At 38.5% G+C, this 144179-nt stretch overlaps 7 protein-coding genes across 7 annotated transcripts in view; 3 read left to right on the plus strand and 4 right to left on the minus strand.

Moving 5' to 3' along the window:
* Nucleotides 1-15843: 15843 nt before the first annotated feature.
* On the minus strand, nt 15844-25996 carry npas4l (neuronal PAS domain protein 4 like). Its single transcript, XM_020921059.2, has 9 exons — nt 25893-25996; nt 24239-24402; nt 23927-24072; nt 22581-22680; nt 21239-21506; nt 20298-20407; nt 18790-18919; nt 17118-18256; nt 15844-16470 (listed from the first exon to the last, which is right to left on the minus strand). The coding sequence occupies exons 1-9, from the start codon at nt 25994-25996 to the stop codon at nt 16442-16444; spliced, it is 2190 nt and encodes a 729-aa protein (XP_020776718.2). The 3' UTR covers nt 15844-16441.
* A 6890-nt stretch (nt 25997-32886) lies between these two features.
* On the minus strand, nt 32887-66678 carry klhdc3 (kelch domain containing 3). The gene is made up of 11 exons (XM_020921330.2): nt 66578-66678; nt 64535-64780; nt 61915-62091; nt 60701-60816; nt 60547-60618; nt 58100-58313; nt 57571-57657; nt 56161-56269; nt 39494-39567; nt 38094-38172; nt 32887-35633 (listed from the first exon to the last, which is right to left on the minus strand). Exons 2-11 carry the CDS (start codon nt 64686-64688, stop codon nt 35567-35569), a joined length of 1149 nt encoding a protein of 382 aa, XP_020776989.1. The 5' UTR covers nt 64689-64780; nt 66578-66678; the 3' UTR covers nt 32887-35566.
* A 17029-nt stretch (nt 66679-83707) lies between these two features.
* LOC129411560 (protein myomixer-like) lies at nt 83708-83935 on the plus strand. Its single transcript, XM_055162783.1, has one exon. The coding sequence runs from the start codon at nt 83708-83710 to the stop codon at nt 83933-83935; it is 228 nt and encodes a 75-aa protein (XP_055018758.1).
* A 6-nt stretch (nt 83936-83941) lies between these two features.
* LOC110156831 (uncharacterized) lies at nt 83942-114549 on the plus strand. Its single transcript, XM_055162959.1, has 25 exons — nt 83942-84580; nt 84978-85085; nt 87130-87264; nt 91664-91810; nt 92006-92197; nt 92832-92915; nt 93382-93527; nt 93604-93718; nt 93956-94033; nt 94386-94501; nt 94994-95147; nt 97969-98093; nt 98184-98280; nt 99251-99400; nt 100160-100309; nt 100793-101049; nt 101954-102089; nt 102457-102651; nt 103614-103766; nt 105191-105408; nt 105984-106167; nt 106259-106396; nt 106857-107219; nt 112401-114189; nt 114454-114549. Exons 1-24 carry the CDS (start codon nt 84095-84097, stop codon nt 114144-114146), a joined length of 5673 nt encoding a protein of 1890 aa, XP_055018934.1. The 5' UTR covers nt 83942-84094; the 3' UTR covers nt 114147-114189; nt 114454-114549.
* A 14944-nt stretch (nt 114550-129493) lies between these two features.
* On the minus strand, nt 129494-135779 carry ntpcr (nucleoside-triphosphatase, cancer-related). The gene is made up of 5 exons (XM_020921501.2): nt 135692-135779; nt 134996-135158; nt 134814-134916; nt 132139-132345; nt 129494-130104 (listed from the first exon to the last, which is right to left on the minus strand). The coding sequence occupies exons 1-5, from the start codon at nt 135723-135725 to the stop codon at nt 130033-130035; spliced, it is 579 nt and encodes a 192-aa protein (XP_020777160.1). The 5' UTR covers nt 135726-135779; the 3' UTR covers nt 129494-130032.
* A 619-nt stretch (nt 135780-136398) lies between these two features.
* On the minus strand, nt 136399-139138 carry map10 (microtubule associated protein 10). Its single transcript, XM_055162985.1, has one exon. It carries the CDS (start codon nt 139039-139041, stop codon nt 136765-136767), a length of 2277 nt encoding a protein of 758 aa, XP_055018960.1. The 5' UTR covers nt 139042-139138; the 3' UTR covers nt 136399-136764.
* Nucleotides 139139-139912: 774 nt separating this feature from the next.
* LOC110157006 (signal-induced proliferation-associated 1-like protein 2) overlaps nt 139913-144179 on the plus strand; it is a 141208-nt gene continuing 136941 nt past the window's right edge. The window contains exon 1 of the mRNA XM_055162828.1: nt 139913-140038. The gene's annotated coding sequence lies outside the window, so the exon portion shown is untranslated. The remainder of the gene's footprint in view (nt 140039-144179) is intronic.

Here is a 144179-nt window from a genome sequence, read left to right on the forward strand (position 1 = left end):
ACTAACCACTGCAGCATCAGGGTGTGTGTGTGTTTTGTGGAGTCACACAGCTGTGCAGTTGCACATTGGAAATCCAGCAGAGAGCATTGATTTTGCTGGAGGCTGAGCTCATGGACCATAAATACACAATAAGTTCAGATACCTTTAAACCCATGGCCACTTTCACCGAAGGATGTAGTATTACTGGAGTGGTATTGAGCGATGCTAGATCAGCCATAACACTGCACTTAGAGAAGTAGTTGCACTTTTTTTTTTTTTTTTTTTTTTTTTTAAGGGATGAATCGAAACATTTGGCTGTTTGACTTTTTTTTTCTTAGTCAAATAATTAAAAATGCTAAAAATTTACATACGCTAAACCTGATTACATGATTTGATTTTTAGCAACAAAACAAAACTTTTGAAAAACTTCTGTCCAGTTGACAGAACTGAATTTTTCTCCTGGTCATACCTGGACAACTGAGGGATTACACAGACATGATTTGATTTTACTTTATCAGTACATTCATTTTGTATATATTGATTACATAAATGTTACCATGTTTGTTATGTAATTATAGTTCTTGAGTTGAACTGATCTACAGTTTGTTTGTTTTTTTTATTAGATGTCTTACTATTACTCTCAAATATTGGTCTAGTGAAATAAAGTAAGAACTAAAGTGGTGAACCTTCAAACAATTAACCAAATTTGATTTAATTTCTTTTCTAATTTGAACGCTTTTCCCCAAATTTTAACCTTGAAATAGTGTCAAACTCACAGTTAAAAAATCCAAATTAGATACAAATAATAATTGCGCCCCTGCCCTTGTGTAAAACCAGAACCTTTGATGAAAAAAATCAACTGCTGTGAAAATGTGTTTTGGTATTTTGCAACACAACATTTGAAAAAGTGTTTTTGAAAAAGATCACATCAACAAAGGCGCGTGTTTGGATGCTCACCACAGCGGGGTCTGCTTGTCTCTTTTGTGGACAGGTGCGATGCTTTGAGCTCCAGATTCCCTTTGTAAGAACAATGAAGATTACTATACAACATTTATATGGATAGTGGCTTACCTGTGTGTTTTTGGCTGCTCTTCCCCCTATGTACACCTGCGGGATGTGTTGACTCTGCATGAGAGAGATCCAAAAAGGCAATTTAAGGTACAATGGTAGCAAGAAGAGAAGGGGCCAGGAGGGACAGGGACTATTTTAGATCCTTTTGTTTGACCCAATTACATTGTCACCACGCTGCAGCCGCGATAGGACTGGTCAGGTGATCTCTGAAGAGAAATGGGACAGTGGCAGTTATAGGCAGGCAATCCAACCAAAAATACCAAAGCGGGTTTGTGTGTGGAGACAAAAGGCGCTGGAATGTAGCTAAAGTTAGATCCCGATGCACAGTGAAGAGAAAATAGGGTTAACATGCAGTAACAGCCACGCGAGGAATTCATTCTTTGTTGCTCCATAAGAAAAGACTGAAAACATAGAATTGCTAGTACATTTGTAAAAGAATCGAATATAATGATTTAAATTTGTGATTTTTGTGTGTAATTTTATGACAAAAAGTACAATTTGTTCATAGTGTTGACAAATATAAGACTGAGCAGCATGAAGTGTGAACTAGGGACAGCATTTAGTTTGAAAAAGGACAACAGGATAACAACAGTTAATCTTAAACATATATTTATTGTTGGGGTTACTTTCGTAGTCACAGCTGCCATGGCAACGACTGACGGAGGCTGCAAATCTGCTCCATCGACCCTTCCCTCCACCAACAACACTCACAAACACACCGCGATCACACTATAAGCAATGTGGTTGATACAAGGACAGAGCAATAAGTTTTTGTGTAAGTCAGTGCTGTGTTGCTCCACTGTGACACTTGATATTCTCAGTGGTCTCCCGTCCAAGCACTACCCAGGGCTGGCCTCGCTCTGCTTCTTAGATCTGATGAGATTGGACTTTGACAAGAAGATACAGTATGTACGGAGACATTTTTCTTCTTTTTTTTCTTTTTAAACAAATCATTTACAGAAAAGAGTAAATATTGTGCTATGACTCTCTGTGTCCTTTTCATTCTTATAATATGAAACCACCCTTGTCCTCCCTGTACCTGTTTTATAACAAAAGCCTGATGTGACCTTCTTCTGTATCAGTGTCTCCGAGGCCTTTAATCCTGCGGCAGAATGGACGCATTACGCTCTTAGCTGGACCTCTTTGTGAGTCTTCATCTCGCTCAAAGCCGATGTATACCTCAGATAAGCCCTCAATCAGATTTGTTACAGAGACAATAAAACCATAAGACCAGCCAGTAAACAAGGACGCTGCAGTGCCACCTGAGGCTATGGGATTTCAATTGACAGACGTAATTTTTGCAAGAAAATGAGGAATATCATTTGCATATGAGATTATGTTACAATCTGACTGGGTCCACACAGTCCCTGATCTGTCAACAAATCATTCCAAATGCAAGATGAAAGTGAAATAAACATCAGGTTTGCTACGCTACAAGCAGCAAACGCTCTAGCAACTTGGATCTGGTACTTTTTTCTAGATGTTGCATGTGGCTCTGTGAATGGACCCTTCAGCATCATCTGGAGGTAGCTCAGGATCCCAAGAGTTTGGCCTCTTAACCTGAATGCTTCACCTGACTGTGGCAGCAAATACTCTTCATTATAGACCATCAGTGTTGTTTGACTTCAGAGTTGTGTAATAACTCTTAATAAAAATGTTCAAAGAAAATTTAAATAAGTTGAAATTGTCCGCCCCATGTATTGTTGGTCAAAATGTTATTGTTTTGGCTTTCAAATTATTTAGCAATGAAGCTCAACAGTCCTAGCCAGGTTGGCGTCACCTAGTGCCTCCACTCAATTTAATTTCTCTCCAGCGACTAGGTCAGGAATCAAAATACACTAGACGGTTCGCAAGAACCCCGAAAGTTGTAGACCGTGCATAGGCCAATCAGCGAAGAGCTGTGAAGCCATGACGTCAAACTCAAGCTCCTGTCTGGGTCCCTTTTCTGGTACAGCACAACAGTAAACAAAGCAGTGGCGATGGATGTAGACAAAGCCATACATTATGTGTTGGCAATGACTCTCGAGATCGAGGATTTAAAGCCAGAACAAAGAGAATGTTTGATGAATTTCATCAAGGGGAAAGACGTTATTGCCCTTCTTCCTACAGGGTTTGGCGCATCACATATGTCACAACCAAATAGCAGTGATTGGTTAAATGAAAAAAGTACCTGCCTAACAAATCCTAATGCTGTGAGGTCAGACGGTTTCCATGATGTGAAACCGGCTGATGAATCAGGCTACAACAGTCCCACACACCTCAAAAACAGTTTTGGTCCCAGAAGTAAAATTTACATTCATTTTTCCCATAAACTAAAAAAACTTAAAAAAAAAAAACACCAACAATAAAATGAAAAATATTAAGAGTTTAAAATCTTAATGAGAGTTTGAGTGCTGTAAAAATAACCACAAGACAGATCATTTTATGTTTGTGTGATTCATAGTTTTGGAAATGATATAACCTCTGTCTTGTTTTACTCACAAAAAAATAGTACTCATTTGTCCTGTCTCACAGCAGGATATCTCATGTCTTAAACCACAGAATCATATATACCTCTAAAATGCATATAACTAGCTGTCGTTTTTATCGTATATTACACAAAATTGACTCTTGTGAGCTTTAAGTCATGTTGGAATATTGTTAGGCTACCTCCTCAAAAAACAGACCTGGAGTTGAGTTTTATTTCATTCACACTTTTTTTGAGTAATTTTTGATTATTAGTCTGTCCACATCTCTAAAAGTCCAGAATGCTCTGTTCCACCTTGTGATGTCAAGAAGTTGTAGTTAACAGCTAGTTCAGTAGAGCAATGAGCAATAGATGAGCAAGTAGAAAATGAGCAATTCCAGGTCTGAAATGACCTAAATCATTCTAAGGAAGAAGTATGGAGTTTAAAAACACAGTGGAGCACTTCCTGTATTAGCACATCATTTGTTTGAGAGAAGAACTAACCTAAAAATGCAAGATTTGTGTGTTAAACGGGAATGAAACAAAACACAACTCCAGGTTTGTTAGCGATGAGGAAACAACATCATAACATAGATCAGGAAACAGTGCAATACAGGCCCTTTAACAATTCCCATTCTTCTCAGACCAGCCTGCAGCCCTCCCTCCATCTTTGCAGCACCGCAGACTGTAGTGAGGTGACAGCTGAGTCCCTGCTCCTCTTCTGTCTCCTCCTCTGCACAGGCTAATGCTCAGCTCCCTCATTTACCTGCAGTGGCTCCAGACACCACTTATATCATTTTTCATTAACTTAATTTCATCCCGCAGACAGGAGAAGCATTGTTGTAATTAAGTGATGCATTAAATCTTAAAGTGTGTGGGTCTGGGCCTATAGATCTTTCCTTTGTTATAATGGTACTATTGGCACTATTTTTAGATTTTAAAAGATAGCAGAGTACATTTTTATGATTGTAGATGGTGCCATTAGTAAGTTGGTAATTATAAGTGGCTTTACACAATTAGTTTAAAAAGAAAAGATGAGCAAAGTGTATTATATTTTTTTAGTTACACAATATTGTGTTAACGGCATAGGCTATAAACAAGTGTACTAATGGGAGTGTGGCGTCACCCATAGTGTTTAGCTCCAGTCAAATGAAGCTCACAAGGCTAGCAGTTACAAGGAGCAACTTGGAGCTGAGAGGAATGGGAATTGATTTATGGGCAAAATAGTGACAAAACTTCCCCAGGGCCTGCTTCTGGTGGGATATGCCCGGAACCCCTCCCCAGGGAGGCGCCCAGGAGGCATCCAGAACAGATGCCCGAGCCACCTCAGCTGGCTCCTCTCGACGGGAGGAGCAGCGGCTCTACTCCGAGCTCCTCCCGTGTGACTGAGCTCTTCACCCTATCTCTAAGGGAGCACAGCCCAGCCACCCTGCGGAGGAAACTTATTTCGACCACTTGTATCCGCGATCTCGTCCTTTTGGTCATTACCCAAATCTCATGACCAAAGGTGAGGGGAAGAATGTAGACTGACTGGTAAATCGAGAGCTTTGCCTTTTGGCTCAGCTCTCTCTTCACCACAAAGGTATGATACAGCGACCGCATAACTGCCGACGCTGCACTGATCTGCCTGTCAGTCTCACTCTCTGTCCTCCTCTCATTCCTCCACTCCTCCACTTGAGACATCGACTCCTCACCTGTAGAGGGCAAGCCACCTTTTTCTGGTCAAGAGCCATGCCCTCGGATTTATTTATTTATTTATTTATTTATTTAAAAGGGACAATGCATATTCATGAACATATACTTGTAAATACGCCAGAATTAGCCCTAAGGCTACTTTTCATCTGTAGTCCCTGGCAGGTCAGAGAGATAGAGACATAAAACATAAGAACATAAAACGCGTCACAATAGACAAACACACAAGCATGACACACAACACTGACATTTACATAGGAGCATAACATTAGTGATCACAGATCTGGTTTCTCTTAAGACATCGCTTCAGATTAGTTTTAAATGAACTGAATGTGGTGGAGTCTCTTATAGCAGCTGGGATGTTGTTCCAGATTTCTGTGCCCTTGACTGATAACACCTGTTGACTGAAAGTTGTGCGTCTATAGGGTATTGCACAGTCGCCTCTGATAGAGGCTCTTGTTACCCGACCACTAGTGCTGGACCTGGGCTTAATGAACTCACCCAGAGCTGGTGGAGCAAGTACATTTAAGATTTTGTAGACTGAGCAGGCGAGTTTAAATTTTTGAAAATTTCCCAAACTTAAGATATTATACTTCTGTAGTATGAGACAATGATGAAACGATAAAGATTTCCTATCAAATTTGGAGGAGCCAAACCCAGGACACACTGGAGGAGGAGGAGCTGGAGGAAGTGTCCGGTGTGAAGGAAGTCTGGGAGTCACTTCTCAGACTGCTGCCCCCATGACCCGGCTCTGGATAAGTGGAAGAAAATGGATGGATGGATAGTGAAACACACAAACACAAAACCATTAAGATCATGTCAAGCGGATAATACAAACATTTTAAGACCAAAACGACAAGGCTCACTGCAACAGTTACAGAGAGAGGTGTGACAGTTTCTCGATGTAACGTCAATTGGAGTCAGTGGAGCCAAAGTGCCCCCATGATCACTTCCTATTTGGAATGTGGCAGCTGGCAGGTTAGTTATGTCCATTTATATTGTATAGTATGGTGACTGCATCTCTTTTCTCTTTCCTCACGTCCTTCTTCTTGATTCCTCTCTTCGATTCTGACAGAAATGGGTGAGGAAATCCCACCCACAGAGGAGATAAAGTGAGGAAAGAGGATCTAAACTCCTCACTTAGACCAGTAAAGTTTAATTATTTTCTCTGATGTTTGCTCCTGAAGCCTCCCTCATGTTTACTTCTTCCTTCCATGGTTTTCTTCGGGACGCCACTTAATATCACACATTTGATTGACAGCTGAAACATGGAGGATCAAGGAGAGGAATCAAATTAAATTACCTGACATTTGGTGGACCATTTTTAACCAATCAGAGAGAGACTGGCATTTTATAAAGAGAGTTTTTTGCACTGAGGAGGGAGAAGCAAAAGAAGAAGGAGATCTGTATATATTTTTTGTAAATTAATCTTTGTTTTGTTCTTCTGTTTTTTAGATTTGGCAGCACAGGTGAGTAGATGTCTTCAAAATTGATTCCCAAAATTGATTATTTTCGCTACATGTATGCAGTTACTCCCCATCACCCCAGTAGCTTTCACCACCTACACCTGCGCAGCCGAGGTACGTTAGATATTTGTCAGCCATTTTATCAACAAGAGGCAGAATGGTGCTTGAAATTAGGAAGGTTTAATGCTAAAATACAAGTTCATTCATTTGATATAATAGAGTAAAAGTACTAAAGGCCGTAATTATAAGGTAATCAGCCACATTTGCATAATAACTAAAAACAATTATGCAAAGAGTGTGCAGTATTTAAATGTGCCTCTTTAGTAAGCTGAACATATTTGGCACAACTAGCCCTAACAGACCCTCTGAGTCATTAAAAGCATCACACGTCCTGAAGGCATCGCTGTGAATTCTCAATGCAGCAGGTGGTGGTAAAGTGGCTTTTCTAAACACAGCAGTCTAAAGCTTTGTTCTCAACCTGTTCTCATCATGGCCATTTTCACACTTCTTTTCTCATTAAAGGTGCTGCACCCAATTCCCTTTCCCACATAGTTGAGCAAAACTTGTTTTTCCCAGATATATTGTATAAGCAGCTCTTAAGCTAGAAATTAGACCAAAGTGTGTTGTTAGCATGCTAGTAGTTGTTATCATCACTGTGACGTCAAAACTCCAAACTAGTGTCTGAAAGTTGTGAAAAGCTCTCATAAACTCATCACAGCGACTAATTAGTTGAAGCCTCTCAAAGCGCTACACCCTGCCCTGGGACAGACGGAGAGAAGCTACCAACCACCCATGTACACCTCACTTTCTTTTCAATTCATGCTTAAAGGGATAGTTCAGGTTTTTTTGACATGAATCTGTGTGTCATCCCCGTCAGCAGTGTGGTGCATCCACACTGACTTTACCTCCGAAAGCGTCCGGTGAGCCGAGATCCTAGCCGGTTTTGGTGCTGAGGAAAGTAGTTCGGCAAGTTGTGTGGGGACAGTGTAATAAAGCGTTTTTCTTCTCAAAACAACATGTGTTTAAAAGAGTGACACATTTGCATCACAAAACCTCCGTCCTCTAAAAAGTCAAACCTCATAATCACTTGGCGCTATTTTCTCTCTCCGTACGTATCACTGCACCACTTGTTTCACTTGGTTAACAGCTCGGAATGTTCACCTCTTCTCTCTCTCTGCTTAATTTCGTCTAAATCTCTCTGGCGAATTTCGGCATTGGTATATTCGGGTTCAAAAAGATCTCCCATTGGCTCTGTGCTAAAATCAGTTTCTTCATCATCGGTGTCGTAGTCAGACATGTTGTCGTTAACATTCTGAGCAGTTAACAACCAGTGAACCAGGCGCGGCTGTCACCTGGCGCAGTGATACGTACGGAGAGAAAATAGCGCCAAGCGATTATGAGGTCTGACTTTTTAGAGGACGGAGGTTTTGTGATGCAAATGTATCACTCTTTTGAACACATGTTGTTTTGAGAAGAAAAACGCTTTATTTTACTGTCCCCAGACAACTTGCCGAACTACTTTCCTCAGCACCAAAACCGGCCAGGATCTCGACTCACCGGACGCTTTCGGAGGTAAAGTCAGTGTGGATGCATCACACTGCTGACGGGGATGACACACAGATTCATGTCAAAAAACCTGAACTATCCCTTTAAATAGCCCAAGAATCAGCTTTTTCAAATAACAGATTAAACTGAAGCTATGGGCTTATCATATTTAAATGAACCCAGGGAGTGATGTAGAGGAACCAATACCGAGCCAAGGCTAAACCAGGCTAAAAGTAGGTTTTAAATTTGGTCTTAACTTCAATACATTTTACTTTATATGAATTTAAAGTGTCAGGATTATTTTAACGTCACTGGGATTGGGTTAATAGTAAGCCACTACTGGTATTGTCATAAATGTAATTAGCCTTTACATTTAAAAATAATACAATATATTGATTTCCTATGAGGGTTAAAAATGGGAAGGGGAGGATTGAGTTTTAACATCATAGACTTGCCATGAGAGGACTGTTCGAGAATGGATTCAGTATTACTTGAGCAGATATGCGGATCCCATGAGCTCCATACAATCATTTGGGGGAAATTCTGGCCAAGAAAATTCACTCTGAGCTACTGAACAATCCAGTGTTCTTTAACTGTCTGAAAAAGTGGAAAGATGTGTACCTATACTAAACAACAGAACAAAGTACTCTGTTTACCAACTCGTATGATCGGGGAGTTTGTCTTGTCAAGGACTTTTTTGATGAAGGAAACAGTCTCAGGTCTTTTGCTCAACCTCAGACAACGTTGACCCTGCCCTGGGACAGACTGAGAGAAGCTACCAACCACCCATGTCCACCTCACTTTCACACTAGGAAATCTGGGTGAAGTGTCTTGCGTAAGGACACAATGATAGAACTTGGTCCAAGCCTCTGTTTCCGTAATTATCAAGCTCAGAATACTTAAGTAAGATAAGTCATGAATAACATCAGATCAATGCAAACCATTTAAGTTGAACAAGTTAATATTTTTACAGCACCTCAAACACACCGGTACAGCGCCGTTCAGAATCAGAACTATAACATTTTCACCACAATTGACATTCAAGAGATTGTTCAGAGCCACTTGAGTTGAGTTATAGAGAGGTTAATGGAGACCGAATGGCATTTTCCAAGGTTACCTGTAATGATTAAGTTAAAGCCAGTCAATCAGTTATAATCATGCGAAGAATGACACTTTTTATAAAGGAGAGGGAGCATTGGTAATTAGTTTCAATGTCAATGCGCAATATTTCTCCATTAATATAAGTAAAAGATAAACACAGCCATGAACATTTTGTGTTTTGTATTGTTTTAAAACAGGAAAGACATAAATATTTTACTCCTGCTTCTCCAAAAATATTACAAATATAATTCTTAGTCTCCACCCTCCTGCATTAGTGGCTTTCAGAATGACTAAAAATGAGGACCATTGGCATAACAATAAATAATTTAAAACAAAATAATATATCTTTTGAATAGGTAAAAAGTTTCTCATCCCTGTAAAAGAATTTGTTCTCTGCATCTGATCCATTCCTCAGTGCTGCTGCAGCAAACTGTCAGGAGCAGTGGGTGCCACAGTGCAATGCCCAAGGAACCATCTCCAGATCATGAGCTAGGCTTGCCCAGGACTACTTGGTCAGGGCTACCTTTGAGGGAGGATATTGCTTGATGTAACTAAGCATAAATTTAGCCTAGAAGATGAAACTACAGCCCCTACCTACCTCCACCTCTTTTCTTAGAAATCACCTGCCCCTCAAACTTTATAGCTGTAGTCTAGTTACTCCTCCCTGCTGCTCGCTGACAATCATTGTCCATAATTATCATCTTCTTCTCTCCTCAGCCTTATCCTCTACCACCAGTGTCTCCTAAAAGCCATCTAATCTACCCATGTCCATCATATCAATCACAAAATATACTAGTATACTGTTGGATAAAGCTGTTCAAATGTGTCTCTTTGTTTCTGACTCTCTTGGGTGAATTGTGCATGATTTATGATGATCGGGAGAACACCAAATGGAACTCCACCCACACTCAAGTAGAACATGCAAACTCCACACAGAAAACTACCAGTCCTACATAGTTACCGATGTCTTTCTATCTCCATTGTTAACTGGTCTTCATTGGCGGTCTGTTTCTCGGGGGGTCAAACAGAAGCCAACTGTCTCCTGGATGTGGAGATGGGAGTACGGCTGTGTCCCTTTGGCCCGTCTCTGCCTGTGGGACGTCATTATCACAGTTGTAAGGTGATGTGAAGACCTCCGTCGTGCCAGATGTACAAGTGAATGAGTTGTTAGAGAACTTTATTTGCTACTGCACCCTGCAAGACTCTTCACTGCTAATGAGGTCTCAGAGGATAACAGTCATCTGGACACTTCGCCCATGAATACACTTGAGTTGTGTCCTTTGTGCATTACGGTCCGTCTCACATGCTGTATTTTGCAGCCTAATATGAAGCAATTACGGTCCACATGTGTCTATAGTATGAGGATATTTTGTATGGTAAGCAGGTTTTTAAACGGTGTGTGCCAACTACAAACTGACATTGTAATGACATCAGGCCCGTTGGCAGAAATTCTGGGGCCCGGGGTAGAAAGCGTCACATGGGCCCCCGTTTAATATAAATGAATAAGAAGAGGGTCCCATTCTGTAGACAGGCTGATGCCACCTAGTGCCTCAACTCAATTTCATTTGTCTCCAGCGACTAGGTCAGGAATCAGAATACACTAGACGGTGTACAAGAACCCCGGAAGTTGTAGACCACGCACCTGCCAATCAGTAAAGAGCTGTGAAGTGCCTGTCTGGGTCCCTTTTGTGGTACAGCATAACAGTAAACAAAGCGATCGAGATGGATGTAGACGAAGCCATACATTCTGTGTTGGCAACGATTCTCAAGATCAAGGATTTAAAGCTGGAACAAAGAGAATGTTTAGTGAATTTTATCAAGGGGAAAGACGTTATTGCCCTTCTTCCTATGGGATTTGGCGCATTACATATGTCAGAAACAAATAGCAGCGATTGTTTAAATAAAAAAGTACCCGCCTACTGTCAAGTAAATGAAACCTAATGCTGCAAGGTCAGGCAGTTTCCACAAAGTGAAACCAGCTGATAAATCAGGTTATCAATTCTGGGTCCCCCCTCCCATGCTTTTAAATGTATTTATTTATTTATTTATTGTAAAGAATCACTTAATTTTTGGTAAATAGGTAGCGCTACACAACATTTTTTTACCCCGGTTGAGGCGTTGCCACGGTGCGTACAATGCAATTAACTCACAAGCCTTACCAGTGCCTAATGATCCTACAACCAACAATGCTTGCTTTTTTTTCTTTTTTTTTTTTCAACCATGTATATAGAATTTACTCCTGAAGTGTTTAGTTTATTTCACAGGGATACGTTTTTATGTTTACAGCATAAAACAGTGCAATCTATATAAAAGTAATGATAAAAATTACAGTGACATTATATATCTCTCTCCTTCCCTCCCTACTCCCTCTGTGCTTTTAACCTGATATAATTTAGTTGTTGATTAATTGCTGATGCCAAAGTAAATATAAGATGAGTCAGACGAATTAATTAAATTAAGTATTGTAAATATCTTAATTAAAAACAACTTACAGCAGCAGAGATTAATTTGTCATTTATTTTTCAAGGGTACGAATGTATTCAAGACACGACTTCTGTCCCAATCTTAAGTAAATAAAGAGATACAGCACCGTACCAATATTTTGTAAAATTGAGAGCAGAAAAGAATTCTTCAACACAGTTTTGATAAATTCTGATCTTTTATTCCTGCTGTTGCCTCAGTGCTTTACAACTACTGATTTAAAAGAAGGCATCAAAGTCTTTCTGTATTCTCTGCAGTGTGGAGACCTGTCAGTGAGAAAACCCCAGTTCAATCTTCAGCTCAGGGCATTTCGCCTCATGTCATTCCCTTGTCTCTCTCCCTTTATTTGGCTGTCTGCTGCTTCAAATATCGACCAAAGAGACAAAATAAATGAATAAATAAGCATACAGATGGTAAGAGCATGACTATTCAGAAACAATTGCACTTAGATTTCATGCTATTAATTCAAAGTTACACAGGTACACCGGGGCGCTGTCACAGATACACTGGCAAAACGTCTCTCTGGCAAATCAGTAGCTCTAGGACAATTAAAGTCCAGTTTTAAATTAGAATTGAGCAAAGAAGGGCAAAATTAAAGACGCACTATTTAACATTTTCTGTTGAAAGGATTCGCCACCTCGTTATCCTCATGGAGATTTTATTGCTATGCCTTGAATGTTCCACAGTATGGCATTTAAATTGGCATATAGCGTTCAAATTATGTATCTTCATCAAGGCAAGTATGTGACGCCAAGAGGCCAAGTCACAGGTCAGATCTGTGAATGGGCAAAGAATGCATGTTTTTTTTTAGCAATTTAGGTAAGTGATATAGGTACGTGTAATGTTAGACTTTCTAGGTATTGCAATAAAATCTCCATGGACACTAGAACTTGGCCGAGCCTGCACCACAAAAGTTACATAATGATCCAGGACAAAAGGACAAGATTTGACAAAAGTTCCGAGCCAAAACGTGAACACAAAATGACTTTCTTTACATGAACTGCAACCATCCATGTCAAAGTGAACATGTGTGTCAGGGGGCTGAGTTGGCGCGACCACTCCATCTAGTGGCTCGTTCAGATACAAATCTCTGCACTGCACCATCACAGATAAGCCTTATTTAAACATTTGGAGCTTTCTCTCTCATATCTCTTCCTCTTCAGTCTCTACATTGACCATGCATCTGCCTCTCCACATGGGTAATTGATTTGCTAATACACAGTTTATATACACTACCAGCGCTAATATGTGAAAATCAATGAAGCACTGAATAGACCAGACGGCTCTATGCAGTCTGTTTACAATACAAAGCACTGCACCATATTGTGATGAATATGGGTCTTTATTAAGGCATGCTGGGATAATTATGTTTTCTGACCACCTCCTTATGGTATTGCTTTGATTATATCTATCAACTACATAGAGTTGCAGTAACTCAAATGAAAGTAATTCATGCTTAAATAGCCCTAGAATCAGCTTTTTCAAATAATGGATTAAAGTGAAGCTATGGGCTTAACATGTTTAAATGAACCCAGGGAGTGATGTAGAGGAACCAATACCGAGCCAAGGCTAAACCAGGCTAAAAGTAGGTCTTAAATTTGGTCTTAACTTCAATACATTTTACTTTATATGAATTTAAAGTGTCAGGATTATGTTAACGTCACTGGGATTGGGTTAATAGTAAGATGGTATTGTCATGAATTTACATTTGGAAATAATACAATATATTGATTTCCTATGAGGGATAAAAATGGGAAGAGGAGGATTGAGTTTTAACATCATCATGTACTGTATAAAAAGACTTGCCATGAGAGGACTGTTCCAGAATGGATTCAGTATTACTTGAGCAGATATGTGGATCCCATGAGCTCCACTGAATCATTTGGGGGAAATTCTGGCCAAGAAAATTCACTCTGAGCTACTGAACAATCCAGTGTTCTTTAACTGTCTGAAAAAGTGGAAGGATCTGTAGCTACACTAAACAACAGAACAAAGTACTCTGTTTACCAACTCGTATGATCGGGGAGTTTGTCTTGTCAAGGACTTTTTTGATGAAGGAAACAGTCTCAGGTCTTTTGCTCAAGCTCAGACAACGTTTGACCTTCCTAATTTTTTGTTGCTTCCCTTCAAGTCACTTTATCAATACTTACACAAAAACTTTATGTCCGGACACTCCTTTGCTCAGGCCACTTGAGGTTTTTATGAGTACCTTTAAACTGTCAAAGGGTTTTATTTCACGCTGCAAAAGCATTTTACAGTATGGTCGATGGGGTAGGGAAGGTTGTTGAGAAATGGGGGGAAGATTTCTGATGTACTTGTTATATTATGTTGAAGGTGATTGGCAGAAATGTATTGGTGATATCCATTCTGTATTTGTAAGTCTAGAGAAATGCAATTTACAGTTTTCCATAGGCTGCAAAGAACTCCGTATGTTCTGAACAAAATGGACCCTACTGGAGCTTCTGCCTCTCTTAAGTGCTTGCTGTCAACTGCTACTTATATACACTTTTGCACTGTTTGGGCTTGTGTTTCTAAGGAAATAGATGAATATATAAAATTTGTAAGGATAGACGTAGGACAATTAATGTTAGGATTACCAGATAAAAATAAGGATTACTAAAAATTAGGATTACCAGTTACCTAGACTCTTAATAGTTGTCTTTCCTTGGCTATTAAATATATATTAAATTACTGAATTAAGGGCAATTCTTTTATTTATTTTTTTTTTTTTCGGTCACAGGTATGTTTTGACATTAATTCACAGACAGTCATATTTAACACACACAGACCGAAAAGGTGTAGGCTGAAATTTAAGATTATTATGCCTGCCCTTTATTCCTTTGTCAGAGCCTCATCTTGACACCAGTTCATCTTCATAAATACAGGAAGAGGAAACAAACAAATCAGAAACAGTACAACAAAGTACTACAGAACAAACTAAGTATCATAATTCATGTATCTGTCCAGAGTTAAACATTTAAACTTTTTTATAACGTGAAAGAGACTGGTGCACAATTTTAGGTTTTCTGTACAGTTGTTCCAGAGCTCCACCCCTTTAACAGATATGCAAAATTTCATTATGTTTGTTCTGATTTTCTTTTTGATAAACATGGCCGTGCCTCTGAGCTCATATTGGCTCTTTCGGATTTTGAACATATTCTGTAAAGATTTTGACAGGAGATTGTTGTTCACTTTGAACATGATTTTCAGAGTATAAAGGTCGACTCAGAGTTTGAAGGTTTATAAATAACACATTGGTTGATTCATTATAAGCTGATAATGTGATTGCTCTTATTGCCTTTTTTGCAAGGTAAAGATTGGATTTGTATTAGTCTTATATGTATTGCCCCAAATCTCAATACCGTAGGTTGTGTAAGGCATTACCAGCGAGTTGTATATAATAAAAAGACTGTTTTTATCTAGGATATATCTGTATTTGTATATAATTGCGATTCTTCTACAGTTAGAGAGGTATGGTGAGATTTTTAGAGTGCTGCCAATGGAATGGATAAGAGCTAAATTGAAAGGTAAAAATGACCTGTTAATAACAGATACATGACAGTCCCTTATAAACTATTTGACTAAACATCTGGTTCTGACTATTATTAAAGAAGGCACTATAGGTTAAGTTGGTCATGGTTTGTTGAAAGTATTGTTTTATCTGTACTATGCACATTTTCGTGGTCTGCTCAGTCTTGTTTATTTTGGTGTTTTTGTCAGTTAGTGGAAATGCAAAAGTATTATTATAAAAAAAAAATGAGAATCCTAACAACTAACCACTAACTAGGACATCCCAGAACTACTCAACTAGACTATAAGTTCGGACAAACCCATGTCTAAACAAAAGAAGGGCACTAGAGTAATTTATAGTAATGAAAGAAACATGACTTAAAGAAAAAACAATCCAGTGCTTACAGAGTTATCGATATTCATTATAACTTTATTTACAAGTATATAGTATCATATAGAAAACATTAAAGCAGAATGAATCCAGTTTACATTTCACATTTTGGTACCTTAACCAGTTATAAGTAAAAGTAGTCAGTGTCATTCAGTGTTTATGTGTTTGTCAATAAATACATTGTTCAGTGATTTCAGTGGAATGATTTTCAATGAGGTAGTTATTTGGCTCAATTTTTTCACCAAGCTCCTTCATAAAACGCAAATACAAAAACAAATCTTTTTTTTTTCTTCATCAAATTAAGGTTGCTTTGAACCAAAGCTTTTTAAGGCACCTAAATTGACTAATACTGTTGCCGTACGACTAAAAAATCTGTGAATAATCGTTCTGGTGCCTCATTATTATTATTATTAAAAAGGGTTTGACATTGATAAAGTGCTCAATTGTAAATGGTTCGAACAAGAAAAATACGCTCTCTTTTCAACTTACAAGTGTTGTCAAAACTGTTTCTTAAAAGTACCATTTTAAAGCAGTTTAACAAGACATCATCAGCAACAAAGATGACAGCAAACCTAAGAAATTAAGATAAAGCTGCAGCTAAAACAAAGCCCTGAATCTGCTTCTTTCACAGAGAAGTCATTCAGAGTTCAAACCACAAAGCAAAAGTGTCCTTCATATACAGTAACTTTGAATCCAGCAAAGGAAGGTAAACACGGCAATATGCCATACAACTGGTATAGAGCAAGTCACAGACTTAGTTCAGTACAGGTTTTCTTCAGTCAGTCCATCTGAAAAGAGAATAAAAGAGAAGCATTAGTGGATTCTTGAGATGGAAATATAAGTAGATATATTCAAATGACTCTTCATAATGTGATTCTAAATTGGCCCTTTTGAATGAGTTTGAATGGCTGTCTGTCTGTCCATGTCCTACTCCTATCTATTTCTCAGAATGATAAAAAGCAATTAACAATAAAAAATATACATCTTTTAAGTGGGGAAAATGTCTGCAAAATGGGAAGTGGAAACCCTTGAATAAGTTACAAGTGAATTCTAGTCACCCATGATCCCTATCAGGAATAAGCAGTAAATGAATGAAGACATTATAGCACATTTAAGATCGTAATTGTATCATTTATGTCTTGTGATTGCAAAGACTGAGGTGTAGTTTGTATTATTATGTATGCAATCTGACACCAAAGGGCATAAGGCTTGGCCCAGTGTTGGGGACAGTTGCTACATTTGTTAAATTACATTACATGGCTTAAAATCAACCTCCAAAAAGTAACTTGTAGTGTGAGTAGTATTTTTAGTAATATTTTCACTCTCAGTTTTTACCCATGTATCAATTGTATTTTATTTAGCTCTACTCTTTCTAGTTCAAGTGAATTCTCAGTGCAGGTATGAAAGAGCTCTTCTCAGCGGGTGGGACACGTACCTTGCTGAAGGCTACTGAGGATGTAGTGGTTGAGTTGATGCAACCCATTGTTTTGATCCATGTTTATTCTGCCTGGTGTGAGCTGATCTGCAGGCTCTCTCATGTCCGTGGAAGCATCCAGGGGTGTGAAGGGCTGCTGCATTTGACAAGACATACTCCTACTATTGTTCTTCATGGTGACCAAATCCAAATCGTTTAAGATGCTGTCAAATATACAGTCATCCAGGACGGGCTCAGATTTAAACCCAGAGGAGTGATTAGTGAGGTGAGGGAAAGTACAAGGTGACAGTTGAGTGCTCACAATTGACATTTGGGTGTTTTGAATGGGGCTCAAAGTGCGAAACATATCAAAGCTGTTCGCCAAGGAGGATATCTGCTGAGCCAGTATACTTATCTCCTCTCTCTCCCTCTCACTGTACTCAAAAGTCCCTTGGGAAGTTGGCGACTGGCTTGGAGTGAGCAGATTTGGATGTATGGGTAAAGCATGATCCGGAACATGCTGGACAACGCTGCCCCCTTGTGGTTGCTCTGACAGGCTGTAGTCATCCTGATGCAGGGTACACTCCAGTGGGCTTTCACATGACACAGAGAGGCAATCTGGAACCAATCGGGCGTCAGATGTACAAGCTGCGAAGTCGTCATAGGAGGGGGACAGAGAAGAGGACGAGAGGGGGGACGGGGCAGGCAGAGAACTCAAAGAAGCGTGGTCTAATGGTTGTACTGGAGATAAGGACTGGGGCGACTGAGATGGCGATTGCCCGCACATAGGGGGCGCTGGTGGGAAGGTGAAATAAGATGGAGATGCTTCAGGGGAAGAGAAGACATCCATTAGGAACTCATGACTGAAGGAGGAGCTAGAGGAGCTGGGGGTGTATGGAGGAGTGAACATGTTAGGGTCACATTTAGGACCGGGGGAGCAGTCTTCTTGCTTCAAATCGCACGGAACAAAAGTTTGGTCTATCCACGAGTCTCGTCTCCTCCTTCTGGCGCAGGGCTCGTCTCCTTGGCTACTGCATGTCCGCTGCCTCTTTAAACATTTACTCGTTTTGTGATTTGAAGTTGTTGGCTGTGCAGTGGAATCTGATGGTCCAGAAACTTCATTGCTGATTTTCTGTTGGAGGAACCTTGCCTCTGTCTCACTACAAGAGAAAAGTGAATGTTTAGACAAGGTTTAGATGAAGTGCATTGCGTAGGTTAAAATTAAAGGTGTATTTTGTAACATTTTGGGGGTCTCTTACCTGCTTGTCTCTATTGAAATGTTATTGATTTGTCTGAATATGAATGTATTAAACTCCACATGTTTTTATTGCTCAAAATACCTTGAAAAAAAATGCAGCTTTGTGTAGCTTTTCCACAGATCTGACCTGAAACATGACCTGGTCTCCATGGAGATAGATTAAGTCTATAGAAGTACTATGGAATATTCTTGGCAAAACAATAACATCTTCCCAGAGACAAGTAGGCGATGAAAAACTACCTAGAAAATCTTTAATACTGCACAATTAAAGCTGTTTTCATGCAAACCACTTGAAGCAAGCTCGTAAAACTTTATAGTGTTGCCATGGTTACTTTAAAGACCTTGGCCCATTGTACACTATGCTGCTCATGTACCATACAGCTGCAGCAGTCCCTTAGTCACACTGACAGTTGCTTGAGGCGAAGTGTGTTTTACCTGATGATGTAGTTAGTGCAGCTGATGCTCTGAGGCTCCTTGTTAGCTCTGATATAGATCCAGACCCAGGACAGGTCTTTACACTGGAGTCTAAGCACCATCTGCAGCTGAGAACCATCATCTGCCTGCACTGGAGACAACACACAGGTACAGTGAAAACCTGACTGCGAAGAATACACAATGCACATTCAAATTAGACATAAAATGGAAAAAAATGTGGTGGAAAATTAGTTTTGAGTGGATTCGTTGGGTACTTTTTGAGCAGATTTTACACGTACTTATATTTTAGTCAAATTCAGGTCATTATTTAGTCAAAGTCAAAATCAGAGTGAACTTTACTGTCAATTCCACATTACACAGGGGGATTGAAAAACTCCAAAACTCTAAATGTGCAATTAAAAACTAAACATACCACACACAGACACGAAATGTATATAGACATCAGTAATAAATAAAAAAAATAAAGACAAAATATACAGATAGACAGACAGAAAAGGACATATACATTTCCACAAAAAAAGGATGAGGTAGCATTTTTGGTATATATGAAGGTGCAATATATAAAGTGCAGAGTGTTGTCATAGCAGCATGGATATAGGAATGTATTATGTTGTTCTATTTGTACCTAGTTAGGCTAAATTTTGAAATAATACGAGTTACTGAGTACAGCCCAATCTATGGCTGTCTCACTGCTGTCTTTACTCGTTTCTAAAACAAAAAAATTGCATGCTGTGATTGTCTAGAGCACCTGTAGCGTGGGAGTTACACGTAGCTCTCTACCCCATTCCAAGTAGCTCGCCAAGGGATTTCTGAATTATACGTATTGTGCTGAATAAGTAAAATTAGCACTGTAAATCTATCATTTAAATGCCCAATTTTGTGCACTAATAAATGAATAATGGTTTATATTTTATAGGTATATATAGCTGTCCCCAATCTAAGGCTTTGACTCATATATACTCAATTTCTTGCATCTGTTAAAATAAGTAGCTCTTTGGCATTTTTATTTTGTAAAGGTAGCTCAATGGAGGAAAAAGGCTGGAGACCCTTGGGCTAGAGCTCTAAAATACTACTACTAACAACAAGTACTTTGAGTAATCCTCTGCTGTGTATCAGTCCAAAAAGCAGAAATGAATCTTTAATATTCTGCAATTCAGCAACCACGACTGTACAATCTCTTCCCTAGGATATTCTAAAGAAAAAAAATTATTTTCTTCATTACAATAAAACAAGATTTGCAAATGCCTAATGGAAAAATGACTGTGCCTCCGAACAATTAGTCTTCAATGAGGCTCATATACAGCTTGGTTAATTACAGAAAGCCTGTTGCCGTTATAAATAATGAGTTTCAAAAGGCTCACTAAGAAACTATTACAGCTTGTTGGCTATTTAATGTCCCATAAAAAACAAAAAATATGAGTAGTTTTTGTTTACCGCTGACTTTAATGCCAGGGTCATTAACTTTAATATTACTGTTTTTGGTTCTGTGGAGAGGGCTGGAAACTTACCTAAAGTTTTATGGCATTCTGCACTCAGAGAAAGATCTTCAGGATGCATGAGGCTGTACCATGATCTGGTTGCTAATTCTTCGGATGAGTAACCAAGATAATACAAAACACTGAAACAAAGAAATAGAAATAAAATAGATATCAGTCATCAGATTTCAGATTTTTCCACGTATTTGTGCAAATTTTGTCTTGCTGCAGTACACATATACAGTGGCGGAGTTAGCAATTTGGGGGCCCTAGGTGAATTTAAGTATGGGGCTCTCACTATTATGCGCTTTTTTTATTGTCTGTTTTTCCCCATTGTTCTTGAGACATGCACATCTGTATTTATTTGAATTATGGTGGATTGGAAACTTGTCTTATTAGTTCAGTGGCCTCCTCGATAACAGAACTGAAAGTAGTTTTATTTTTTTGCTAGTACAATTACATTTTGTTTACATCCATTACATATGATTATTTATTTTTTCTTATGATTATTGTTTAAAGGTAAACTACTCTAATTTAATGTCATATTGAGAGAAAATCAAATTTCTCTGAGGCCTCGGCCATTAGTGTCACTGAGAGCAATTGGATGGGGGCCCCTCCAGGTTTGAGGGCCCTAAGCAGCCGCCTACATTTGCCTAATGGTAGCGCCGCCTCTGCAGATATGTTGTATAAGCATTTCTCGAGGTCAAAGTAAGTCCACCGTGTACTGTCTGCATCTTATTAAAAGTGCTTTAATATATGACGGTCACGAAGTGTGGTTAGTTTAAACGTAACAGCAAAAGTCCGCTCTGGTTTCACAAAGTTTAGGATACTTGGAAAGCATAGGGTAAGTGAGGAGGAATAACATCTCTATGAAGAAATCAAGTAGTGTTCCATCCACCAGAAAAGTTACATAGTGCACCTTTTAAAAGATCTCAAGATATTACTTTAAAACAGTTGCATTTACTTAAACATACCTGTCTGACACTTGGTTGAAGCTCATGTCCAGTCTGTGGAGGGTGTTAAATGAATGGCAGAACTGGGAGTTGTCAGTCCTGAGGCGGTCCACTGTGGGGGTGCAGAGGGCCACGAACAGGGGCTCCGTGACTGGACGAGAAGAGGAAGAGGGCACTCCAGAGGGGAGAGGGAAGTAGAGGAAACTGCCCTGTACCAGCATCGAACCGCAGCCGCCATTTTGGAGCTTGAAGGCTTTGGAGGTTTGCATCGAACAAACAAAACTCCTCTCTGAAGAAACAGAAAGACAGAATTAAATATTTGCAGATTTAAGAAAAGAAAGTACTGTACAAATACTAAGCCATAATTTTCACTGAAATATTACAGAGCAGTTTTCATCAAAGTTTTCACAACAAGTACTAACTTATAATATATTTTGCCACGAAGAATAAACCAACTTTATCTGTCCTAAAACAAGATATTAATGGGACTAAAAATGCACTAAATTAAAGGCGCATTATTTTACTTTTTCGATGGAGGGTCTGCCAGTTTGTCTCAGTGAATATGTTCTTTTTTATCCATAATGTTCCTCAGTATGGCATTAAACTGGTGTATCTCCAAGAGTCTAAATATGTGATGCCACCAAAGCGCCACTAATTTAATAAATGCAACATAAATAAACTCCATAAGCAGGCAGCAAACTCTCCACCAGAAATGTTACATGATATATCTTTAAGCCCAATCAGGTCTAAGGATGTAACGATATCATCACGATATGCATCTCACGGTACGATATTTATTGCGATATTTTGAAGAGGCTGATGTAATTGTAGATAAGATGCTGTTTTGCTTTTAAAATACCTTGACAAGATTTTGGTGTGAATTATTTCCATCATAATCCAACGAATTAGATTAAAAAACATATTTCTTCATGTTGTCTGCACTGAAATGAATCATGGGATATGTAGTTCCCGATGTTTTTTAGCTATTGCTGCTGTAAAACCATGCATTTAAGCAAAGGAACTTGTGAGTCGATATATTGTGACGCCCCGTGATATTATTGTGAGACATTTGACGATACGATATCATGATGTTTCGGTTATTGTTACATCCCTAATCAGAACAAAAAGAAATCCAACATTTAATCCAGTGAACAGAATAATTTATGATATGAGTACTGTGCCTCAAAACACTGTTAATCATTTTCTTCCACTTATTTTAGAGTTAATGAGACTGGAGCCTGTCCCAGAGTGTATGCACCATGGGAGAGGCACATCCCAGACAGTAGAAAGCTACATCTTGCCAACTAATTACTAAAGTTCTTCAATTGAAATGAGACCCATGTTTTGATACGACCATTATTACCTGGTGAAGATTTGCTGTCGAAGTCCAGATTTGATTTCACAACATCAATGTCTGAGCGCTCCACCATGTCAAACAGAGAGTCTCCCTGAAGAAGGTCCACCTAAAATATTCAAAACCCCATTAGCATTACACATTCAGTTGAGATTGAGTAGGCAAGGTACTACTGAATAAAATGACTCTATAAGAAACAAAATGATAGGCTGTGATTACATTTAGAAGTATAATTTATTCAAAAACTGTAACAGACATAGTAACAATATCATAATAATATTAATAATACTCAGTGTTGGGGAGTAACAGATTACATGTACTGGAGTTATGTAATCAGACTACAAATTATGAGTAACTGTATTACACACACACCCCCCCCCCATCCCTTTTTTTTGTTTTGTTTTTGTTTTTGTTTTTGTCAGTAATTCCACTAGTTTCATTGCCAGAAAATAAACCAGGTCTAAACCAGGACTAAAACCAGGACTATACTAGATTTAACCAGGACTAAACCAGGACTAAAACCAGGTCTAAACTAGATCTAAACCGGGTCTAAACCAGGACTAAAACCAACTCTAAACTAGATCTAAACTAGATCTAAAACAGGTCTAAAACCAGGTCTAAAACCAGGTCTAAAACCAGGTCTAAAACCAGGTCTAAAACCAGGTCTAAAACCAGGACTAAAACCAGGACTAAACCAGGTCTAAACCATGCTGCGTGGACATGTCTCCTCATCTTCTATCAATAATATTTTTGATTTGGTTAAGTAAAGTCTGGGCTTTTATTGTCTTTTAGCAGACAAAACATCTTATGTTACAATTTCCTAGTCTTTGCTTCTCTGCAGCAAATCAAGTAATCCAAAGTATTCAGATTACGTTACTCACTTTAAGTAATTTAATGGATTCCATTACAAACTACATTCTGGGGTATGTAATCTGTAATCTGTAGGGGAATACATTTTAAAAGTAACCTTCCCAACACTGATAATACTGTATGTCTATACTCCAACTTTCTTGTATCCATGGGTTTCACCCTCCTGTTTATAGGTGCCATTTTGAGTACTTTTCTCCATAAGATACAGTAATATAGGACAGAATATTTTGTTTTGGGTTCATAATTGTTGCGGCAAAAGTGCATTTTTCATCACTCTGAAAACCATGGATAGTGTTTTCCTCTAGGCTTTCAAACATAAAACATTTCAAACCAAAGAGCAAACTCAAATCTCCAGAGTTTACGTTTCTACATTCAATAAAAGCTTCTTGTACAACTATTACAATGATTTCAAAACATCAGTTCTACAGCTCAGAAAACGTACTTGATCTAAATCTTAAGTTACATTGTGCAAACCTCTCACTCACCATAGAAATCCCCAAATATTCCACCACGTTTTCGGACACGCAGACCAGCCTCCCCTGGGCCGTGGTGACCAAGACGAAGCCGTGAAGCGCTTGCAAAAAGGCCTCACAAGAAAGGGAACATTTTGATTCCTCCTTCGACGCCAATCCTTCGGGGAGGCAGAGAGAAAGTTCATTGTTATCTTGACTTTACATTTTGTAGCTTGTCACTGCTGAAAGAACCCCCTAAAGCGTTGCTAACTTTAGAAGCGTTGCATTATTTAAAGTTTGACAGTTTGTCCCGACTTTAAAAGTAGAAACTTTGAAATAACTTACCTCGAAAAAGCACTGACTTCTTAATGTAGGTACAAATAGCTGCCATGGAGTGTAAGTAGGAGAGGCGGTCCTGGTCGTCGGATGTGATTGGTAAAAGAGCGCGCATGTTCCTGATTTCATTGTTGATTTGGTCCCTTCTGGCTTTAGATGCTCCTTTGGTTGATCTATGAGAAGACATTGTTAAAAAAACAATCAACAAAAATCACAGTACTTCCAATACAAATTTAATTCATTGCAATAGCTCGCACTGATTCAATCCAAAAAATATCTTCTAATATCTTCTTTAATACTAGTGTGCTGCTAAGCCAGTGTCCATTTGAGTCCATTCTTTCAAAGCTGTGGGTTTTATAGCCAGTGCTGGGAGTTCAGAGAGAGGGGTGGAACAAAAACAAAATGACACACACATTAAGAGGAGGAGTTAAGCTGTTGTTTGCCCAAATAGAGCAGGAGGCATCACAGCATCCCAAACCACGTCACTATGACAACAGAAAATACAGCCGCAAAAGGGGAGATGAATCAGGCTAAATAAAGATGAGCGTCTAAATAAAGATGAGCTAAAACTGTGCATGATTTGGGTTCTATATTTGAAGATTGTTACTAAAAACATTTGCTAATGTCCTTGTTTATTTGGACAGATGACAAAACGACAAACTAGACTACATTTTAGACTGCATGTCATGTTATGTTATGGTGTTGTGGATTGATAAACGTTTTTGCAATGTGGGATTTTACTAGGCTGCCCATTGTTTTAAGAGGGATGAAAATGAGCATGAGCAATGTTACCAGCTTTTACCAGCAGTGGAATGGTTAAAAGTCCTCAAAATGGCGCCTATATGCAGGAAGCTGAAATCCAGAACCATATACAATAATATAATTTTGCACACTCATTGCAAAGGGTACATTTTGTTGTTTTCTGAATCAATAACCACATAAATAAAGCAGAAAGGAAAAGCATGGGTAAAAATATAAAGTGGATAAAGTGAAGTTTCAGTGTCTGGCACTCTGACCTGACAAAAAAATAAATAAATAAATAACTTCTTTACTATACTTCAAACCAATTCTCTCCTTAGTCTTTCATAAAATTTTGGGTAGGGTGACCAGACGTTCCTGTTTACCTGGGTCACTCCCAGTTTTCAGCCTTATGTCCCCTGTCCCAGCAGATTTATCCAAAACCAGTGATTTGTCCCAGTTTTATACAACAAATGTCCCAGGTGTCCCTATTTTTGACCAATCTGACACCTGCCATCAGTAAAAAGAGGCATAAACTGACATTTGTTTAGTTAAACTACAGAAAAGCTGCTTAAAAATGACCAAAACACACAAAAAAATGGGACTATACTGACTCACATTAGTGCCGAGTGCAGAATAATTTAGCTTAATTACGTACTAGTTTCACAATTTTATTATTATCAACCAACCCAAACCAGGGATATTGCAGTTTTTTAATTTTGAAAATCTGGTCCCCCTAATTTTGGGGAAACACAAAAACATATTTAGGCCTAATGAAATGATCTCAAATTGGAAATTAGCCTCACAGCGTAAATGCAATCACTGAACGTAATCTCACGCACCGCAGCCACAGCCAGGAGCCCCTCAGTTCAGCCACATCAGGACGTAAAACTTGAAAAGAAAAGTTTATGAAAAGTGAACTCACCTGAACCTCCTGCAGAAAGCTGAAGATCGCTGGTCCTCGCTCAGGTGGTGCGACGTACACGGCGTCCTGACGTAACACTGGCACGCGTTACACCAAAGAGTCATTTTTATATCTCTGGAAATTCATCAATGAAGTAAAGCAGAAAGTTCTAGTAAGTCTCAAAATATAATGACGCCAATGCTACTTAAAAATATGCCCACATAAAATTAATTTAACTGCGCATTTAACTTCTAACTTTGCGCGTAAAAGTGGTAGCGGTCTTGGCTCATCACCGCTACGGATCTATAATGATAGTTCTCTGATCACCACAGCCCGCATGAGCAGCGCCTTCCCCGGGCTCTGATAGACTTGTGTCCGCCTGAGTCCCGGCTGTCCCTCCTTTTATAGCCAAAAGCCGACACCTCTCGTCCACAGAGCCGCGGGGAGCTGGATAAGAGCGCAGAGGAGGCAGGGAAACAAAACGGGAGGATGTTACTGTTATGACGCGGGGTATTCTTGGTGAAGCGGACTAAAAATAGCAGTTTTACGACAGGCGCAGGTTGGGAGGGTGGGAGACACTGCGGAGGTGGCGTTATGACATAAAAAAGTTTGATGATGTAACAGACGAAATATCCCTCTCAAATATTAGGCGATAAGTTTAAGTCTTAATGCATGGAGAAAAAGATATTGCACTAATACAGAAGTGGACCATTATGATTGTCTATCCTTGGTCATTCTGTTATTTGTCAAAGTGTCCATGTTTCAAGCCTTTCCTAATTTAAATTAGTCAGTTTAGCCGATGTAGTTTTACCTTAACATTAGCTCCATGCATATTACAAAACCACTGTATTAAACAAAAATAGGCATTTTTGTCTAGCTTTGATCATTTTGAATGTTATTACACTTTCATTTGCTCAGTTATTTAGAATGATTACTGTAATTTTAACTACTGTGTATAGACACTGTAATTTCCTTAATGGATAAATATAATACAGTGGCTTGTGATGCATTTGTTTTTCTAATCTTCACATCAGTTTCATGTAGGGATGTAACAATAACCGAAATATCGTGATATTGTATCATCAAAGTTCTCACAATAATATCGTGGGCCATCATAATATATCGAATTACAAGTCTTTTTGTGTAAATGAAGAGTTACGGTGCAGCAATAGCTTTAAAAAGGCAGAGGGAACTACATAGACCATGATCCTTTGCTCTATTTCATTGTAGACCACATGACGAAATAACACTTCTAAGTACTTTTAAGTGTTAGTTCTTTGGATTAAGTCTTGTCAAGGCATTTTAAGAGAAAAACGAAGCATATTAATCAGTTTTTTCCACAAAATATCTCAATAAATAGCGTACAGTGAAATGTATATTGTGAAAATATCATACAGAGAGATTTGGATATTGCTACATCCCTAATTGTGAGCACAATATCGCAATAAATATCGTACCATGAGGTTCATACCGTGATGATATCGTATTGTGAGACTTGGTTATCGTTACACGCCTAGTTTCATGTCTTCTCAGGGAAATTTGTCCACTGCATTTGACCCATCCATCATCATTTGACGCATCCTGTCAGGAGCAGAGGGTGCCACGGTGCAACACCCAGAGAAACATCTCCAGATCTTGAGCTAAGTTTGTTCAGGGCTACCTTAGCGGGAGGATTTTGTGGATGCTTTGGGTTGATGGGGGAAAGCGGAAACCCACTCAGGCACAGAGAAAAACAAACACCGCACAGAAAGACAGAACCTTCCTACTGTGAGACAAGAGTGCTGGCCATTCAAGTGTGCCACTAAGTGATGCGGTGGTCCATGCACAACACACGTGCTAATGTTGCTAAGTTGTTTTTTAAAGTTGGTTTAGTCCCTGTTACCTCAGTACTGATTGCACCTTCAAAACTAAGCAGTGTTTCTATAAATGTAATTTAGTTGTTGAATGACAATGATAATAACGTCTTGAATCAGAATCTAGATATAGTTTCATTGAAATGTTTTATGCAACTTTATTTCCCAACTAAGAGGGCAGAATTTTGGACTATTTGTCATTTGTCATTGTTTTCTTGGTTAGGGCGCAGTCATAAGTCCAGATTTGGTGCTGGTTTCACTTTGTTTAGTTTAGTGATGTAGTGTGTGTGCAAATGAACTCACTCTATCAATCCTAATACAGATAAGGCAATCAAGTGCATCTTATTAATTAAAAGAAAGTGCATGAAGTGACATTGTGACATTTATTCAGTGTGGTCTCGAAGAGGCGTCTTTCTAATTGTATTCGCAGCCTGATGCATCATTGTTTCATTTGTGAGACTTTGACGACATTTGTCTTTGAACTGTGCATGTGTGAGTGTGAGTCACTCCAATCAGAGTTCTGCTGGGGGAGAGAGAGGTCCCGGCTCACGGACTAAATTAGGACTCAGAGCAGATGAAACGATTATATTGTGCATCAGAAAACATGACGAATGCAAAGCAGGAGTTTAGAGGCGCGCACTTCAGTTCGGGTCAAAACTTCAGATTAAGGGCAATATATTACTACTTAGTGAGAAAATAAGAACGCATAAACTCTGAAGCGCATTATTCATTTAGAAATTTGGTCCATAACTCACAATATAAAAGATTAAAGTCTATCAAGTCCGGCCATGAGCACATTTACCCGTGTCCAGTAGAGCATTATTTCCCCTTTTTGCAACTAGCGAAAAACAGATTTCAGGTTTAAATATGTTTATATACTATTTTCTGCCATACAACTTTTTTATTGTGAAAATTCCCAGTAATTCAAAGACATTTTGATAGGTTAAGAGGAGATTCCATATATTTCTGAGCTGCTGGCCACCTCAGTTGTCCTCAGTTTGAACTCTTGTAATATCACATGAACCTTACCCAGTTGGACCATCATAGAAATTATTTATGCGAGAAAGTAATTTGAATGTTTACAAATGTTTAATTTTATTTTTTGTTCATTATTAGTCTTTTCATTCAACAGGAAATCACAGATTCGGACCCTCATCCAGTCTGGAGCGACAGTAACTCAGTTGGTAGAGTCTTTTCTACAGATCTGAAGGTTGGTGGTTCGACTTCTGCTCTTGACATAAACATCATTGGTTGAGGAGTCAGATCCACTTACCCACAGGGCTGGTAGTGTAATTCCAGCTCCCACAGATGCATTTTGCTGTTGTGTCCTTGGGCAAGAGAACTCACATCTTTGTACACTGGTGTAGAAAGTGTGTGTGAATGGATGAGTGGTCCCTTGAAGGTGGAAAAGCGCTATATTAATAAACAGACGCGACACCATAGTTGTATTTGGATATTTTAGCTGCATTTGAATATATTTTGTTGTATCTTGTTTTCAATCTAACTTTGGTTCAGCCTCATTAAACCAAAGTTCCTATCTGGTTGACTACTTCATTTATCATGGAAGACACTCATTGAAAAAGTGAAGTCTCTTAAAGGTAAAAGAAACTACTGGATTAACTTCCACCACCTCATACATTTGTTTTGGGACTGAAATCCAAACATCCAATTTACTTCTTTTTTGTTTTGCTCCACTTTAATTTGAGAAGTGTTTCAACTCTCTAAGGCACAGTGCTTCTAAATACCTCTTGGCCAGAAAATCCCCAATTTACCTTCTGTGGTTGCCGTCGCGATGCTGGAGGCCACGAACTCGAACTTGAGTGAAGGGGGGATTGGACATTGGATAGTGGCGACAAGACAAAACAATTTACTCAGAACAAATCTCCCAAGTCTGAAACTCAAGGGCCGGTGGGACTGTCTGAGTGGGCAGTTGAAATTGGAGTGTTATAAACCAAATGTCTCTGGTGTTGTTGAACGTGGTCGGCTCCAGGACCAGACAGAGCAGCCCGGAGCGCGTCCCCGTTTCCTGTGTCCCGTTTGGGGATGGAGGAGCAGGCGGGACAGGCTGTCTCTGGAGCCCCTCTCTGTGCGGGGCCTGTGTCTGTGGGCTGCACTTAACACTAGAGATAACATTGACTTTATAGCACAGGGCCGCTGACAGACAGGAGCAAACTGCCAGACACTGCAACTGCTGCTGCTGCTACTGCGCCTGTGTCATATGAGGGAAAACACAATAGATTATAACTACAGTGTGTTAAAGGTGCACTGTGTAACTTTGCTTTGTCTAGAATGGTTCACAGTATGACATTAAACCTTTGTATCTTCATGGAGACCAAACTAGACCAAGTTACAGGTCAGATCTGTAGAGAGGCAACCCCGTTCACAGTCAGAATGCCTGTTTTTCTAGGTATTTTTGAGCTATAAACCATTGTTTCCCAAACTGTTTTTCTAGAGACCCATATTTTAAGTCACAAACCTCCGCGACCCAGTTAGAAATTATTCGTAAATCGCAAAATAAAGGTGGATTTGACCATTATTGAACATTAACGAGGATATTTTATTGTTGAATGAGTGATCATGTCTTTCTGAACAGTTAGTATTACTCGAGTTTTAAACAATAAAAAACAGTAATTGAACCAACAATAAAAGGATCCATAAGTCGCCTATTTGCACATTAAACATAGCCCATTTCTTTTTCTTTTCAATATTCAGTTGAACCAGAAATATTGGAACAAAGATTGGAACAAAAGATTAGAATTTATTCAAACATGTCTTAATATTTCAACATTTTAACCCTCTCCAGGCAGGAGACAACAGCTAAATTCCAATTACCTACTTACTCCACATCCATATTTTATGAGCTTTTTTTACTCAGGAGCCTTTTCTCCCATCCATGCTGATAAACATGGACGATGCAGACTGTGCAAGAATGGCTACACACAAACAGCCTGCCATAAGTGCAAAATACTTTTTTTGTTTACAAAGGATAAAAAAGTCAGGATTGTATATTACTACCCCATATTATAATTTTCCCCAAATATCAGATTTTTCCTGATACTAAAAATTAATTTGAGCCTGAGAGGGTTAATAAGATATGTCTCATTTTAATGTCTTAATTTTTGTGTAGGTGCAGGAGGAGAGCGCAACACACATATCAGACGCAGCATTCAGTCTGTTTCTGTGCTTTGTCTTCATTTTTGTGAGCACAGATGTGTCATGTGTCCGAACTGTATATTACAGACCTATCCAGATCGTGACAAGGTGACTGAAAAAAAATCTCTTGCGACCCAGTCTTTGGGAAACAATGCTATAAACCACCCGTAATTGAATAAATGTAAGGTAGAGCTGTTTAATGTCATACTGTGGAACATTCTAAGCAAAGGAATGCAATATCCATAGTTCCAAGTTCCAGTGCACCTTTAAAGATAGTGGACTAGTATTTACTAATAATAAAAGGTGGGTACAATATCAAAATATCAATAATGTGAATAATAGTATTTTCATTTTGGCTTGTTAAACACTTGAAAAATGAAGAGTGCAAAACAATGAATCACTTATCACAAAAATTAAATCTGAGCACCGGGTACATCGATACAGAAAGAGCTGAACAAAATGAAAAATGTAATAAATGTATGTTGTAATCTTTCAAACAAGGTGTTGTAAAAAGACTTCTGTTGGATTGCCAAAATGATTTCTAATATAGTTTTATAGGGCCCATGTCTGGTTATGGCTGGAGATCAGGGGTAATAACAGCAGCAATCATCCCAATCATAGTGGTCCATGGAGGAGCCGGAAGGGGGATCCAAAGGGGGGCTCCAGACAGGACGACTATGGACTCTGGGCTGGCACTGGACAGGAAGAGGAAGTGGAGCAGAGGTTCAAAGGCTTACAGTAGCTGTAAAGTGCAGAAGGGACTGTGTCTGGGAGAAGGAAAGGAAATAAACTTGATGCTTACACTGACTTGACATTTAGAATAAACTATTTAAATGGTACAATATTTTTTATATCAAACCTCCCAAACATGACCTTAAAATATAGCTCTACTGATAACGTGATGGCAAAGTTGTTTACATTTTCCAAAATACACTTAGAAGTAGTCCAAATAAAATAAATGTAACTACACATTTAACGCCAAATTTTGCGGGTAAAAGTGGTACTTCACCCTGCATGTGCACCGTCCCTGGGCTGATAGTGTTTTGGTTCTCAAGATGATTATCAAATTAGAAAGCAGAATGAGACTCACATTTGACTTGCCAATTTCAACGCTTAAATCCACTTAGTTTAAACCATAAGACCCTCTCTGGTCTGTTTTCTCACCACCTAAACCCCAGCCTAATTCATCAGCTGGTTTCATTTGTGGAAACCATCTGACCTCACAGCATTAGGATTTATTCGCTCGATAGTAGGGTGGTACTTTTTGTTATTTAGCCAATCGCTGCTATTTGGTCCTGACATATGTAATGCGGCGCTAACGGGGCCAACTGGTATATTAAGCTTTTCTCAAATCCTGTAGGAAGAAGGACAATAACATCTTTCCCCCTTTCATCCTTGATCTCGGGAATCGTTGCCAACACAGAATGTATGTCTTCGTCTACATCCATCTGGACCGCTTTGTTTACTGTTGTGCTGTACCACAAAAGGGACCCAGACAAGCGCTTGTGTTTGACGTCATGGCTTCACTTCGCTGATTGGTCGGTGCATGGTCTACAACCTCCGGGGTTCTTGCAAACCGTCTAGTGTATTCCAATTCCTGACCAAGTCACTAGAGAGAAATGAAATTGAGCGGAGGCACTAAGTGACGCCAGCCTGGTTACCTAAACCCCAGCACCTACAGTCAATCATAAATCAGTGCTAGTGCAGCCTCTACAGCTCAGTGAGGGAATTCTGGAGGTTCTGAGCTTTGTAGTCTGTCCATATACAGAAAAACTTGTGAGCTCTACGGAGGTACTGGCACACTGGGTTCATTTCTGAATGTACTGTAAAATGCACATTGCCTCTCTGTGTTCTTACATAAATGAATGTAATGTAAAAAAAAAAAAAAAAACTGCAATAGAAAAGGCTATGTACCGTACCTTTAATTTAAAAGTTTTCATCCACTTTTAAAGATATAACGATGGCCAGAAAACACAAACAGAATGGACATAAGAAATCCAAAGTCAGTGTTAACTGAAATTGTCTCAGCTTTATTATTGATACAGTTATAAAGCATATTGCACAGGAAGTCCTGACCAACCATAACAGAAAGTAACCCAGCCAAAATAGACATACAAAATATATTAAAATAAAACAAAAGTCATGGAGACCTGCAAAACTGTAAAATCATTACTCTCAGCCACTTTGTTCATCACCTTTTCCCCTAAGTTTATATCAAAACCACAAAAGATAATCTCTATAAGCTTAGCCACAAATCGGGGCTTTCAACTGATACCAGTCTTAATATAACGCAACATGTCAAGTCAAAGACATCACCCAAAATATAGGCATTTTAACATACGCCTAAATACTTAAGGCCATATAGTCAAAGGGCTTCAGATACAGTTCATTCATTTAAACTGTAATAATTAAGCATCTCTACATTTAATTTTCAACATGAGTAAATCGCGGAGATTAGTCAGAGTTGTTAATTTTCTTATTTTTTACTCCATCACCCAAAACATTCAACAAAAAGGACTTCAAGGGGACACAAACATAGTCATTATAAGCATCAGTAGTTATGGTAATTTGATTGTTGGATTTGATCCAAGTTTTTGCGTTGCGAGATTAGCCAACGTATGAATGGTCCCATTGTCACCAGTCATGAGTAAATGAATATAATTACAATTAGACATTGTTGGGCCATATACATTTCACAAAGTAGTGTGAACTTGTGTCTTAAGGCTTGATAATGGCTTCAGTGCAGAGATCAGATGACTTGGATTAGTTTAATATCGTTTTACACTGCTTAATTGACATTTTGAACCTGAATACTACTTACATGATACACTACACTACAGCGGGGGTGGGTGATATGCAATAAAGACGTCTAAAGTCCCAAGATCATGATTTTGATTCACAAATAATTTTGTATTGTTACATAATTTACGTAATTGAGAAGTAACGCCAAGTAAGGCCATCAGTGAGTTCACGCTTCACTGTGATTTTAATTTGTTTAATCCACCTGTCACTCAGAGGCTGACCAATAGGAGGAGAGGATGGCGAGTAGGGGTGTGCAAAAATATTAAAATATCAATATACTGTATGGTTCAAAGTGATGATACTGTATCGATATATCACCAAGAGTATTTTTTGGTGTACTGACTCAATTATTTTGTTACAGCGCTAAAGTTTTGCTGCGTTTTTAAAAGGAAGGAAACTCGTTTATTTGACATTTTCACTGTTTTGATGATTAAAATGTTTGTGTTTCATATGAACTTTGCAAAAGAAGTGGTTTAACAAAGACTTTTAGTATGACAGACATGATTTAGACTTAATTTCTCATTGAACCATAGCGAAACGATTTGAAATATATCGTACTGAATCAAAAGCGTATCGAGATATGTATTGTATCGTGGTCCATGTATCGAGGTATGTATTGTATCGGCAGCTTCTTAAAAATACCCAGTCCTAATGGGGAGAGTGTCTACGTTTGAGCATAAAGCTGCATTATACAGAGAAGCAATGAATCACAATCAGGCGATATTGATATATTTGGATCATGATCATCACGATTAAATCTTCATAATCATATCACCCAGCTCTACATTAAAGTCAACTCATGAAACATGTACTTCCCAAAACAAATGTACTTGAGTAGATGTTCTTATTATAGGTATAGATATAGGCAAGGGTAGAAGCATGTAGTTGTAAAACAGGACTATCTCTTTCCAGTGCTTTTATACACACTAGTGTTGGATTTGTAAAACTGTATTTAACAGTGTATTAACTGAGTGTATTAACAGGAAAAAGCCCTTAATTGTACCATCTGTTATTGAAGCCTTAGAAACACTTATATAAATAGAACCCAATACAATGACGATAGGTAAACAAGGTCTATAAGATTGTCTTAATTATGCATATAAGTGAAGACCTCACGCAGTACAGAAGGTTAAAAGGGACATTTGCATTAGAACACCTTTCCACATTTGGCACTGAACAAATATGCAAAATAAATATGTGGCAATTGAATCACAATATTTAAAACTGGAAAGGCAATGTTTTTTTTTTCAAGGGGAAATAAAACATTTTTACAAATTCTGAATTCAGCACAACTCTTTTTAAAGGGAGGTAGGTGGATTTCTTTTATGGCATTACCTTGCAAAGTAGAGACACCATTTGAGAGTTGTTTGCTTAAATTAATGCTGGATGGTACTTTTCACAAGCGAGCGCCTCTGGTACCATTTCTTTCATTCAAAATAAGTTAGCCTCATTTGCCCCAAAACAATAACTTAGTAATATGTTAGCTAGCTTTATGTGGTTTTATGACCTACAGACCTAAACAATACAACTCTCCATGTGGTAAAATTCACATTGATTTTTAAGGGGAGATGTGAAAGACCTTTGGCTGGAGTCTGCGCCTCTTCCTGTGCTTACGATTGTAGTCTACGATTGCCATAGGCTGATTCGATTGTTAACGATGCCAGACAGAAGAGAAAATCGGTGATTATATTCTCACTGTTTCCAAGGATTCAGACATCCTTAAGTCGTGAGAAATGCTCCATGAAGTCACTTGCATTTGTTTTTGGTCAGTGGTTTGTAAGAGTTTGAAAACAGTGGGAGATACTGAGCGGATCCATTTCGGTCCAAACTCGTCCGAAACAGTCGCTATGGAAACCAGCTGATTGTAAAACACAGCGTCGTTCTGGTTCAGCCGTGAGACGAGAAGATGGGCCTGCTGATGTTACTGTTGGTCGTCATGGCAGCCAGCTCCCACCTGTACCAGGGCACAGAACATGACAATAAAAATATGTAAAAAATATATATATTTATACATATATGCATGTCACAGTGCGATATATACTGCAATATTTTGGAGAAGCTAATATAATGTAGATAGGACATATTTCTGCTTTTAAAATACCTTGACAAGATTTTGGTGTGAATTATTTTCCCAAGAATCTCAGTCCCAAGAATTCAAGTAAGAAACATATCTCTTCATGTTGTTTGCACTCAAATGAATCATGGGATATGTAGTTTGCTATGTTTATAAGCTACTATAAAACCATGCATTTAAGCAAAGGAACTTGCAATTCGATATATTGTGACAAACCACAATAATATTGTAAGACTTTTGATGATACGATATATCGATTAATTTTTACTTCCTTAGTAACATGTAATATTGTTTAGATTTTTTTGGAAAGCACTTGGTCAGCTAGGGGTTTGTAAAGCGCTCTAAAATAAATAAAGGCTAATAATGTACATAAACATATCCAAGAAAATCCAAATTATAAGCCATAAATATGTATAAATATATGTATGACTGATGCAAGAAGCTATAATGCACACTAAAACTATTGCTTTCGTTGAACTTTATCATTTAGTAGACTTGTTGGATGACTTTTTCTTTAGAAATTGCTTCAACAGGACCCAAGTGTTTCAAAAGACATTTAGACCTGCAATGGGTTAATATTGTTGTAAATTATTAAGCAGCAGGACTATAGCTATATAACACACTTATTTATATACTGTGATACCTGATGAGCAGAAAATTACAAAAAAAATTTAAAAATCTGATAAAATTCAGGTTTGTCAAATAATCAATTAATTACTGTATAAATTTTGTCCTGGATGCACTACACAAAATGTGGAGTAGAATAGATCAAATCTGGAGACTTTATGTGAGACACAATGTGAAAAGGTTGAATAAACACAACTGGCTCTGATGGATAGAAGTAACAAGTGCCAATACTGCTGTTGTTTTGAATGTCAAGCTCATTTGTGCTGCAGCGATACTCAATCAAGCTTTAGTGTCCCATTTGCCCCCTGTGTTTTAGCCGAGGCTGGTGGACTGGGGCAAGGGGGTAACAGGAGACACAGCAGCAGCGCTGGACAACTCCGTCCAACTCTGACCCACCCAAAGGTCAAAGGTCGAGAGGCAGATTGTTATCACTGGCTTCGGTTTCACGCTCATTCCCTCTCCGCGGCTTTGTTGGGTTTTTTGTTTTGGAGATTGGCACAGGGCTGTAGATGCCAGGAGAAAGGAGGGAGAGGGGAGTTAACCAGCCCCCCGTGACCCCAGCCCAGAGCCCCTTCAGATCGGGACAGCAGAGAGAAAACATCAGAAGTGCGGAGCGTGCAAGGTGGCAGTGATGGTGCACGAGGAATGAGGGGCACAGAGCAGTAATTAGGATTGAGTTTCAGAGTTTGAGCTGGAAACAGAGTAATTAACCCTTACATCTCACCGTACGTGTCTGCTCAGAACACACAGCTCACGTCTATTTTAAGGAAGATTAAATGACTTATTCTCTGCTAAAATATTCCATCCAGGTTTAAATGTTTATTTGATGTTAAAAATATCAGTATTGTATAAAATATTGCATAAACATTATCCATAAGATACGATTTTAGATTCTCTGTCTGAGCAAAACTGATACCTGAGCTGGATATTTGGGACAGATCGGAATACTGGGTTATGAAATACATATTATCTTTTATTTATTCATATACACAATATAATAGTTGGGTCAAACAAAGTTGTTGTCAGCTAAAACCAATGTGAGTTTGTGTCCTCATTTATGGCAGCGAAGAGGACCCTAGATTCTGTTGCAAATAGCATAAGTTTTTTTTTATTAGAAGAAGCTGAAGATATAGAAGGTGGTGGTGGCACTCCTGTGTTAAATTCTTGGACAAATACATTTTTTCACTGTCTTTTTAAGTAGCATTTGTGATGTGTGTTCAATCATGTGAAAGTGAATGGTGTAATATCTGTGAGTGTTTCCTGATTATCTGGCCAATGATGTTTCTTCTGTCAACTATAAACGTGGAAGAAGATGAATATCTCCAATTTAAAACATGGAGTATTTGGTCAATCAATAGATTTTTGTGCTCAGATAGAACCCCTATTAGTTACATGAAAGAGTAAGATACACAACAAGAACACCATTTTGAGTTTTGACATTTATCTTAACATCTCTGGATGCACTGTGTTCTTCTTTGTACACTGGATCCACCACTTGACGTCAGTAAATGCATTTTAGCCACAAAAGTGACACATGAATTATACAGAAATTATGTTATTACTATTTCAGTGTGGGCATTTTAGTGTCATCAGACAAAGGCTAAGTAAAACTCAATTAAAATGGACCAAATGAGTCATAAATGGGGCTCTAATGACTGTTGTATCTGAGTGAGTTCAGGTTGCAAAGTCAGAGTGGAGCCTGGAGGTACTGACCTGATGTCGTGTGGGAGGCCCGACTGCTCCAGACTGTACTGGATAACAGCTATTTTGCATAACGTCTTCAGATTAGGGCCTGGAACAGAGGGAGATAGAACAATAACTCATAAAGCAATCAGGGACCAATGGTACAAAGGAGCAGTGGGGATTCAACACCGACTTAGCTGCAGATCAGAGGAGGTTGATAAAAGCCTTTTATTAAAGCGAAAGTCCTATCCTGAACTCTGAAACAATATACAGATCGAGTGAAGCGATGTGCGACAGTGGCTCAGTGGTTAGAGTAATTGTCGACCAGCTCAAAGGTCAGGCTTTTGATTCCTGCTCAGACCACATTCTGTTGCTAATGGCATAGATTGGCTGTCAGTCTACCCCAGGGCAGCTGCGGCTACAGAACCAGCACCTAGTGTGTGGAGCAAATGAATAAAGTGTACGGCTTCGAGAGGCTTTGACAATATAACCAATAAAGTGCATTACAAGTGATGAACATTATTATTATTGAACTTAAATGTGTGTAAGTAAATGAGTTAGTAATTTTGTTGTCTGAAATGCGAATACGCAGTTAAAGCAATTTGTAATATATATAATTGAGGGGGTGTCTGATATTTTTATCTAGATGGTACTGATCTATCATTCACTTGCTGTTTTTAGCTGCAAACTAAACATAAAAAGTAGGGGCTTTATTTGTACATTTCATCTTGTTAACCAATGTGATTTTTGATTCAGCAAAATCAGATTCCTCTTTATAACTTTGTTCCAGATTTAGTGCCTCCTATTTCTGCCTCCATGTTTGTTGTAGGACCATATGTCCAGTGGTACAGTGCCAGGGCCTGTGTGTCCTGGTGAAGCCCACACACATGAAGCCTCCTGGTCCTCAGCAGCTTCAAACTGCCCCCTCTCCTCATCCGGAAGTGACTGCTTTTGGTCTGTCCCATCTACGGAAGTGCTCTAGGTCATTATAGGAGGCAGAGCTAAGAACCTATGCCAAAGATTTAAGGTTTTTGGAAGAGACATTTGTAACTAAATATTAAATAATGAAAGAATGATGAATGTTACAGATGTAATTACTATAATTAACATTTGGTGAGAGATTTATGAGGATATGCCAAGGCAATTTTCATTTTCCTGAAATTCAACTTTGCACATAGATTTTTATTATTGTTGACACAACAATTTAATAAAATCAAATAAAGAAATTGTATGACTTAATATTATGATTTGCCAAAGATTTACAGATGGCCTTCTAGAGGATCCTCTTCATTTATTTAAGCTTAGAACTAGTGGTTTGTTGTCCTCTCTGGTTGGATTTATTAATCATGTTGTATTTGTTTCACATGTATAAGCTTAAATTTTTAACAGATTAGATTTAATAATAAAAATGGTAAATTTACAGTACTCACTGAAGTCTAGTATATACAGGTCTGAGTGATCCATGAGGTTAAATTCGTCTCCCATTCCTTGCTCGGGACAGGGGCTGTGAAGAGAAAACATTGTATTTTAAACATTTATTTCAGCGTTAATAAAATGTTACAGCTAACAACCTTTCATAGCTGTAAAACTATAGCGGATCTTGTTTATAGACTTGCTTGTCTCTTTTGAGCATTGACAAGTTGCTTGCGCTGCTTCACCTTTTCCAATTTATTAGACAAGTGCATTGTTTCCAGTATTGATTTTAGTTTTTACACCATTCTCCACAGTTACTTAAACCTCAGAAGATGTTTCTTATCTTCACTCGTACCATACATCATTTATATTTTAGAAACATAATGACAGAACAGCTCTAAGTCTATCTGTTAGTCTAGTCTAGTTAACTCAGAACAGTGGGGATGTCTTGTATCAGAGTCATGATTTAAGCCTCAGGAAGCAGGCTGCAGAGGCATGTCCAGGTGGTGTGTGCTGATAAGTGTCTCTGGTGAAATCATGCACATCTGTTTCCTGCCTTGGTTCAAACATACACCTGTAACATACCTGCTGAAGGCTACTGGCTCACAACAATCAAAACCCAGAACATGCTACAAAGGTCTCCAGAAAGAATAGCTGATAACTAATGGACGTCAATTAAATACAATAAATCAATCACAATTAAACAATATTATGTGTGCACTGCATAATATGCAATCAAATGTGGAAACAACATTCAAAATGGCAATAAAAAGCTTAATGAAAAGTAGATATTGCTGAGGATGGGGCATGTGTGCTAAAGATGAATCAGAATCTATTCAAAATCGCAATTAGCATATCACAAGGGGTTGTTTTCTGACGCACAATAATTTTCCACCACAAATAACATAAAATAAAAATAAGATCTGGAATGTGATTCTTGTATTAGTTTGTGCCAGTTCACATTTCAGTTTTTTTGTCCGTTCTACTTAACTTTCTTCTGACAAGTTCTGCCATTACTCACACAAAATTAACTCACACACATCTTGCCAGAAAGTAAAATGTGGAAGACAGCTGTAAAGAACTTTCAAAAGTAACCCAAAGACACTTAATCTTTCAATAATAATGTCACTTCCATCATCCATCTCTGTCTATGTCCAGAGCACCTTCTTCATTGTCCCTTTCTCTGTGTGTGTGTCTGGGTGTTGTAAGGGTTTTACGTTGCTAATCTTCCCTAAACAAACAGCATGATGACTTGGATTGTCCAGCAGAGGAGCGGAGCACGAGCACTCAGGTCCCAGGGGTCCCATCTGTGGAAGTCATTACCCCCCAACACCCCACCCCCCAGGAGGTGCCCCATCCAGCTTTTATCAGCCAACACCATCATCACTGGACTGTCCACTGGCTTTATACCTGCTCCGCTTCACTGGCTGCAGGACAATAAAACCCAGTAAAACATTTCAGCTCTCAGACAAGGCTCATTTCAAAATCAAATCAATGCCAACTCATATTTAATTCAAGGTATTAAGTTTCATCTACGCATCAGAATGTCTTCAGGTATAAAGTGCCAAATGGTAACCAACGTTCATTGAGAAATGCACTTTGCTCAGGTCAGCTACATTATAACTGTCACATCAAACTATTTCCTATTTAAGCAAAGATAGCGACTGACAGAGCACTCGGTCAAATGTGTAAATGAAGACTTGAATTGATGTGGATAAACCAGATGATGGGTTTAAAATGCTGGGGCAAGTGCAGAATCAGATTCAGACGACTTAATTAATTCCAACCGGAGCAATTACAATGACAGAAAAAAAATAATGAAACTGTTATTAAATACAATTAACTTAAACTAAAGTTAGAGGAAACATAATCAGACTACTAAAAGGAAACAATGACTACTCCTGAGTATCATTAGGGCTGAGTATCATTAAGACAGGGGTGCCAAAAATTTTTCACTCAGCAGGCCACAATGAACATGTATTAAAAGGCCAGGGGCTAAATCTACTAATATTTTTCATGTAAAACGTGTCTGTAAATGTCTTTAATTGTTGTGCATTTTAGTGGATAGACTGGTATGGCCTCTTTTATGTAAATTCAATTAAAATTCAAAACTTAACACCTCCTCACTGGCCAAATTGGACCCTGTAGAGGGCCACTTTGGGCACCCCTGCATTAAGAAGTTGCCGATACGATGCATACCTCGATACATAGGCCATGATGCGACGCGCTTTTGATTTGATGCGATATATTTCAAATCGCTTCAATGCAGTTCAATAAAAATAAAGGCTAAGTCATGACTGTGATACTAAAAGCCTTTTGTTAAACCACTTCTTGTGCAAAGTTCATATGAAACACAAACATTTTAATCATCAAAACAGTGAAAATGTCAAACGTGCTGCTTAAACAAGTTTCCCTCCACTAAACAAGCAACAAAACTGTAGCTCTGTAACAAAATAATTTAGTAAAATATACCAAAAAAATCTCTTACAGCAGCCCACGATATTGATACTGTATTATCACATTAAACGATGTGATATACTGATATTTCGATATTTTTGCACACCCCAACTCCTGATCTAGCATGTTGTTATTTTCTAGTTAAATACAGTAGTGAATCTATACTATTATCAGACTGCCAATATCTGATGAGTGGTGCCCTAAACCAGTGCAATTTTGTGCTGCTCCCATGCCCAAATATATAAATGGCATAAAACTATTCCAAAGCAATAAGCGCATCACTGCACAAAAGACTTCATATATTTTCTATGGTGCACTTCAAGAAAAAAAATTCAACAAAGACCCACAATTGGCTATCTTAAACCCTCAATGCAAAACCAACTATTAACATAAAAGGCCATTCTGCCATTCTCTATCCACAGCTGTCTCCAGCTGCGTGCTATCTCTTTAAGCCCACCGTGTAATTCAGCCATTGTACAAGTTCACATTGGGAGAGCACTGCGTTTAGAGAAAGTGAACAGTGGAAGTGTGCTGATAAGACACTGCTTTAACAAGAAGAACGAGGCTGGCTCCCCTCCGGACTAGCTTTCTCGTGCACTGGTAGAATCCGTTAGCTTAGGTGTGAAATTCAGCAGAACATTAAACTGAACAGCTAAACAGTAATGCTTTATTGGTCCCCACAAAAAGGATAAGGGGTTGTAGAAATTGCAAAGGGGTAATGGAATGATGGCGTAGTTTTATGTGGCATCCTGGAGTTAGACTTTGTTACGCGATCAGCAAAGTATCTCAACAAAGTGTGAAAGTGCTCCTCCCCCTTACAACCCACTGAGGGATGTGACCCCCCTTTAAGAAAACAAATCCACTTTTTCAAACAACACTCATTGAGGAAGAATAATCACCTAATTGCCAAAGCTTTCCTGAAATGCACTGCCCACACTTCAGGTTTCAAAGTTTTCTTAGAGAAACTACTTAAGTCCTCATAAAGGGCATGGACAACCATGAAGCTCTGCTAACTGTCTTAGAATAATTGCCCAGTCTGCCAAGAGCTTAGGGATAACTCTAGCAGTATTAAATATACTTGAAAATCAAAAGTTTGCCAGTGATTCTTCTACTTTGTAAACATTAGAACAGCTGTAAATAGTTTATACTATAGTGTGTCTAGAGACTGCATTGCTTGTATCCTCATTCTTGAGATACACACTGCATCCTTTTTCCTCTCTGTGTCCTATTGAACTCCAGTCTCTCTGAAGCTCGTACCACAGGAACTCATCCTACACTACAACTTCCTGCTAAAGTCTTATCAGGACGACCAGGCGTGCATTAAATAATACAGCAGTTTTTTGTGGTGATGAAGAGAAACACACAAATGCTTGGAAAAGGTGCCAGAACATGGCTATTAAAGAAACTGTGATTCGGTGGCATATTTGCAGAGTCATCCCAGACTATTACTCATATAAATCACTTAAGTTTAAACATTTCATTGCAAACAATTATTGTGGTCATATATAAAATCTTATTATTTTTTTGTAAATGTTTTTTTTTTATTTCAGCAAAATGGGAAATTCTGCAGATACTTTTCAAAATTGCTAACAATTTTGTAGTGAGTTTTATTCAGATTCAGATTTTGTTTATTATCAGCAATACTGTTATATTACATGCACTATTGCAGACTAATGCCTATCATTGAACACATCTTTAGTCATTACTCCTACTTAGCATATGACGAACTGATAAAAATGTACCTGCGTTGTTATCACTGATAGATTCCCACCCCAAAGTTTGACCTAATCTTTGCCGTCTCAGCTACTACCTCGACTATCTGCACCTCCTCCTGGGCAGAGGCTGGACGGTGGATTAGACCTGCAGCAGCCCAGACCAAAGCCTCATCTTTAAGACCTTCTACGAGCTCCTGGAGACATACCTGTCTTCAGATTAGAGCCGTAGATGCCAGTCACTTCATAAAGACCTCTTCTCCAATTGCAGCATCACTCAATACATTTACTTGGCCAGTAAAAAAAATGTGTGTGTGTTTGTGTTTAATGCACAAAAGTGTCATGTATTTCAAAGAACTGTTATATTTAGAAGAAAATACAAAAAAAAAACAAAAAAAAAAAACAATAATTTCAATCTTTATCATTTTCTTTTTCATGTTTGTATTTTTGCCACAAAGTTTGCCCTTTTTAAAATTTTACTCAAAATTTGCACAGGTGTGAAATCCAAAAGAAATCAGATTATCAATATTTCAGTAATCTCCAGAAATCAGAAAATGATCAGATTTTTGATGTGCATGTAAACATAGCCACTGACAGAGACACAGTCAGGCCTTGAGACAGTTTTGAAAGCAATAACATTGCTTTTTATCAGGTGAGATTGAAGTAATATTAATAATACACCAGTGGCTATAAAGATGAGTCCGTATAGACCTTGGGAACAGCTGTTTGATGTACTGAGCTGTGAGGATCTAAAGGATTTGTGATATATGGCACTTCTTATAGTTTTAGTGACTTCCTTTTCTCACTTCAGCTGCAGTCTATAATGTCAAGGTCGGGTACATAAAGGGAGGCACAATACATAAAATTGTCAAGATATTATTTCTTTGGTTGTTTAGTTAAACCTATAAATTTTGCCTGCATGTCATATCCAATAGTAAATGGTCTTGAATGGATTTCCGGGCACACGCTGGTGGCTAATAAGCACTGGGTCTTTTTGTACAGTTGATATATCTCCTGTTTTCTTCTGACATGATATAGACTTAGAATCAGAATAAAATGATCACCACTCGTATTCCTTGCGTGTTTTATGGTATTCTGGTGACCTATCCTCAGCTATCAGCCAATAGCGCAGGAAATATTTCAGGAAATATTAACCTGTGAAGTTTTGGTGATTTTACACTGACGCAAAACAGGATTGTTGTTTTCAAAATGTGCACCATCTTCAAACAATTGCATTATGCTTATGAAGGACATCTCCAGCCACTGTTTGTTTGTGCTGTGAGTAGCTGTGCAGCTCTGATTGGCTCATTATCGAAATGGCATTATGGCCATGGCGTTTGTTTGAAAAATTGTCAAGACAAAAGTGTAAATTTTGTGAAAATGCACAAGAATCTCGAGTGGCAACAACGCTGGTCTCTTCAGTTAAAATATGATCTACTTATATGTTGAATTCTGTGTCCTCCTTAATGAAAACCTATGTTTTCACACACAAAAAATAAGACAGATGCTCTTTGCCTACTGCCTATGCCATGCTCTTCATCTTATTTTAGAACCAAACAAAAAATAAAAGTATAATTGATGTCGTATAAAACCCATGGGGAAAATAAAGAAACATCAAGAAGAAAAGAAGTCCTTAATGTGCAGTTATGTAGTTTTATATTATATATCCAAAGCACTTTAAAGACTCTCTTGTCATAGAAAAAATAAAACACTTTAATGGTTTGAGAGAGGTGTGTTGTTGGTACAGTTCGGCAATGTTCTAATGGACTATAGATGCAGAATAAGAGAAGCCTATAAATGGGGACTACTGTAATTGAAAGTTTCCCCAAGGTCAGAGAACTTATAAAACTAATTATAAAGTTAACAAAGCCTGTTTAATGTGCCTCTTATTTCTGCTGCCCTCTGCATCTGTACAGGTTGTTTTGCAGTAGTAAATCAGTAGTAAATCAGTAGTAAATCAGTAGTGGTGTTTGGACATGACAGAGGGCACGCGCTGCAGCGGCACACAGCCTCACTCACGGCGCTGTTTATTTGAGCTGCTGTTTAACACTGGGCCTGTGACACTTCATATACACAGCCTGTTGGTGGGTTAAGGAGGGTTAAGATGTAGATGAATTACTATCATAAGCTCATCTTTGAAGAGTAAATCACTTCACTGTGGCACTGCCCCGGGGGTCCTGCTCGCCACGCGCGGGATGCCCTGTATCCTGTGGGGGTCACCTCACTGTTTGACAGGTTTTATCTGAGCTGTGCTAACACACACACGCACACACAGATACAACAAACACAAGGCCACAATTAATAAAGGAAACTTCTGCAGCCTGGCCTTTGACACCAGAGGCCAAAAGACAACATGTGTGGCACCAACATTTATCGAGTGTTGATAAACATGCTTTCAACAGAGTCAAGCTGCACTGTGACAGATTGGAAAAGATTGCAGAAAATGAATGGTCAAGCAAACTAGTTTAAATTATGAATAAGACAACGAGGTTGAACTGCTTTTGAATAAAGTTAAATACTCATTAGAATGATAATATGGTCTTTTTTTAGTACTTGTTCAAAGATGCAGAGTCAGGTTCACCAGTGATAAGCAGCACATTAGGCCAGCTGGACTATCATAACAGCAGCCCTTTAGGAGATGATAAGCTCCAAAATGACTGATATCAAGGCTCCAGCTCCTGACCCGCTGATCCTGAAACAGTCACTGGACTCCGCTTTAGGTCTATGTCTCCACGACTCAGATCGACCTGTGAAATTCCTGACAGATTACTGAGCGCTGTAAGATTTCAGTGGATTAAACAAGACGTTGGGGCTGGAATGTTTTGGCTACTGGTGGGATTACACAGTATGTGGTCCTGCTCTGCCTTTACCTTGGGCTCGATGCAGGAGGACTTGCCTGAACACACAAATATATGAGTTAATGCTTCCAACTACAGGAGCTCAAGGCAATAATCTCAAAGACAAGACATCCCAACAAAAACAAAATGCTTTACAATTAAGCCAGTGATTCTTAATTCATTTATCCAGCCTGCTAATAACAGAAATCATGCACTCGAAAGATTTAGAGTAACCACAATACAATGAGATTTGATGAATAGTAACTTAAAATAGAAAATACAAATATATAAATGGTTAAATATGCTTTCTTGGCTATTGAATTTGAACAAATCTATAGTTGGGATATCAGTCATGTCAGATAGTCACAAACTGAACCCCTCTCATAAACCACTAAGTAAAGCTTAAAGGTGCACGATGTAACACTTTTCCAGTGAAAGGCACACCACCTGCCTTTCTCCTTCAAAGCTATAATTGCTTTACATGTTTTACAGTAGAGAAGTAGACTAAATCACTATGGAGACAAGCAGGTAACATCATCTAGGCAAATTTACAGGTCACATATATAGAGAGAAGACTTTGATCACTCTAAGAAATCTAAATGGAGCATATTTAATATTGTCTAAAGTTACTGGAAAACCCGAGAACAGAATAGTTATTTCCACAAGCATGAAATCCATCCTTATTTATTTCCCCAGGCCATTCTCCATATTGTCTAATGGAAAATGAGTGAAATCTGGCAGGGCAAAGGGGGATCTGACGTAGGCTCATGACTCATAAAGTCAAAGAACCAAAAGCCGAACAATGCGTGGCACAAGTTTGGCACAGAGCACCGGAACATCGGGACCAGCACAGACTGTGGGTAATCTCAGCTGTGACAGACTTCCTCCAGATCTGCCCAATATCATTTAGCCAATATGAGTAGTGAGAGAGATGCTGGCTACAGATAAAGGAACATGTTTAATTAAAAACAACTGCAGGTTATGTTTTTGATGAATCTGATTTTACTGAATATTAAGTGTTTTTAATTTGGCGTTTATTCTGCGAGAATGAAGTGCCAAGTATAGAGGACAACAAGCAGATTGACAGAACCCAGGGTAGTACCTAAAACATGCACAATAGACTAAATCCAGTCACGATAGACCAAATCAGGTTCAAAATCTGCAAATGGGTCCCCGGTTGCTGCACTGTAGCGAACACTGCTCCTGACAGGCACTGAAGGATGGGACAAATGTAGAAGACAAATTTCCCTACATTACCTACCTACCAACACCTGTGTTTCATTCATATTGCAGATTTAACCATTGCAAATCCCACTTCCCATGTTTAAAAAGAAAACGTATAACAATAATTACTATATTACTATTGCTATATAATTAGTAACTACATGACAGCTATTTTTGTAGTCATTAAATAAACACACACTCACACTCATTAGTGTCCAAGTAGCTCATGCCCTATATCCCATTCAGCAAGCCCAAAGCGTCTGCTCACAGCGGGCCAATCTGTGCTGTCCTTGTTCCCTTCCTGCCCTCGTAGGATGCCCTGTTCTAAACCTGAGCCTCTTCCACATTTAGCACAACCTGAGCATGTCGTAAGCAATTATCTCCTGTCCGTGATGACGCAGGACAACTATGACTACAGCCACAATCTACACACAGCTCTCAGGCCAATTCCACAACAGGCCCAGTGAAATGACTGTATTGATCGTCCGTGTTATGAACAACCCAGGGAGGTGCAGGTCAGTGTGCCCTTTGTTATCAGAAGCCTAGATAAAATGAGATGGTTTTATCAGGGACTTAAAATCCTATGCCAAATCAATATGCATGCACAGAAGTCAGATGATTTGCTGCGCTAAAAAGATCAGCTGAAAGAAAGAAGGGCTTACAGACAGAAGCATCAGGCTGCCAGTTTGCATCAAGGCTCCCACAAACTACAACCAATCATTCACCACAGTCTTGGCAAGGAGATGAAATGCCTTGCACAAGGACACAACAATATATACTGATCTGAGCAGGGACGAATCACTGTAAATTATTAGCAACTGCTAAAGTTGAGCAAGGTCCAGAAACTGCAATCTACAACATTACACTGTGAAGAAGCTAATTAAAATTTCATATTTCCATACACCAAGAGCAATGCCAAGATCAAAGGGGTACGGAATAAACAATCACTTAAAAAATATATATATTTTTTTACTTGCTATACAGTTATACTGAAACATTCTTTATACAGCTAAAGCCATTCTAATTTTAAAGCTGCAGTATGTAATTTCTTGTTGGAGGTCCTTCACTTGCCTGTTTCTATGAATATGTAACTGCTCTGCTGGGAATGTTCCACAGTATGACATTAAACTGCTCTACTTTATATATTTTTTCAATTACAGGTGGTTTTATAGCTCAAAAATACCTAGAAAAACACTTATTCTGACTGTGAGCGGGGTTGCCTCTCCATAGATCTGACCTCTAACTTTGTCTCGTTTGGTCTCCATGATAATAGAAAGGTTTAATACCATACGGTGAAACATTCCAGCAATAACATCTCCACGGAGAAAAGCATTTGACAGACCCTCCACCAGAAAAGTTACACGATGCCCCTTTAAATTATGTCTTAACTTCGAAGGATCTTTTCACATCACATATCTTTGAGTTACACCAAGTCCACGGCAACAAATATGACAAACTATCATAATCTTAAGTATCTCTGCCAACCAAGTTCCCATCCCTCACCGGTCCAGTTCCATAAGTACACTGCCTGGTCTCCGCTATCGTGGGTGAAGGCCGGTGCAGGTGGAGTTAGTCATCCATGGACCGACCTTCGTGAGGCAGTGACCACAGTCCAGCAAATGAGTGTAGCAGAGGGCTGGGGGTATATCAAATTGCCCCCTGTGAGAAGGAATGCTCCCTGAGGTCATAAATCAAGGATGGGACAGAATTTCGCGCCTCTCTGCAGCCCACCAAGCCCCCTTTATACTGGTGTAAGTGGAGCTAGGTAGTGGCCTATATCCACACTATAGGGGAGAGCTATGGCCATTTCCATGTTATTTGAAAGACAGCATGTGGTCGGTGTCAAGACCACATATGGTATTTTTGTTTTAGCCATAAAAATATTAACAACAAATACAATATCAGTTTATTTTAATGAGATTTTAAGCACTTTTTGAAATCATAATACAGTCTAATTATTCTCTCTGAAGCATTAATTAGACTGAGGATCAGACCTTTCTTTTTTATAATAAATCATTGACCTTCTAAAATAATTGCAAGCCACTGCTAATGATAACGCGGCTTAAATTAGTTAATCACAAAAGCTCATTTTATTTGGTGCGATTTAAAAAATGCAAATGAGAGTAGTTGATTTCACACGGTATGGCATATGAGCTACAGGAAACAACTTTTGTAGTTCATATGCAAGATTACGGATACACTTTTGTCCATATGTGAATATATTTCTATAAAATATTAAACTGCTTAAAAGGTGTACTATGTAATTTTTCTGGTAGAGGATATGTCACCTGTTTGTCCTCATGGAGATGTTTTTGCTTTTGCAGTTACATGTCTTTTATTGCTAAAAATATATATTGGGAAAAAAAAAATAAATACTAGTACATTATTCACTATGAGCTGACTCACCTGTCCGCAGAACTGACCTGTAACTTCACCTGGTGTTGTCACATGCTTGTCTCCATGGAGATAAAAAACTCAGTAACACTTTAGTTTAGGGACCACATATCAATAGCTAGCTAAGTGGTAATTGGTATGCTAATTAACTATTACTTAGCTATTAGTTGGTATTAATAAAACACTTATTAATGCTTATTAAGACTTCAGTGTAAGCACAAAAACATCTATTGTGAACTCCACTACTTTAATGGGAAGAAAATAGTTAATGGGTTAGTACATGCAAAAAAATTTCCTTAGACAAACATGCAATGAAAGTAGTGTATACATACTAACAAAGATGTAATTATTATAACTTTTAATGCATGAACTATTACTATTACTATTAACTAGCTATGAATATGTGCTCCCTAATCTAAAGTGTTGTCAAAAACTTTAACGAGATTCCAGGTAAAGAAATAACATCTTCATGGGGACAAGCCAGCAGCAAACTCTCCAATGAAAAGTCACATATTGTACCTTTAACTGCATAAAAGAATACTTGGTAAACATTGTGAATGTATATAGTTAAAGCTACACTATTTCTAGCAATTTTTAACAATGTAGGCAAGGCAAGGCAAGGCAAGTTTATTTGTATAGCACAATTCGTACACAAAGTAATTCAAAGTGCTTTACAGAATAAGAAATACATTAAAATCATAATAAAAACAAATCAAAACATAAATAATCATGAAGATTAAAATTAAAAAAGAGAGACATAAATTGGAGAGAAGATGTATGATGTAATGTATCAAGGTAATACAATAGTCCCAGTGAAAAAGCAAATGCACACTTATGAAGTAATAGTAATGAATTTTGAACCAGTTAATAGCACTAATGTTATCTTGTGAGGTCTAGTGGTGTCAGTTGAGCAAATAAAACAAGCTGTAAATCTAGTAAGAAATTTCCACTGAGAGGCAACAAGGCCTTTTTGTGCTCTAATAACAGCAATAATTTATTTTTGCACCGATTCCCGCTGGTAAAATAAACGCCATAAACATCAACAGAGAGGATCTGTTTTGGATCACCAGGTCGAGGAAAACAACGAGAGGAGGACCATAAATTTGAGCAGAATTCACTTGAGCCACTTTTCTAAATGAAAGAAACACAAGCAAGGTGTCCTGCAGTAATTCACTTTGGCCTGAGCAAACACTGGTCCACAGCACATGGGACACGCAGAGGAGATGTGGGGCTTGGTAACTGACCTTATGTTTGTGAGGTCAAGAGAAAATGAACAGGACAGAGGCGGCAGAATGGGTAATTAAGAGAATATTTGAAGTTTTCTTTAAAAGTTTTATAACTGTAGGAGGAATTAACTGTATTAACTCAAATAAGTATTACTTGCTTATCACAATACAAAGATGTCAAACTTGATTTATATAAAAAAGCTCAATGCCAGGATGTTAACAAATAAATGCTATTTTGTAGACTGTAGAATACAACATTTGATGAAAATAATACTAGTTTCATAATTATTACCATGTGATTTAATACTAGTTCTGATAAGACCATTCTAAAACAAATTTAATCTTTTCCAGGATCAATACTCTATTAGTATCTGGGTGATTATATTTTTTGAAAATCCTAATCCCTAGTCTCACCACAGAAAATATTTAATTTACCAAATTCATCCTCACACTGACTTCAATGATCTACATCAGGCAAAATTCTGGTCTAAACTTCAAACAAGGCCAATATAGTGAATCTGTACAAAGACTAGAGTCTATCAAAAACAGAACAAAAGTGGGCCCAGGTGATGAGGTTAAAATGGTGTTTAAAATGCACGAACACTAAAAAGGACACACAAAAAACAAGGTCTGCTCAATGTCTAGTATTCACTAAACTTGAGAGAAGGACATGGCAAAAACGGCGAATACAGGCTAAAACATAAAAGAGGGTTGAATTTAAACTGCACCAAACATAGTGAACCAAATGCTGTTGGGGGCTACGGGATGTTTTCTTGGTTTTCTTGTGTATAGATGTAGTCTTAGTGGTTCCTGTCTGTAAGAGGCTTAAGAGCACTCATGTAAAAAATAAACACTGCACTGTTGTTCAGACCTACAAGGGCAAATACCACAACTTCAACTGAACTTCAGAAGGATCAATTGGCTTTTACAGGAAAACAATCAGGAAACAATAGCTTTTGGGTCAGATTAGGGTGGTGCTTTGGTACTAAAAATGTCTATTATTTCAGTGCATTTTCTTTCATGTTAACCTTTATAATTCAAGAGATGCAACTGCAAAGAAGTCATACACTTGCTAAAATCAACTTTTTTGTGTATTAATTTCACATGGTTATTAATAGTGATGAAGAATCTGCATCACTGCCATAGAGATGAGCAATTCATAAATACAACTGAATGGCCAAAAGTCCTCAAAACAGCACCTTTAAACAGGAAGCTGACCTCTATTAATACCAAATGCCACACTTCTCTTTATTCCAATAAACTCCCTTGTTTTTGTGCCTAGATTTTTTGTAATATTGATATGATTTGAAGTATGTTTAGAGTCAATTACACAAAAAGTTTTAAAGTTTTAAAAGTACAGTATAGAAGAATACACTGGATATTACACTGGATATTACACTGGATATTACACTGGATATTACACTGGATATTACACTGGTGATTCTATTCAAACCTGCTACACGACAATAGAATTTACTCCTTTTTGCTGTAGTAGTTTCCAGGAAGGGAAATTGCAAAACTAATAAATAAGGGATGATTTTTCCTATATAAAAAACTTTTCTGCGCATTCATATCTAGTTAACCTGAATTGGGTCCAGTTTTCTTACTAAAACCCCTGCCAAATCCATTCAAACAGGATGTGGGTGATATTGTGGTGTTTAATTTCTTCCTGTGCGTGGCCACTGCCCTCCATCATCCCAATGAGCCCAGTGACACCCCTGTTTAAAGGCACCAGCCCTATCTGCTCCACAGGAAATCATGACTCCTAAAATCCATCCTGCTCTAATCCTGGCGAGAAACCAAAAGATGCACAAATTCAGTTCTAACCACTTTGCCTGGCTCTTGCATTGCGCCACTCATATATTTTCACACACCATCTTTCACACACTTTCTCTTACCAGTATAAGACGGAAAATATTTCTAAATTTTTTTAATTGTTTTAGATATGCAAATTAGTCTTATATGACACTGGATTAACTGCACACCATTAGGCCTGTCAGGATAATTGCAATACACATACTGAGTTATCCTTCAATATGTGGAACAATGCGATTAAAATTTTTGGGGGTAAATTTTTATCGTGTTTGCTTTTTCTTTGTACTAGTGGGGAACTTTGTGATTTTTTTGTACTATGATTAGATTTGAGCTGTAGAGGATTAAATAACCAACTTCTATGACCCATTATCTGCTACTTACGTGTTACATTTCTTCAGCGATTTTCAAAGTTTTGTAATTGTATGCTTTTCCAAATCTTTACAAATATAGTTACATTTTCAAAAATATATTGCAACTTAAATATTTAAAGGTAATCAGTAACAAAGTAGCCTGGGCCAAGTTATGCATTGACATACAGATACATAACTTTCGCAGATTAAAACAACTTGAATAAAACTGTTTGATCATTTGGATTCACTAAACTTCTATGAGCTTAGGTATAACATAAAAAATACAGCACTTGAAACTTTGTGTAAAACTTATATGCAAATGTAAAGCTGCTCTTCTGAACTAATTGCTGTGTGTGTATTAGACAGTTGCTACTCCTGATGTGGTGTCCAGTGGAGCGTTGAAGTCCTAATCTAGCAGCAGCCAGGGGCCCGTGGACTTAAGGGCCTGTAGACGAAGAGGGGCTGAGAAGACCCTTATCCCTCTCCTCTCGGTTCCCCCTATCAGGACGTCCCGCTGGGGCCTGCCTGATAACACTGCTCTTGTCTGATAACATATAGCCCAGGTTTTGGGACTATAGCTTTGGACTGGACTAAAGCTGGTTGCTGCTCCAATACAGTGGCTGCTACTACCAGGCCCTATCTGAGAAGTGTCACCGGTGAAACAGCACTTCACCAGGTACAAACCACCAGCAATCAGCGCCGTTAAGAGACAGAGAGGAGGGCTGGAGAGGGCTGGTGTCTGCAAAAGCAAGCTATTTATTTGGGCCAGTAACAAGACAGGAGAGGTGTATCCACAAATGGGGCACTTTTCACTGACGGCATCGGTCTAGACGGTGCTACACAAAGATTACAACCGAAATTGAAATAAGGCATACAGAACAGAGGTACCATTTATCCAAAGTCAAACAAGGTTATTTTCTACCAAACAACATTTAACATCAAGGGTATTTTTAAAACTTACTATGGTTGCAGCAAACAAGAGGGGGAAAAATGCTCTTAAAGCAAAAGTAAATGGCTAGAGGTGGGAGATACGGACAAATCGATACACGTTTTAAAGATATGGAAAATTAGAAGAATTACATTGTTTGTAATAAAAACTACATAAAAAGACTGCAAAAAGAGCTGATGAAATTCAAGGAACAGAAACTTGGGTGGCCAATATATCATCCGAAAAGAATAAAAGGACACTGGGAGCTAGGAACTGGGAATAGTTCTGTTTGTGTACACACACAAAAATTCATATGTCAGAGGCACTGTAGCCATTTGAAAAAATTGACAAAATTTTTGAATTAGTGATGTGACTTTCATGAATGAATCGACTCTTTTGAATGGTTCATAACTCAAATTTTGTATGCATTCTTATACTGATTAACTCTGAGAATCAGCACAGAAGCGTGAGTGATTACTGATTAGTTTGTTGTTAAAATTAGTTTTAACTTTGGCTTCCATCATATAAGTAAATGTAAAACTGTAAATGTAAAATGTAACATAATGTAAAAAGAGAACCAAAAAGAAAGACAAAAGATTTGGATCCCATAAAAGAGTTAAAATTCCCATCACTATTTTGAATAGATTGTAACACAAGTTCTATTAATGATGAAAGGCAGATATACAGAAAGAGGAAAATGTAAGACAATCACATTTTCAAGTAAACTTTTATGTCAACTAAAATCCAATGTATCGCCAAGTTTTGGTGAGTGCACATGCTCCTAACTATAACATTCACATGAAGTCAAAGCTGATGTCCCCAATGGCTGAAAATGTGTTTAATTGGGCCAAAAGTTGTCGTATTTTTCGGAGAGCACAGAACTGTAGCAGAGACGAGAGGAGAGTTTGGGTCAATTATGGCCAACTTCTGCAGCAGAGCGTTGGAGTGGGAGAAAGTGGTAGCTCAGTGAGTCAGACGAGGTGTCTGTGTAAAGCATTTGACACATCACAGCCTTAGAGAGAAACTAGGACTTTTCATATGTATATGGTGGCTAATACATAAGCAAGCTTGGTTGTTTACATTTTTACTCTGATCTACATTTCTGTAAATTGGTGGAAATAGGTGTACATTAATATGCTAGATGTTTTTCTTCTGTGTCAGCAGCACTAGAGAAACTTAGATTATTAGGCAATTTGTGCAGTTTGCGGTATGCATTCTGCTTCTTGAACTAGATAATTTGTTTATGGTTTGACTTCAGCTGTGCAGCACTGTATCTTTATCAATTATATAGTATTTCTTCACTACTACTTTCTTTACTACATCGATGCATCTGTATAGAATATTGGTGCAGATGCTGAAAACTGTGCTGGATCGAGTATTGGTTTTATGATATCAGTCAAGCAGATATCCTGGTTGGGGAATTAATTGGACGTAATAAGACTAGTACCTACAGGCTGATTTTGGCCAAAAACCTTTCTTAAGGATTGAACTTTTATTCATATGAAGATGATCAGTAGATATTTAAAGGTCAGGAAGTGGATCTCTTGTATAATAACTTAATTATGTTTTAAGCAAAATTTCCATCCCTACACTGGTATCTATTAATGTCGAGTATCAGCAGATCATTTGAACTATTTAAACACATACTTGCATTGCAAGTCTTGCATTAATCTGTTGTGAAAGTTAAAAAAAATTGTGTGTAAAATAAGTTTAAACAAAAACAAGTAATAAATAGTTGTACCTGGTTCCTCCAAACAGGATTATCCGATCTCCGACCATACAGCAGCACTGCCGTCTTCGCGGACAGGGACCTTTTCCTTTAGGCTCTATTTTCTCCCAAGTGAAGGCTTCTGTTCACACAGGATTACACAAAAATAATATAAAAATCATTATTTGAAATTTTCAAGTATGTTATATAAAAACCTTGAACAGTTCGCTCAGTCCTTTTATCTGGTGTAAACTAAAACCCAAAGTTAAAATGAGCACTTTCCAAATATCAGGTTGTGAAGAGGGCTTGGACTTTCCACATTTTATAACATTATAAATTATCAACTGTCATTTAATGTAAGACTAGATAAAGCTGGACATTTAAAAAAAAATCACTAACAACAAATTATGATTTTAGATGTGTCATTCTTCATTGCATTTTTAACAGGATTTTTATTTGAAATATGTTGAACCTGTAGTTTCTACTGCACTGCTATATTGATGTAACTGATGTAAATGAATTGTGGTAATGAAACTGAGTCTTGTAATGTATTTTAAAGTTCAAAAACTCAATACAAAATAATTAGAAAACTCAAATCATGTACTGTGGAGCAGCAGCTTAAAAATTCCACACGTTATAATAATATTCACTGTCTTTATTCATGTTGAGAGAAAATGTGTTTTGAGTTGTTTAAGCAGACAAGGCCTGGGGCAAAGGCATAAAAATATCACGATTTGAATTAGGCTACATGACAAACCTTGAGATTTCAGAAATAGACACAGCAAAGCCATGTGGAGCGCAGTGAGAAATGACGAAACTGAAGCTGTCGTAAACGTTCCATAAAAGGAGAACCCTGTTGAGTTAGTTTGAGCATCACCGTGTCTCTATGGCAACTGTGCCTCTTTGTGTAACTCCATCCAAGTGCTGCCATCTGCTGGTCAACTATATACAGTCCCTCATTTAGTCCAGTGGTTCTCAAACTTTTCACACCATCTATGAAAATATTCACACCATCTATGAAACTTCTCACACCATCTATATATTTGGTTTTCTGAGTACCACCAAATCAAAACCAACTCTAAATCGGGGCTTTATTAGTTGAAGAGAGTTGAAAGACTTCGCAGAGGCTGACCAGCTACATGGTAATGAATATCCATAACATGGTTGTTTTAACTCCAAAAAGCATGTTTAAAAAGCAATATTCAGCTAAATGTTTTAATAACTTTGTGGTTTATAAAGTTTCAGAAACAAAATTTAAATAAAATGACAGGTCTTGTGCTCATTAGTTATGTAATTTTTTTTTTAGAATGTCTATTGGAAAAATAAATGGGTGGTCACTGTTGAGCTTCATACCAACAGCAGCAGTCCACATACCACAATTTGAGAAACACCGATACACTAGTCTTACTTTTAACATCAATGCATGTGGAAGTAAAGATTTACCTGGGTTAAATTTCCAGAGGTCATTGAAGTGCCGGTCCAATCGTGCATTATATCCTCCAAAAATGTACAGATCTCCTTTGTAGGTAACTGGACACAAACCAAAATTACACAATACTTTAAAACATGGAAGTCAAGATACATTGGTCAAGTCAAAATGTTAGTCTTAAGAAGTGAAACATAATAACTGTGAGAATTTTCCAAGCAAAAACGTCAATCCTAAATGTAAAGAGTTTTTTTTTAATCAAGCTGTTTAGTTCATGTGAGTTTGATTTCATAAAGCTGTCCACTATCGGAATGGTAAGCTGTAAAAGAGTGTGAATTCAAGATTTCACTGTTGTTTGATATTAATAAATGTGAATAAAAACAACTGATTCTTAAAAAATTTAAGTATAAGGAGGAGTGTTTCAACTCAGGAGAAAAGCTATTTGAATATGAAAAAATGATCAAATGGAACACTTCAAAGGAGCAGTGACAATATTGCCTGGGTTTGTTTTCCATTAAAATACATGTTGTTGTTATTGTGTCTTACAGGCTGAGTGGCTCCTCCGGCCGTCGGGCAGTGGCTGGGTGGAGGGTGTACTCAGCCAGCAGTTGGTGTCTGTGTCAAAGACTTTGATCTTGTTGCAGTAGATCTCATTATTGGAGTGAAAAGGACCAAAGCGATCAGCTCTGCCCCCGAATACAAACATCTTTGTGCCGATGATGGTGGCGGAGTGGAAGTCTCTCCACCGCGCCGGAGTGCCCTGTGGAGAAAGAAACAGTGTATTAAGGTCTGGACACCTTTAACAATACATCAAACTTATATAGAACTTTTTGGACACTCAAAGATGCTTGCACTTTATAAAAGAAAAATTTTCTGTGGAAAAAGTGGGCATAAAACGGCCCTATATATACACAGGCTTTCCAAAGAACAATGCATTTATTTAGTAAACCTGTTATTTACCTAAACAATTACTATATCAACGTATTCAATAAATGATAGGTAAACAATATTTTTTCAATCTCAATGTTAGGATTTTTTTTGTTCAATAGCAGCTGTAAATAAAGGGGTTATTAATTATACTTTAATGGCTCATTATAGATGCTAGATAAGCAGTGATTCACTCATTTATTTATAGCAACTTGTTTTTTAACAATAAGGTTCATTTGGAAAAGTGTTGTTGAGTTATTGTGTGGCACTGAATGTTTTTGTTTAAGCCTATTATTCACATCACCTTGTATAACCCCAATTACTAAATAATCTATTCTCATAATCAGCCTTATCAAGAAAACCCTTCTCATTTGATGTTTTAGGGTAAATACTGCCATCTACTGACCATTGTTAAAACTACCAAAGAGTATAATAGAGCTTAGACATGCAAAGCTGAGATCAAGGGGAAACATAAATACATGAAAGACTATAGGGAAATGAGATCCGCTTCTATGTGAAATATAAATACACGGTAGAACAAAGCCAGGTTCAGGCTTCTATGCATTCAGCTCTAAAGCCACTTAAAGCCTTTCACGTGTTACTCAGCCCTGAATGTGCTACTGTTTTCCTCAACTGTAGTACAATGTATAGTTGACAAACGTATTGAAAATCAGATATTAATTGATGCTAAAATTAGTACTGAAAGTAAAAAACTAATCTGAGCAAGTATCAGTAGTAAAAAAGTCACAATCGCAGGCAGAAATCACCCTTTCCTGAATAGCTTTAGAGCAATCTTAAGCTGTATCAGAACAAGTATAAGACCGTATCAGGTCATTACATCAGACTATAGTATAGTATACCCCCATGGACGACTATGGAACCTACCTGGATGCTACAAAATGATAGATGTAAAAAAAAATCATATTAAAAAAATAATGAATAAAAAATAAGAGTAGTAGTGATCACTTGTCTTGTTGTCTGTTTGATTTTTTTACTTTCTGTTGGTTAAATCAACAACGTAAAGCCCTATGAGGCGACTGCTGTTGTGATTTTGGGCTCTACAAAAAATAAATCGAATAACAGTAAAGTAGGTCTTCCATCTCGATGTTTTTATGGCTAGAATGACTGTCGAAAATATATTTTACTAGGCTTGGTTTACGAGCTGGTGGACTGTGCACAAACACAAATGGTATTTCTTCAGTGAGAGGGGGTTATAATCCTGTGTGGGCCTTTGGACTTGGCTAACTCCCAGAGAGTAGCATTACATTTTGGGCTTTGTACACAGCCAACTCGGAGGGGACTTGTATAGCAATATTGTCAACAACAATAGTCATAAATGGTTTAGCTACCACAAAACAGCCTGCATTTATTTATTTAGCACATTATATGGTCAAAAGCCCTTTTCGCACCCTCACACTTACACCAGTCACAGATCGGTTACAGAGGCTCTAGTTAAAAGTGGTGATACTTCAAGGACCGTAGTGTTGGTGAGGGTGGGTGGGTTAGATGTTTACGCAGGGTGTTTTTACCTTCTTAGTTTAGATAGGCACATTACATTGTAGGACTTGCCGATGACTCAAATTTTATATGTGAAATGGAAATTAAGTCATGTCTAATATTAATTGCATGCTTAGGTTTTTTTAATCAAGAGGTCTACAGACAATCTTCTGTCAGGAAAAGCTTGTGGCTTGGAGCAGGGTTTAGTCTTTTGGTCTTTAGAGGAAGAAATTTGACTATTTGCTGTGTTAAATGGACATGATTTAAAGTTGTTTCTGATCCAGCACTGAAAGACATTTTACTTTGTTTTTCAAAAGACAAAATAAAATTGACTCAAAAATCAAGACAGATCACTATGAAGAAAATAAATGATTGATGATTATTTTTTGCCATATTACCCAGTCAAAGATTGTTAACACATGATGAAAAGTTAATTTATTTAATTTATATTAGGGTTAGCCTCTTCCATGCTGAGTTACACCTACTCCACTGCAGACTGACTTCTGTGATCTTATGTAAAATACTGACCACGGAGCTATAATTTAGTCTAAGAAACAGTTCAAACTCACTCTGGCATTGATCAAAGTCCACACCATGGTGACAGTGTCCAGCTTGTGGATGTCATTGGAGAAGCAGTCAGCCTGAGGCACAGAAGAGGAGATTAGTTTAAACATATTTACCTTCACAAAAGCTGCCGAATGAAATGCATAGAACTGCACTCACCAGCTGCTCATAGCCTCCAAATATATACATAGCTTTGCCCAGTACACAAGCAGAGTGGCCGTCCCGAGCTCCTGGGACTGTACCCGAAATCTTAGGGGTGAACCATCTGTGGGTATCTGCACAACACAAATTAATATCTGAGTATTTGCAAGAGATACAGAAGACGTAGACTGCTTTTATTTCTCACTCTGCTCTGGTTAAAGCTGAGCCATTTTGGAAAATATTGTCATGTAAGTATGACATTTGAGAATGAATGGAGATTTAGTTCATATCCCGGATGTGAAGACTAAAATTAATTAGTTATAGTAAATGTCTACACACATCATGGTTATCATGGTTATTGTGATTATATGACAGGATACAGTATTTATAGTGTTTGTTTTAAATGTGCTTGTGAATTAACTGTAGCCATTTATTTAGATGTATATATGGTTGCAATAAATCACATCTCTACTGTAGACTGGAACATAACTAGTAGAGGTTTGATTCAGTGTAGCTCCTGGCTAAATTAGTCTTGGCTTTAGTCAGACCAGTTCTATGTTCAGCTCTAGTTTAGAACAAGTGCCATCCTGCACAAGGTGAACTGTGTAATGCTTTTCTTCTTGGAAAAGCTTTATTATTGTTTTGTCTGGAATGTTTCACAGTATGACATTAAACCTTTCCATTTTCATGGAGACCAAACCGGACCAAAGTTAAAGGTCAGATCTGTGGAGAGGCAACCCCACTCACAGCCAGAATTAGTTATTTTTTATGTATTTTTGACTTATGAAATGACTTGTAATTAAATAAATGGAAGGAAAACCTGTTTAATGTCATATTGTGGAACATTCTAAGCAGAACAATGACATATCCATAGAAACAAGCAGGTGACAGCCTCTAAACTACAAAGTTACACAGTGCACTTTTAATGCACGTGTAAATACTTAATACATTCTGAGCAATATTAGTGTATACTTAAAACACCCAGTATCTTCTGAGATGGTACGTGAGGTGAAAGGTTTATGTCTGTTGAGAATCACTATCTTGAGCATCCTTCATCTAAAACCAGATGCACCACACTGAAATCTTCAAAGACACTGTTCTAACAGGTGTGTCTCTGGAGACACATGAGAAATGTCAGTTAGGCCTTGTGCGGTAGAAGCGTCTATACTTACTTATTTTAAGCATCTTTGGGTATCTTGAAAAGCGCTGTACAAGTGTCATGTTTTACTTACTGACATCAAAGGCATAGAGCACGTTGCATGCCCCCTCTGTGTCATTGCGCCCGCCCCAGAGGTAGATGGCGTCGTCGAGCAGCACCGCCGTGTGGCCATAGCGCATGTACGGCACCTCACGCACACGCTCATGACCAGCACTGCGCACCGGCGGCAACTTCATCCAACGCAGAGACACTGGAAAAATGACAGACAATTAAATATGGAATAAATTAGGGAAACGTTCAGTCTTGGGAGGTTGTCCAAAAAAACCTAACCTTTCCTGTATTTTGATGGATTTTAGATGCATTTTTATATTTAGTTGCTTTGGTTTATAAAAAATATTAACACAAGCCATGATAGAAATAGCTAAAATTCCCTCTCTGAATATTATGTTACTGGACAAATATCCATTAACATTCACAAAGCAACTGTTTCAAGGACAACATTTCATTTTGGACTAGTTAGTAATTGTCCATGCACTTTGTCTGGATACTGCGCCAATTATTTTCCAGGTTTTCCAGGACATGTCAGAACCCTGAAATATTATATATCTGAGGACACTGCACAACTGAGCCACAAAATTGCTATTTGATGGTGCTATTTGAATGGATAATATTAACTAATGAATCACTGGCTCTATAAAAATATTTATGATATATGAAACACATTTAGTCTAATTTCAGTGCCCAGATCATTACATAACTCTCATTAGGCTTGAATAGAAATTAGCGTTATTGCAGTAAAATGGGGTGCACTGGGAATTAAAATTAAACAAAATGAGTAATTCCTTTTACGCAGCTCACAGCAGTGGAATCCGGTTAAAATCCCCATCTCAAGAGGTAAAAAAAAAAAATCAATCAATAAATAAAAGCTAATATGCAGGCTAGACTCAATGTAGGTTTTATTGGTTGAGTCACAGCTTGTCTATGGCCTTAATAAAAGAATAGAAAAGTGTGGGGAAATAGTAACAAAGATTACAATATATAAAGGCTCCTCTCATATTTCTGTGAAACTGGTATGTGAAGGGATTAGAAACAGGAACTACACAAAGAATGGCTAATACCAAAATTGTTCTGGAGCTATGAAAAAATATAATAGTAAGAATACCACATATATATAAAAAAAAACGTTTAAAATGAATTAAAAAAAATCAAAAAAGGCTGGTATAAAGTGATATTTCTGAACTGGTGTGGTTAATTTTGTAGTCCATTCATGTTTTGTTAGATGGAACAATACATTTCGGGGGTCAATATTTATCGTGGGGACCTTTTTTGTTATTACTGGCAAGGAATGTTTTGACTATGATCAGATTTGAACTGTGAAGGGTTGAATAAATAACTTCTATGGCACATATATTAACTATATTGTGCACATATATTAACAATATTGTGCATTTAGAATAATATTTGGGGGTAACCCTGCTGTAGGATTATAGGCATAAATTAGTGTCAGTATTATCATGTCAGCATTATCATCTACATTTTCTTCAACAATATATCGTACTTCAAAATAATACATAAACAATAAACCACCAATTATTCAGTAATCAACAAAGTACATACAGCAATGCAATAAGAAATGCTAGAAAGCATGACTTCTCCACAATAATCACCAACCACAAAAACAATTCAAAAGTTCTCTCAGCTATTGACAACATTTTAAACCCTGATTTTAGGACGTTTTACTTGATACCCAGTGACTCTGAGAGCAGTTTGCAGACCACTTCATGTGAAAGATAAAGACTATCAGATGTGATATTTTATATTGTCAAAGCACTGTTTTTTAACACATAACATGAGTGTTTGTCTGGACCAGAGGAAACACTGGACAGTTTTGTCCTGGTTAATGCTGAGATGCTTAAACTGGACACAATGGAAACAAAGCTAAGATGGAAATTTTGCATATCACTCAGTCATGGCATTGTTATCAAGGTATAATTGCATCTGGGTGACACCTAAAGGTAAGCAGTAACCTGAGAAGCAGGTGGCTGGCTACACAGAGGAAAAGTAGGACAGATGGAGAGAAGGCAGTTTTCATACAACTTTCACTAAATCTAACACCTGTCTGGATGAGAAATATGGAGCAACTGAAAAACTGACACACATCTGGACAAACCACAGTGGAAAAGCTGAATTTGAAATTGTAACATAACTTATCCTTTTCAACCATTCAATTCAAGATTTCGAGGTTGTAGGAGTAAAACCAAAAATGAAGAGTATATAAAAGAATTCAGAAAGTAAACAAAGTTCAACAAAACTAACAGCACTAACAGCTAAAATATAAAATGAGACAACTTGTGGAGATCTGCCACCTGCTTGTCTTTCTCAAGGTACTTTTAAGCAATAAATGCCAGAGAGATCAGTTAAACTCTACACTGTGGAACATTTCAGACAAAGCAATACGACTTCCAGGGAGACAAGCAAGTGGTGATGCATAGAGACAATACATCTTAAAGGTGCACCGTAACTGTTCTGTGTTCCATCTCTTGAGAACAGATTTTTTTGTGTGTTTATCTTTGTCAACTGCTTAGTCACAGCAGATAGAGACAAGCATTTTTGCAATAATCTGGCATAATTACACCTGTCTTTGTTGCAGACATTCAAGAACTACCAAATTTAAAAGCAAATATAGTCCCCACCTGTGTTAAAAACATGGACATCGATCTGCCGGAGTGTCTCATAGTCTTCTCCAGAGCAGTAGCCTCCAAAAGAGTACACTTTGTGCCCCACAGCCACCGCAGCATGGTTCACTCTCCTGGGCCCTCCTTCAAGATGCACCGACCAGCGCAACATCCCCGGCCCCAAACACCTCCTCGAAGAACAGCGCTTAGACCATCACTCAGCATCGGTCATCCACAGGAAGCTCGCCAAGCCTTCTTCATAACCTGTAAAAGCAAGAGAAGTTTTAAGTCTTTTATGAGGACACCATGGGGGTGAAATGGGAGGAGCAAATGACAAAGGGGACACGGTTTATCTGCCTGTGCTAAGAGATCCGTAGCTCTTCTGTCACTGACAAGCTCACAAGTCCCTGTATTATCTGAGGGAGTATTTTAAGAGGCGATTAGACCTGGACATACCACTTCTCTTTATTGTAGTTCACTTGCACTTGCACTTCATAGACCCGTTGCACTGCCCACCAGATATATTGATCTTTATATAAATCTCAAACAACTGTCTTTATATTAATACAGTAGATCTGAACAACAATGAAAGGGGTTACAATGGAAGCATTTTTATAAACAGTTTGTATCTGGATTGTTTTCAAAATAGGGTCAAGTGAGGATTTACCTATTCACCTTTGACCAAATGCAGACAGACAAAAATAAACTTAACTTGTCCTTCACCATATTCAGTGTTTTCCCTTAAAATGATCAATTCGTCCCTGTCCTTGATTCTCCCAGCATCTACACACTCACTATCTCACTGACCTTTCACCTTTGTTTGCTCTTAAAAATAGTTCACCGTGAGAACATTGACACAAACATTTCTATTTCCAGACCAAATGTCCCTGAGGAGAAGTGACTTGGCTCAGAATACATATTCATGTAGCTTTAAGCTTGAGGCTTTTGTCTATTTGATTGTGTTCAGTGTTGTTTAAGGTTTTAGCAAAATAAAAATAGCAAGTTCTTTTAGAAGCAATTCTATAAAAAAAAAAAGGTGAACAATGATGCAAGGTAGTCAAGGAACAAGGAAGTGTAAACAAATACTACTGTGCTTATCTTTGTACAAATATTTAAAATATCTCAAGCATCTCAAATTGCCTAAACTAACTGGCTGAACTAACTTGCCCCTGCAGTTCCAGGAACAAACAATTGCATCAACAATGATATAGTGGGTTAAATGTTTTTGTTTTTTTTGTTTTTTTCCAAAACACTTATATTACTAAATTAAGATTGAAACTGTCAGGGCAGTGAATGGTGGAAGAATTAAGTAAGTCTAACTACCCTATTTTACAGTGCCAAAAGTATGGCTTGATTTTCATGCTCAAATACATTTTTAAGCAGTATTAGGGAACACTCAGAGATCTCATACCACATCAGTAACATGTCAGTCACTTTGCATTTGCAGCTAGTCAATGGCCAACACTGTACTCCATGATAAGTTAAAAAATAACCATCAGGAAGAATCCAATAGCGTGGCTGCAAGTTGGTTCCTGGAAACAACTTGGAGACGAGAGCAGCGACAGTGAAGTACACAGAGGTAACCTAAAGGAAACCGGGGCTGTGTATCCCTGCACGAACTCAGTTGGCCTTGTTTGGGGACCACACTAGTGATAAGCTTTATCAAAACCTGCTGACATTGACCCATAACACGATAGACACACAGTAGTAAACGCCTTGGACAGTGGCTAGCAAATGCTAGCTCATAAATGCTCCGAGATCGGGTTGTTTGATAGCGCGCAAATGACCCAAATACGCACTATGCCTAAGTAAACTTGAAAAACGAGAGCCTGAGAGCTGACTGTAAGTGTGATCGCAAACAACTGCACAGGGTGATAAGCTGTTGATAGCTAGGCTAATGCTAATAATTTTGAGTAGCCTAATTTAACTCTAATCTAGTCTGCTCAAGAGATCTCAAGACAATAACCAGCAAAAACCAAGCATGTTAAAATATGAGGCTACTAGAAGGTGTTACATTAGCATCGTAGGAGGTAAAGTGTAATAAATGTCTCGTTTTAGTACCTTTAGCCTTGAGCAGTGGATGTTGTGGACTGTCGTTTGGTTTAAGCAGACTGGGCTACATCGCGGTTGCCACATCTTAGTTTCTGTTTCCAGTGGTAAAGGGCGACACTAGATGGTTACACTGCGGGAGAGCAGCAACGGAAAACCACCGAATCTGGCAACGTAGGGGCAGTTTCTGTTTTCCTTTTTAGGTTAGGCAATTATGATTAAGATGTTATAAAGCAAAAAATTATCATATAAATCACAATTTAAAAATATATCCGTAAATGTAATGTTTTATTTTGTAATATTACATGATTTACATAGGCTACCTTCTTGTTGATTTCTTTCTATTTGGAGATTAATTGAGGAGCTGACATTAAGAAGCACACCTTGGCCCCCCATTCTAAATATCTGTAAGCATTAGGTTCAATCAGTTGTTCAGACATACCGATTCTGTCGTTATTGATGATTTCAGAATGTGCAACGTGACTACAACATAGAAACAGTAGATGGCACTGTCTCACAACTGCCCAGGCCAAGATAAGCGGTTCTTACTAGATAGTAGCATCACAAATAGGGTTAGTCCTCAAAGAACAGGACACTTCTCACATTTGGAGCCCACAAATTATATGCTTATCAAATGACAATATGCTCATAGTGGCGATTTGTCTAGATCTACATCATGTAAGGATATAGCACAGTGTCGTTTTAGGTAGTAGACCACTCATTGTTACATCTATTTAAGAATATCAACAACAATAACATGGTCAAAATTTCAACTCCATTCTTAAAAGACTGGGTCTCGCTGTGTTGCTCAGGCTGTGCTTCAGGGTCTGTTCTCGGGCGCGATCCCACTACTGAGCGGCACGGGGGTTTTGACCTGCTCCGTCGCCGACCTGGGCCGGTGCACCCCTCCTTAGACGACCTGGTGGTCCCGGGCTTCCCCAGAAGCACCATATCGATACCGAACTTAGTGCGGACACCCGATCGACACAGTCCGCCGCAGCTCAGGGCTCCTGAGCTCAAACGATCCTCCAGCCCAAGCCTCCCAGCAGCATGGATTACAAGCGCGCGCCACCGCACCCGGCGAGGAGCACAGGGCTCACGAGGACATTTAGGTTTACTTTGGCTATGACGTCATAGGGTGCCTAGGTTTCATTAATAAAAACAAAAAATAAGAGGTAGGTTACTTTTCTTTGGACTACTAGGATTTTTTTTTTTTTTTTTCAAAAATGTTTTCAAATTTTTTCACATATTATTTCACATACATATTTTCATATTGCGTTGAACGTAAATGTCCTCGTGAGCCCTGCGCTCTTCGCCGGGTGCGGTGGCGCGCGCTTGTAATCCATGCTGCTGGGAGGAGGATCGCTTGAACTCAGGAGCTCTGAGCTGCGGCGGACTGTGTCGATCGGGTGTCCGCACTAAGTTCGGTATCGATATGGTGCTTCTGGGGGAGCCCGGGACCACCAGGTCGTCTAAGGAGGGGTGCACCGGCCCAGGTCGGCGACGGAGCAGGTCAAAACCCCCGTGCCGCTCAGTAATGGGATCGCGCCCGAGAACAGACCCTGCAGCACAGCCTGAGCAACACAGCGAGACCCAGTCTTTTTTTTTTTTTTTTTTTTTAAATAGCGCAGCCTATATTTTTCATGTAGGTATAGGCCAAAAAGTTAGCCGCTTGTTTGTCACTTTTGTGTTTTGTTGGTCATAGATTGCTCGCTAGTTACCTGTCATTCTCCTTGGGCAGCTGGCCTAGACCTGGGGTCTCCAGCCTGTAGCTCGGGAGCTACCAGTAGCTCTCCATTCCTTTCCAAGTAGCTCACCAGGGGATTCGGAATTATACACATTGTGCTGAATAATAACAACAACAACAAAGGTGTAATTACATGCCTACTACTTTACTATTGTAAATGTATCATTTTGAAGCCCAACTTTCTGCACCAATACATGGACAATGGTTTATGTTTTATAGGCATCTAACTGTACCCCAATGCGTGCCCTCTTTCCTATAAAGATAGTTTCTTGTAAAGATAGCTCACCAGAAGGAAAAGGCAGGAGGCTCCTAACCTAGACAGTAGATCAGTATTACACCAATGCGAGTTGAGGCTATAGCGCCACACACAGGACAAGGATGTTTCTTCCGTTTAGGCCCCGAAGACTGCGTGTCTTAATGCCCAGAGTCTGTCCATGTTTATAGACCTATTTTTTACCTTTGCATTTGCGAGTTTTAATGCTTATGCTTTGGTCTAGATGAAAATAAAAGTTACCTTTGCATTCAGCTACAAACTAACTTGCACAGGAAGGCAGGAGAGCTGCCACATTTTTAGTATACCTAAAAAGGTGAGGAGTAGCCTCATAATAATAAATCTAGTCCAAATGTTTGAGTCTGCCTGAGTCAAAGTGAGGTTAGGACAGATCTGGTGATGCATCTGCTGCGGATCAGCCTGTATCAGGTCCTGTCGTTTGGGAGGGGTTTGATTGATTCATTCTGAGGAGGGATTCAGCTCCCGACCAGCTGTGTCCGAGGCACAATGGTGAGTTTGTGTCTGGATCAGCTCAGAGTGACAGCTGCTTATGTCTGTCCTCCACTGTGAAATAGACCATCTATCTCCATTGAACACTGGAAGTCTGATAATATCACTAACCACTAGGCTATAGGAGTGGATTCAGCTGCTTTATGTCATCACTGTTTTTTCCATCTTAAGCACAACAAAGTTATGCACTAAATGCATTTTGACAGACCTGGCTGTGGCTCCCAAACACTGTCTGAGAAACAGTCTTATTTGTTTAAAAGGTAAACCAAGGACACAGGTGCACTATGTACCTTTTCTGGAGGGTCCACCACCTGCTTTGCTTGGAATGCTCCACTGTATGGGATTAATTAGACTATCAAAGAACAAGGAAACAAGCAGGTGGCAGCACCAAGCTAAATTCAGATCTGTGGAGATGCAAACCCACTTACAGAATGCATGTTTTTTTTCAAGGTGTTTTTTGAGCACTGATAATTTAACTACTACAAGACAGATTTAGATAAGTTCAGTACCATAATGTTGAACAAGACTCCATGAAGACAGCAGATGGCAATTACATAGTGAACCTTTAAATAACCATTCTAACTTCTGAACAAAATGTATGGTTGTGTTTCTGTGTTTGCTGGATCACGTAAAAGACTGACATCAACTCCTAGAACTGCCAGTATAGGAAGTAGGTATAGGTCTAAAATGCAAGCCCAGCATCCACCTGTCATTGACACCCATTGCATCACCCATAGCCCTAGAGCTGCTCCTGACACTTTTGCTTAGTGCTGTGTTTTATAGTTTATAGGCAGCACATGTGGTGTCTGTCTGCTGTTATGCCTGACTGGGAGAACAGGAGTTGCCCAACTGCAGCATAGCTCTGCAAGGCAACAACAACTGTGAAAACCAACTGTTGTTTGGTATTTTAGGGTAGGCCCGGTGATGGCAGTGCTCAGAAATGTTTTGTGGCAAAGAAAAATACAGCTTTGACTTAAAATGGCTCACTTGGTCAACCCAATCCCTAACCAGTGCATATAAAACCGCAAGTGGTTGAATTATGGGGAGAACAGCAGTGGTATGCAATAAACTAAACAGAATAATGAAAGAACGTTATGTAAAAGTTAAAATGCAGAGCAAAGTTAGGGACCAAAAAGTATGTATGCTTTCTTTCATCATCATCATCATCTTAACACACTACTTTTTACTTCTGACCAAAATTTGTATTAATTGACTAATCATTTTATTTAGATTATAAGTTTTTTATGGGACAACAGCAGAACAAGGAAGTTACTGAATGAGTGAGGTAGTTGAAGATGTTTTTTTCATTTATTTACATGTAAAAAGGCAGATTAAACTCATGTTTTACAAGTTTAGTATGTCTTTTAAATTGATATGTAACAGTTTTTAGAGCTTTTGCCACACCCCCTTTTCAGCGAACTAATCAATCGGCAGGACAAGTCAACCAAGAATTTCTTTAGTCAACCACAGCCCTACTGCACACAGAGCCACAGAATAGTCATTATTACATGTAAAATGCATGCTATTTCTACAATACTGATACAGTATTTCACATTGACCCGCACTATAATGAAGTATTCTATATATTTGTGAAAGTCCTCACAGAGATCTGACTTCCGCTGCGTGGTCTAGCAGCCCAGAATGATGTCATCGAACATGATCTAAGTTTGTGGCCAGATGATTGAATCATACATTTTCCTTTAATTTAGGCTTATTAAATGAACAGAGCTCCTCTTGGTGAATATGCTCCTCAGGCTATTTTCTCACTCATGGTTCATTTGAATTTCTTCAAATTAATGTGAAATTAGTCTTTTCTAGCAGCTTTTTAAATGGTTTTGCCATTTCCATTTGCCAATTAACCATCAAGCCATACTTTATAAGCAGTTATGATGATTCAGGAAAGCTCATTATTGTATAACTTGAATCATAAAACATACCTGGAGTAGAGCGATGACTTACTGGAAAGGCTGCTATATATTAATAAAAGTATATGTTAAAATTTTAGGAGCCTTTTTACAATATCTGAACTCCTACTCCCACTGTGCACTACTTGTTTAGCATTTGTGGTGAGCTTGTTTGTTTCTTTAAAAAGATCCAGCCAGGCAAAGGAAGGCAACTGGTTTCATTTAAACTACATTACAACAGGTGTGAAAGTGGTATTCTTGGGCTTGCGGGTTAGCAAAAGAATAAGGGTTTTATGGGACACTTTATAGCCCCTGTAGGGAAATCTGTCCTCTGTATTTGACCCATACTTCACTGCAGCTCGGGCAACCTGTCAGGAGCAGTGGGCGCCCCAGTACTGCACCTGGCGACCCATCTCCAGATGTTGAGCTTGGTCAGGACTGCTTTAGCTGGAGGACTTTGCCTATTGTGTATGTATCCAGATTTTAGCATGCTTTTTGTATCAGTCTCAAGTCTGGATAAACAGAGAATATTTTGTCAGGAAGGAATGGTGAATTGAAGTTATTATTAAAGTAAATTAAAATGAAAATCATCATTAGCTTGATGGAAAAGGGTGGAGCTAGTACAGTAGATTTATTTTGGCGATTGATGTAGAAATTCATGCACTTACAATGCAGTCCTGTTCTAATATTGAAATGGCAAACTTTGGATTTTTAGATGGCCAAATGTGCTCGATAATTACCATGAGTGACTGGAACAGAAGCAACAACTGGTACAAGTGCACTAATTTCTTTAGAAGATGTTAACTTAATTATGTGGCTCACTTTCTATTTCTGCCCCTGGGACCCCTCCCTTATGCACACATTTGTTGAGTACATCACAGCTTGTACACTCCACACCTGCTCTACGCCCAACTGTTGTCCGCCACATGCTAAGACTAAATATACATGAATATTTTATAGCTTCATTTTACAACACGCCTTTTGTACAGTGTTAAACTGTTCTTTAATAAAACAGCTGTGTAGATTTAATTTTATTTACAGACAAAATATTTACAGAATGTTTCATCATCATGCCAACTAGGAAATCCAATAATGCACAATGTGGCTAGTACTATCAAAGGTTTTCAAGGTTTTGAAAAATCTTTGCTACAATACATTATCGTTGTATCAGTTATGATGCCATATGAATATCTTACTAACGGTGCCAATTACTAGATACAGCTTTTGACACCACAATGGTAAAAAAAAAGGACAATGTGCAACTCATTGTAGTCTATCTTGTAGTTCCATGTGGTCATATACTTCAATGTCTCCCAAACTTTTTTCCTGAGGACCCATATTTTAAAAGTCACAAACCTTCATGACCCAAGTCAATAGACATTATTCATAAATCAGAAAATAAAGGTGGATTTGACCATCACTGAACATTAACGAGGATATTTTGTTGTTGGCTAAATTATCATGTCTCTCTGAACAATTAGTATTACTCAGGTTTTAAACACTGAAAAACAGTAACTGAACCAGCAATAAAAGGATCCATAAGTTGCGTATTTGGACATTAAATGTAGCCTGTTTCTTTTTCTTTTCAACATTCAATTGAACCAGCAATACAGGAACAAAATAGTCAATAAAATAATTACAAAAAGGTTTGAAATTATACAAAACATGTCTTAACATTTCAACATTTCTAATGAGATAGGTGGGCCTGTCTGCGTTTTTGTAGCGTGTTTCAGCCCGGGGTGCAGGAGGAGAGCGCGGCAGCAGATCAGGCGCAGCCGTCAGTCTGTTTCTGTGCTTTGTCTTCATTTTTGTGAGCACAGAAATTTCCAGTTCACACACATATGTAGTAGAGAAAGGAATAGGTGTAGAAACACCGGCCCTATTGAGGACAGGAGATTCTGACCTAATGCTCATCCAGAATGATGATAAGGTCACAGATCAGAACTGTATATTACAGACCTACATGCAGATTGTGGCAAGATTACTCAAAAAAAATCTCTTGCGACCCACCTGAGGGTTGCGACCCAGTCTTTGGGAAACAATGATATACTTCATGACCCATAGATCAAAACCATTATGGAAATGTACATCTTTGTCCTATTCTGTATCAGTACCTGTGCCAATGACTAAAAGGTGCATTAGGGCTGAGGAGAAATATCATAGATTCTTATGACAGCTTAAATAGATAAGACACTATGCACTAAAAGAGGAAACGTCACTGTTTGTAGATGTGGACAGAATGTTTGATATAATTACTGGTTTAGTGTAATTGTGCATCACTTTGTGTAGTATCCAAATGACCTCATCTCCTCAAACACAAATCTGTCAGGTAGGTCCATTGTTATATAAACCCTGTGGGGCCACCTCGTAAGCCAAAAGAACAATCTATTATTAAATCTTTTGAGGTGAAGTGTACCAATCTCTTTATTCAGCGATAAAACCCAGTGCTGACCTCTTTGCTTTTAAACAACATCTGTAAAAGTTTTGCTGCATATTTATTGGTATTTCTTGTTTACCCCAATTATAAAAATGACAGACTAAGGATTACCTCAACTCATCTATATAAGACTAATGTGCAGTTCAAAAAGTGACTCAAGACTGGCATGCCTAGACTTTTCCATTCGCCCAAAGCATTCACCAAATTCTGCATGTTCTCTCTGACATGAAAGTTAGCATGCAGATCTATCAAACTTCAGGATTTGTGTATGGTTAAATGTAAATATGTACCGTCATCTCACCTCGTGTTTGATTTTGTTTTATGTGTTTTTTTTCTTGGCAGTGTTCACCAATACAAATGTCAGACCTCAAAGTCACGCTATGTGGTGAACTGGGGCTCCTTGTACTTGATTAAAGCAAGTCTAAGTGATTAATGCATCAAACTACGCAACTCCGAAATGAAGACTTCAAGGCACTAAAAGTCTGGCTGCAGAATGACATCATAGGTCAAAGGTTAAGCTGATCCCCTGTGTTCACTGCAGCTGTGGAGAGAGTAGCCAACCAAAAATGTGAAGTTAAACGTGCACTGTGTAACTTTTCTGGTGGGGGGTACGCATCTGCTCTACTTCATGGAGATGTTAATGCTTTGCTTGGCATTTAACATTATCCATCCAGCATTTATTCAATTACTGGTGTTTTATTGTCCTCTCTTATCTATACTAAGAATTTAACTTGCCTCACAGCACCACCTGCTTGTCTCCTGGAGATAGATGAGTTTAAAGGTCCTATATTACGTAAAATTCAATCTTACAAGCTTTAAGCCACATTAGAATGCTGTTACCTCATCAAAAACAAACCCACAGTTGTGTTTGCTTCATTCACACATGTGTCAGTAATCCTCCAAAGCTCAAAATGCTCTGTTCCACCTTGTGATGTCATGTAATGGTAGTTTTTAAGTTAACAGCTACCCTTTACTTTTAGTTCAGTAGAGAGTGCAAACTCTAGGGCTGAAATTCTCCAATAATTCTAATGAAGGTGTATGAAGTTTAAAAACACAGTGGCGCACTTCCTCTGACATCACAAGGTGGAACAGAGTGTTTTCCTTTTGAGAGAACACAGTTTAAATATGCAGGATTTCTGTGTTAAACATGTGTGAATGAAACAAAACACAACTGTTCTGATGAGGTAACAGCATTTTTATGTAGATCAGAATGTAGCGTAATATGAGCCCTTAAAGGGACAGTTCAGAATTTTGGACATATGACCTCATCTCCTAGTTAGCCGGAGAGTTGTAGATGTGTGGAGACACTTTTTTAAAATATTCCATCCAGTCCTTGCATATGCAGAGGTCGCTGGTGCTAGGCTAGCGCATGTCAATGGCCATAGTTAGACTGCCACTAAAAACAGTCTTACCCACTCCACAGTGCACCTGAGCCAAAACAATTATGACACCAGACTGAATGTCTATGTCAATAGCATAATTTTAGAAGTAAAACCAATCTTGCATTTGAAGTATTTATGTCTGAGCAGCAGCAGCGAGTTGTACTTCCTGACAGAAAGCTTGGTAGCGGCGGACTGATATATGAGAAAATAGTCTCTCAACACGCGATGCAAGGTTAGTTCTATTTCAAACATTATTCTATCAACACAGACATTTACATCGACAGTCTGGCGTAATAATAGATTTGCTTCAGGTGCTATGTGGAGTGGGTAAGACTGTTTTTTAGTGACATGCACTAGCCTAGCACCAGCAACCTCTGCAAATACAAGGACTGGTTGGAATATTTTAAAAAAGTGTCTCCACACGTCTCCAGCACTCTGGCTAACTAGGAAATGAAGTCCTATGTCAAAATTCCGAACTATCCCTTTAAATGTCAAACTACGGAACAATGCAGACAAAAGACCCTCCATCAAAAAGTTGCGTAATACCCCTTTAACACAAAACAAACATAGTCATCAACTTCACAACTATCTTTTGTAATGTAGGAAAGCAAATTATAAATTAATAATACTGAATTACAAGCACAAAAGTACTCACAATTACGTAAAATAATGTTTGTAATATTAGTAATGTTATTTTCTGTAGTGGTTTCTTTCCTCAAGTTGATTGAGTTGTTAGTCACATTGAGGTTGGGAAAGGTGCAGCTTTTTCCTGTTTTTCAACCTTTGATATGGGAAAATTGCTTCCTGCTGCCGGGGAACAGTTGCCATGTGAACAGATGATGTCACATGATCGAGTGACTTCATCCTGTCATTCAGACCCACTAACCAGTCGCCCCTGGCAAAAATTATGGCCCGTACAAGACTAGAAACATTACAATGTATTTTAAGGAGACCACATAATCTTTCAATCTTTGGACTCACAAGTAGCATTAGATCATTCTCAAGTATATAAAACATAATAAATGAGTTGTTTCTTGTCTAAAGTGAGTCGAGAGCAGCCAACAAAAATGTATGAATTCCCGGTTGATCCCTGTTCATAGCCAAGACCAAATCCCTTTGACTTGGATGCATTTAGAAATTCTGGACAAATGAGGGATTACACCGACTTTGTGAATTTGAATCTCTAGTATTATTTTCCCCCCTGTTACTTGTAATCTGGTGTCATGTCATGATAGTACTGATTTTTATATGACAAGCAGATGTTACAGGTCAGATTTGGCGAGAGGCGAGTCCAACGCCAGAAAGAAAGCATTGCGTTTTTTTTTCAATTGGATTTTTGTGCAATAAAAAAAGCCTGTAATTAGCAAAATAAATGCATATTTGAATACATTTTTGCCACTCATCCAAGTTGCTTCTTCAGCTGAGTTTTCTTTGCAATGGGCCCTACCTCAGCAACTGAGCGATTACACATGGGATAAATGCCATGAAATGGAACATTCCAGGCAAAAAAGTTACACAATGCACCTTTAAAAGTCTATATCTGTCATATTTCAGCACTCTCATTTCACAGATTTAAGTCAGTATTTCCACTGACAAAGCCCTCCTGGAAAATATGGCTAATTTAGCATTGTAATAGACTTGCATGAGAGAATGCTTTATAATAGACCTTTATAATATCTGTGTTCAATGAATACAATCATTACCACGCCAAAACATATTTCAAAAGCTTAAATAAAGTCCACAAAGCCTTGTAAGAACAATGATGTCACTGTGAAAGAAAGCCGTGCGTTCTGCATCACTTCAGTCAATGCAATGTGACAATCTTGGCAAATTGCCTCCCAAAACACTGATTTCTGACTCAGATTGGGTTTTATGGCGTGTGATGTCATACAGACTTGCTCAGGCTTTTTGTAGCGATAAGAGCAGACATGTTTTGGAGCAAACAGGACTCCCAGGTTGAGAAGCTGCAGGTGTGTGTCAGACTATAACTATGCATTACACCGACTCAATTATCACCACAGGCTGTCCGCAAACATTCATAATTATTTCTCTTTTATTTATTGACTAAATAGTTAAATATTTGTGTAGGAAGGCTTTTACAAGTGATTTTGAGGCACAGGGCCAAATTCATACCAAAACGTTAAAGTATTTCAAGTTCACCTTATTTTAGATTGTTATGTACATTATATATGAAGAACAAACGATAACCCAAGTGTGATAAAAGTCAGATAACATGAGACAACAACTACTAAACTTATACAGTTATGAATGAGAGATTACACTGACTAGTTTCTTACATACTGGTACACCATCTATATACTGTATCTTTATTTGAGTTCAAATTGGGTTGGGTAATCCATCTTGAATTGTATTATCCCTGTAGTTTATCTGGTCTATTAACAAATCTGAATATACTACAAGCATGAAACATACAGTACTATATGAAAGGCATAAAGTTTATAGCCATGACAAAAGAAGAAATTTAATTTGTCACCTGGACAAAAGTTTATTTGGTCGAATACATTTCGCAGCTCATCCAAGCTGCTTCTTCAGTTCTGATCAGACGCTGAGAGACACTGCCTTATATCTGCCTGAAGGGGGGAGCTAACTACACTGAAACTACTCTGAAACTAACACACCTATTTGATTACATTTTCTGTTAGTGAGCTAGGCATATTGAACTTGCACTGAGTGTGGGGTTTTATTAGCGTAGTCATTCAGAGCCATAATGGGTGCTTTCACAACTCTGGGCTTGGCTATTGCTATTCTTTTCTTTGTTTGTTTTGATTTCGGTTTGAGAATGGAGTTGTAAATAGAAGACAGATGATGTCCGAGTCCTCCATTTCTGTTCAAGGAAGGATTTTCTTTCTTAAGAAAAATAGCCTCTTTAACTCCCCGTGCCATGGATTCTACCTGGACGACTGAGGGATTGTACGCACATCTTTATAGTCATGAGTTTATTGAACAGGGATCTCCCAAAAACATTAGTCCTAAAAGTTTATTGCATTTCCTCGCTGAGGTTTTTACTCTTTGTGTATTGTTCTTGCCTACGCGTTGAGTGTGGCTTTGTTTAAGTGCATATGACAGGTTTTTATGTTTTTCTAATTATACTTGGTTGGGTGGGATAGTACCTGCAGTGAATAATTATCATGGTTTTACACTCTTGGGTAAGGTAAGTAAGGCAGTTCGTGGAAAAAAAAGTTGAGAAGAGAGGAGTAAAAACAAGTAGCGGTGACTTCTAAAATGTGATCCCTCTATTTATGTCATTAACACCAAAAATTCTATCCAAAAATAAACAATTTAAGCACTATGAAGTAATTTTTCTGGCAGTTTAAACAGTTTAAACATTTAGCAAAATAAATCTGCTGTCATAATTTTTATTAGTATAATTAATCATAACAATTGTGCAGTTTAGACAAGGTTTGGCCCTTGTCATGGTTGCTAGGTAGAAGTTCTGTAATTACCTCATGTCATATCTGCTGCCCATGTCCAACCAGAAGTAAAATTATAAACTTCATTGCAATGTTCAAATTAGTGGAAAATTAGTAAAATCTTTAGTTAAATAAATATAATCATGTGAACTATGTTTTAGTGAAAAGTGTTGTCTAATTTTCATATGCACATTAAGGATGCTTAGTCTAAAATGATCCACAGTAAGACATTAAAATGATCCATCCCAACTCACAGTATGAATACATGTTTTTCATATAGTTTTTTATGGCAATAAAAAAAATGCAAGACAGATAAATGCAAGAATAAATGCAAGACAGATAAGTTTCCATACTGTGGGACATGCAGTAACATCTCCATGGAAAAAAGTTACACAGTCCATCTTTAATAACAACATGAGATATCTCACATCTTGAAATAAAACATATGGTTTCGCTTTTTTGATGTTACTTGAGTAAATGTACTAGCTCCTACCCACATCTGAGGAAGTGTGTTCAAATGTACGGCATGTCCCAATCCAAACTGTTGACAAATTGAACTCCACAGAGCCCTCATGTGGATATTATGTCATGAATACTTCTTTTGTAATCTGTTTATATTTCAATCTGGCCATAAACTTGACTCCAGTGACTGAGGAGCCCAGGGGCAACCGTCTGAGTACAGAGAGGTCACAGTCAAGATGTAGGTTCAGACATACGCGCAACAACAAAAGAATTCTGTAATTTTAGATTCGCAGATAGGGTTCGCTATACATGATGTAAGATCCCATAGCGTTTATGTCTTACTGGAGTCATGCCCAACTGTCTGCAATCTGTTGTGCAGAGTGCAACAGGACAAATCCCCATGGCAGGTCAAATGTCATTAAAAAGAGAATTAAAAAAGAAGAATAGTGGTTAAAACATTTAATTGGAGCTGCAACAGAGATACACTTTCTTGTCGCAATGCTATGTTAGTATAATACCATGTTAGTATTTAATTACTTTTCGTCTCATAAAGGTAAAACATAGCACTAAAGCAATATTGGCATACCATAAAAAAGATGGCTAATATCTTAAAATATATTTAATATTTATTTCAGACTCAACACAGTGTTAAAAATAAACCTTATCTGTTAAACCGTAATTGTTTTTATTCAGAGGTCTTTTATATATGATACAATATATTACAAAAGTGACAAGACTGACAAGAGATTTATCATATCTTCCTTTCTGTTTCAAAACTGAACTCACAAAAATCTTCCCAAACTCATGATTTTTCCAGAATTATAAAGCCCGTTTGAACTACAGAAGCCCTATGATATGAACGACCACTTTGACGCCTCCTTTTGTCCAGACTGCACAGGTGTGAAAACCGCCGTTTATCATTTTGGAGCTTCATAATTTCTTTGATGCAGACCACAAAACGGGTCCATCTTATCTGTAGTGAAACTCAAACCAGCGGGCCTATCATACCTCTGCGATGACATCGTCCGAGTGGAAAAGTACAGACCCCCTCCAGCTTCTCATACATCTTCCCCCAATGCTGCAGCCATCCGTCAGCTTTCATGCAGGCCGTACAGTGACATCACCCTTTGAAAAGAGGTTCACAAGTCATATTTACAGACTTCAATAAAACAGGGGATATCTAACAAGCACGGGGCCTGCGCTAACAACACATCAGGTTTTCATTATCGTCTTGGGCGGCCCTGGTATCAAGCGTGAGGCCAGACACGGCTTGTTTTTACATTAATCCTCAAAGATGCAAATAAAGGGAGACAAATCAAAGGTGCTTTTTAGATCTAGGGTTGACTGAGGCTTACATCCTAATTATTTCAACGGGATGTGGGTACCAACACTCAAGCATGGCACATTAAACGCAATGCAGAGCAGAGGGGAGGATTTCCAGAATAAACAACATAAGGAAGGTGTTACAGTAGCTTGATCAGGCTCTGCGGGCGGAGGTAAGGCACCTGGTTCAAATCTGATCTCATGGTAACGCTAAGCAAACACTATTTTTTAAACAAAGCCTAGAAACTAAAGCTCGGATGGTTTTCATATCAGTTTCGCTCACATTACGTCACAACATTTTGAACTGCTTATTGTTTAAAATGGAGATGCAGGCCTTCTCACAGATAGATTTTGGTAGAATTTGTATTTTAACTGATATTTGGTTAATATTTCTGTAGCCTAATCATGGACTTATTCACATGAAACAAAACGGGCATAAAGTTTAAAATCTAAAGTTGCCAAAATCAACTATAAAATCACCCATGTAATCAGCAAATTCTTCATGAATTCTACATGAACACACTTTCTGACTCCATACATAGCATTTCAAACAACAATATTTGGCAGTGTTAAAGAATATTTAACTTAAAATAATGTCAAAATGCAAGTATCAAAACTCTAATTCCCTTTGTAGGATAGAAGTTGGTAGTGCAACTTTTCTTAAATTGTTTTATCCACATGTAAACTATGTAAAACACATGAAATGGTTACTATTGGATGCAGTCTTTCAATTATATAAAGAAAAAACAAATATTGTAAGTAACCATTACAAAGATATATTTCTGTCCCGTCTTGCATACATATAATAAAACATAGTAAATTACAACCCATCATGACATAACGTTTTCACAGGCTCCAATTATCACACTTCTTAGATTTCAGCTCAGTCACGCCATAGAGCAACCACTGCACACATAAACTGCACATTCGGTCACCAATATGAGGAAATGGCATTTTAAACTTGGCCCGAACCTCTTGAACTCCACCCTTTGAGTCGACAGTGGATTTATCTCTCCTTTCAAGCTGCAACACATTAAAACTCTTCCTCAGATGACTTCACCGTGAAACCAGATCTGTTCCCAGTGCTCAGTTAACCATGTCGAGTCCATGGCTACTACATATAACAGTAAAGCTCAAAACACAGCGCCATGTATGGTTTTCTTCTTAATGCATGTTATGTAAGTAAATGAAGTAAGTGATTAACTCATTTTGGCGAACTTTCTGTAAGGCCTTATATTTCACTGTTAATCATAGTAGAGATGGAAAGCAGTAGCAGAGTTGTGGCTAGTAAAATTAACTGCTCTTCTATATGTTGAACTATTAGGTCATGGTTAAAGGGCCTATATTACGTTATTTTCTGATTTATGTTATAATGCTGTTTCCTCATCAAAAAAGAAAGTACCTGGAGTTTTGTTTTGGTTCATTCACACATATTTAACACATTATCACTGCATATTGAGGCTGGGTTATTTTCTTAAATTGAAAACACTCTGTTCCAACTTGTGATGTCTTGTGGCAATACAAGAAGTGCTCAATTGTGTCTCTAAACTCCATACACCTTCACTAGAATCATTTGAATGATTTGGAAGATTGCCCTGGAATTGCCTGCTTTACTGAACTAAAGGTGGTTTACTTGAAAACTACATGACATCACATGGTGGAAAAGAACATTTTGAGACAGACTGTAGACAGATGTAGACAGACTAATAATAAAGGATTACTCAAATATGCGTGAATGAAACAAAGCACATTTCTGGGTATGTTTTTGAAGAAACAAAATTTTTATATCATATTTTTCCACCTTCAAGCACTTTTCAACAAGGAACCACTCACCCATTCACACACCAGTGGGCACTAGGGGCGAGGTGGGTTAAGTTTCTTGCCCAAGGACACATCCACAGCATTTATCTGTGGCAGCTAGAATCACACTGCCAACCTGTGGGTCAGTGGATCTGACTGCTCAACCAATGATGTTTTATGTCGAGAGCGAGTTTTGAGCTGCCAACCTTTGGATAAGTGTAATATGGGACCTTTAAACTGTGTTATTCAAAAAAGATATTCTGATTTTGAGGTTTTTTAGGTCAAGGTTGAGGATTTTTAGGGTAAATCTGCATTTAAAGATGCACTGTGGAGCATTTCTGATGGAGGGCCTGCTACTTGTTTGTCTCCATACAGATTATATTGCTTTGCCCAGAACAGCAAAAGAAAAAGTCAGTTGTTAGCTGGACTGGAATATTGTATGGCATTAAACTTCTCCATGGAGATATCAGATGTTGCCAAATTTCAGGTCTTATCTGGAGAGGTCACCACATGCCTTCACAGTTAGAAGACATGTTTTTAAATGCATGTTAGATAAGCGTAATGCTGTATTTCCATAGAGCCAGACCCCCCACCAAGTTACAGTACAGTATTATAATCTTAATTGCTCTCTATTTGGATTGTCTGTTTAGATAGACTTAAAGGTAAAACAAAGACTAAATGTGGGTGTATATTTTAAACAGTGTCTGAGATGCAACTTTGAAAATGAATTTAGTGAAAAACATTGGAGACAATAATCTAAACTAATTAACTGACTCATTTGTTCTGTTTTATGGCATAGAAGTATTAAAAGAGAAAAACAAAATAAAACAATGATAACTTGTTCAAATTGTAAAACTAAAATCTGAACAGATTTTTTTGTTTTTCACTTTTAGTATCTTGAAGTTTAGATTTTTGTGTAATCTTATAAGTGTTTGTGATCAACCAAAATTCCTTTGCTAATATTTTTAATATTGTAAATGGGATACGTAATAAACACACTCATGTTTGTTTCACTGAACATGTTTTGATGTAGCTCCACCAACAGGAGGACCAGGTGTTAGGGTCACTTCAGGAATCTTGAAAGTGAAAAGAGAAAGTTCCTTTTGTGGAAGAGCTTCGCCAATGTGTCCTTTCTCTTCTCTGCAAATATTTTCTCTTTGCACTGCCCTCTGTGGTAATCCCTGTTCCCTTGACAAACGCACAGCACCCCGACATACCAATCATTCAGGCCAACATGTGCTGCGCTGAAGCCCAGCCACCTCACAGGGCTGTGGGGTCATCATCTGTTTGACTGACCCCCCTCCTCCACATGTGTGTCGTTCCAAACACTCTGCTAAAGAGGCTGGACCAAGACCTCAGCTGTAACTTATGTGACAACTGTGCTTCACTAAAGGCAAAAGTCAAGTCCAAAGCTAAGGATCTCACTTTCACTCCCGCACAGTCAGCGCTCACATAGGCCTCAGAGGCTGGAAGAAGATAGTCTAAAACAAGCTCTTTTTGTTTAGTGCTTTGAGCAGAGGGACAGAGGAAAGCTTCTTCTGTGTTCCTGGGGTAAGGTCGGGCCGTGTGGGTGTGAGTCCAGTGCTGCAGCCTGAGGATATTACCTCATGGAGGATAAGCTGTGAGTGAAGAGGTCTGACAGGGTCTGTGCTCTGACTTCATTACTGCATGTCTCTTATCTGAGACTTTAGGTTCAGGGGGGAAGTTTTGACAGCCAGCATTTACAGCCCTCTTCACTTTGTCATTCCTGACAGACAGAAAGAGAGAGAATAGTTTAGAATGGAGAGCTGGTGACTTCATCCACTCACTTAACCAGCCCTCTGCTTTTCCCCTCCTTTTTTCTACTTTTTTTTCTGCTCAGCGCAGTCAGGCAGCATGCCAGCAGTGTTGCTCCTGCTGCGCTCCCTGGTTATCAGGCTGCTCAGTAGCAGACTGGCAGGCTCAGTGGCACAGTTCCTCAGGAGAGCCCTCTCTTCAGGCGCTGCTCATCTGGGCTCAGCACTCCGCCACGTCTGGGAGCGTCTCCGCTCACAGGAGTCTAAAGAGGCCATCCTGGGCTGTGTGCTGTGCATTCTCAACATGCACAAGAAGGTGGAGAGCTAAGCTCCAGCCCACTTTCACTTGTGCTTTCACTCGCTGCTCAACAGACTGACACAAGGAGGAGTGGAGAGAGGACTGTGAGGGATGTGAATGACTTTGTCCTGACTCCTGAGGATCATTTGGACTACAGAATCTGGACTATATTGTGTTTGGGACCAAGCCATGTCTGAGAGCATAGTGAGGAAGGTCCAGCCCTTCACCATAGGGACCAGGCTGTCTGTCCCAGCTGTGTCAAAGTGTCAGGACTTTGCACCAGATTATCTACAGAGCCCGAGTTTGGATAACTGCACGCTGCAGCACAACTTGAACTCTCTTTACCTCAGCCGCTCCCCGGTGTGTGCAAATGGACCCCGTTTGTCCCCGGTACAGCCTCAGTCTGCAGTGAGACAGGAGACGGACATGGCAGCAGAGGACCAGCTCAACCAGAACATCTGCTCAGCTGCTGCAGTTGCCCGCTCCATCAAGAAGATCACCATCTCTGGAAACAAGGACCGACCTGAGAACAGGACAGTGAACAAGACCGCGTGTGTGTTTGTGCAAGGGACCACAGAAAACAACAATAACAACAACAACAGCAGCTCCACTCCACAAACTTTACCCAGGATAGTGGGAGTGAGCTGCGAGAATAAACCAACATCTCAATTCAAGGTAAGATAAAACTGAATTTAACAATATATCACATTTAGCCTGGATAGGCTATTTGTAATTGTAATTGTAATTGTCATATTGTAATATTTGCTTAAATAACAAACGTTTTGGAAGTGTAGGAACTGAATACCAAGTTATGATTACCAAAAATAAACCCAAAATAAAGGGATTTAAAACGGGATAGCTTTAATGGATTTACAGTGAGCTAGGTATTTTAGTTAGGCTAAAATATTATTTTGACGCACAGAGCATTAGGCTATAATTAACATAGCATAACAAAGCAGCATGTAATCTATGTGTGCAGATTCATGTAATTTCCTCTACTTAGATAACAAAAGATTACCTTGAGTACGAAGTTTACAATGTGACGTTAGCGTATCTTTATGGGTGATTTTAGGTGCTGCTGAGAAAAGAAAGCTGCGAAGAACACGAAGAGCAGGCGTCGGCACAAACTCAGCCCCACGTGAGTGACGCGCGCGCGGAGCAGCCCGGGCCACAGCTGCAGGTAACACACACACACACACACACACACACACACACACACACACACACACACACACACACACACACACACACACACACACACACACACACACACACACACGCACACACACACACACACACACACACACACACACGCACGCACGCACGCACACACACACACACACACACACACACACACGCTCCGAGGATAATAACGCTAAATGTATTTGTGCAAATCAGTCAGTAATCAGTTAAAATGCGTATTAAAACAACATGGCTCCTAAAAAGATAAACCATTTGTAAATGTTACTGTTGTGTGCTTGGGTTGGGGTTGGGTTACGTCTCAACAGCGTGTGTCAGTCATTTGTTTATGGCTAAAAACATGATTGAGTTATACGGATGGTTAAAACAAACGTCTATTTTTTTCGGGCCTAAACTTCCAAACAAATTTTTAATCCGTGCCACATATTGAAGGATATTGTTAAAAGTCAGTGAGCTGTTGAATTTGGCCAGTCCTCCCCCGTTGAAGTCATCATTGTGGATAAAGCTGCTCTATAACAGCGAGTGGAGCAGACCATGCAGAGGCAAGGCCCACTGGAAAACATGAGGTCAGGGAAGATGTTAACAAAAGAAAAAAGCCAATGGTACGACTGGTAATACAAACACTCTGACACAGCAGTGGCCTTATTTCACCTTTTAACACTTTAAAGGTTCAATATTATCCAAAATGTGAGCTTTTAGACATGTTATAATGCTGTGTTACCTCATCCAAAACCAAAACATACGTGAAGTTGAGTTTTGTTTCATTCACACGTTTGATTAACCTCTGTCTGTCTGCATCTCCACAGTTTTAAAATCTATCTTTTACTTTTTGTTCTGTGGAGATTGGCAGTTCCAGGGCTGAAATCATCCATATGATTGTAGTGAAAGTGTACGGATTTCAAAAACACAGTGGAGCTCTTCCTGTGTTTGTGTTTTTAGTATGAGAGAATCTGCAGGATGTGCGTGTTAACCATGTGTGAGTGGTCTGTTTTTGATGAGGAAGCAACATTATAACGTAATATGGACCCTTTAAATCTTTAAATCGACTCCTCTCATCACTACTTTACTTATTTTATAACCATAACAATGCCTAGTTTTCCTGCTCTTTTTCTGAATCCGAATGGCACGGCTGATAAAATTGTAGGAGGATGCAGGAATGAGAAGGATGTAGTTTTATTGCCAAATTCCTTTCAAGGTGATGTTTACCTGTAAGAGCAGACATCCAAGAATCTGTACAGGCTCATTTCCTCAGTGCTCAGATGTTTCCTGATTAGACAACCACAAGAATAACATGTCCATTAGGGAAGCAGTGCCATGTACAGTATTGGTTACAACAGTGATTTTATGAAGGGAATTGGAGTCAGTGTGTTTATAATGTCTGCAGTTGAGACATGATGGTGCTAACATTTCTTTGACTGATTATTTTAACGGAAGAGGACCACTGCTTTTTAATTAAAGTCATGTAACCTTTCACTTCACCTAATTGGCTTCAAAGATCTGAATAGTTACTAGGTTTGCCCAGAAAATTTAAACCCAGGCTAATCAATACCAAAACTAGTACGCTATTGAAACTTTATTTAAACAAAAAAAAACAAAAAAAAAGAAATCACATAGAATAACACATATATAAACCTTGAATAGTTTTATTTTGATTAAAACCAGTAAAAGATTAAATGGTGAATAACACTGATATTATTTTAAGTAAAAAATCATATTCCATTGTCTTAAAATGTTTATTATAATATTAATAAATTAATAATAAAGAAGAATGAATAGTGTTTTTATTATGTTTTACTCTATTATTATCAAGCTTGATTTGGATTTGAGCCAGTTCAGTTCTGAGTTTGGTTCTGTTCTAGTCCTGGTTTAGTCCTGATCTAGTTCAGGTTTTGCACTGAGTTTATTCCGTGTTTAGTCCAAATGTTGAAAAGTGTGAAATGCTTCCCAGTCCCTAGTATGACAAACAAGTTTAAACATTTACTGTGACACTTCTTAATAAGTACATGTTGTTTCTGTCGTTGCAGATTTCCTCACCTGAAACTGAGTCTTTGAGGAAAGACGTTGATCCAGTGTCTCAGGCTGAAGACTCCCCAGGTGTTACACCCCAAACTGACTGTTTCACTCAACGCAACTCACTCTTCAACAGGGAAGCGCTGCAGGTGAATGACATAAACCCCATAAGTATTTACCACAGCTGTGTTAAGAAATATGCTGCTAACGTTTGATTTCTCAATGAGCAATAGACCAGGGGATTCCAAACATTTCAGGCCCCCAAATTATTAGTGTAACCAACTCAGGACCCCCACTCTGAAATAAAATTGACAGTGGTAATAATTTTAAGTGGCAGAACAGTTTAAATCAACATGGTAGTTATTTTTTTTAGGGATGCACCTATCCAGTAGTCTGATTCATCAACGGGTTTCACTTCATGGAAACCGTCTAATCTCGCAGCGTTACGATTCGTTCGCTCGATGGTACGCGGGTCATTTTTTATTTAACCAGTCACTGCTATTTGGTCATGACTGGTCTAACTGGTGTATTAAGCTTTTCTCAAATCCTGTAGGAAGAAGGACAATAACGTCTTTCCCCTTGATAAAATTCACCAAACATTCTCTTTGTTCTGGCTTTAAATCCTCGATGCCAACACAGAATGTATGGCTTCGTCTACATCCATTTCGACCGCTTTGTTTACTGTTGTGCTGTACCACAAAAGGGACCCAGACAGGCGCTTGAGTTTGACGTCATGGCTTCACAGCTCTTCGCTGATTGGCTCTATCAAACTGTCTAGTGTATTCCAATTCCTGACCTAGTCACTGGAGAGAAATTAAATTGAGCGGAGGCACTAGGTGGCACCAGCCTGGCTACCAATCCAGCTTTTTCAGCTTCAGTACCAAAAAGGGTGGTGCTGTAATGTTAACAAGGAAATTCAAATTAGTATCCACTGTAATTTATGTTATTGGTAAATAGGTTTTATGTAAATTGAAATTAAATTAAAGTTGACTATAGTGAAGAAAAACTGCTTTTATAGAAATTAGAGAATTAGAATAAACCTCTGGTCTCATAGAGTAACTGCTTAAGTTTAACAGCTCCAACCATCTTATTGACATTGGCAGTTTGTTTTTGTATTTGAAAAATGACAGAGGCAATTATGCAATGGGGCTAACAAATAACAAGTACATTTATTTGAGTGCGGAAATGATGGACACGCCGCTTGTCTCATGACCCATTGAATAGAAATATGTCCTGGATGTTACTTGGTCCAAGCCCTGTATTCATTGTGTACAGGCGAGCAGAGGAGGGACGGGGGCCCGCCACAAGTGAAGCAATTATTTCAGGATGAGATCATTGTTTGGCTCCTTCTCTTCACGCCTTTGGCCCAGAGACACTCAGCCAAGCAGCACAACTGGTTCTGTTATCTCACCGCTGCCTGCGCTGGCCACATACAAGCTGATTTTACTGTGGGTTTTGAATGGGGGACATTTTGATTAGCATTTGGCATTGTCATCAAAACGTTTACTGAGTATTGAAGTAATAGCCTGTTCTGAGTTAACAGTATCAGTTTAAGATGTGTTGGTTAAGTTAAACATACAGTCTGATGTAGTAGTGATATGTCTAAATGTCTCTGTAACACATTGTAAAAGTTAACAAACTCGGTTGGCCATGGATCTTAAGGGGAATGACTTAGTGTTATATTTACAGAAAAAACAGTATTATTTGAGAGTGTGTTTGAAAAGGCCAGGGTTGTGATACCAGGGGACTTGCTTGTTTTACAGAGATTTGCCTGACTGCTCCGCCTGATGAAAATGTGTTATTTTAGTATTACATAGCCGCTAGAAGAAGTGGAAGTGAGCTTTCCAGGTAGAGGACATTTAAAAGCCCCTGATGTTTTAAACCAGAGGAGCAGAGCAGAATGCCACATGAACCAGACAGGATTCATAGTGAACAGCTGTTACACTGATGGCTGCCTGGCCATTCATTTATCGTAGTATTTTTAGTGCTTGATAGGCCTGTGCAATTGATCAAACCACTTGCAGATGTCAGTTTTCCTTAGTTATCTATAACTGTGATCATATTATTAAAGTGGTTTTTTATCTGACTGTTTATGCCACATTAACGTCACTTATTTATTTAAAAGTAAATTTTTATAAACCTGCTCACATAGCGATGGTAATCTGTTAGACAATGTCAGTGAAAGTGAATGAAGGATTTTGCCGTGGTTTGGTCATGGAGTCAGTTGTGAGTAGGGCTTGGGTATACGATGGCGATACGATACATACCTCGATACATAGGCTATGATACGTTACATACCTCGATACAGTGCACTTTCGGTTCAATGTGATATATTTCAAAGCGATTTGATGTAAAAGTTAATGCCTAAATTGTGGCTGTGATACTAAAAGTCTGTGTTAAACCACTTCTTGTGCAAAGTTAATATGAAACACACATTTTACTCATCAAAACAGTGAATATGTCAAACGTGTTGCATAAATGAGTTTCCTTCCTCTGAACAAGCAACAAAACTGTAGTGCTTTAGTAAAATATACAAAAAAATATATATATATACTCTTGGTGATATATCGATACAGCAGCCCACAATATCGATACTGTTTTATCACATTAAACTTTTACAAATCTTGAGTTTTCTTGTCACAAAATTGTAACATTTAAAGTTGGTGTTGTGATCTCTACTTGCAGATTGCGGTGATCAGCATGGAGGCTTTAAATACATTTCTATCCACCTATTTTTGAAGGAAAAACATGTGGTTTTGAGAGGAAAGTTTTTTTCTTGTGCATTACATAGTGCTTGCTAAATTCCTGTATTGTCCATGTTTAATATTAGAAGCCATATGTATTTATTTCTCTGAGTCAAAGCTCTTGATTGTTGGAGGTGCCCACTGTGATGCCCTCGATACAGTAAATAACTATAGTATCTTTGGACTGACTGAGGCGCCATGGAGACAGGAGAAGCAACTCATTCATCAACAGCTGCATTCATTAACTCTATTCTTCATGGTCCCACTAAGCCTTTACTGTAAATTTGGATAAACAGGCCATTGTTGTGGAGCGCACGCAGGAAGAAACAAGGGAATCATAGACTTCCTGTATGAGGTCACTTTATGCCATGGGAGCCAATGCCAGAAGATAGGGGCAGGCCTGTTTTGTCAAGCTCTTTTCCTTCTGCTTGAACCCAGAAATACCTCCGTGCCCCAGGGCCTTATAAAGTTAATGACTGAACTCCCTCTCAAGAAGTGACATCATCTCTTCAATCTGGACAAAAAAAAAATTGTTTACAGTTCGACTCAGTGTTCTTGACAGTTATTGATTTGCATTTGGGGACATATTTTTCATTGCTGCGCAGATATTTTTGGGTTTAATTTAGAAATTGACTGATATACTGTATATATTTTCATGACGGATGATTGTTGTTTAGATTCCAGAGAAAAAACAATCTGCTAGTATTTTTGGGCCGATTGGCAGGGGTGATTCTGACCGATATAGCAGTCTATGTCTAGTCCTTTAGTTGATAAATCGATCAGTGGTGTTTCTGGAGACTTATTTGATTCTGATTTGAGTCCAGTTTACTTCTAACGTAGACTTGGTTTGGCCCTGTTCTAGTCCTGGTTTAATTCTGGTTTAGTCCCAATTTTAATGTTGGGTTTTTGCAAGTATGGACACACCCCTGGTTGACCAAATTAGTTAACTAATTATATAAGGTTATAAGAATTTATATGGACCAGAGCAGAAAGCCTAGAATAAGTAGTTAGGTGGAGTTTTACTAGTTACTGGTCAATTTAATCTCTACTCTTTCCACTTATGAAGATGCAGTTTACTCGTGTTTCTCTTTAGTAGTTTATGCGAGATCCCAATAATCTTTTTTGCCTGTGCCTTGCCATGTCTTGTTGTAGTCCATTAATCAGTGCACAGGGCAGACTAAGAATTTCTTTCGTGAACTTCATCCTTGGAATTTTTTAATAATGCATTGGAGCAAGTCTGAAAAGCATGCACATTCAAAGCTCTGTCCAGTGCAGGTTCATTGCAATTTAATGAGTCATCTTGGAAGAAAAGGGAAGTCTAATTGTATGTAGTCTGAATGGGTGTGCTCAGGATTCCTCTGGACTCAGTTAACTAATAAAAACAAACATGTATTTTTCAACAGTTTTGGGTTTGGCCACTCTTGACCTGGAGCAATGACCTCATACCAGTAAAGGCAGTTCATCCAGACAAAACATTTATTAAGAAAGGTCCCATAGTTGCCAATAGAAATGTCTGCACTGCATAAAACAACACTAAAAACAAAGGACTGTTTTTAGTACAGCACTGTAACTTTAGATTGTATAAAGAGTGAATGGTTTAATAATCATGTACAACATTCTTGACATCTCTACTTTCCTGAATTATAAGAGAGACAGAGAGAGAGAGAGAGAGAGAGAGAGAGAGAAATACTTTATTGATCCCGAGAGAAATTCAAGTTTTGCTGCAGCAAACTGTTGCAACATTTACAACGTAGTTATTGATTATTACATTTTTGTTAATATGTCTCATTTTTGGTAACTGCAGGCAGAAGCATGGATAAAGGGGAAGCTCCAGGACCTGAAGGATGGCCGTAATATTGAACACTTACACCTACAGGACGGGGAGGAGGCCTGTCAGACTCTGCAGAGGGACCTCAAAGACTTTGAAAACACCTTGATTCAACTAAACCAGGTACAGTAACTCATGAGTTTAAGACTGATGGAAAATTAGGACCGCTGCAGTTAAGAGTTCAAAATAAAATATTACCATATGTCTCTTAAATAGTCAAAAGTCCTAAACTATAAACCTGAAACTAATGAACATATGAAAAGTGAGCTGAAAAAATATATTATTAACAATGATAATCACTATTATTACTGTTATTAGATGGGGGAACAATTGATCTGCAAGATGAACCCGACTTCAGACCTGGTGAAGAAACAGCTGAGCCAACTCCGGGACCAATGGCAGACACTGAAGCAGACTGCAGCCAATCAGACGAGGGCTTTGGGTGGGGCCAAGAACCTTCAAGAGTTCAACACTAAAGTGGAGAAACTGGAGGCGTGGATCAAGGAGAAGGTTAGTGCATTCAGCAACACACTGCAATGATAAGTCAACTATTACAGAAGATCTCCAACTTTTCACAGCCAAGTACCACAAGTACCACCTATGAAAATATATTTAGCTGTCTGAGTACCACCAGATCTATGACAGGATTATACCAGGTTTAAAAATAGGGCTACACCACTAATTACTGACATGAGGACGAGAAATGCAAGAAATGCAAGAAATGCAAGATAAATAAGTTTAATGTCATACTGTGGAACATTCTAGGCATCTGAATGACAAGCAAGTAGCATCCCCTCCAGTAGAAAAGTTTCACAGCACACATTTAATTTAATTTTTAATTCTGTGGGTTCTTTTACCCCACACAGCATGTTTTCATTATATTTTTTAACAAACTCGTGCAAAAACAGGTTCTCTGGAAAATAGTTTAGCAATTAATAATGGTTATAATTATAGTTATTCGGTCATGATAGAGGAGAATGTGCAGCATATCTTGCAATGTGCTTATTTTCCCTTTCTGGGTTAAGGTTTTCTGTATAATGTCTCCTACTAAAGCAGTCATGGCAGTGTGGTGTAATCCTCCACTAAAATAATGGCTTGTTTCCTTGTAAATTATCGCCCTGAGCGCTGTTGTGTGTGCCAGCAGGAAGAGCCCACGTCTCTGGTCAATGTCCTTGGGGAGAGTGTGGACAAGATGCAGCTGACCAGAAAGATTTTAGATCTGAAACAGGTGAGTGCTGTAACATGGCATTTATAGACCCATGATTACATTCATGGTCAACAAAATCCATATGTATGCAGCTTATTGTCCAATTTTCTGGAGATTTTCCCAATAATTATTTACAGGATCCTACCACTGGAGCTAATTTGTCTGCCTGGGGTGTATGGCAAAGACAGCTGATGTCATAGTTGGACTCTTTCTCTGTTTCTACTTGCTTGCCCTATGTAGATGTTATTGCTTTGTTCTGAATGAATCTTACAGTGTTTTATTTGCTTAATAATAATTTGGAAAACTTGTATTCTTACACTCACTTCTCCACAGATTTGACCTGTAACTTGGCCTGATAGCATTACCTGTGTTTTTGCATCTAACATATTATTTTGAAGAAATAATGAAGACATTTTGAATAAAACCACAGAGCTTAAAGATATAGCAAAGATAGCTGCTGATGTCACGTTTTCCTTTTTTCTTTTAGGATGAGCAGCTCTACAGGAATCTCTATGAGGAAATTAACCACTTAGCCCTCAAACTGGAGAAGCAAGGCAAGACAGATGGGAAAAACGTCGGCAACAGGAGGAAACACGTCAATAAAATGTACACATGGTCCTTTGAGATGAACTGGTATGATGCATGAAACACAGAGGAGTCAAGAAGGCCTCAAAATTATCCCAATGTACTGTCTCTTATGTGTGTTTAGGTGGCTCAAAGTACAAGCTCATCTGAAGAACTATCATGAAAATCTGCAGCTGGCTTTGGAGGTGTCATCCTTCTACCAACAAGCTGATAATATATTACTGGCCATTCACAACATGGTAAATATATTTGTGTATATTTGAGTAAACAGTATGTAAATATAGGTTACATTTAAGATATAGTTGTTTTTGGAGAAATGTGAAATCAGCATAAATAATATATCACCAGCCATAAAAAAATATATCTGTATATTTTCTTCTAAAAGACCACAAATAGGGAATGGAAGCTTACAATGTAAATTTTCACATAAAGTTATGAAGTGATATTTCTGCACATTTTACTTTTCCTTATTTTAGAGAAAAGGTGCATCTGGATCTAAGGAGCTGGACAAACTCGGAGACCAGGAAATCCGAGACATTGCAGGTCAAATCATGGTATGTCAAATTATTGAGTCGATCCTGAAAACTTAAAACTGGGGTAAATAGGTATTTGAATCTTTCCATTTGGTACATCACTAGTATTCACATGCATGGATTTTTTTGACCACTAACAGCTTTAAAAACACTTTGTCAGACAGAAAAGTGAAGCAGCCCAAACCGTAATAGTGACTCACATGTTTGTTTTTTTTCTTACAATTAGATTAAGACAGTTTGTAACAGTCTGATTCTGTCAGAAGGTCCTCTTTTAAAAATACACTTCATGAGGAGGGAAACAAAATGAACAAATTGAATAGAAAATGTTGGGTACTTGAGCTTTAACTATATAAATTATTTCTATGTTGGGCAGATGCTGGATGTGAGTGTGTCCCAGCTCTCTAATCTGCACCCTGCTCTAGCGACTGGCGTCATTCAGAAACAAAGTGAAATCAAAGAGTCATGGGCACTTCTGCAGAAAACTCTCAGGTAAGAGAAATGTATTACTTCTATGTTCATAAGACTGCCACAGTATCATGTATTCAGTACTCATTTGTTTATTAAATCACTTATGTAACCAATAACGTCAAAGTCATTTCTTATTTCGCACAAAAATAGCTACATTTTTGACAAGAAATGATATTTGTTTATATCTAGTATGTGCTTTTCCCAAGAAACAAGTGGTTGATTCTGTGCCATGGTCATTTAAGGTCAAGTGCAGCAAAACTTAAGATATCTTCTTCTATCAACATCTTGTACTTTGAAAAATATTTATCAACCCAAGAGCTCTCACGTCAAAACGCTATTTTTAGACACATAAATATGACATCATCTGGTGTGTTTCAACAGCTGTGCTTTTTAAAACTATTCCAGGCCAAAAGCACAAACAGTGGTAGCAGAGTTCAGGCCATAATAGGAGTTTACTGTGGACTCAAAAATACTTGTGTCAGCACCGTGCTAACCTCCATCTTTCTGTTACAGGACTGACAGGGCTGCACCACCACCCACCAGCCCCAGTCCCCCCAGAGAAGAGGTCGACCCTTCAACCAGGGAGCAGGGCACCGTGGGAACTGAGCTGCAAAGAACCATGGGAAAAGAGGTGAAGGAGGAGCAGAATCGGCTAAAAGGTTTTGTGGTAAGCAGTTTTGGTGCGTTTCTATTACTGGAGTAACCACAGAGTGAGAGACAACAGCTACATCAGAGCTGCAGAAAGATGAGCTCAGCCCTCCTCAGTGCAAAAGAGCTGTGGTGAAGGGGTGACGCATTGTGGGCCTGGCTTTGGAAAAGGACTCATGGTAAAGAGGGCCAGTTTTAAATAATGCTTTTAGGTGCTTTACTGACCTACTTCTTCAATCACACTTTTTTTATTTTAGTGGAAAGGACCAGTGCCCCCAATGGTACATTTATATGCAGTTCATTATGCTGTATTTTATTCTGTCAGTTCTTTCAACACGTATGAGTCAAATTGAACCTAAAATGTTTCATAGATGTCACAGGAAGAGCTTTTAAAGATTTTATTTTTCCTGGCAGAAAAATATTTGTCAATGTCCCTGAGGATTTTCAAACCATAGCTGTTCAACGTGGTTCAGTTGCTGGCCAGAGAAAATATGACTTTCCTGTCACTCTAAAATTCACTATTTTTAAAATCATTTAATTTAATGGCTACAATAATATCTTGACTTAGAGTTGGTTTAACAAAAGCATCCAGTCAGTGAATTAATGTAATATTAGCAGATGTGCTCTGGTTCAAGTTAAGGTAAGAACGTAATACTCAGGATATGAACACAGGTGACTTTCCTAATTTTTAAAGAATAAACATTTGTACAAAAACATATTTTTATAAAGCATTAAAAAAGAGCTTAGTTTGTTTTTTTAGCATTTAGTTTACAGTCACCTCTCCCCAGATCTGACCTGTAACTTAGCCTGATAGCGTCACCTGTTTGTTCTCCATGGAGGTAGATATGTTTAAAATTATACTGATGAATATTCTGTGTTTTATTAATTCATAAAATTATAATTAGCTAAGGTGTAAAGTTTTGTTCTCTGCTTGTAACATAGAAGAAATAAAATAAACCTGCAGAGCTTTAAGACGAAATAACACTCAAGTCATTCAGCACAAAATGACTTGTCATTCGTGATCCCTTTAATATAAGTTACCAGATCCAGTGTTTGGGTCACTTGGCTGACATAGAAGTGTGTGGGCATTTGTAGACAGCCCTCTATTCTCTAGCACAGTGCAGCCACAAGCACCTTTCTAACTGCCTGAATAGTGACATAGCGTAGCCCTGTACATTAAATACTGTATGACTTCTCCATATGTGGCCCTGGTTGAGCAGACTCCATCTTGCTACGGCCTCTTGAGTGGACGCGGACATGGCGAGCGTCTGTTGCTAATTGTGGCCAGATGCGAAAGCTGCCAACCAGATGCTGTAGGTGCAAAGTGATAGTTCATGGCTGACATCATTTAATAGCACTCCACGAAAATCCCACAGAGAAAGTCAAAAGTCTAAGTCAGAATCACAGTTCACAGCTACGAGGTGAAAAATGATACCACGTTTGAACTACCACAAATACATCAAGTTTGACACATAAAATATAAAACTTTTGACACTTGCATATAGAATTTAATGTCCATCTTTTAGTACCATTCAGTATATAGGACAATAGCATGACTTAATTTAAAGTCGCACTATTTAACTTCTTCACTAGGGGGTCCGCCACCATGGAGTTGTTATTGCTTTACCTTGAATGTGCCACATTATGGAATTAACCTCACGCCTTTACTCATAGATGTCCTAAAAAACCTGTACCTTTGACTCCTGCTCATCTCCATGGGAATAGATATGTTTAATGCTGTAATACAGTGGAACATTTCGGGCAAAGCAATAACATTTCCAAAAAGATGAGCAGGTGGTGGACCCTCTACCAGAAAAAGTTACATTGTGCTAACCTGATTCATCAGCCGGTTTCACTTCGCGGAAACCGTCAGACCTCTCAGCGTTAAAATTTGTTCGCTCGACAGTAGGCGGGTACTTTTTTATTTAGCCAATCACTGCTATTTGGTCATAATGTATGTAATGCACCGCTAACGCAGCTAACTGGTATATTAAGCTTTTCCCAAATCTCGTAGGAAGAAGGGCAATAACGTCTTTCACCTTGATAAATTCACCAAACATTCTCTTTGCTCTGGCTTTAAATCCTCAATCTCGGGAATTGTTGCCAACACAGAATGTATGGCTTTTTGCTGATTGGCTTTTTCCCAGTCTAGTGTATTCTGATTTCTGACCTAGAGGAGACAAATGAAATTGAGTGGAGACACTCCCAGCCTGTACCAGCCTGGCTAATATTGTGCACCTTTAACTTCACAGATGTTTTTTGTACACTGTATAACCAGTTATACATATAGTATTATAATTTTGTACCATTTTTGCTCACTGCACTGCTGTTGACCTCTATAGCGAGACAGAACTGCCATAGAAATCATGCATGCCCAAAATAGGAAACCAGTGAATGCTACGCTTTCTACAGTAAATGAATGGTTCTTTTACTCATAGCAGTATAACGTCGCACCCATTAGCTTGCATTTACGAAGCAAGAAGAATTGATTTAGTGATTTCTGTCTTCAAGATTTCTTACAGGCATTACAGCTGTCAATTTAATATCTTTAGCAGACCCTGGCTTATTTCACCCAGAATAACCAACCTTTGTGTATTAGTAAGCTTGTGTCATTTGTCGGGGAAACTTTATACTTGTCTGGGCATATGTCCATGTAGTCCACCCTCTGGCCATAATACAACATTCACTGTAGCGGGGCAGGAACGCCTTTTTGTCATATGACCTCTGAGTATGAAATTACAAATTAATCTGCACCGTCATCATTGTCAAAAGACATTACTTACTTGTCATGTGGGTAATATTTTGGAGTTTCCCTGTAAAACTTACCCTCTTGTGTCCAGGGCACTGCTGATGCTGGCATTGGTCAAACTCAGGAACAGGATTCAGCAAGCCTTTCGTCACCCATGGGAGAGGCAGCTGTCTGTTCCAATGATGTCATAGCCAGACACCAGTTGAAGGCAGAAAGGTGACATTTGGTTCTCGCTCTGTTACTTACATAATGAGGGGTCTTTATGTAAGTCCTAATAGGAATCACATGGTCCTGTTTTCTTTGCAGCAGGAAGCCCAAAACTGAGCCCAAGAATGACAGCACCCAACCAGGCCACCCACCGCTCCACGCCCAGCTCCAGAAGTTCACCGTTTCTGCAGACAAGGTGACCTAAACCAGTCACAAACAAGGATGTTTTCATTATATCACTGTTCTCAAAGTCACTGTGATTTAATGTAGCCTAATGTCAGATTACAACATGTGTTATCCAACAGTGTGTTATCCATTAAATGAATATTGCAATAGGAACATCATCGTCTAAACATGATTCTAATTAAAGTGGAAATTGGAAAAAGAAAAAAGATTGTGGACTAATGATGTTCAAATATTATACCCAGATACAAACTGATACAGAATTACATATTAATTTGAGCAAGTATCAATAACCCAGGTATTTGGATATTTTGGCCGCTGTATTGGCCGTTTCTTAGTATCAAAATCAAGTTTGAAATTTCAGTAGCCTAACGACACTACTATGGAATGTCTGGTAAAATTTAGGGTTATTCAGAAGTTACTTAAGAATACAATAGAACTGTACTAAATTACACAAAATACATAGAATTGGTACTTCATTAAAACATATGATTCAATAATTTTAAATCATCATTTCAAATACAACTTATGTAAGACTTCTGTCACTTTGATACTACATGTGTAAGTAATTTTAGTCAAATGAAAAAGCATAAAGGTAAAAAATGTGTTTTCCTGCTGCAAATAGACAATTTACTACGAATGGAGTGTGCAACCTAAGTGTGAATTTCATCTTAGTCCATGTTCGTAGTGAAAAAAGGTGGCTTCCCACATTAATTTTCTGGTCAGCATTACTTTAGTTATTAGAGCGCCACAATAACAAACCACAGACGTTATGTCACATTTTAAATCAAACTGAAGTTGTCATGCATTTCAGGCTAAGAGCATTCTGAGTGTGCTACTTTCACAGTAATTGTCCAGTAACTATGGAAAATATTTGATTTTAGTCCCTCGTTGCCATAGCACACAAATGCCAGCTCATTTTGTCTCTTCTCCTCAGCTGACTCTAATGGGTTTTGCTGCTGTGCTTCGTATCTCCATCTTAGACTCTGGCCTGGCTCAAAGACAATGTCTCCATGGCGACCCAGATCTGCGCCGTGGCCAGTCTAGAGGGCCTTGAAGCCGCACGTAGGTGTCAGCACGCTTTGGAGCAGGAGATACTGAACAACAGAACAAGGATTGAGGTGGTAAAAAAGGTGAGTTAACCGGGAAGTACTTCAGCTGGCAGATCTGACCTTTTTGGCAGGTTTTGGGTTGATGGGGGAACATGGATTGCCTGGAGGAAACCCACCTAGACACAGGGAGAAACATGCAAACACAAGATCCAGAACCTTCTTGCTGTGAGGTGTGAGTGCTTGCCACTGCGTTATGATTATATTGTGACAAATAATATATTTGGGAGGGAGATCGCTGTGAAAACCAAGTGCCACAGTGGGGCGACAGTGGCTCCAACAAGAACTGATGTTATGTCCTTAGGCAAGACACTTCACCCACATTGCCTACTATGAATGTGGTGTGTGTTTGAGTGTTGGTGGTGGTAGGAGGGGCTGATGGGATAGATTACCAACCTTGCTTCTGTCAGTTTATCCCAGAACAGCTGTGGCTACAGTAGTATTATCAGTGTGGAGTGAATGAATAATGCAATATTAAGCACTTTGAACTATATATATTTACACGATAAAACTTGTATGTAATGTGCACATAATGACACATACTGATGAAGCTTGATATTCCTATTTCTGTTTAGGTTTCTGGCTATTTTTCACAGCCCTTTCACCAAACCGAGCATATCTTCCATATTTGTTAACATAGCATGTCTGGTTTTCGTTATTACAAAAATAATGAATAGATATTTTCAGAACATTGAATTTGAGCTCAGATAAGGTTTATTTTTCACATCATAAATCTCATTCTTTTATCATCACTCACTCTCATCACACTTTTACATTCCTCAGGAGGGCCGTGGGCTGGTCCGAGCGCAGCACCCGGGCAGCTCCAGGATCCAGGAGTTTTTGGGTCAGCTGGAGGTGCTGTGGGAGGAGCTGCGGAGGAGGCACCAGAGGAACGCGCTCTTTCTCCAGGCCTCCGAGGAGCTGGGCTTCAGGGTAAGGCTCGTAAAACATCCACAACCAGCTCCTCTCTGAAGTCCCACTGAGCCAGCACACTAAGCTCTAAAAATATGGAGAAAACTATTACTTATGACAGATGATCAGTTTTCCCTAAATAGAAGTCTTTACACTGGACAGGAGCCTGAGCTGTGCACGCAAACACTGACAGATAGGACTCATTTATTTTTCACTGACAGAATAAAAAGTCTATAGTTGGAAAAACAAACCCAAATTGAACTATGAGTGGTACTTCTACAATTCATTTCAAGTATAAAACATTGCAACATAGAGCTGCTACCTCAGTACACATGTACTTAAGCACCTCCTGTAGGATTTGCCACATTTATGACTGGTGATGAGTGTAAGCTGTAAGTTGTACTTGTTTTATTGTACATTATATGTCATCACTGTTGAACACTTCCTCCATTATCAGCCAAAGCAGTGACCTCACGACTGCCTGGCCCTTGTGTGTTCTTCCAGGTTGTTAAAGTGCTGCAGGCCCTGGGCAGCCTGGACGCCTGGCTGGAGTCTGTGGAGCTTTCCATGAAGGAGTCCTCTTTGGCCGCTGACCCTGAAACTATGAGCGTAGCTGAGCGACAGAGCTGCCTCCTGGAGAGAGAGGTGACGGCACGTGGCCATGAACTGAAAGCGCTCAGACAGGAGGTGGAGCGGCTACAGTGCCACAGTCACCCCCTGACACGAGGGCTGCCCGCACGCATGGACGCTGTGGAGAGAAAGTGAGTTCATAAACTACGCAGAGGAGCAGGGTCACAGGACCGCCCTGACTCTGTCATTGTGGAAAACCTGTGTTATGAATGTGAACTATCAGGCTGCACGCTGGTGGTGCTCTTAACTGTGGTCAGGAAACAGAACTGCTCACTGTTTCCAGGCTTCTGCAGCACTACAACATGGAAGAGTTTATTCATAAAATCCACTCCTTACTGAAGACAAACAATTCACCCCATAAACCACCAGAATATATATTCATGTATCCAGTAAGTTTTATTTTAAACCTGGCAGTGTTGAGTCTCTATGCGCTCATTCATTACTAGATTCAAGTTGATTCATTTGAAATTCATGAGGCAGTCAGAGAGGTCTACCCCACAGTCTGTCAGCGCGTGTCAAACTCGCCCTGTCCATGTTTTCTAATGACGTCTCTCTCCTCGGCTGGAGATGTGATTTCATGTTTGTGCCATGTACTTTTGGTAAAACCCCATGAATCAGGCTGAAATGTGGGACCTTCCAGTGTCCATAAATACACGTTAAGGCCCTGACCAAACTAAACAAAGGAAAGAAAGCACTTGGTTTAAGTGTTTCCAGAGTGGGAGTTTTGTACGGATAGAAAGGCTTTGACGTCATCTTTATTTATTACCACAAGCATCATTTATTATGGAAAGAATACGTTTTTATATTGCTCCCTTAACTATCACAAATTTAAACTCACCACAGACCATCCTGCCCCTAAGTACAAGTTATGTTTATAAGACATGATGCATGATTACACAAATGGCGCTCTAGCATGGTGGAACGCACTCCTGAGGTCTACATAAAGTGGCAGTGTTGAAGGATGTATGGGCAGAATGTGGATAATAGTTGGACTGCTTAAATAAACATTTCAATAATAGTGTTTATGTTTTAAAGGTACCAGCATGTTCAAAGTGCGCTGACCCAGCAGAGCTCAGAGCTGCAGGACACACGGATGCTGACCGAGTTTCTGGAGCAGGTCGAGCTCGAGGAGAGCCAGGAAAGAAGGGGGGGTCAGTTCAGCCTAGGACAGGTGAGCGATACCTATAATTAGATTGTAACAACATACTTTGTGCATGGACCACTCCTGGATACAAGAACTACTTAAATTGCAATGTAGCGCATAATATTTGTTGACCAATAATATTTCCATATATTTATTTTTTGCACAGTTAAAAAAGAAATGCACCATAAAGCTTCAATTTATTTGCATTTAAATAATGCCATCTGATATCATGCTTTTTAAAAAATATTGTCACTTCAGATGTTTTATGGTTAAACTCTGCTCTGGATTTTAACATTGTCGGACTGTAAGGGGCACTATGCATATTAAAATATATACATTGATATCTGATAAGCCACATTGTTAGTAAAGTAAAAATGTATTGCGTGCCTTACAGCCACTGCACAGTGAAATGTCCCCAGCACCTACTCTAATGGACCTCCGGAGTAGCAGTGCCACAGAGCCTCTGATGGAGCCCATGGGTGACCCTGTAGAGGAGCTGAGAGAAGCTGTGGAGATGCTCAATGACACAGTGAGGGAAAGAGGGCGCACTCAAAACCTTGACCAAGCCATATGCGAGCTACTGAGCAAGGTATAAACAATGACTCAAGCATTAACACACTTTTGTCATGATTTTTTTAAAGGGGATACATCATGTAAAATCTACTTTTGTAAGCTTTAAAGGGCCAATATTAAGCAGTTTTCTGAAACAAAATACAACACCAGGTACGTTTTTATGAGAGATGATGGCTTAAAGCTCACAAGAGTAAATTTTGTGTAATAGTAAACTAATTAAACTTGTTGTATGTCCTGCATTTTAAGCTTGAGTGGTCAGAAAATGTTTGTTTTCACCCACCCCTTATCTCTGTCCACTGCTCTGTACATGTGGTTATTTGCTTTCTATGGTGAAATTCCATTTTGAAGGGTGAGGGATCTATCACTTGGGCCAGTTTATTATTGATTAACATTGCTGTTTACAATTAACAAAATGTAAAATAATGAGCACACATTTGATATACCAAATAAGTGAAACAAGATAATATATTTTCCTCAAACTACTAGAAGGATGGAGAATAATTTGTCCAATGTATTCGCACACAGCTGCATATGTTAACTGAAAGACACATCTGGTAGTTGTTTTTTGTTTAGTCTTTTTAACAAATCATCTCTCACTGGCCTTTTTATGTTTTTGTCATTTTGATTTAACCTCATTAGAAAATAGCCACACTCACAAATGTGTTTGAAGGAGGCCCCATGACTCAAAGCAGTAATTTGCAATGTGTCTCTCTTTGGCAAACACATAATACACACTGTAATGGGGGTTAGTGACATTTACTGTAATAAAGCATAATACAGAACAGTTATTTATTTGAATTGTACTTATTTTTGTAATGCAGGTAAACTAAGTTGGCCGGCATTAGAGCCTAATGTTATGGGTTGGGGACAATCCTGGTGTATCTAAATATAAAACTGATTATTCTTTATCAGTTTTTCCCACACGTACACATAATAATTTCATAACATCAGTTTTAATGTTGCCTTTGTTCATTACAGCATGCCAGTCTGGCTGTGCGGGTGGAGGAGAGCTTATGCCGCAGTAAAGACCTGAGCCTGGACATTTTGGAGAGAGAGACAGACATGGCGGTCCAATGCGAGCCGGATCGCTGTGGTTTGGATGCCCTGTGGGAGGAGCAGGACCACCTGGAGGTGAGAGGAGACCGTTCATGTTGTGATTATGGCCTAAACACTGAACATGGCTCAGTGGTGCTAATAGAGCTACAGAGAGACAAAGTGCAGAAAGTAAAGGAAAAATTAGACCATAGTGACGTTATTGCACGCTGCAGTCCACTACAATTGGAGAAACAGCTGCCAGACTACGTCAAAACAAGATCACGTTACACTAATTTGGTTTTATTAGTCATCGTTGCTCACTTTTTCTATACTGATTATAAAATGCTTGTGCTGCATCCAACATCTCCTAGGGACACATCACAACCTCTGTAAACATGTTTATGGATTCAACTGTATTTTTTTCATTTACTTAGCAATCAAAGGCTGGATAATTTTACTTAAACGTTTGATAAAAGCATGCTAGTATAGATAGGTAGTATAGTAGGTTGTTTGTTTAGTAGTTTCAGCTGTCAAGTAAGGTGATGGTTGAAGGTGGTTAAAACTAAATGGTTTAGTTTGTCTTTATTTGAAGGGACAATATTCAGAGACTTTTAGCTAATAAAAAACAATCTGAAGTCCCTAACAAATTGATAAGGCTGATAGCAATGTCATATTTCACTTTTGATCTATTTGATTATCACACAGTCCATGCATACAACCATTTGTCTCTCACTTTGAAACAATAATTTGCAAGATTTTCTCATAGGTTTTGCTCAGTTCTTTGTGCTGCTTAATGGATTACACAAACTCGACTGTAAAATCACACGCAAACATATGTCGTACGTTTATTCCGCACCCAATGTTTATTTCCACTTGTATTAGTCATTTCTGTCAGTTTGTGAGCGTTTCAGGATTGATCTTTTGGTCTGACTGCAACATGGATTGGTCGGGGGGGGGTGTCCCAGGTTAGATGTAATGGTGATAAAGTTTGCATGGGTCTTGTTTATCACGTACACAGCTGTCTGGACTCCAACATAAGAAGAGGAATGACCTAATCGTAAAGTAAAAATAACTATGGCGTCAGCAAATAGGCATCCACCACCACTCTATGTTCTTGTAGCTGAGAAACATTATAAAGCATTGCTCCCAGAGAACCAATGCTATTAATTACCGCCTTGTCAAAAAGAGAAAAAATGTGGTCAGGCTTGCAAGCTTGCTGTAGTGTGTGGTAAGCCATGTGTGCACCATATGTACCTCTAGCTGTATAATATGCATAAAGCTATTGAGATGAGGTCATAGCTTTAACACAATAGGTCTGTGTGACTGATCCCAGCTATGATTAGGGATGATAAGTTTTAACCGATTCACTGTTTTTTGTTTTGTGTGGAAAATTTTGAAAAAGCATGTTTTTATTTAAGTCTGTCTTTTGCTTAAAATTACATACTTTGCCTTTAACTTTATATCTGTATTGACTTTTGTTGACCTGAAAATAATAAGTAATCACGACAAACTCACTGTAGATGAACTATGAGGACATCAGAGAAGAGGTGAAAGCGGTGGAGAGCCAGGCCAGGCGCTTGGAGGAGCTGTGCCCAGAGAGAGTTCACGTTTTTGGGGCAAAGATCCAGGTGACACTGCAGGCCTGGACGGAGCTGGGGGCCAGTGTGACAGCGAACAAATTACGTCTGCGAGAGTTTGTGCAGCTCCAAGACTTCTTCAGGAGCTATCTACAGATGATGTAAGCGGGTGGGGGGATGAGACAACCTCTGTCTTTGCTGTAATGGTCTTCTGAGAGTATTACATTATTCTGTCTGGCTTAAACAGGGCAGGATGTTCCCCTTGTCAAAAACAGGTCCCCAACTTTTCTGGTGGGGAGTACGCCAGCTACATGTCTACATGGATATGCTATTAATTTGCCTGGAATGTTCCACAGTACGACTTTACTTTCACATGGCATTAGTTATTTTAAATGATATGAAATGCAAGTACTTTGTTGACATGTTTCAAGGTAATTACATCTTCTTATGTCTTGTCTTTAAAAACAAAGACAGTGAGCGAGTGAGCGAGCCAGGTAGTTGTCTTCATTGTGATAGATATGTTTAATGCCATACTGCGGAACATTCCATGCAAAGCAATAGCATGTCCAGGCAGGAAGACAAGAAATGTTACATAGAGCAGCTTTAAAAGTATTAAGCACTTGTTTCCTGGGCCTACTGTTTATCCTTTGACATAACATGTCTGGACATTGTCATTGGCTCTGAATGTATTACTCCTCTCAGACATGTTTGCTCTGTCTGCCTCCTGTTTCTATAGCTCATGGACTGAAGATACAAGGTCCTGCATTTTCTCAGATACTGCTTTGCATCACGGGAAAGATGGACAGGGGCCAATGGCTGCAGAGCTGGATTCACAGATTGAGCAAAAGTTTGTGGAGTTTGAGGAGCTGGCAGCAACAGGGAGGAACATTTTAGACAAAGACCATCACCTCAGTCAGATGGTGAGAGACGTTACACACTCTGACATTGTAATGATTGATTGTATAAATGTTATAAACCTAAAGTAAATGGATGGTTTTATTGTTGTTTAAGGTGAGGGAGCGCATGGAGGAGCTGCGGAGCATGCTGGGCTGGATCTCAGTGCACTGGAGAGCCCAAAAACAGCAGTGGCTTCAGAAACAAGAGGCACAGGAGAATGTTTACTCCATCATGTGCTCATCATTGGCAAAGGTATGAACAGACATAACCAGAGTTTAGTTAAAAAGTCAATTTAATTTTTTATTTATTTTTTCTACTGGTGGCATAGTGGTTAGCATTTCAGAATAATAACAAATTGATATTGGGTCTGCATGTTATCCCCATGTGTCTAACTAGTTTTCTCTGGTTAGCCCTGCTACCTAAAATGTGAAGAATGGGTTTTCAATACTCCATGGAAATGAGATTCTGACTTTGTATTTGAGAGAGAGTTTCCATCTTAAAGATTTAAACATTTTGAAATAGCTAATTAGAGGGTCAGACAACCATATAATGCTTTGTAAGCTTTGTCCCCACAATGAGGATTGTGATGACATATTTATGGGTTTCTTACTGTTATATAATAGATGTAATACTTAGTTTTAGATTCCTAATTTTCATCATTCTGAATTTGTAGAAAATGTCTTATATGATTCCATCGTTATTTTTTTTGCAGCCTTCAGCACAAGAACAGCAGGCTGACCAATCAGTGTATTCTCCAGTGCTCTCCTCTGATGAAGAAAGACAGCAAGACGCTAAAGAAACACAGAACTCCTCCGTTTCGTGTAAACCTTTAAATAAGCAAACAGAGGACGGATACGCAGTTATGGCCAGCGTTCCTTTGCACAGTCCTGATGTGAAGTCGCCAGAATCTCCCAAGTCTTCAGTGTTTGTCCTCAAAGACAAAAGCAGCCCTGGCCTGGGGAACACTGTCAACCTCATCCTCAGCTTTGGCAACACAGGAGACAGTCAGGTGCAGGTGCTGGATGCTCCTGTCACTGCAGAGGAGGAGGAGGGGACTTCCGAACCTGTCCGCAGGGTGAGTGATTCGTACAGTTAAAGCTACACTATCTTTTCTCACATGGTGGCATTAAAACACATGTAATTGAGTAAATGCAAGATAGATCAGTTGGATTTGCTGTGGAACTTTCAGGGGAAAAACATCTCCCTTATCTCCTAGAAAAGTTACATAATGCACCTTTACACATATTTCCATGCTGATATTTGTTTTGTAGCATCTCTCCACTGCTGGGGATCTCCTTCCTAAACGATCAGCTGCTTTAAGCCTCTTTCCTCAATGTCAATGTCCTGCTTTTTCCCTTATTTCTCCCTGTAGCTCGCTGTGCCACAACCTCCTGCCCGTAAAACCTTTTGGAGGCGCTGCCAGGGTCTTTTGGAAAATACTTTGGGTAGTTTAAAGAGAAAGAAAAAGATTTATCGACAGAGTGCAAATGAGGTAAATTGCGTAGTGTGTGAACTGGCGCTGCATGCTGCGTCTGGAGTGGTGCATGCTGGGAGTGTTTGTTTCGCTAACCTCAAAACAAGGTAAGGGCTTCCTCAGACGGCCGCTCCTATGTAAGCCAGGTTTAAGAGTCAAAGCCCAAAAGCTCTGTCTAGTAATTGGCGTAAACCACATGTTTGGAGGAATTACCAAAGCATATTGAATTTTCTAAAGCCTGACTAGACTCCAGTGCAGAGAAATATTACGTAATTCCAAACACACATTTGCCTGTATGAGCTTGATAATTTATGAATGTTTAGATTGATGTCTTATATAGCCTTTAACAACTTTCCGACGTCTCAGTGTGGTATTGCAGTGAAACTAATTTAATTGCTTTTGGCTTTGAATGAATAGAATAGAAAAGAATACCACTATTGATCTCACCGTGGAGAAACTTGGCATGGCAGCTCTTCATGATTTGTAAATTAGTGTTGTCACGATACATACACACAAGGAAGAAGCTCAATATTCAAGAATCAAATTTTCATCAGTAAATTATAGTACTTTCAATTACCATGTTGTCATATACAAATTATATGTATGAAGACTATTCTAAAACCATTTTTTTGCATTGATTCTACTAGGATTACAAACTTGGCGCAGTAATAAGAGTGGGCATGCAATAAAATCAAGATTGGAAGATGTTTGTTATAAAATATAATAAGAGTGCATGTAAAATGAGTAGGAAAGTAGGAAAACTGTGTGATCAGACAAAATAAAAAAGCCAACTTACTTACTTTTTTCATGAACTGCCACCCCCACCTCTTTCTTGCTCTTAGTGGGTGTCAGTCAGAGTGTCCCAGCTGCTTCGTACGTGAGGATTTGCACAGACTGGGCAACCGCCACTTAAACACAGGGAGACAGACAATAACACTTACATTCATTATGAACAATTTGGATTAGCCATTAGCCACATGTGTCTGGGCAGTTGTAGGAAGTCTGGGTAGGACCTGCACTCTGCTCACTGAAGAGCCAGTAATGTGTTGCATATGGAGATTTCACTACAGGGGTATTTATATGAAATTACGAGCGAACAATTGTGGAAAATTTGTCATTGCAATCTGACAAACATTGCAATTACTATTAGATGTTTTACAATCAAGACATGAGAGGGAGTTGTTAAATGTAATTTCACTGTTTGTTTTTTTCATTCAGTGACAATAAAGGAATCTATCAATATATCAGTTCATTTCACGTAGTGGATATTTTAAGAAGACAGTGATACAGTATTTGAGAATAAAAACTAATACAAAAACCACATGGATTTCAGAACTTGTTTGGAGAGGTTTAAATTGCAAAATATGACCTCATAGAGACAAAGTGTTTTGTTGTTTGCACAGGACAATAGTACCCCAATCTGTAACAGTGAAATATTAAAATGAAAAAATGGAAAGTATTATGTAAAATAAGAAAGCAATGAGTCACTAGTTCTCCTGAAATGCTCCCAGTTCAAACACAGAGGTATGGTACATTCATTTTCAACACTTCCCCTTGACATTCACACTTGTCGCTGGGTCTAAACTTGTTAAATGCAGCTGGATTGCACTGTTGACAGAGACAGGGTGAAGCTGATGAGTAATATCCACACCTTACCTCTTCCTCCTCTTCTTCCTCCTCCTCCTCTCGTCTTTCTCCTTGTCCCCCTCCTCCCCCCTGCTGTGAATGTTGACAGAATCTCTCTTATGTCACTGTAGACCTGATGTCAACTGTCAGCTTTGCTCCCAAACAGCCTCACCACAATTCTGTAAAACAAGTGATCTCACCCTCGTTTCCCATGTAAACCATTCCCACATTAACAGTAACAGTCTGGGAATCATTGGGTTCCTCACAAGTTGATACAGATCATTTGGCCTGGCATAATAATAAACTTTCAAAAAAGCGGGATATTGCTACAAAATATATCACAATAAACTGCGGTATTCAAACTAGTTTATGTCACTGACGCAAGAATCCCAAAGCAAGAATGCACATCACTGTAAAAAAAAAAAGAAAAAAGAAAAGGGACATGGGAAAGGGACATGATGAATATAGTGAGAAATTGAAGGATGGACATTTAAGCTCATGGATAATAACTGCAATATCACCATATTATGTAAAATTTTTATTAGGGATGAAATAATATCCGAAATATCCGAATCTCTGGGTACGATATTATCACAATATGCATCTCACGGTACGATATTTATTGCAATATTTTGGAGAGGCTAATATCATTGTAGATAGGACACATTTCTGCTTTTAAAATACCTTGAGCTTGAGCTTTTGGTGTGAATCATTTCAGTCATAATCCCAAGAACTCAAGTAAAAACATATCTCTTCATGTTGTTTGCACTGAAATGAATCATGGGATATGTAGTTTCCTATCTTTATAAGCTCTTGCTTCTATAAAACCATGCATTTAAGCAAAGGAATTGTAATTGTAATTCGATATATTGTGACGGCCCACAATATTATTGTGAGACTTTTGATGATACGATATCTCAATATTTTGGTTATTGTTACACCCTTCGTTTTTATCAATTGTAACACACAGACATTGTAATAGAAATGAGTGCCAACATAATATCACAACACTGAATTTGTGTGCAAGTTTTCATTTCTTATGTTTTTTTACCATTCATATGGCTTCAGTGAAAAAGTGGGAATTTGTTGACTAAGTGGGACGAACCAAACCAAAAGATGAACAGGTTGTCTCCTTAGATCAGGGGTGTTCAAACCCGAAGGAGCTGGAGGACGTGTCTGGGGTGAAGGAAGTCTGGGAGTCCCTGCTTAGACAGCTGCCCCCGCGACCCGGCCCCGGATAAGCGGAAGAAAATGGATGGATGGAAGTTATTTTTTAAGTGATGCAAAGTAATTTGGGACATTTCACCTGGAAGCCTGAGGGTGAAGAAAAATTTTTTCTGAGGGCCATATTTAGCCCATGGGCCATAGTTTGGACATGCCTGCCTTAGATACTGCATCCCTTCAATATTGTGGCACTAAATAATCACAATTTCTGGTTGCTTAATATTATGTCACACCCCTTTTTAACAAACACCAATCTTGTTTCTAGATCAAGGAAAGGAGCGGCCGTGAACTTTTCCTACAAGCCCCAGACTCTACACAAGTTGATTTATAGTCTAGAGCTACCACAGCAACATGAGATTAGTCACAGTGAGTTGAAAGGTCAAACCATTACAGCTGCATATATGACGGCATAACATACGTATTTGATTAAGGTCGCTCTGAAGTGTTCTCATGTCCTGTCCCTTTTGATATGTTTTTTCTATGTAGTTTGAAAAATGTGAGTGAATTCCTGAGTCCATTTTGTCTGGACAGTTTGTGGTGTAGACTAAACAGGGCTGATGTTTGTCTTTGGAAGTTTGCTTAGATTGGGTCCATGTCATTCTTCTTCTGTAAGACACGAAAAGGCAGGAAGTGAATAGCAAGTCTAATGGCCTTACTTCATTGTTATGTAAGAAATTATATCATGGGTCATTGCGGTAATAACTTTTGTAGTTTACATTACTGAAACTTTAACCGCTTAACACCACACCAATAACTTTTGCAGTGTTTTGCAGTGGTCCAAAATTATTCCTCACTAACCTTATGCAATCTGAGTACCCTAGTTATTCACACAATGAGTTTATAAACGCTTTTCACTACTTTCAGAAACCAAAACAGATTTTTGCTGTCAATGTTTACACTGACTGACATTTTCACCTCAGAGTTGCTAATATAATATATCTGTACTGGGGCAAAACAAATGTGAAAAAAAATCCAGCACAGGATCTTTAATTTAAAATATTTTATTTTGATGTATGTATTGTGCCCTAGCAAGCTCAAATATGAACCACTGTCTCTGACTAAAACTGTGTTATATACTGTAGTAAAGGGGTGTGCAAAAATATTGAAATATCAATATATCATATCGTTTAATTTGATGAAACAGTATCAATATCCTGGGCTACTGTACTGATTTATCTCCAAAAGTATTTTTTGGTATATTTTACTGAATTATTTTGTTACAGCACTACAGTTTTGTTGCTTGTTTAGGGAAAGGAAACTCATTTATTTGACATATTCACAGATTTGATTATTAAAAAGGGTGTGTTTAATATTCATTTTGCACAAGAAGTGGTTTAACAAAGACTTTTAGTATCACAGCCATGATTTAGCCATTATTTTTTATTGAACCATATCGAATTATTTTTAAATATATTGTATGGAATAGAAAGTTCACTGTTTCGAGATATGTATCAAATCATGGCCTATGTATCGAGGTATGTATCGTATTGGCAACGTTTTAATGATACCCAGCCCTACTGTAGTACATATGAGGTACTTTAGTTCTCCTCTCTGTTCACCTTGGCTTTTGTGTAGCGAGTTTCATGTTTTGATGCAAGTCTATTGTCCAGGGATGCCCAGCTGTTTCTCCATGGTGGGCTGAAACTAAACTAAAATGTGTTAGCGTGCCAAGGACCCACTGCATCAGTGTTTTGCCTGTAAAATTTACATGCAGACAGGACTAATTTAAAGGCTCTGGGTTGTTGTTGACTTGGAGTATTCCTGATCTAGTCTCTTTTGTGGTGTTATATTTATGATAGCTGTAGGGACTAAACCAACAACTTGAGTTCTGAATTTCATTGAAAACAGACAAGGCCTTTTGAGAGCCATGCTGACACATTCACCGCTGCAGTAAATATCACATTCATGATATCACTTTCTCTGTTTCTTTAGGTAAGTACCTACTTGCATGTCAAGGAGAACAGCTTGGCATCTGGCCCTGTGTATGAGAGCATCACCCTGCCTCGTCTAAAGCACCACTCAGCCCCCTCGCCTCCTTCCTCCCCATCCACACCAGCAAACACTTCCCAGATGACCAACTACCACTTGTCCACCGGGGGGAGCACTTCTATCTTCAGCAGTCTCAAGAGGATTGGCAAGAAACGGAAACGCAAGAGAGATAACACTAGAAGACATTCAATTCAGAAAATCATGGGAGTAGAGGAGCAAGAGGAAGAAATTCCCAAAAGTGCTTCAGAGAAAGTAAATTATGATACTCGGACTTGGCCACTAAAACAAGGCAGGAGGAAGAAGGCAAAAAGTCCGGAAAACGTAACTAAAGACTATATGAAAAATCCCTTGTTGAAAGACATTGAAAGTGAATGTACAGGGGACTACAACATCACGCCTTACGCTGTCTCAGAAGCACCATCATCTTCTGCAGATAATGTTAAAAGTCACTGCCGCTTTCTCTCACTGGGATCCGTGTTAAGTTTTGAATTGCCTAAAGATATGAAACTTATTCCTAGTATTCAAGATATCATTACGATTGCTCCACCAGACTCCAACAAAGCAACGGGAGAAGATCCGGACCCACTTTCACAAAGACAAACTGCACTCAGCTCCTTCAAACAAACAAGAAATGCTCTAGCTACAACAACTCCAGAAAATGAAAATGCTTTAAGTTGTCCCATTGAAAAAGATGAACCTACATTGAAACAACAATCTCACGGTTTGAAGACTGGCCAATGTAGTAACCAATTACAAGTTGAATGCAGTGCTAATACAGTTTTGAACAAAGAAAGTGACCAGAAATCCAACAAAATTAAGAATCCCATTTACGTCAACCATCACCCCATTAAAACTTGTAATAAACATGAGTGCTTGAGTGTCCATACGCTTATAAAGGACTTGAATGGGCACAAGTATCATAAGTGTACAAGGCCCCATAACGGACAGAGTCATAACCAAGCCTCCCATATGGTGGTTAATCTAAAGTCAACTGTAAATGTAAACATTCGGCAAGATTCAGTGGACTCTGGTATCTCAAGTTTAGGCAGCGTTAAGCTTACCTCAGAAATACCCAGCGTTGAAAATCCTCCACCCAAAGGGATTGTGGGTAAAATGATGTCTTTGGAGGTAGGATGCATTCCCAGCAACAGCGAATTAAAAACAAATGCGTCTTCTACAAGTGAATTCGAATCAGACGCTGTCCATGTGGACCACCAGCAGTTTGAAGAAGAAGAGGAGGAGCTGGAAGGAATTTGGAGTCAAAATTTAAGAAACAGTATTTGCTCAGATATTATGTACCAACCAAATCAAGATGAAACGCTCTCAGCTGATCAGCCTGTTCAACCTTCTTCACCCCCTGCACCCAAAAGTCCAGCTGTTCTCTACAGAAATTTAGTGACCGCCTCTGCTCCTAATCTTCTTGTGGCAGAGTTCAAACTTCCACCTTCCGTCCAAAGTTTACTGGGGTATGACAAGTGTCCCAATCGGCACCTCTCTTCCCTGGCTGTGGGGGAGAGGAGGTCCTGGGCTGCGTTCCCAAATCGAGACCCCCCTTCCTCCTCCTCTTCCTGCCCCTCCAATGGGACGACTGTGGCAGTGAATGAGACCTGCGTCCGATCCAGTGAAGCTGCCAGAGATAGAGGACAGCCAGAGGTACATTTACCAGTACAGAGAAGAGGAAGAGGATGAGAGAGAGGATGAAGAGGAAGAGGAGCACACAAGCTGTTCCAAGGTAATGCACAGGGCTTTTAGTAACATTGATAACAGTTTTGATTGTACTAATTCAACCAATTGTTGTTCAGCTATATCTAACTGGGTTGAAACTGGTTATAAATAGACTCACTCCAATGTTTTTCTTCCTAAATATCTTTGTTTTATTTTCCAACCCACAATTAGTGAGCATAAACATCACATTACTCACCTGCTGTCGTCACATAGGATTTTGTTTTTCTTCGTGACACTGTATCACTCACTGAGCCTCTTCTCTGTGCTTCAGGGTGAGGAGGTGAACTGTCAACAAACCTCTCCGACATCTGAGCACATGGAAACGCAGGAACACACGACAGCCACTGGAGGGCGTTGTATTACTTTGGTAAAATCATCCCCTGTGACATTACATATCACCAGCACTAGTCATAGAAGTGAAAGCATGTCCCAGGGTGCTTATCCATGTTTCATTTCAGAGCCCAGAGCTGCAGAGCATGGAGGGGACCCTGGAGAGAAAGCAGAGACTACAGCTAGGAGGAAAGAAAGTAAGAAAGCCACATTCGGTGTAACAGAAGCAAAAGTACAGGGAGTAGTCATAGTAGTTAGTGGTGGAAGATGTATTCAGTTTTATTATTTAAATAACGGATACTGGAACAAAAAATATTACATTTTAAAATCTACTTTAGTAAAAATACCAGTACTAGTTTCAGAAAGTGTGATTTTGATCAAGAATTGCAGATTTTTTTTTCAACTGAAGCAACTGAACTAATTTGTATTTGTATGTTTTTTGTTTGATCAGACAATGAACATGATAAAAATAAGTCTCTCAGCCATTTCAGCAGGTCTCAAACTACATATGAGAAAAACTCCTTTTACATTTTAGTCCAGTTCGAAAGTTCAATGGAGTAGAAAGTACAGAGCTGCTCTCAAATGCAGTAAAAGTAAAAAGAAGCCACTACTAGTAGTAATAGTGGTGTGGTCAGCAAAGGCCAAGCTCAGTCAGCAACACTGTTCTTATCTTATTTTCTCAGGCAGCCTCTCGGGGATGGAGTTCCTACCACACTGTCCTATATAGACACACCTTATGCTTCTACCAGGATAGAAAGGACATTCTGAGGGTAAGCAAAATAAAAGGACAAAAGCTGGTTTCATTGATACATAAATCTGTTGTAACATGATGTCATTGGCTCATATTTTGAAGACGCGTCATATTTTAGAGAGCTTTTTGGATTTACCATAAGTCATAGGATTTGGCACCCAATGAAAAGAGCCCATTCTGCTTTTTGAATGGATGTCTTGAGAACCAAAATTGAGAATGTGAATGATTTTTTTCTTTCTCTTGTAATTGTGAAAAAAAAAGTATCACAATAGTTACCTGTAAAAGCAATATTTTATTTATACATGTTAACTTAACATCTGAGGAGAAGGATCAAAGAAAATTCTATGATACCAAACCTAATACTTAAGGTAATAATTCAAATGTATTTCATATAGAGTTCCAGCTGTGGTCTTCCACTAAATCTCATTGGAGCAGAGTGTGTCCCAGCTCCAGAGTACACCAAAAAACCAAACTGCTTCCACCTCAGGTAAGACTAAGCCTGTCACCATAATTACTATATCAACTATCATTCAATATATGTTAGATGGAACAATAATTTTGGGTCAATATTTATCGTGCTTCTTTTTCTTAATACTACTGGGGAACTTTTAGTTACTTTTCCTGTTCTACAATAAATAAATTAATCTTAAAAAAACTGAATAAATAACTTATATGACTCATTACAGATACAAAGTAACTACTAAAGTGTTCAGTGTGCTTTTTTATTTATTACAGCTCATGTTTTTTTAACAGTATTGTAAATTAAGAATAGTTTTTTGGGATAATCCTGCTTTAGGGGTGTTATGTCAATGGCAATAGTTTTTTCAATATTATCATTTCTTATCTATATTTTCTTAAGCAATATATCGTACTTCAAAATTTGTTACCATGGCAGGCCTAGGCAAGATGGTATATCCCTGTAATATTATATGCCGGGTCCATTTCTGTTTGTGTGATAACAAATGCATTTACTTTGACCCTCAGGCTGAGAGACGGCTCTGAATACCTGCTCAACGCCTCCTCACGTTTTCTGATGAAGAAATGGATCATGAAAATACAAGCAAATACAGGTACCTACTCATGCTACACCACAGTTTTGGTTACACTTTTGATTTACTGTAGGCTATACAAGGCCACTTACTATTTTTTGTTTATCTAAATATGTAGTTTATAAAGAAACAGTAAAAAAGTGTGTTACTGATGCTCTTACAGATGACTACAGAATATACTTCATACTGTACAGCTGAATAGTTGTCAGAAATTATAATACCTTGATATAATTGCAGTATTGCTTAATAAAGTTTTTACACCAGTTTTAGAGATACATGCCTGTATTTTTCTATGTTTTATATCATTTTGTGGGTGGTTCATTGTGGTGCAGTTTTGGACAGTATGCTAAATGTTACTTATAGTGTTGCCCAGGGTTGATTTTTCTTTTTTTTAACAGGGCGTCCCGAGGGTAGCTCTGTAACATCAGGGGTCTGCAGAGACGTGGATCTTCCATTCTCTGTGTAAGATAAAACATAAATTGATATATTTTATTATTTATTTATTTGACTAGAGGCAATATGTACAGGAGCACATTACAGAGCAGAAGAAAATCTGAAAAGGCACTTTTATTTGTATGACACAATTCATACACAAAGTAATTCAAAGGGCTTTACAGCTGACAGAATAACATTTTCTTTTTCTATGGATCCTACCTGGAATTACACAGACAAAGGGCTTTACAGAATAATAAAAAAAAAAATAGAAGCGTAAATAATCATCATAAAATTAACACAAAATTAACATTAAAAGAGAAGAGTGTAGAATAAAAACCTTTCAGTCATATGTACAGCTAAAATATGTGTAAGAATTTTATTACATACAATAGAATTTTTTCAGGCATCCCCATTGTCATTTTTATGCTGTTGTATAATTTTTGCTGCTACTGATTCTAATTAGTTTCCCTTTTATTGGAACTGCTTAGATAAAATCACTATGTAATATGTACATTCTGTAGAGCTGTATTTAAAGCAAAGAATAAATATAACTCTAAAATGGAATTAAATATTGATACTAATGCTTCTATCCCCCACTCCTACCTTCAGGTCGCCCTCTCCGTGCTCTGGATGCCCCTCCTCTCCCGAAGTCACCTCCACGTTCCCGCGGCTCCAATCACGAGGCTCCGCCCAAACCTCGCTCATCCGGAGAGAGTTCAGTCCCATGTCACAGGGTCATCTAAGGAGCGCAGAGGAGAAGCAGGACCCCTCCTCTGCTGAGGGGGGATGGGGTAAGACGAGCTGTCAGATAGAAGTTACACTATATTTTTAACCATGTGATAATGTTGTTCCTTCTTCATTAGCTTACTCTAGTGGTTCTTGGTTTTGCATGCTTAAGAAATCCTATATTATCTAACATTTGAGGCTCAGGTGTCTTTAGTTTTCACCTACCTCCTCTGTTAGTTACTTGTTATTATTAAAAATACATAGCCACAATAAAAACATGGCAATTAATGTGACGGAGCAGCTCTGTGCTTCTTTTTAATAGAAATCATCACCTAAATAGAGGCAACTGTGGCTCAAGTGGTAGAGTTTTTGTCTCATATAAGGACAGTGATCAATTTGGCCCCAGCTTCAGCCAGTGCATTCCACTGTGCCCTTGAGCAAGCCACTTCAATCACCTTGTACAGATATGAATGCAATGTGTGGATAGGTGATTAGTGATGGTCGAAGAGGCAGCCACTTTCTCTCACTCAGACTCAGGGCAGCTGCTTGAATGAATAATGCAGTATAAAGCATCTTAGTTTAAGTGTTGAGTAAAGTTACTTACATCAAATGCGCAGATGGAAAGTAGAGATACAGACTTTGTGAGAATTACATTGACCAAAATCTAAAAAAAAAACGCAATAGAAGAAACTCATCTTCATCTACGCTATTAAAGATAATGAAGTCATTTTGAATTGGTAATTACAAAGACCAAGGATGTAATATGGCATAATGCTGTTAATTTTTTTTTTTTTTTACTTTAACTGTAGTTCGGCTGTGATCCACTTGGGGGAGCTAAAGCTTTTTTCTATTTCTCAAAGGCTACTCACATGAATAATACATTTCATAACTTCTCATTATTTGATTGTTTATATGATCATTCTGGACATGACGGTACAAACTGAGAGTGTTGTTGTTATTCCAGCTGGTGAGGATGACTACAGTTTGACACAGACAGTGACTCAAACGCCTGTAGGCTCCACAGACTCTGCTCCGCTGTCTCTCCCTCTGAGCGCACAGGACGGGCCCAGCAGCCAGCGCCGCTCCCACTCCTTCACTTCAGGTTAAACCACTTTGAATCACTCCACTTACCTTTAATCCAGGATTTATCTAAACTCTGTCACAGTATCATGCAAATGTCGTTGTTGTGACAATCTTTGTTTTTATCTTTAGTTTACTTATATTATTATTCCTTGCAAATGCTATTATTCCAACACTTATCTTGACTTTTATTAAAATATTATTACTATCTGTCCTATTGTGTATCTATAGGCTGTTATAGGCTGTTATAGACTGTTGCTATACTGATTAATAGGGGTATAACAATATCCAAGTGTCACGATACGATATCGTCACGGTATGAACCTCACAGTACGATATTTATTGCGATATTGTGGGAAAGTTCACGATATGTTGGGAAGGCTCACGATTAGGGATGTAACAAAATCCAAATCTCTCAGTACGATATTTTCACGTGATACATCTCACTGTACAATATTTATTGTGATATTTTGTGGAGACTAACAAAACTGTGAATACGCTTCTTTTTCCTCTTAAAATGCCTTAACAAGACTTAATGCAAAAAAATAAAACTTAAAAGTGCTTAGAACTGTATTTCTTCTTGTAGCCTACACTGAAATGGAGCAAAGGATCATGGTCTATGTAGTTGCCTCTGTCTTTTTTTAGCTATTGCTGCACCATAACTCTTAATTTTAAGCAAAGAGACTTGAAATTCGATATATTGTGATGGTCCACGATATTATTGTGAGAACTCTGACGATACGATATCACAATATTTCAGTTATTGTTACATCCCTAGTGATTAACAATAAATATAATATAATATCTAACAACTTTTCAATGGTATGGATATTGCTGACAAAAAAATATTGCTCTATATCTTTTGTAGTAGCTCAGTAACAATAATCATAATTTTATTTTAGGAATCCATCAGAATTGTGTTAAAATGCCTGTTAAAGTTTTGGAGGTTTAAGCATTGTACCGATGGGAAGAAATGGCAAAGATCAGATTAAACACAAAAGAGGAAAAAATGTCACTTCCTTTTAGTTTATATGTATTCTTATTATAGACTATGGCCATGGCTTTCAGCTTCCTGTTATAGGCAACAGTTTGAGAACCTTTCATATTTTTTAATTCAAACTTAATTGCTAACATTGCAAAAGTCCTAATTTTTCATTATTCTGAAACCCATAGATACCAACATGATATTTAGACTAGTATTTGTAGTCATTTCTATCACCTGTACTAAGAGCTGTCATGACAAATGTATTTATTGTGGGATCTATATTTTGCAGCCACATATCAGAAGATCAGCCCCGTGTTGAGCAGCCCCGGAGGCAGAGCGGTGGAGAGGGGCTCAAACTATTGTGTGACTCTTCTGGTGGGGGACAAGCCACGTGACGTCCCATCCGTCTCCCATAGCAACTCCCCCCCCATGGGTGAGCCCTCCACCCTCAGGTACTACACAAGCCTGCCCCGTCCACGCAACAAGTCTGTCTTCAAAAAGTTCTTTGGGAGAAAAGACTATTGAGATTCAGAATGTGCAGTGCGCATAAACCGCTACTACTGACAGTATTTATGACCTGAAGAATAACAAGAATTTATTTTTAATGCTTGATGTGTTAAAATCATGTAAGGTGCCACTAAGAAAACGCTTAACATTTCATTATATGTGTTGTACTGGTAGTCGTTTTGTATGAGTGTGTGCTGTGTTATAGCAGAAGAGATAAACCAAATATTACCTTCAGTCTTATATTTTTGTTTGTACTTTATTCTTTATTCTATGTGTTTTAAAGGTGCATTATGTAACTTTTCTGGTGGGTGGTTCGTAACCTGTTTGTCTGTTAATATGTAATTACATTTCCTGGAGTGTTCCACTGTATAGCGCTAAATTGCAAAAACAGACCTTCTCAAATATGCTTTCTTACTGTGACCTGTAACTTGGCTTGATCATCACCATTTTGTCCAAAGAGATAGAGAAGTGTAATGCCATATTGTGAAACATTCAACATAAAGGAAAGCAGGTGACGGACCTTATAAATAGACCTTATAATGCACCTCTTATGTCTGTTTGTTTGTCTACCAAAGAAAGTGATTTGCTAAAATCATGAGACAATATGTGAGTTAATGTGTGAGGTCATTTTAAACACTACGTTTTGCCACTCGTTTAAAACCTTTTGCACTGTGTGGTGCATTTTCCATTTTGTACTTTGACTCTATCTGCAGTTTGATACTGCTTTTGTGCTTGTTTTATATTCACATTATTAAAAGATACTGTAAAGTCTGTTCATAATAAAACATTGATCAGTTTCTTGTCTGTACAGTGGAGGAGCAGCAAGCACTCGCAGCAGGAGGTCTGGGGTTCGATCCCTGAGCCAGATTGGTCTTTTTTCTGTGCAGTTTTTACATGTTTTCTCCAGATCAGGGTGGGTTTCCCTAAGTGCTCCAGTCTCCCCCATCAGCCTGCAACATTTCTACTAGGTAATCCTGTCCAAAATCTGCAGATGAGTCACTCGATACTGCACTACTCAATGCTCCTGACAGGTTGTCCATAAGTTGAAGGACCGGTCAAATGCAGAGTTTAAAAATGTACACAAAAATACAACATTTACTGGCAATTATAGCCTGTTAAATTAGTATGAATCGCTCAGCGTCAGCCTCTTTGTTCAATAAAGATATGATTATAGACGATGTTTTACACAAGTGTGAGATAAGTGTTGCTGCGGTGACAGTGTCTTGTCTGAGGGTTCTCTGGTCGTCCCCGCGGGCTTTGAAGAGAGCGAGGATTAGATGAATCTAAAGATTAAAGGCCAGGGCAGGCTAATATCATTATCTTTATTTTGCATATAAAAACCTGCCAGCTTTCAAACACTCAAACAAATCCATAATCAACAGTGCATTTGAGCTGGAGGCCAAAGCATTATAGACAGGATGGAGGATAATGAGACATATGCATAAAGAGACTGCAAATGAGATCGGGCCATTAGGAGATATCCAAAGCATGTGTGACAGGCAGATTAGTCATGGTGGAAAGTGGCAAAGGAAATTCAAAATGTGCATGTTAAAATGTCATTCAGAGGTCACACCAGGCTAAAGCTAAGAGCAGCTACTTTGCTTGTACAAATTTAGTTTTAACATAAATTATGGACTATTTTGCCACACATAACATAATTTTTCCAGGTTCCTACTCAAGTTAGTTTGGGGACTGAAGGACACAGATTTTAAAGCTGTATTAGAACTTTTCTAGTGGAGGTTTGCCATATGTTTGTCCCCAGTGAGATGGCTGCGTTGCCTGGAATATTCCACAGTACGGAAATTATATTATGTAGCGCCATGGAAACAAGTAGGTGAAAGCAGGACAAGTTACAGGCCATATCTTTGGAGAGGCGAATCCATGTTTTTCAATGTGTTTTTGACTAATAAAAGAACATGTGGATGAATAAATGCAAGATATGTATGTTTATCATTATACATACAGTCCAACAACGCAACAACATCTCCATGGTAAGTTACATAATACGTCTTTAAAGAAAAACACCATTGCTACTACAACTACAACCCATTTTGGTGTCCATAACTGGGCAACTTTGCTGGGAATGAATCTAAACAGGGACACATAGACTTCCACCACCCCAGACACTTCCCACACATTGTTTAGAGAATTCCAAAGCTGTTCAAGCAAGCTATATATATAATATTTACCCTTCAGAGTGTACTAGATACTCCACGGAATCTCCTCTTGTGAAGTGGTCAATACAAATACTAATTCAAAAGTAGTAACTTCAATTCTGCATCCTCGCTTACCGTAGATTTGTTACATAAAGCTTATAAGAAACGTATAAAACTTGTATCTGTGTACAAATAGTACTACTAGAACATTATAAGATTACATTTGTTCTAGAAGTCTCAGCATTAAAGACATTATTATAGATAATGAGACTTAAAAAAAAAAAAAAATTGAATCCAAGATATTCAGCCTATTCAGCCCAATTTTTGTGACAGACAGATTAGATTAGTCATAGTACAAAGTGTGAAAGGAAAATGAAAATGTGCATGTTTTAATGTCATTTTGTGGGATTTGAATCTAAAGGTCTTGGTTGCTTTGTTCCTGCTGCTCCACAACACAAAAGTGCCCTTTCAAAATCAGCCCACCTTTATCCTGTTAGCTCCAGATTCAAATCAACTGTGAATGCAACTCTCGCTGTTAAACACACTGCTGTAAAAATCACTTTAGAAGACGTGGAAAGAATGAAAAAAGTATTTCGTTTTACCACGGTTTCTTCCCCTCTCCGAGCCAAGAGTCACAATGTGGTTTTGGCTTCGTATACACTGCTAACATGCGAGTGATGTAAACGTTGGAAAAAGGACTGCCTACTACTCCTGTATGATCTCATTCATGTAATTATAAACAAGGAAAGGACAACAACTACTACTGCTGCCAGTACTACTACTACTACTTCACTATGATCTTCTATGAATCATGTAAGTATAAAAAAGAGTTTACATGGGACAACAACCACTACAACTACTACTACTACTACTACTTAAACAATGCAACAGCACCTCTTTTGCATTATACAGTAAGTCACACATTGTTATATATTTCTATCTGGGGATGCACTGCAATGTAAAAAATAGTGGCCATATAGAAAACAAAAATCATACCACAACTTACTTGAGCCTTGATGAAAACTTGTTGTATCGCAATTCATGTACACTTCTGAAATTGCCTGTAAGAAGTAACTTCAAGCATCTGTCCCTTCTGTGACCTCTCACTTGACTGTGATTGGTTAAATCCAGCTGTCACTCACCCAGATCATGACTTAAGCTGACCGATAGACACTTTACCCCACCCAGTCCTGCTATGTTTGCATTGAGTTACATGAAATAAAAAAGCACAGTCACAAAATGTCTATATAAACATAATAGCATATTGTATCAGGAATCAGATCAGAAATCTGTATTAATCAGATTGAGTAGTATAATTATGGAAAAAAAAAAAAAAAAAGTTTGTTGTTTTGACATTAACCAGGCCAGATTTGAGGCATTCTAGACCATCATCATGACTCATCCCAACTCCGTCATACCCAGTGGGTAGTTCATTTATGTCCTTATTACAAATCCATACCATAATCTTTACCATTAGAGGATCCTATAGGAGACAGGATAATAGTCTATGTGGATGATGCTCATGTGAAGAGAGCAGTCAGTACACAAACACACGTGATACCCGTTGGTTGAGTAAATGTTACAGATTTATGTGATGGAGGGTCGAAGTTAATTACTGTTTGTACAGACATTTAAAACACATTTCAAAACAGAAAATCCACAAACATTGTAATTATTATAATGGGGATGGTGCAGAAAAACATGAAATAAGATCAGTCAGTCAGTGTAGCTTATTGTAAATATTTACAATAAGTGAATACAGAGATATTAACCATAAACCAGGTCAGAATATTTAATTTTGCTGAGGTTGATAAACAGATGCTTTATTGATCCCGAAGAAAATTCTAATTTTGGCAGCAGCAACAATAAGACAAACAATGCAACACAGCAGTTCAATCTCCTGTATTCGTCAGCTGTAGGCACATGTACAGATGTGTTGTGTGTGGGACAAATGACAGAGTGTGTCCGTGGAATAGGACAGGGACAACAGCCTGTCCCCAAAGGTGCTCTCCTGTCCGGTGATGGTGCTGTGCAGGGGGTGCTGGAGGTTATCCATGATGGACAGGAGCTTGTTCAGGGCCTTGTTCTCAGCCACAGATGTGAGTGAGTCAAGATTTGCGCCCACTCCAGATCCTGCCTTCCTCACCAGCTTATCCAACCACACAGTGCCCTTCTTCTTGGGAGTTCCTTTCCAGTTCTGGTTCTCATGAAAGCTAAATTATGACAACTGGACACAGTTTTAAAGTGAATACGTTTCACCGCTTGTCCATGTCGCTTAAACGAAGATTGTACCATACTCACCTGAGACATGATAAGCATTTCTCTGTCAAGTAGTAGGGCAAGTGCACTTTGAGTAGTTTTTGGTCAACTAATCTATGCTATAAGTCATAACATTACATATAATATATATATACTATATAGTATTACTTTCATTACCATGATAGTAGCTTTCTATTAATTGACTACTAATGAGTAATGATAACAACTACTTCTACTCATCAGTTTTCTATTTAGATAACAAAAATAAAATACATAATTTTACTTAACTGAATACAAGTTCACAATGTCCTATCATTTTCTAGTGTATGGGAGACTGAGAAAAGAAGAACGTATTGTTCTTAAAGAACAATATGTAAAAGTGGGCTTTTGTTTCCTTCCACCACCACCACTGTTTTTATAATTTCATTATTTCCTTGGCAGCTCGTTTCACAATGAAGCCATTATACACATGTTTTCTGCTGTCAAGTTTGCATTGACATCCACATCCTTCCTACCCTAAAGGGACAAAGCTTCACCAGCAATCGATCGATCACATGACCTCAGTCTTGACCCTTGACCTATGCATTGTATAGTGACATCACTCACTGTTCAGCTTTTGGCTAGAAGGCATTTCAGATTCACTTGACTGTCTTTAACATCTCTTGTCAATTCGAACATTGGACAGGAAGGCAGCGGATATTGCCACCACAAAACACAACACCCACGTTGCTCTGCACACTTGGGTCATTGAATTTCTCCAAGTTTCTGACCACTAATTACTACATGTATGACTTATCCTCCGCACGATGAAGGACAGGGTGCCTTTTGTGATGTTGCAGAGAAGTGACTCATATAAAGACTTACCACAGCAGCACAGAGAGATCCGGAGATCAGAAGGAGGGAGGAGGAGGTGTAACTAGATCCAGGGAAGTCCTCAGGCTTCTGTCCAGTCCAGAAAGATTGAGAAAAAAAATCATTGGGTCTCTGCAAAGATAGATTACATCGACTGGGCATATTTGTTAAGGGATTACATAGAGTGCAGTTCAAAGTCAGTTCATTGGGATAAATATGTGTACACGCAAATTATGTCAGAAAGCAAAAACTGGAAGGTCAGGCTCCTGTTTGTCTCCATGGAGATGTTATTGCTTTGCCTAAAATTATGGAAACATTTAATATTATTAGGCAAATTACAAACCAGATCTGTGGAGAGGAGACCTTGCTCACAGTAAAAATGCATGTTTCTAGGTATTCTTTTAACAATAAAACTAACAGGTGATAGATAAGTTTAATCCCATACTGCGGAACATTCCTCAAAGCATTAAACAAGCATGTGGCGAACCTTCCACCAGGAACGTTACATTCGTGTATTTTGAGTAGTTAATAAAGTAAACCCTATCGGCGTATAATACTTTATCCATCATTATATAATTGCTTCCCCCATTTCCTCTCAGGTCTTCTGTTCTTTGTGAAGTGCTACTGTCTTTGTAACCCTACTCTCCACCTCCCACCCCCTCAGGCCCCAGGAGCCAATGAAAGTGATGTAATGGGAAGAACAGATCAAGATCCATCAATACAGACCTGAAACCTAACCTGCGCACCTGCCCTGACCAGTGGACCTTAGTTATACCTATTAGCAAACGCAATTATGAACCACGATTATAGCTTAGAGGGAATAAATCTGAAATGTTAATATGTGCCTGTCAAAATTATGGTTGAAGGAGGAATTTTGACTCACCACACTGAGAAATGACCTTGAGTGTTGCAGTAGCTCTTACTGTGGTGTAAGCTAAAGAAGAGAGGGAAGAAGATTTAGCTTATCAGAACAGAGCAGAGGGTCTCAGACGGTGTCATGGTGGGTCTCCCCGGTGGTAGTCACAAGCTTCGTTTCCTAGTTTAGTTCTGTCAAGAACAGGCAAAGTTTCTGGAGCAGTGATGGTTTCTAACTGGTGTAGACACCCGTTTTGCCCAATTTAGTCCCTATTTAAAGTGGGTTTAGACCTGTAGTAGTTTTGGGAACCTTAAGACTCATTTTAGGCCTGATCATTTTTGGCTTATTTTGGTTAATTTTTCATGACAAAAATATCACTAGTCCATGTTACAGGACAGATCTGTGGAGTGGCGACCACAAGTCATAGTGTTTTTGAGTGTGTTTAATGCCGTGCTGTGTAAAATTCCAGGCAAAGTAGTAACATATCTATAGCGACAAGCAGGTGGAAAAGTTACAAAGAGCACTTTCAAATATATTCAATCAAACTATTTTTATTAAAGTTGCTTCAAAATATTGTCCATCACTTTATCATTTCTGTATCTTCTGTGTGCTCTGTGTCTCTGTAACATCACTGTATCGGCTTTTCCTCAGCTTTTTTGTATACAGTTTGTCCTGACTCCTGAGGCATTTCTATGCAGTGTAAATCATGGGACACACCCGCCCCCTGTACAGCTGTCATGGTGCCTCAAAGTGCAATAACTGTAGAGGTGTCCACCCCTCTCCCTCTCCCCATCCTGGCCCTCTCTGCAGGACGCCCGTTTGTCCTGGATTGGTGTAAGCTCCTTGTGTTTCCTCTATCCTCTGTTGGGATAAAGGGAGCAGGGTGCCTCACAGACATCTGTCCCACTGATATGGAGCACATGCATCTTTGAGATATGGACATTATTTAGATTCATTCACTGTTTTCTATAAGGCACGCTGAGGACACATCAATACATCCTTTACCCCCGACCGTTCAGCTTATTGAGTTACAGCAGCGAAGAGAGTCATGTATGGGTTATAATGTTGTGAAATAGAAGAACTATACTGACAGTAAATGAATCAACACTGACATTGGAGAAATTAACAAATGCAGTGAGGTATCTTGCATTTCTTCAATAACAGATGATTTCATTCCTAAACAACACCTCCAAAAACATACATTCTACCATCAGAGGGCTCTCCTCTCCACAGATCTGACCTTTAACTTGTCTTGGTGGAATTATCTGCTTATCTCCATGGATCTAAAAACATTTAAGGAAATCCAGTGAAACATTCCAGGCAAAGAAATAACATCTCCATGGAGACAAAGAGTTGACAAAACCTCCACGAGGAAAGTTACACAGTGCACCTTTTCGATGATTCATCCCGTTTATGGCATTACAATACACAGACCATGTATCACATGAGGACAGTTTGTTGTCTGATCTTCCCAGTGCCATATATGGGTGAGTTTCCATAGTACTACTGCAGTAGTTTGTATACAGTCCCAGTTTAGATTTATCATGAATGAAAGCTTGTACACATTCCTCCCCAAGGCAGAGAGGAAAGATGATATCAACAACAGCTGCCGGCAGTTACTATGTGTTATATTTACTGCACCACTGTAAAACTCAGTTACAGCTAAATGTTTGGGTTTACAAGAGAAATTTCCAAATATGACCGATATGGATGAATGCAGTTAATTCAAAGTCATTTATTACATACAGACTACTTAAAGATGCACTATGTATGTGTCTGTAACATTGTGTCTGCATCTGTCATCACGGAGACAAGCAGGTGACAACACCAGTTCAAGGTACAGGTCAGATCTGGGAAGAGGCAACTCCAATCACGGTTAGAATGCAGGTTTTTTTGAGCAATAACATGCCCTCTATTGAATAAATACAATATAAATAAGTTTAATGTACTTATGGATAATCCAGGCAACACAGTAAGATCTCCATGGAGACAAGCAGGTGGCTTATTGTCTACAAGAAAAATTACAAAATGCACCTTTAATTATACTATATATCTTTCAAAAAATACAAAACAGTCATGTTTACCTCTGTTACATAACCCACCTGTCAAATAAAAGAGCCCTCTCCCTCTGCAGCTTATTCCACTGTCTACCACTGTATCCCACACTCTACATCCTCGGAGTACTTGTAACATCACACACATTTAATCTGAATATTGGACCAAAAGTTGCCACTGCACCCTACTTTAAATCCTCTGTTTTTGTGTAATGTGGCTATAGCAGATGCTGGCTCAGTGGCTGGTCTGACGCACTTCACAGCTGGCCGCTCGGACCAAAGCCAAGACGACATGTAACACCCACAATCTGCAGCTCAACGCCGTCCAAAACACAGGAAACATGCTTTGATTTAGCTTCACTTTGAAATGACCTGAGGACGCCACTGCAGCTCAGACACACAGCCAAATGAGCTCACAGCTGCCTGCCAGCCCATTCACCGGCAGAGGGTACGTAAAATATAAAATCCTTTCGACATCTCTGCTTAAATAGAAAATACGATTGTTTATTTCTGTTTCCTTTTCCTGTTAGAGAAAATGCATATTGTACCCAAAAGCAGTGATATCCAACAAAATTAAGTCATGGGAATCCAGTATCAGGCCCCAGAGGAGACTTTTTAAAAAAATGTATTATATGTGTTGTACTCTGAAATTACGTAGTGCAAATTTACGTTTAGGAAACTAGAAGTAATAGGATTTTTTTCCCACTAGGGTTAGGGGTTGTACACATTTTCCACTGTTATTAGCAGTTCAGGTCCCTGCTGAAAAAAAAAAAAGATCTTTATTACTGGTTCTTACAAGACACAAAAAGTCAGAAGTGAATGTATTATTTGTGAAGATTAAACAACTGTGTCAAAAATGTGTACAACATCTATAAATCTTTCCAAATGTGCAGATTTTCAGGGACCATATGACCAATGTTGTTTAATTAAAGAAGAATGTCAGATCAAGATTTTAAAAGCCCTAAAATGAGGAATTATCTAAATGTTGCAAAAACTCTGTAGGAAGAATTTGTAATATTATCAAAGTCCATTGACAGAATTTAATTGCATTTTAATCTGATGGTGACCAAATGCTGAACTTTTAAGTGTTTGACCGCATTTTCCCAAAACATAATCGCTAAAAAAAATCCTGCACAAATTGACCTCTGGGTGAGAAGTTTTATCCTTCATTTAAATCTGACTATAGCCGGATAACAAACTCCATAATGTTCAGAAAAAAATTATAAATCACAGAAATAATGCTTATACTCTTAAAACAACTGCTAAAGAAATTGATGCAAAACTGATTTTATTCTCTTTTTTCAGTCGGGCTATGAATGAACTACACTGGCCAACAGTTGAGATGTTAAATATTCATAGGTACAAGTAAATCAGTTTTTGAAGTTTAACTAAAGGCTTAAAATATCATTCACATAGCTACTATTAAAAGAAATTGGAATATGGCTTCTCCTTTTGACCAAATTAAAATATTACAAAAAGACATAAAAATGCTGGCTCAGCTAAATGTAATACAGGAAAAAAGGAAGCTTGTTTGTGGGGGTTGAACTGTATTTACACAATAACCAAGGTATTCTGTACTCTGCCATTTCTCATCATCAATTATTCACAATGCAGGCCACTTTAGGGCAGCCTGAAAACCGTGAATGGGGCGTATGAATGTATGTATGTGACAGAATTGCTCATCAGCAGACTGGGATGGGTCAAAACAATGTCAAATGTCTTTCTGTGGGCTTACTCTTGTACATACAAACAGCATTGGGATTAAGGCTTTAGAGAAACCTTCACACAACATGCACAGGGTCAGATCTGGTCAGGGTTTGAGGCACTCATTCACTGTGGATAAGACGTCCTGGAGAATGGAGTTTCTGTTTTCTTTAGAAATCTGATGGAAAAAAGAAAAATGCACATTAATTAGAACAATGGTAAATAAATTCTGTGTTACATGGAAAAATACATGTAGGTTTCTCACAGTAAAGTAGATTACAGTTAGTTTCAGTTTCAGCTATTCTATACTTTGAACTGCTAAACTGATACAAGAATACTATACATTTCAGGACATGTTTGTAGAGGTACACATAGCTTTTTTTTTTTTTTTCTGAGGAATTCTTGAAATGTAATTATAAAACAAACAAAACAGACAAAGCCTAATCTATGTAGGTTGTGGTTCACCAAATATAAGGTCATTACCCTGGAAAACACAAGGTCAATATGAGTCAAAACTCAAAGTCCATTATCTGCATAAAAATCAAACTCCATGTGTCGATGTGACATAACACCATTACCACAGGCAGATGACTTTCAAAAGAGTCACAATAATGAGAAATGTACTTTTTTTTTTTTTTTTTACAATGTATGTGTTACACTTTAATAAATGCAGTAATTACCAATAAGTGATGAACTATCATTGGGACAGACAGAGTGCATGGAGTTTGAGTTTTGGCTACATTACAGTTCAGAATCATAATCTACATTAAATATGTGGTTAGTCAGGCCTAAGTCCTAAACATGTGCAGTTAAAGTTAAAACTTGTATAGTATTAAATGTCATGTCTTGTTTCATGACTTGAAAAGTTCAATTTAAAGGGTTAAACACTTTCACTAGTTTATCTACAGTATGTGTCCACCATGTTAAAGAGACCATTGATAAATCATTATTACTGTAACCTCCTATGGTCATCCACTGTAAATAAAGCTCCAGATCACACAGTACATTTACTGTTACACAGTGCTGCTAGTCATGCTCCCAGCGTTTTGCATGACAATAACCATAACCGAGTCCACCATGATGAATTATTTTGACATTTGAGACCAGCCTTTGTTGTTGAATCAGTCACGCATGATTTAGAGTTAATCCTGCTATAGGAGAGGGATAATGCGCTCCATGGACCTTCTGTACCACACTGACCGACAACACAGAGAGCATACCGTCAGTAAAGCAGGAAAGTAAAGCAGCAACCTATAGAGAGGGCACGACTTAGTCACCAAAAGTGACCTAATTCCAATACATGCAGGACTGTCTGGGTTTTATTGTAGTTTTAGTTTACAGTAGGGACTTTTTCTTGGTGTGTATTTTGGTCTCTATATGACATGGTAATTTATACACAAGGTAAAGAATATGGAACAAACAAATCCCACTTTTCCTCTTTAATCTTTTTCCCCATTGTGTAAAGAAAAAACATTATCAGGATGTTCACACTTCCCCTAGTTTGGTCCTGGTTTGAGCCCATTTTAGTCCTGGTGTAGACTTGGTTTGGTCCAGTTTTTGTCCTGGTTTAGTCCTAGTCTAATCTTTAGTTCATGGTTTCCAGTTTAGTCCTATTTTAATGTGGTGAATGTTTCCTTAGTTATTAAAGGGCTCACATTACGTAATTTTCTGATCTATGATACAATGCTCTTTCGTGACCAAAAACATTCTCTTCTCTCAAAAACACTTTACTGCCTTGTAATGTCAGACAGGACGTGCTCCACTGTGTTTTTAAACTCCATATACCTTCAACCTTCGCTAGAATCATTTGGATAATTTCAGCCCTAGAACTGCCAATCTCTTCTGAACAAAAGATAAAATGTATTGGCAAACTTGAAAACTACTGCTTCATGACATCACAAGGTGGAACAGAACATTCTGAACTTGGGAGATGTAAATACTCTAATAATAAAGGCTAACTCAAAAAAGTGTGAATGAAACATAACACCACACCAGATATGTTTTTGATGAGTATTATAAGATGGCTTAAAGCTAAAATGTCAATTTAACTTTAAGACTAAATGCAACTTACTACTGCCAATCTATATACTGTGCTTGACTGACTGTAATATATTTTAGAACTGCATTTAATTTGTATAGCACTCTTTGGACACTCAGCAACATCGTAAACTGCACTGTTTATTCATTCCACCCCTAGTGACTGTTTACTCACCGTATAGACCCTGATGTCGCTCCGGGCCCGCACCTCCTCCACCAGAGCCAAAGGTTTGTGTTTGGGGACTGGGATGGTTCCCAGGATGGTGCAAGAGGAGGAATCCAGAGTCTGTTTCACGGCTCTGATGAATGACTGGCTGAACAGCTCCATTTTACCGATCTCGTCAATGATGAAGACCTTTTTAGTCACTCCTCCTGAGTCCACCTGACAACAAGGAGGAGGAAACCCAAGGTGACCTCTGAATGGATTCTTGCCATTTAATAAAACATGTGGTTAAGTATTTCCTTCATTACAATTAGAAGGAGGCAAAATGTCATGGGCCTATTAGCTTCTGGTAATGAAATACAATACTAGAGTGGAAAATTAATTTATTCCCTTCTTATTTATTTCTTCCCATTTATCTGTCTTAACTAATATTTCTTCCCATTTATCTGTCTTAACTTGTTTTGTATCCACCACAAGTCCAAAGACGCTACATCTTGGCTGTCAAACATAAAATATTCACATACAGTGATTAAAAAGTTCAACTGATTTAATATTTGATTTAAGGTTAAGTCCTTTTGACTTTGCTGAAAAATTTAGTACATATAAATTGTCAACTATCTTTTCTTGCATTTCATCTTAATTATAGGTGTCGTTTTGAGGACATTTCACTTGTTCATATTAATCCAAAAGATATCACATTTGTTTTAAATTGTTAATTGTTATGGAAACGGTCCTAATTATTAATCATTCTGAAACCCCTGGATATTTGTACATAAAGCACATGCTATGACAGTCACACATCATTGTGAATTATTAAACAGATGCAGCTGAGGTTGAAAGTTCACAGACTGCGTCACTAAATGCTCACAGTGGTGGGTTCAGAAAGCCCCAGCACTGCCCTCTATCCTCCTACATGATTTAGAAGTGGCTTTTTCTGGTGGTTTTGTTACATTTTAGTTTGGGTTGAAAGGTCATTTTTGAAACAGTCTTAAAGCTTACAGCCGTGATCCCACAGAAAGAGTCAATGGGGTGAACGTCAAGCTATATTTAAGGATACTCAACAATTTATAGACAGGTTTGTCCTTAAGGCAATGACTTTCAAATGCCTGAACATAGGAACGGACATGTGTTGCAGACATAGTGGAACCAAATCAGTCAGTGCTGTGTATCCGGAGTCACAGTATACACATTTAAATACCTGCAAGTTGTGAACTTTAGAAGAGACATATTCTCTAAAGAGTTATTGGTTTGGCTATGGCATATTTAAAGAAAGCAAATAAACCAGGTCATATTGTTTATTGCACTCTGTAAAGTATTAAAGCAAAGTGATTTTTATCTGTGAAAGGTACTCTATAAATAAAGTCTTACTTACTTACTTACTTACTTACTTATTTACTTACTTACTTGGAAGTATATAGAGTTACATTTAAGTAGATGATCAGTACTTTACTTTTTAATTTAAACAGAAAGTGCAGTTGACGTTTAGCGTTGATTGTTTTTAAAATGAATTACATTTTTTCTGTGTATTTTTATTGTTATATTGTTATAATGCTAACCTAAATGTCTTTCTTATGTCTATATTTTTCTGATGCTGTGATTGTCTCCTGCCAAGCAAATCTTAAATAAATTTGGTCTAAAACTGTATTTCGCCATTTACACAACTTTCACAATTTTATCATCTATATTTTAAACAAGCTACAAATAATAAAAGAACAGCTTTTGGACTAAAAACTGTGGAATTAAGACCCCGTGGAGTATAGTATTCTTAACTCATAATTAAGAACTGTAAAACCTCATCAGTAAAAATAACCCTCTTTTAACTGTTAACATGCCAAAAGAATTTACACTTTTTACATCCACTGCTCAGGGCTTGTTTGTGAACCTCAGAGGGAGTTCCTTTATGCAACTACAGTAGATTACAGTAATGAGTGATTAGTAGTGATTAAAGAGTGGCTCTGAGTGAGACAAAAGTGGACTCAAACATCTCCAGTTCTTCTTATGTAGGCAGCCCTCCAAGCTCATTTTACATGCCGAATTAATCACGACCAGTGACAGCCAGACGGCACCAGCTACACTAAAAATGTCAGAGAGGAATTTATGCCTTTTTCGAGCTTCAAATTATTCCATCAATTCTGTGGAAATCAAAGGTCTGATGATTTCTTAAAAGGAGATGAGGACAAGTGTTTTCCCTAGTGTGATCTATTGATGATGGTAATTTTTGTAAAGCACATGTGGGCCTGCATTTTTGAAGAGGAGCTAAGTTTTAAAATTACAGGAAATCAACATATCTGCAAAGTTTCTGTGGGTCTGACTGGTCCAAGTTCAAAGTTTTGCATTGGTCTAACAGAAAAGCAGGTTGAACTGAGTAGCTGCCTTGAGTCAAAAATGGTCACAATTCTTGAATCATGGGCCACTAATGCTCATGGGATACCTAATACTCATTGTTGAATGAGGTGTATGGCCATATTGCACATGAGTGATGATGTGTGAGTATGTATGGTTCAGCTAGTGTACACTGGGAATTGTTCTTATTGTTGATTGAGTGTAATTGCATTGCATTAAAAACTAGCTATTAAACTCTAATCAGGTGAGGCCCATACATAGAGCTTAATGTCTCTGTTGTTGTTGTTCTTTCAAATAAATGCCAGAGTATGGGTGATTTTTTCAAAGCACATTTGCAGGCTTACATTTCTGAAGAGGGGAAGAACTAGGTTTTCAAAAGAAGGCAAATCGACCACATACTGCCCGACTGTGTACTCCCGTGTGCCACGAGATGGACCGGCCACATCTCTGTGAGTAACAAAAATACAAATGTACAAATGGCTTTAGTCACAACAAAACAATGAGTGTTTGGAATAGGAGAGTATACCTGATTCGGGACAGGTGACCCCTCTTTCCTGTCAGAGTGACCACATCAAAGCCGACTCTCCGCCCCCCTGCCCTCACCTCCTCTGTGTAAAAACCTTCTACAGTCACTCCCGATGATACCAGAGACTCACAGGCTTTCTGCACCAGAGTGGTCTTTCCCACACCTGCCAACAAATCACAGTATTTTTCTTTTAACATTCTGACATTTTTTTTGCCATTAACATTTTGGTTTATGTTAGGATTACAAAAAAACATATGTATGGCAGGTCATGTTACACTATCACCCAGTTGAGTATTAATTTGACAAGTTCTTGTGTTACTTGATGAAGGCTAGCTTTTCTTTCTTGCATTATGTAGCTTACTTTAGTTACCTTGCTTTACCATATATTGCTCATTCATATTGCAAGTTCGTGAAGGCTTAAGATAATCTTAACACTAGCCTATATTTTTCAATATGAATTCAGGAAATAGCTATTGAAACTGTGTTCTTTACATCTCAATGGTAGCTAACTATGCAAATAAAGCTACGTTTACTACGGTAATGATGCTAAAACACTAGTTTGGGTGATGAAGAGGCACAGCTGTCCTCTTAGCATAGCATAAAGCTGTCTAAACTAAAATAACAACAATAGCTTAGTTAATGGCGTGGTTTTGAAGACGCTAAAATACCCCTTTACTCTCAGAGGGGCCGAGTTACCTGGTTGTCCTGTCAAGAAAACGTGTTTGATCATCCCCACTTCATTCACAACACTCGCCACGTTTCGGCTCTGGGACTTCCGTAAACACTAGACTGACGCATGCGCAGTGATACCCCTAAAATCCCAAACATAAAATAGGTTAATCCCATAGACTGTATATGCTTAATCCTGGTTGACATAATAATCCATAAAATTGTAGAGTTAAAATAATAATCAGGCTTTCTGTTAGTCACTTGTATGTATTTGTTACGTCTAATTCATGCAAGCAGATAAGGCTAATCATAGTTCAGTCTCTACAGTACTGAAGAAAGCACGAGCAATTAAAAATATATAAGTTGCTTATCTTTTTATGTAATGCTCCCTTTTTACCATTCAAATGGGTTGAGGGGGATGGTGAAAATGAAAGGCCAGAGAAATGCATTTTATGGGAAGCTAGTACTATCCACAGGTGTACTATAGGTCAAATTTGCATGGATAGACAAAGCCCATTATTTCAGAAAAGAGCGCCTCTTTGTGAAGCTTGTCTGCAGAGTCTTATATGGACCATAGCTTTTCATGCAAATATCCAGCAGAGCCGAGGGAGATAAAAGACATAATTTTCATAATGTTTTTTCTTTATTAAAATCAAGTAGAGACTGAGCCATAACTGTCATACATGCAAACTCATTCAAATAGTGCAATAACCTTACCAACACATAATGCTTTGTCTTTGCTTTTTGCTCCAGGCAGCTCAAAATATTACCTCCAAACTCTGAATGAAAATAGCAGTACATTTGCATATATTTAGCAGTTATTTATATTTGAGTTGGTGCTGGTATTTGACTTGACGGACATGTGGGGGTTTATATTCAAACTAATACAATGAATGGTTGCACATTACCTTTGCGATTTACTGTACACACTATACAGAGATCAATATATAAAAATAGACAAAACTGTAATATTCTTGAACTAGCTAGTATTACAGAGGTTTGAAGATCAAGAACACAATAACTATAGGCTTTAATTTTCACAAGCAAGTCCTATATCTTAGCAATTTTCTTTTCAATTAACCTTACATTGCATTTTCATTTTACATAGTGTATCCTGGTAGTTTTTGTGCTACCAACTCAGAAATATGCTTGCAGCCCTTTTTGAAATCCAGAGTCCCAAGTTCATCCTCTGTTCCTTCCTCTGTTTTCTGTTCAAATGACGACTCATCTGAAAACCGTTTTATACTTTGTCTACTTTTTGATTCACTCCAACGATCTCCCGTAGATCTCAAGCTATCTCCAGAGCTCCTCTCCTCCTCTCTGCCACTGCCTCCAACTTCTGTCCCCAAATAAGAAGACAGTTTTGAGGGTGCCCTGCCTGTGTCTCCATCTTCTGAAGAAAAACTGACCCCGAAAGTTGGGCGTTGAATTGTATAAGTTGCTCTAAGTGCTCTCTGTGGAGATCTTGATGCTTTAATTGGTACTGGAATCACAGGTCGACGATTCTTTTTGATCATTTCTGGGCTAGAGTTTGAAGATGTACCCAAATCTGAAGGAGTCTTTGTTGTCTTTTGTCTTCGGAGTTCTGGACTAGGACTTGGGGGGTCTGGAGATAAGACATCACTTGTTTCAAAGCTGTTAAAGTCATCAGCGTAGTCCTCCTCTACCATGCTGCGATCTGAAAGGGAAGAATCTGTGCTGCTACGACCGCTCCCACTTCCTGAACATTTCCCTGTGTGGTTGTCAGGACTTGATTGATTTATTTTCGCGCTGTTGTCGCTCTCAACATTAGCAGGGATGTGTATTAGCCTCGAGGGACTTTCAATCAGCAGATTTTTTCCAGAAATGCTTGTGTCGCCATGTGGTGTCCCAATAGATTTAGCAGCAGCAGCAGCATCCATATTTCTCTGTTTCTCCACAATGGATTCTCGTGATGTTGAGTTCACTGTAATGTTTTGCATCATTGTCTCTATATTATCAGTCAATTTTGAACTTGGTGTAGACCTCCTTTTTTCCAAAGTTGTGAATTTTTTAACACTTTTCGGTGTCTCTTTGCTTGTATTATTTTGTGTCTTCCCCTGAAATAAGTTCATGCATTCTCTTTGTTTCAGAACAGGACAGTTTAGCTTAAGCCTTAAATCAAATGATTTTGTTGTCCCATATATAAGCTTCTTTCTTGGAGTACTTTTCCTCTGTCCTTGTATTGGCGTGGAACAGTGTCTCGGGGAGTATAAATCTTTTGATTTGGGACTTGCAACTTGATTACTTTTTGATTCCTTTTGTGATTTTCTAGGTCTGTTTCTTTCAGCAGTTGCAGACTCTGTGGAAGGGGGTCTGTATATCCAAGACAGGTTAGGGTGAACGGTCAGAGGTTGATTGACATTGGGAGCATTTAGTTGTGAAAGTTCAACAAGGAGAGCATTGAGCAGAGGCATCTGTCGTAAGGCCTGACCAATGACATTTGGGGTCACATCACCAGTGGAAAGTTGCTGTTTTTCTTGGCTAGAATTTGCAGCGTTAGGCATCTGTTCCTTTAAGTGCACAGTTTCAGCAATCTCATCCTCTGTATCTCCAAATTTAATAGGATTTAGGTTTGATTGCAGTAGTTTACGGCTCTCCTCTTCATATTTTTTTCTTTCACTGGCTGTATTATTATAATAAAGGTGAGGTGGGCAAAATACTGACATGTAGTCTTCCCCATAACTGTCTGTTTCTTGGTATTCTGGGGGAACTGTGTCCTGTATAATGGATTCCTCATTATTGGAAAGCTTACAGCCTTCACCCTGATCTGATTCCTGCAGATTTTCAGAGTTTACATGCAATTCATCAACTTCTACTTTGTTGATTTTGTCTTTCAAGCATGTGTCCATGTTTGTAGAGGCCACTTTATCATTTACATGTGGCATTAAGCTACTTCCCAGGCTCAGAAGTTTATAACTGAGGAAAATTGTTCCAACTTTCTCTCCCTTGAGGTTAGATATTCCAACAGTTCCTCTTTGTCCATGGGAAGAAGGAGTAGAAATACTTCGTTCAGATACATCTTGTTTTATTTTGTTCATGATTTTGGAGAGAGAAATATGCGAGCTGCCAATAAACTTAGGTATTTCTTCTTTTACATCTAAAACCATTGCGTAAAGAGGCGTGCTTGTCAAATGCATATGCAGCGTGTCCATGTTCATTTTAAAGAAACACGCCTTGCCTCTATTAAAAGTATATTCACCTTTTTTTTCAATCACGTCCTTGTGTTCTGGTTGATAAATAATAAGCGTGGGAAAGTCCAGCAGACGCAACGCTACAGCTAGCTCCTCCGACACTTTTGTTTCTATATCCATCTGAATCGTATCCACCAATAGCTCGAATGAGAATAAAGTTTCCATTTTAAGGCTTTCGTGTATTTACAACCTCATATTTAGAGTCAAAACACAGTAAACACGCTGCTAAATGGGCTAACTTGCTGACGAATTTGTTAAGCTTCTCTCGGCTCCATGGAAACAGCCGTCGCAATAATTGTACGTCACTCAACAGAGGGACTCATGGGAAATGTAGGAAAACGCAGAGTTCGTACCTCCTCTCATCCACAGACTGTAAGAAGCACTCACAAAAGGCAAGTATGTATTAAATGTTCAAATAAAATGCCAGTGTAAATATAGATAATCGCTAATGTTTTAGATGCAATCAATGTATTGTTTGTTTCCCCCGCGAAAAGCAATTGTGCAAATGTGATTTATTCTTTATGAGAAAGTCCTACTGTCTTTTTACTGCACAAACATTTGCACAGTGTTACATGCTAACTTGATTCGGCCAGTGTATAAGCAAATAACATATTATCCTATAAGCTTTGCACATTTCTAAATTATATTGCTAAGTTAATTGTGAACTTGGTATTTTTACTTTATGAAACCTGCAGCAGTTTACAACCATGTGTATCCCACGTGTGACTTTCTACAGTTCACCAGATGGTGCCACTGTAGGGCTTACTGGGTTTAACCCAGACCAAAATAGTCTGACTGATTGAGCGCTTGTTAGGAGAGTTACTTTGCATTAACCAATTATATTATTGTTCTTAGTCTCAACAAGCCGTTTTCCTGAAATAAACTATTTTAGTATTTCTTTTTTCCAGTGCAAGGTTAGATCTCTGGCAACCAATTCATTCAAGCGTCGAGTGGGCGGAGCATGGATCCCTGCGTGTTGTCATCACGGAGAAAGGTGCTGGATGGATATCGCTATGGTCTAGTACTTCAGTCTGGAGGCTGGGACTGAACGGGAGCGATGTGAAGCAGACTACCGCGATTACAACTGGCTTTTACGCTTTTTCGGATAACTAACACCTTTATTCACCTATCGACCTGGTCTGGGGGTCGCTTGCACTGAGAGGTAAGAGTGATTTTTCTTTTCTTTGAAGCAAGTAACAAAGTAAAGTAGGAGTGTGGCTGAGAGTGGAGTAGTGAGAGCAACACAGCCAAACGCGTTCAAACTCACGGCTGTACGTGGCTGCACTGGCGCAACACAAAGGATAAAGTTACTTTCTGTCACTAAGCGTATAGCAAACATGAAAGGGAACGCTATGTTTCACCACGAGTCTATATTTAGTCTAAATTGGTTTCTGTTTTATGAGTCCAACCCTTTGAAGTGAGAACGCGACATGTCAATTGCCCTGTTTATTTATGATACAATCGCACAATTCACTTGTAGCCACGCTTATGATCATATAAATCTAAACTAAAGTTGTTGTTGACTATAAACTCTTTTATTGCGACCATATGCTTTCGTTCTTACTGTGAGCGTCTACAACTCTTTATTGTCACTGATTGAAGTGGTGTTTTTGCGGTAGACGCTCCTTGTATAAAATCAGCAGAAATATTCTTGAATGAACCCATTGCATTGTGGTTCCTTTATCCACCAGACGAGGGCAGTAGACGCAACACTGTGTGCCAGGGTTTTGTGTAATAAAGCCTTTATTTGCCCAGTTGGAGGCTACAAGCAATGATTAATTTTCTCCACAATGGGGTTATCCATTAACCTATCAGAAAACAATGTTGAAAAATGTGTTTTTGCTACCTTTCCTTTGTGCCTTGCATGTTTGTTTACATTTGGAACAGTATGTGGTTGACTATGTGTTTGGATAGAATAATTTCCAGTCTTTCCAGCTGTTTATCTGTTACATAAATTATACCTAGATTGCCTCTTGTATACAAGGTGCAGTGTTTTGGCGTTGTGCTGGCTGCTGCTGACTGTAACCTACTGTACTCCCCATAGGGACATAAACAAACCAGACATTGTTTGCCTTCCAGTTCCTATCCTTTTCTGTTTTCCTGAAGGAAGTTTCGCCTCAAGATAACTAGACATTTCAACTAAAGATAACAGAGCACAAGCTCCAGGTATTGTTTGTTAAGCTCCAGACACAACAAGTTCACATGTTAAGTGAAAGTTTCTAAAGGGTATATAGTTTTGCGACTCTATTTGTGTTTTTAAAAGTCCCCTTTGAAAGAAATTAAGCATTTAAATCACTATGGATTATTTTGGATAGAACTAATGTCTGGGAAATGGACAAAGTAGCCACATGAGGGCTTTTAACATGAGTCAAATCTGTTGTACCGTTTTATTGGTTTTCATTCAGGACCAACAGTGTTTGTCTTAAGGCCCCCAGCTTCGGTCATTTGTCTTTCTGAAATGCCACAGTCATGCCTAATCTCACATAGATTTGTTTTATCTTTTGCTTGGTTATAGATGAGTCAGTTTTCCCAAATACATAAATCCATTTTAAAGTGATTGGTTGTGTCTGTGAATGTCCAGGGTGTACACCACTAAAAGTAGTTGGAACAGGGCTGCTTTTTGAGTTTTTTAATAAGCTATATATATAGTTTTTTGTTTTGTTTAGTTTGTTTTTGCATCTATATCTAAAGCTGCTATTGTTTATCTGTTGGCATACCCCTATTGAATTGCACATGAGGAAACCCGACTGATTGCCATTGTAAACAAAATACATTAATCGGTGTGTAAAAAAATGCAGTTTCTTGCAGTTAACTGTTTACAAATTGAATCATGACCTCATTACAAGATGTCCATTTACCCCTATTAACCCATTTTCTGCATGATGTTGCATTTGTGCATTTATGGAAACTTTCCATAATCATCAACCAAGAAGACCAAATGTTCTTGTCAGCTCATATTTTCACATTAGTCAATTGAGGGCATATATCTACTCACAAGTGAAATCAAGTAGGTCAAGACTAAAGCAGAGCTAAACCAGGGCTAAACCAGAGCTAATACAGAATTAAACCAGGACCAAACCAGGACCAAACCAGGACCTAACCAGGACCTAACCAGGGTCAAACCAGGACTACACCAGTCTAATGCCAACCCAGAATTTAAATGGGTTTCCATTATTGATTTGAGTACACCAAATGTGATGTTGGGAAAAATAAATTGATGTTACAATCGTGTTGAGTCCAGTACTAAGTACGAACCAGTTAAAACATTAAAACAAAGTTAAAACATATTTCAAAGCTTTATTTGTCATTGGTTTTAGAGTTGAGAGCATTACACTTTTGAAATAGCTGTGAAAAGGGCAGCATGAGTGAAATCCTTTCTTCAGGAGGACTCCATTGTATTTGTGAATCAATGGGGAACAAGAAAGATCAAGCTTTGCAGAACACCCACCTATTCCTAATCTAACACAGGACCTTCTACATGACTTCCCATACAACAGATAATTGAGCAAGATTGATATGCCTTTCAAAAATAATCTTGTGTGTACAATTTGTGCTTGGTCTGAACAATGAGGTACCTGTCTGTTTTGACACTTCACGAGCTTCCTGTGACATGCCTGTGGGCCATTTCTAGTTGTTGTCATTGCCGGGCTGTTTAGGATGTCTCGCTAGGGTTAGAACATGCCACACTACAGTTACAATGTTGTGTTTATGTCCGGGTTTGGCCATAACAGATGCAGGGTTTAGGGACATTACTCAACATTATTTTAAGCTTGTCTTGTTAAAGCAATTTGTCACGTCTGGATGGTCAGTCAGCATGTTTTCCTTTTCTTTGTTTTGAGGCCACAATGGTCGGCTGTCACTGTGCTGGTGACCAGTGAAGAATGTGCAGCAATTGTATCATGATCTCTCCCAAATGAATAGATTTAGGCATTTAGGACGTGTCAAAAGCCCAGCCGCTCTGGAGTTATGGCTGAATTAAAAGTGAGAAGTACTTCTAGTATGACATCATGTTTGCAAACAACCCAAATGGTCTGTGCAAAATGATCTGAACCATTTAGAGGGAAAGTCATGAATTTGTCAAATGTAAAGGGTCACAGTTTGTTTAGAAATGGGTTATGATTTCATTTACAATATTTGGGTGCACACCTTCTCAAGCTATATCTATACATATAATTGAAGATCACTGGATACTTCTTTGTGGTTAATCAATGAAAAAGAATTACAGTTTAGCTTTAGGAACTTGGTGACTCGGCTAACTCCTGATCACATGGTTTTAAAGCATGCTTCTTATGCGCATTAACTAAATTCCATATTTCTGACTGTGGGTGAAAAGGGATGGACAATATTGGCAAAAACGTTATACCGTTCAGTTTCCAATAAGTTAATTGTTTACTACACAACATCATCAATATTTTGACAATCTGCCCACCTCTAAATGAACATAACTTGCCGGAAATAACATTGTAATACAAGCACAGTACAGTATTGTTCTGCAACAGCTAAAATGTCTGATAGTGTCTGATCTGTGGAGTGAAGTATATTTAGTAAAGAGCTCTATGCCTCCGCTCCTCCTCAGGCGGGTGCATGTGATGGGGATCATGGAGGTCCTGGTTTGGTCCTCGCTCACAATGGGGCTCTCCAGTCCAAATCCTGCAGCTCCAGAACCAGCCAACCAGCACACAGAGATCACATGGTGCTCACTGCTGTTGTGAGAGACCAGGCTGACTCTCTGTGGCTCTGTTATGACTGCAGTCTGGACTTCTGAAAGGATTAAGCCCACTCATCACTGTCAGAAAGCACACATGCCGTCATTTGGTTGGTGTTTTTTCATGAATTGATCCCATGGTCCGCTTGGGGTTTGGTTGTGATGGATGTGGCTAGTGTACCAGACCATAGCACATGCATGGACTGTAGTGGATGGAGGACTGCAAGAGTGGGCATAAAGCTTCATGAATTAGTGTAAAGGTACATTGCTTTGTTTGGTGTACCTAAATATTACAACAAAACTACATAGATCAGGGTTTGTCCTATGGGCCAATGTGACACATGTTGTGTAGAACTTATACGATACAGCAATAGAGAATGCAGTCATAGCAAGAAAAACTCAGCAGACCAATGTAGCAAGTAGATTTTTTTACCCCATGGCAATTAAAACAATTTCTGACTGGACAGTTTATTGATTGGCTGCCTCATAGATAACATGGCATCATTTTGTTCAATTTGTATGTATGAGAACCACGTTTTCTAACACAGCTCAATGTCCTACTCAGAATGTCCCAATGTCCATTCATTCCATCTCCATC

Source organism: Boleophthalmus pectinirostris, unplaced genomic scaffold, assembly GCF_026225935.1.
Source record: "Boleophthalmus pectinirostris isolate CB_2022bp ecotype Guang Dong unplaced genomic scaffold, ASM2622593v1 HiC_scaffold_5, whole genome shotgun sequence".
NCBI classification, from domain to species: domain Eukaryota; kingdom Metazoa; phylum Chordata; class Actinopteri; order Gobiiformes; family Gobiidae; genus Boleophthalmus; species Boleophthalmus pectinirostris.

What these genes read in the sequence shown, in the direction of transcription:
- ntpcr (XM_020921501.2), bottom strand. Translation starts at nt 135,725, where the DNA reads ATGATCAAACACGTTTTCTTGACAGGACAACCAG. An exon ending in TTTCTTGACAGGACAACCAG is followed by an intron (nt 135,159 to 135,691) that starts GTAACTCGGCCC and finishes ATTTGTTGGCAG; the next exon opens with GTGTGGGAAAGACCACTCTG. An exon ending in GCGACATCAGGGTCTATACG is followed by an intron (nt 130,105 to 132,138) that starts GTGAGTAAACAG and finishes TTTTTCCATCAG; the next exon opens with ATTTCTAAAGAAAACAGAAA.
- LOC110156831 (XM_055162959.1), top strand. Translation starts at nt 84,095, where the DNA reads ATGTCTGAGAGCATAGTGAGGAAGGTCCAGCCCTTCACCATAGGGACC. An exon ending in CCTTGATTCAACTAAACCAG is followed by an intron (nt 91,811 to 92,005) that starts GTACAGTAACTC and finishes TACTGTTATTAG; the next exon opens with ATGGGGGAACAATTGATCTG. An exon ending in ACATTGCAGGTCAAATCATG is followed by an intron (nt 94,034 to 94,385) that starts GTATGTCAAATT and finishes TATGTTGGGCAG; the next exon opens with ATGCTGGATGTGAGTGTGTC.
- npas4l (XM_020921059.2), bottom strand. Translation starts at nt 25,996, where the DNA reads ATGACTCTTTGGTGTAACGCGTGCCAGTGTTACGTCAGGACGCCGTGT. An exon ending in CGACAGCAAATCTTCACCAG is followed by an intron (nt 21,507 to 22,580) that starts GTAATAATGGTC and finishes CTGTTTCTTCAG; the next exon opens with AGAGGAGTTTTGTTTGTTCG. An exon ending in TGCACTAACTACATCATCAG is followed by an intron (nt 18,257 to 18,789) that starts GTAAAACACACT and finishes TTTCTCTTGTAG; the next exon opens with TGAGACAGAGGCAAGGTTCC.
- map10 (XM_055162985.1), bottom strand. Translation starts at nt 139,041, where the DNA reads ATGGAAACTTTATTCTCATTCGAGCTATTGGTGGATACGATTCAGATG.
- LOC129411560 (XM_055162783.1), top strand. Translation starts at nt 83,708, where the DNA reads ATGCCAGCAGTGTTGCTCCTGCTGCGCTCCCTGGTTATCAGGCTGCTC.
- klhdc3 (XM_020921330.2), bottom strand. Translation starts at nt 64,688, where the DNA reads ATGTTGCGCTGGTCGGTGCATCTTGAAGGAGGGCCCAGGAGAGTGAAC. An exon ending in TTGGAGGCTATGAGCAGCTG is followed by an intron (nt 60,619 to 60,700) that starts GTGAGTGCAGTT and finishes TCTGTGCCTCAG; the next exon opens with GCTGACTGCTTCTCCAATGA. An exon ending in GGACTTTGATCAATGCCAGA is followed by an intron (nt 58,314 to 60,546) that starts GTGAGTTTGAAC and finishes CTTTCTCCACAG; the next exon opens with GGCACTCCGGCGCGGTGGAG.